General features: G+C 41.0%; 1 protein-coding gene across 3 annotated transcripts; it reads right to left on the bottom strand.

Moving 5' to 3' along the window:
• Positions 1–27,447: 27,447 nt before the first annotated feature.
• SNCAIP (synuclein alpha interacting protein) lies at positions 27,448–128,981 on the bottom strand. Of its 3 annotated transcripts, none has more exons than XM_078852854.1 (12): positions 128,895–128,981; positions 87,079–87,181; positions 74,919–74,991; positions 62,583–63,448; positions 60,721–60,900; positions 57,821–57,934; positions 54,474–54,599; positions 53,172–53,254; positions 39,984–40,076; positions 36,376–37,432; positions 33,866–33,936; positions 27,448–28,024 (listed from the first exon to the last, which is right to left on the bottom strand). In XM_078852854.1, exons 2-12 carry the CDS (start codon positions 87,133–87,135, stop codon positions 27,940–27,942), a joined length of 2,805 nt encoding a protein of 934 aa, XP_078708980.1. In that variant the 5' UTR covers positions 87,136–87,181; positions 128,895–128,981; the 3' UTR covers positions 27,448–27,939. The 3 variants fall into 3 exon arrangements, with proteins under 3 accessions (XP_078708980.1, XP_073200913.2, XP_073200914.2); XM_073344812.2 differs by lacking the exon at positions 53,172–53,254 and adding an exon at positions 51,556–51,725; XM_073344813.2 differs by lacking the exons at positions 33,866–33,936; positions 53,172–53,254 and adding an exon at positions 51,556–51,725 and having other exon boundaries at positions 27,935–28,024.
• Between the last annotated feature and the right edge of the window lie 15,198 nt (positions 128,982–144,179).

Genomic DNA, 144,179 nt, shown 5'->3' with positions numbered 1-144,179 from the left:
TTGTTTTACACGACTTGTCTGTTATATTCTTTTACCTTGCACTTTCTCTGTGTTGTCTATGTATATTACAAACTATTTGGGGCACGAACTGTCTCTCACTCCATGTTTGTACAGAGTAGCACAATGGGGCCCCGCTCTCAGTTAGCCTCTAGGCACTAGCCTCTAGCTTGCAAAGGGCCCGAACCTGTGAGGTACCGAGCATCCTCAAATCCCAAAAGAATTAATGAGGTTTGAGAGCTCCCCACACTTTACAGGAGTTGCTCAGAGCCTAACAAGATCAGGCTGACATGTGGAGAGAAACCATAGAATATCAGGGTTGGAAGGGACCTCAGGAGGTCATCCAGTCCAACCCCCGCTCAAAGCAGGACCAATCCCCAACTAAATCATCCCAGCCAGGGCTTTGTCAAGCCTGACCTTAAAAATATCTAAGGAAGGAGATTCCACCACCTCCCTAGGTAATGCATTCCAGTGTTTCACCACCCTCCTAATGAACAAGTGTTTCCTAATATCCAACCTAAACCTCCCCCACTGCAACTTGAGACCATTACTCCTTGTTCTGTCATCAGCTACCACTGAGAACAGTCTAGATCCATCCTCTTTGGAACCCCCTTTCCGGTAGTTGAAAGCAGCTATCAAATCCCCCCTCATTCTTCTCTTCCGCAGACTAAACAATCCCAGTTCCCTCAGCCTCTCCTCATAACTCATGTGTTCCAGTCCCCTAATCATTTCTGTTGCCCTCCACTGGACTCTTACCAATTTTTCCACAACCTTCTTGTAGTGTGGGGCCCAAAACTGGACACAGGACTCCAGATGAGGCCTCACCAATGTCGAATAGAGGGGAACGATCACGTTCCTTGATCTGCTGGCAATGCCCCTACATATATATCCCAAAATGCCATTGGCCTTCTTGGCAACAAGGGCACACTGTTGACTCATATCCAGCTTCTCGTCCACTGTAACCCCAAGGTCCTTTTCTGCAGAACTGCTGCCTAGCCATTCGGTCCCTAGTCTGTAGCGGTGCATGGGATTCTTCCGTCCTAAGTGCAGGACTCTGCACTTGTCCTTGTTGAACCTCATCAGATTTCTTTTGGCCCAATCCTCCAATTTGTCTAGGTCCCTCTGTATCCTATCCCTGCCCTCCAGCGTATCTACCTCTCCTCCCAGTTTAGTGTCATCTGCAAATTTGCTGAGGGTGCAATCCACACCATCCTCCAGATCATTTATGAAGATATTGAACAAAACCGGCCCGAGGACCAACCCTTGTGGCACTCCACTTGATACCGGCTGCCAACTAGACATGGAGCCATTGATCACTACCCATTGAGCCCGACAATCTAGCCAACTTTTTATCCACTTTATAGTCCATTCATCCAGCCCATACTTCTTTAACTTGCTGGCAAGAATACTGTGGGAGACCATGTCAAGACCGCCATAACACTTCCCATGTTGTATCAGGAACCCTGTTCTGACTATCCTGTGTGAAGATTCCTGTAGGATATGTAACCCTTCTGCCCATTAGAGTTGGCAGCAACAAGGGCCAGGTTCAGTATCTAGGGGTTCTGTTCCAATAACACAATGCAATACTGGCTTGAGCCCCCACCCAGTGACCTGGGACAAATATGTACCACCCACCTGGGTGCCTGGGCAATACTTCCCCTCTCGCAAGCACAGAGTCTGAGTGTAGCAAAAGCCTTTTAATAACAGAGAGAAACAATGTGGCATTATGTTGGGGAAACACCACCAACAGGATTCATAACACAAACCATGAGCAAAAACCCACCCTAAGCAAATTGGCCCATTTCCTTTCCCTTTGGTTCTTGAGTCCAGCAACCCAAAAGTCACGCAAAGTCCCAAAAGTCCAACCATCCCAAAATCCAGCAACCCTAAAGTCTTGGTCTCTCTCCTTGGTGACTCCAGAGTTCAAAAGATCATCTGTGGAGTTTTAACCCCCCCAGCCTGTGTGTGGGGGGAAGTAAAGGGTCACCTTACAAGCTCCGCCTCTCCTTGGGTTTCTGCTGCAGCCTTCACCGCCGCTCTCCACGAGCTGCTCCTCCCCCATAACCATCCTGCAAGCCCCTCACCGATATATGTTCAGGCCCCCCACTACTTAAGACACTACAGAGTGATTTCAGCTCATACTAAGGGAGCCCCAGCTCTGGTGCACCATTAGCCCAAAGTGAATTCAGTTCTGCAATCTGTAACAAGACTCCTAGTGGAACCAAAATTAGTTCTGCTATTACACAGTGGAGAGAGAAGGAGGTGCAATTGACATTCAGGCCCCTAAAGAAGGGCCCATACCACAACATACAAATGCCTGTCCCCAGCCTCTCCCTAGGCACTGAGTTTTGGAACCCATGTCCCTCGCCTAGAGAGTGCTACTTAGTTGATGGCGAGTCTCTCCATCATAACAAAAAACCAAGTACAGTTCCACTATCCTTGATTCACATAATAAGGATAACAACACTTTATTCTTTCTGCTCCAATAACAGAGAAACTGGAGATCCCACAGCAGCCAAAGTGACCATCTAGCCGGGGTTGGTGTGCCTATGCAAATGAGATCAGCCCCTGAAGTTCTTTTCCACAACCTGCCACAACTCACCACCAGATGTCAAGGTAGAGCGCATCCTGACTCTGCTTACAGACTTATAAATATGTATCACACTCTGTATGTCAGATACCTTACGCTGCAGGTTGTAGTGCTGTTGAAAGATGGCGGCCAAATCTCCTTCCCAGAGTACCGCATTCTTAGCTAGAGTTTGTACTTTTATCAATGGATTGTATTGCATTTTCCAACATTAAAAAAAGTGTAACTGCAGCCTTACTACAGTGAAAGAAAGGCAAAATCTAAACAGGGTCAAAGTATTAGTTTCTTTAAATGGTACAAATTCACTTGCAGCCGCTACTTGGAAAGAGTAGATTACATGTGTCATCCCAGCCTCTAAGTAGACAGGGGAATGGTGCAGACTCCCTGATAAAATCCATAGAGTCACTACTTTATCCTCTTTCAAATCTTTCCTCAAAACTCCCCTCTGCTGTGAGGCTTATAAAACCCTGCCTGCTTAGCTGGTGGCGAACAATGGCTTCTGTTCACTGCCCAAAACCCTCTTGTTTCACTTTTACCTCTTTCTCTCCCCCCAACATCTTATTTGTCTTGTCCCTGTGTTGCATCTTGCATAAGACTAAGCCCTCTGTGGCAAGAACTGTCTGGTTTTTGGCTTACTATCTGTGCAGCACCTTGCACAATGGTACTCTGGTCCCTATTCAGGATCTCCAGGCATTATGCTACAACACAATACATGTACATCTTCTCTTCTATAGATCTATTCAGTGGATTCTGGAAGGGGACAGGGAAACAGTCTAACAGTGCTTTGCTGGTTTTACCCCTCCTCCTCCGCTACTGCTTTTAAGACCTCGCCATTCTAAAAATATGCAAAAGCAAAGTGTGGCATGACAGGCTGAAAGGGATCTCAGGGATTAAACAATCATGTTCCATTGGCTGGAATACTAAAAGTACTGCAAAGCTTCTTGTTTACCAGCCTCCTGGTGCAGTGGGGGAGCATAGCTGCTAATATTTCTTTTAAAGTTTCGTAAGGGGCAATTCCCCAACGAAGGCAGGAGTCTGAGGTCCACTGATCCCAAGCCACTAAAGAGTTTGTGTGCATTCTGGTGAATTTTAGCACAGTTCTTGACAAACTTCAACTACTTGAATAGTCAGAACTGCTTCCCCTCCATTTACACATGGCAAAATGAATAAAGTACCTGAAATATTAATATTCCTCAGCCATTTGACAGATAAAATGGTAAAATAGTTAGCTGTCTTGGCCAAGGCAAGTGGGAGTCAGTGTCGGAGCCAGGATTAGCACACACAAGGGCTGTCACATTCCCCCAATAATAAGTGCACAATGTTCTTTGTCTCTTTAGTCCACTAGATCACACTGCTTCATATGCCATTGAGCTGCCCTCGCTTTGAACAGAAGTCACACCTGCTGCTCAGCCAGAAGATAGCCAGTTTACACCAGCCTTTGTGCCTTTTTTCTATGTCATCCGCTTTTAACACTCCAGATACTGGGCTACTGAGGATAGTCTTATGAAGAGGGTTCAGAGTATTGCTAAGCAGAGGCAAATAACTACAGTATGCGTTTGCACTGATATTATCTCCTTATTCTGACAAAGCTAAGGTATAAGGGTTAGCAATGGGAACATTTTCTCATTACATGACAACAGCTCCCTCTACTGTTTTACTAGGGGAAATTTGCAAAAAGGTTTCCATTGTTAGAGGTGACACCTTGGGATGTGCTGTCTTGTGATGTTTTAAACGTTAAAACCCCCCTGAAATCTGCCCTGCCGGTAGTTTGAACAGGCAACAGAGTTGGTATCACAGTGTTGTACTGGAACAGGATGATAGCTAAAGAGAAAAGCAACATGATCTTTTTCTGAGAACTCAAGGCAGGAACATAGCCTGGGTCTTCTAACACATGCTCAGATGACTTTGTGTCTAAAATCAGAGCTCATTTCTTTGTATTCACCTACCCTTATGTGTGCAAGCCAGGAAAATTGAACAAACAGACAAGACATTATATTGAATGAAACAGTCAAAACAGCTCCCAGCAGCTACCCAGCCCCTCTGATGGGCGTGTCCAATCTTATGGGACTGTGTTTGTTTCTACTGGTCATTAAATACAATATCTTGATTTATAGAGCAGTGCTGGTTTGATTTTCTTTGCCTGACATGCACAGATATAAATCTGAATTTGAAGATTCCCTCCCCTCAGCCTTAATAGCCAGAGTACCCTCCGGGCGTTTACTAACTGGTAGTATAACCATGTCATTACAAATGTTACCTTACACTTATAATTGCAGCAGGATTACTCAAGTGCATGCGCAGCAGGTTGCCACAGGAGGAAATTAAGTTCTAGTACCAAACTTACTCAGTTCATTCCATGGGCCGGAAATGCTAAGTTCCCCCTACTCAGAAGTGCCTTATGACACTCCAATGCCCTGCTGCTAATGCTCGTAGTGGTCCTGACAGGCTCCAGTCTGGAGGGAACTGTATCCAACTCTCTTCTACTAGAGCAGAGGAAACCACAGTGTAGGGCTGTGGCTGGGAAGACAGGAGGATCCTACGGAGCTTTTCAAAATGACTGCGGAATAACCCCATAGAATCAACTCTGATTAACTGAAGGGCTGTTATTTTCCTCCAACAATACAGTGCACCATAAATCAGTGCTCAGACTCTGTGGTGATGGGTGCTATAGAATAACCATGGGTAGAGACAAGAGATTGCTTACCTGCCTGCCGAAAGCCCCATTTTGTATCAAAGCCCCTTCATTTCAATAGGATTGTATCGTAGGGAAGAGCTGACTAGTCCACTTCACAAGCATTTTACCACCAATTTATACACTTAATAAAGAACCTTATCTGCCCAAGTCACAATGCCCAGGTATACTTTATGCTAGGTATCAGACCACAGCAAAAATAATATATGGTGATAGTCATCACCTCCAAAATTTACTCTTCCCCTCCTGCTTCCCTTCAGTGGTCTTTTCTCCCTCTGCCCCCAGTGATTTATATACACATGACAAATGGGCTTGAAGCATTGGGCTGGGCACGTATACAATAACAGGACACAGGAGAGGCAGAGGACAAGGAGGCAGAGAACTCATATTCCCCCTCATTAGTTATCTGAAAAATAGGAGGCAGGGAGGAGAAAACCATTTGAAAAGGAATACATTCCAGATCAAAAGAGATGCTGCAGAGTGCATCGTCATATTGACAGGGGTGCAGCTTCCTACATGTCTCCCAGTGCCTCAGCTTTGTGAATACCATTTAGCCTTCGGAAAGCCACATTCTCTAAATGTGGGGGCAAGGTAGAAACTTTGGTTGAATGTCCTGATTAAAAAGAGACATGAGAGCAGATAAGAATATGCACTTTGTCCCTGGCTAGTTAGCTATGCTGTATTCCTGCTCAGGAGAGATCAAGGGTCAGTTTTGAAGGGATGGACTCTCTTTCTCACAACTAATAAAAGGATCCTTTCTCAGCTAAGGGACCCTTAACTTCTTCAGTGGCTGTGTTTTTTGTTTTTCAATATGCTTGGATACGACAGTAACAAGCACTTTAGAAATGCCAATACAATTGTTGGTGGGTTGACAGTTTAGGTACTGTACGTGTGTCTGGCCATCAGAAAGGCTAAAAAATGGAAATGCAAATATTGTTAATCCAGTTTCCAGGAGCAGGACGGGTGGGACATTTCAAATGGGAGCTGCTCCCTAAAATACCTGGCAAGAGTTTCAGAAAGTTCCACAGAACTTGTTTTTCAATGTGCTCCTGACTCTGTCTTCTTCCAATTACAGGCACGTTTTTGTGGGGTAATCATGAAGTGCCCTGTCATCGTCCATCATTTCATAATCTTCTTTGAGGATTTCATTTTATCATTTTATCAATTTTTTTAACTCCTGCTTTGCACTTTTCTTTCTGACACTGAGTTTTGCATTGATCAGCATAGAAATTTAAGTAGGTTTGTAAAAATATTCTATTTGGCAACCAGTTCTTGGCTGTTCCAGTCAGTGAGGACTATTAGTCATGAGTGGATGGAGTAAAGGACCTGGGCCCAGGACTTGCAAATGTCATTAGGGCCCAAAAATTCTCTTGGCTGCCTGAGATGTGAGCCGTTTCTGTCTGTTTAAATTATTCTGTTTTTCAAGTGTGGTTTGCCTCATAGTTTTCTCGAATAGGAAGGGACATCTTGAATTATTTTTGTGATGTTGAGAGGGCCTCTAGTAACCTCTAGATTAAAGAGGGGAAGGGATTGACAATTGACATTGAGAAGGGCAATGAAGGGGGCTCTTCATTTAAAAGAGTCCTTCAGTCTGTGAACCTCTCCAACTCTGTGGGTAAAGCAGTCTGGCCAGGTCAATTAATGGACTCCTAAGGAAAACAGGGTGCTGCGAAGAAGTGTTGTTCACAGTTCAGTAGGTGACACCCTTCTCTCTAACTCAGTATTAAATCAATTCCTCAGCATGTTGCTAGTGGGCACTGTGCTGCAGAAGCTACCCACTTTCAGATGTGTCAAAACAGCATGTGGTAAAGAATCTTTCGGTCTTTTTGCAAGAATGTCGGTTAACCTAATGGCCAAATTATAATCAGAGCAATTAAAATCTTTAGCTTCAACAGAATATGGGATTCTATTATCCAGTAGTTTTTGCCTGTCTATTACATTGCCTGCCTGAGGCATGGCATAAATGTATTGCAACATCACATTAAATTACCTAATCAGAATCACTGAAGTGGTGCATAAGGAGAGATCAGTACCTACGGTCTCAAAGAACACGAGGGCTCCATACATTAGAATCAACATCTTGATTGCATCTAGAAGCAGATGGGTAAACAATAGTTTGAGACGCACAGGTGGAATCTATTTGTACTAGCCCACTCCATCAAGCAGTTAGGCTGCCTCATTCAGTGCTGGCTCAACCACCCAAGTGATCTTCCAAGCTAGCTCCAAGTAGAGTGCATTGCAGTAGTGATAAAGGCAAGGATGTCTGTGATGAGGCCCTAATCAGCAACAGAAAGACTACAATCTCTTCGTTAACTGCAGATGGAAAACAAGGGGTATAATGGTCACCACATCACCTTGGGAAATCAAGAGAGATCATGGTTCCAAAAGACCTGTAGACTACAAATATCTTTGGCAAGATATAGACCTACTCCACCAACAGATGGAGCAGTCACAGTCTCTCTTGATTCTTCTACCTGATTCTCCCAGCATCATCTCCATCTTATTATGCCAATTAAGCTCTGGCCAGTTTGTCTTTATGTAGTACATCCAAGTCCTTTATATGCCAGACCAGGTGAAAGTCCACAAGTGAAAACTATATGTGCCTCTCCTCCTGTTCTGATATGGCTCCCACAGAAACTGCCAGACCAGTCTGGATCCAATCAATCTTTTCGGTGAAGTAGATTGGAAACTCCCCTTACAGAGAAATGTTTGACTCTGTTACGAAGTGAAGAATGCATCAGGTCGTTCAATACAGAGAGCAGTCCTGCTAGTCTGAACTTCACACATGATATGGTGGATCAGAGAAAAATACTTTTCCCCTTGATCACAAACACAGTAAAGGAATGTAAATTACATCAGTGCTGCAATCAGTCAGCAAGTGCACTTGCAAGTATACATGCTTTGCGTACTGTATGCAGATTTGCATATATTATATAGACACATGGATAGATTGTCCTTTATAACAGATCTTAACAGAATGTCATTTGTTTTTAAAAAAACCACACTGCTACAAACTCAGTTAAGGTTCCAACACCTGTATTCTTTTGTCATAGAATCAACTGCTCAGCTACGATTCACGTAAGTAAGGTTTTCTACAAAAAGGTTAGGGTTTGCATAGGACTGTGACGATGCCTCTGACTCAGCACCCTAAATATCTTTTCTCCTGGTCCTAATAGTCTCATTATAGGTACAATTAGTTTTCATGTCCTGATGAGTCCAAGACCAACATTCTAAGATCAGAATCTAGCCCTCTGCTTTTGATCAACTTTCAGCCCAATCCTGTTTCTTTATAGCTTGAGACTCATCCTCCTAGGTGTTATCTGGTGTTACAATTTACAACCCCACTGGAATTTGACATTTTCCCAATTCTGTTTCATGCAAAGCAAGCACAGTTTTTTTTAAAAAAAACAACAATTTATGCTTTGGCACTGCAAGATCTATTTGACCTATTCTTACTCCTTTTCCAGTAAGGAAGTATTATACATGTGCCTTATTATCCCCTGATTTAGTTTCACTAAATGCTGGCTTGCTTACTTGTTCAACAAATATAGGGGCCTCATTTACCTTTTACAGAAACAAAACCTGAAATTATTGATTACCTGTTTCCTCCAGGACACATTGTTAAACTGCTTCACTTCGAAACCAGAGAAACTGCACAAAGCAGAAAATCCCCCTGAAAATGTAAAAAGGTCAATGGTGCATTTGACGACATGTGTGCTTATGAAGCCACATAATTCATCATTTGTTACTACAGAACTTGTTCCTGGGGGGATCAGCATTTGCCAATAAATATACCATACGGTGTGTTCTGTATGGAGATTTTTTTAAGTTACCTTCTTAAATCGTTAAGGATCTCCCATGACAACTATGACTAAAATAGGCCAAGCCCACCAGGGTTCCCTAGACCTGTAATGCATGTGGATTAGAGAATGAAGTCATGTCTACACCCATTCTTCAGTGAAACATTTACAATTAAAATACTTGGCTTGTTATTTGACTTTCAGGAAGAGCCACTACTCCTACTTTTAGATGTCACATTCAAAAGTTGAAAACTTTTTTTAAACACGTAGGAAAATGAATCAGCATTTGAATCTCAATTAGTGACCATGACAGCTTGGATTTCTGGCCTAGATCTGTGAAAAGCTCTAAAAGGGGCAGCTACAATAGTCTGACTTTTCCTCCTGTCAAGCAGTTAAAAGCACCATTTTACGTACTTTCTAAACCAATTTGACAGGTTATGTAAAAGGCTTCTTCAATTATTGATGCTAACTCTTCTAGGAAATGTTCATGATTTGCACTTTCGTTCCATCAAGGGTCTTTTCCTTAGCAACAGTGCTTGAAAGTGTAAAGAGAGCGAGAGAATGGGCTTTCCATGTACTTCACTTACACCCTTAACAGGAAGCCCTGTACTACAGATGTAAGTATTATTTCACTGTAATAGAATATGCCAGTCAGTCAAGAAAAACATCTTACAGATGACAAGAAAGCATCATTCTGCTTCTCATAATCCCCCCTGCAGTTTTATTTGGAGACAGCTTTCTTTTTCACTTCCTGTCATAAACCATTAAGTGGTGTTGCTCTGCACTATTAAAATCTGCTGTTTTATCCAGATGTTTGGATTATACAAAGATGGATAAGGTATAAATCACTAAGTAGAAAAGAACACAATAGAGAGTAAATTGCAAAGTTAAATGGAATAATTGCATATTTTATACCTTCAGAGTACTTATTCTTGGAGATGCATTTTGTTCCCAAAATTGAGACCACTGCACTGGCGTTGGCATTTCTTAAAACAAAATGTATTAATGTTGCCATGAGAGCTCCCAACTTGCCTAATACTAAGAGTTTATTAGCCGTCCCCTCCCCCCCCAAAAAAATCTAATTTCTTTTCTTTACTTAATATGTAGAATTGAATTAGGGGAACACAGCAATCTGACAAGAAAGGAAAGTTTATTGACCTTGTTATATGCTTAACTTAATTATTTACAATTAAAGACTTTCAAGAATTCCCCTTTAATAACAACCAAAACACCTAGATAATATTATTGGCTGGGGAAAGCCATAACTGGAGAGAGAAATAATTTATAGTCATGTAAAACAAGTGACTCATAAATCCGTAGTGCATGCAACTGTGGCCAATGAACATTGCCAGTCTAAAACCAAAATGGGATGTCATAGTCAATATGCTGGATGGATAAAAACTAAGGTGAGGGCTAAACATGAAGCCACCTTTTGTTAATAAGGTAGAGTGAATAATCTTATATAACAATGTGTTTTCCCTCACTCTGAGGAAGGACCGCTCGCCAGTGGCTAAATAATTTTCTCTTCCTAGCATACATTTTAATGAATCCTTTTTATTTCTAAATTGGTAATAGCTATAGTAACATTTTAACATTTCATTTACTATATAAAACCAAAATAGGAGGACTATTGTGTAAGTCATCTATTCCTACTCCTTTCCCCCCTGGCAGATATAAGAAATATATTAATCTGAATGTGGTTTGGAATACAGTGTACATTAAGATTCAGCACTAAAGCGCAGTTCTACTCTGAGAAATGACATGAAAATTGGCATTGAATTGGATTGGAGCTAAAGCCAGCCGTTTGAGAGGCCAAACCCAGCAACGGGTGTGTAAGAAGCCAAGTCTTTTCTCTTGAGGGATCTAGGAAAAGATCAAGGAGGCTATCAAGAGTGCCATAGCTTATGTCATTGCCACCAATAGCAGCAGACTGCATGGAGGCGTTATCCTGTGGCTGGACAACAGGATGCAGAAGTCAGCAATGCAGGTGTAGGACAGCACAACTTGTTAGTACAGGAGCATGCAGATTTGAGAACTGGAACAAGATTGTGTCAATGTACCTGACAGTGTTTAAGGAAAGTATTATCAAATAAGTAGATGTGTCATAATAAGTGACCTACTGAAATGTTGTTTCAGTCTGTTACTGTGTACCAACATTTCTTGAAACAGTAGAACACTAACATATGTGTTAACTTGTGTGCATTAAAATGTTTACTTAACATTTAGTCAAGAAAATATTTTCACTTGTTTTACAAATATGAGTTTTCAGCTCATATGTTGTATTCCTGATAGTTAAATTGGCTTATATATTTTTGTTTTAGGGTGCTAATGCACAAGTGAAAAGAGCCATGCAAACATTCTTTTATACTGTTGTATAACATTAAAATATTTCTAGTACCTCTTGCAAATAAGAAATTGAAATTCAATAGCATTATAAAAAGCATTATTTAATCACTTTTATCACATCCTACGGTTCATTAAAATCCAGTTGAAGTATATTAATCCTAAACAAAAAGGAAATAAAGATTTGTACTTCAGCAATTTCTGTATGTTACTTTGTTCTCTTTGTAGAGGCCCTTATACATAACACAGTCTGGTAAGCATCATATTTGGATTCAGCACACTCTAGTTGTCTTAAAAAGACTTGTTACCCACTTTGTCTTACAGTTAACATTTCTGAAAACTGGGCTAGTCTACATAGGGAAGGAGGAAGACCAAGGTATTAATAGCCTGGGGAGTTCAGATGAGTTGTTTCTTGGGGAGAGGGGGTCTAATTATTTTGGGGGAGGGCACAGTTTTGGTGCATCTAAGATACAGCCACCTGGGTGTTAATTATGACACTTCTGCAATTCACAATCCCTGCTAACTTCAGAAGGAACTGAGCTGGAATTTTCATACGACTTATTTGTGTCCTGTCTTTGTTCTCTTCCTCTGGAAAACCAGCTGGCTTTATATCTTCTTAAAGGGTTATAATATGATAGATCAAAAGTCAAAATCCATGGAACTCGCAACAACTTACTTCCTTTTATCTGTTCTTGGCTGCCAATCTTTGCTGACAGAAATGAATGTTTAGCCATCAAATGTCAAACACCAGTTTAGTCTATCATATCTTTTTCCTTTCTAACTCCAAGGGTGAGTTTAGTGGTTTCCTCATATAATAAACCACACATACGGGACATCCATATGCCATGAATGCCGTGGTGTATAATTTGTACTTTCAAGGGGGCAACATTTCCTATGGTGCCTGGCAGTGGTTTGGAGTTTTTTGTTCAGTAGTAGTGCTTTTGTTAATATGCTCCTATATTTAACTGAGCAAATGTAATGGCATGTCTCCAATGTGAGATTATACTAGCAGCGAGGGAGTGGCAGCAAGGAGGCATATGTGTATACAAATTTCAAACTGTCGGCTACATTCGTGCTGCCAGCATACCTTGAGCCTAAACTGCGCTCTCAGGCACAGGCCTCTCCTAGTCAGAGAATATCAACAGCATCAATAGATGAGGTGATTGTGGCATACGTAACTAGGAGAAACATACTTTTTTTTTCCACTTTTAATGCAGGATTTGAATCCAGCTTTCCAGATATGACACACAAGTGTATTAACCCACTATAACCCACTCATACATTTTTAGATGTCAGATATCCCAGTAACAACAGTTATGATACATCAGTAGTAAGGTCACGATAGGCTGCTGGTTTATTGCTCTGGCAAAACAAGGGAGGTTGCATAGCTAATCCATATGGTCTGTCTCACTGCTCTCTGAATGCCAAGCCCCTGCAGTTCACTCAGGACACGTCTACACTGGCCTTTTAAATCACTTAGCTAACATGATTAGAAGGGAGATCATAAATGTTTGTCCCGAATGTCCTTTTTACAATACATTTTACATGCTCATTAATTAACACTTATTAAAACAATTTAAAATCCAGTCTTGATGATAACAGCTAGCTAAAGGGTGTATAAAAACAAGGACTATAATACTAATCTAATTCTTTCCCCTTTAAGGCCCCAATCCATCAAATCACATAAGCACATAGAATCATAGAATATCAGAGTTGGAAGGGACCTCAGGAGATCATCTAGTCCAACCCCTGCTAAAGCAGGACCAATCCCCAATTTTTTTCCCCAGATCCCTAAATGGCCCCCTCAAGGATTGAACTCACAACCCTGGGTTTAGCAGGCCAATGCTCAAACCACTGAGCTATCCCTCCCCCCCCATGCTTATCTTTGAAATTGAATGCAGTGGAACTTCAACCACATTCTTAAGCATTTTGCTGAATAGGATGGGACTGCATATGTGCTTAAGTGACTTGCTGAATTAAGACCTATATTTTCAAAGGGGGGCTCTCACTGCAGTTGTCATGCCTCTTGTCTCTTGCAAATGCACGCTGATAAAATGGCCAATTAAATATTATATGTTTCTAATTACACATTTCTAGTACTATCTAATATGCGGGCCTCTTAGAAATGGGCTCCTCCATGTGCTGTCTCTATCTTCAGCTTTGGGTTCATCCACCTGCTATCTCTTTGAGCTTTCCTTGCCACTTTATTTTTAAAGCTCTACTTCCAGTTCTGAAATGTTACAAACTCTGTCTCCCTCTGGTGGTCAGTTGTGCTATATTGCAGGAAGCATCTCAGTACAGCTGCAGTTTGTCTATAGCTCCTCTTCTTCATTTTAGGTACAATTATCTTTTTCCTTAATGGTAAGGATCTGAAAACCCTTCTTTACAAGCCATGTCGTGTAACAAGGAAAACCCCTGCAATGCTCACTTTGTTGACATGTTGCTGAAATATGCTCCTTTAGTGCTCAAGATTGGGGATTCTGTTATATGCTCTGCAATAATAGTTGGTGCATATTGCATTTCCCCCGGTACACTGAAAGCATCTGGAATACAGAAAATTAATTCTCCTAGGACAGATGGTGAACTGATGACCATACCATTCACTTTCAATTACCAAGATTTAAACAAACAATCTCTGTCAACACTGTTTTGTACTTTTTCATATTGTTTGGATTTAAAACCTTTCCAAAGTCATGTTACCTGAAGCCTTAGATATATCATTAAGAAAATTTTGGCTCCCATAATTTGGACTGGGAGAGGATAGTTATCTGAAACACTCATATTCCTTGTACAAAACAGAGTGGATCTATTATATCCTGACTACTGTTAGGCCAACTGCCTCTATACAAGCACGTGGCATTTGAATTCTTGTGTGCTCTGGTATGTGATCAGATATGGAGAACTCCAAATCCTGGAGAATGCCACACAATAGGCACACAATTCAACTAGCAGGTGTCAGTGAGCTCCCACCATAAAGGTGGCTCCAATTTCATCTTCAAGATGGGGAGTGGGTGAAATAGGAGGAAGCTGATAGCAAGGTAGTAGGCCACAGACTCCAGAACTACAAAAACCTGCCCACAGCCATATGCCCAATTCTATATAGTTGTAATTGGCAATTTCTCCCTTTAATAATGTGAGTAACCTTGACTATAATTATGGATCTTTAAAGTGCAGCTAGTAATGATGTTGGCTTCCCTCACATCTGTGGAGCCACAAACCTAGTTTTTATCCTGTGGCTGAAATTGTCTTAAATGTGTGTTAAAAAGCATAGCTCTCTGAAAACACCATGCTAAGACCGACTAATTGATGTTCAGAGCATGAATGGAGCCATCATACTTCTGGAATGTGAACATATTCATCTTCACTTTACAGTCAGTCTGTTTCAAGATCAGAACATATCCATCCACTTCCTGTGTTTTGCTTTTCACCCTGAAAGATGGCAATCTCCATTGGAAAGCTTGGAAATATGCCCCTCCAGGAGAAATACGAGGTGGCAGTCATGCAGTACCTTCGGAAGCAGCAAGAGAGATTTCCTAACAGACTTACGTTTGGTTTTAATCAACCCCATATTCCCTCCTCTTTTGTCTGTGTCAGACACTACCTGGTTCTTATTTTAAAAGCTGCTCAGAGTAGATACCCCATATATTAAGTACAGTCAGTTTCTGGAATACAAGTTTCTGTCAAAATTCTTCCTCCATTAGTGATACAAGCTGGAACTAGAGAAATGATACTTCCCTAAAGATGCCTCTGTATTATTTTCCCCTACAGTGTAAGAAAATTCTTTACAGAGGGAAATTAAGTATCTTAGAAAACAAATAAGTGATTTTTTTTTTGGTAGTGTGAGAATGGAATTTTATAAGAACAAACTCAGGATTCATTGGAGAACATAAGGGTTTTATCCCCACACGGGTGTTTTACCCAGTCAATGTTTGTTTCATAAAATAATGTGTATGTTTTATGTTTGTTGTGAAACTATACCCTCCCTTTGGATTGCTCATTAGTGAAAAACCTGTGTGGCTCCATAGTTTGGTTCTGCTTTGGGGAGCAATAGTTCCTAGGACTGCTGGGAGGCTTGAGGGAGTGGTGAGCTTCAGAGTGCTGTACACCTCTCTGCCTTGTTCCCGACTAAGGTGCAAATAATAATTTTACTTGCCGCTGTTGTCCTCCTACATGGCCAGGCCATGGAACATCTGGAACTCCTCCTTCCATTGGGTCTATCGCTGGACTAGGGCTCCAGGGGGCTTCACATAGAGTCTATGGCTCACACTGCCAAGGGCTGCACTGCAGAGAACTCAAGAGCTCAGACTCTGCCATCATATTTCATTAACAAAGAGCACAGGTGAATGCAGGCTAAGATGAACATATTTTTAACATTGTTAAACCTTGCGGACTGCTCTGTCCATGTGGTGAGTTGCTTCCAACCAAACTCCTCACATTCCCTGTTTTCCTGACGATAACAGTCCTTCCAGAGAACATGGGCCCTCTGACTCCAGTTCCACTGATCATGATATGATGGGGACCTGAACCATCTCCTCACCCTTAAAATTGATCCTGCCAGGTCACGACTGGGGCCCATTTTTGGAATAGTGCAGCGGTTCTCAAACTGTGGGTCAGGACCCTAAACTGGGTCGTGACCCCGTTTTAATGGGGTTGCCAGCGTTGGCGTTATACTTGTGGGCTGGGGCTGAAGCCAAAGTCTGATCCTCACCGCCTGGGGTGGACGCTGAAGTCAGAGGGATTCAGCCCTAGGTGGTGGGGCTCAGGCTTCAGCTTCCCCCTGGGTGGCAGGGATCAGGTTCCAGTCCCCCCTGCCCAGGGCTGAAGCCCTCACATTTTGTCCCCTCCCCTGCAGGGTGGTGGGGCTCGGGCTTTGGCATCTGAAATGCACATGCATCTGGAAGTCCTTCTAAATCAGATTTTAGTGATTGGATTGAACATCCAAACACTCTCACTATTAAAAAGCCAACTGAATTTCCTATCATATTTATTCAGGCAAATATTTTCCAACTTTGGCTGTGGGGAAACACTTAAAAAGAAGCTTTTTATAAAAAAATGTTTCCTAACAGACTTATGCTTTGACATCTTGTTCTAAACTATACCCATAGCTATCACTCACCCCCGCACACCCCTGCCACCTGTATCACACTTGTCTGCAAGCACACACCCTTAGCTCCAACCATATCGACTAATAAAGGAAGCAAGCCATTGTATAGATGTAAAAGATGGAGTTGTGTTCTTTTTAGGAAGAATGTAGTTTGAAATAGTATTTATAGTTGTATTTGGCTAGATAATGGTGTGTTATAAGAATGTGAATGTGTGGGTAGCTGATGTTGCATTATTATGAATTGTATGCTCTGAGATGGAGGTAGATGTACTTAGGATATATCTTAGTTTAAAAAGGTGATGTGGCATATGGCGAACTTACCTCATTTTTTTTCCTGGTTGTAAGTGGGTTTTTGATGTGGTATTTGGTTAAAGTTGTGTGTTTGCTGACAAGTGTGATGGAGTAAGTAGTTGTGTTGTGGGTGGTTGATGGGTATTTTATTCCTGGGTGAATTCTGTGCCAAAAAATTAAAAATTCTGTGTACAATATTTTAAAATTCTGCAAATTTTATTTGTTAAAATAACACAATATAATCACACCAGTTTCAATGATTTTGGTAATTTATTTCAAAATACCTGTCAGCCAGTATGTCTGTAACAATACAGATGACAAAAAAGATTCAGGAAATGTTTTTTGACAAATAGATTCCTTAATAGGTATATTAATTCAGAACGTTGAGTAATAATTCATTTAAACTACAACACAGAACTGTGTTTCTCGCCCCCCTCTCAGAAGCAGTGCAAAGGCTTGGGGGAGTCAGGGGTAACAGAGGAGCTGAAGGTGAAGGAAGTAATTGCTGGGAAGAAGTAATTGCCTGGGTGTGAATTTGGAGGGTGGTTGGATGTGGGTGGGAGAAGTATGGAACAGGGTTTTTTTGTGTGTGCGTGGGGAGAGATTGTTAGGGAGCCTCCCCCATGCAGACCCTGACTGACCCCTAGCCTCTCCCATTCAGTCAGGCACATTTTACCCATCCCCATGTGTCCCTACACCCCCCACTCAGCCACTTTGCCTCCTTCCAACTCCATGTGGCCCTGCACCCTTCACTCACATTCAGCCCCTCCCCCAGTTTGTCATCCCCCCCCCACTAGCCCTTCTGAACCCCAGTCTGTGACCCCTGCAGTGACTCCCATGTTCCCCATGCTGTCCATCCTCCCATATCCCATGCCTCTTGACCAGGGCCCATGGGCAGGGTGCTGTGAGGAACACAGCCTCTTCCCTTCCCTATCTGCAGCTGGAGCTGCTCCTGCCTGGGAGCAGCTGCTTTCAGTTTTGGTGCCACAGCAGCCCTGGTGGGTGAAAGGCATGACAGCAGCACCTCTTTGGCAGAATGTATTTTCTGCAGAGAAAAAAATGTCTGTGCAAGACATGAATTCTGCATGTGCGCAGTCTCACAGAATTCCCCCAGGCCTAGTAGTTGTATATTTGAGAAAGTGATATGAAAGCAATATTACGTAGGATGGGATGATGAACTTAAATGGGGATTTCCCAGAGTTTGTGTTGATAGTTGTTGCTCTTTAGCAACCTTAACTTAGGTTGTGTTTTTTTTGAGAGACAGGACTTTGGTTAGAACCCATACACTGCACATGTGAAAATATTATTTTATTTTCATGCACAATTGTGTACTTAATTTTACCATCCTGCATGTTTTAAAATGCATTTTTAAAAATATATATTGTGATCTAGGCACATTTTTTACAGTAGCTATAACTTTTAACAGGTGCTTCTTGGACACATTTGATCAGCAGCTAGAATAGTCTTTCTTTATCTCATTCAAAACTTAGTACAGTGAATGCACCATAAAGTAGAGCGATTATTCATATTATATTTTGTCATTGGGAAGTTGTTGAATGATTGACATTTAAGCCTTGCAGTAAAATGTCTTTAATACTGTTGATTCAGTGATTATGCTGTAGATGATTGATTGTCAAATTTCACTCAAAAAGGTTTTTAAAAGGTTAAGAAACACTGCCAGTTTGCAAGGGTAGTAGCAGCTGAGTCTTATTCTACAATCAACAGACAAAAACTGCACCAGCACTAATCTCTTCACTAACACATTAATTTACATTCAGCACATAACGTGCTGACATTTTCAGTTTATTTTCAACTCTGCTGCTTTGCAGTATTCTGAAATTACTTTGCCTGAAAGGTATGAAACATCTTTTAATGAGCACATTTCAAGCCAGTTATTAGTGCTACAGACATATGGATGCTGGAATATTTGTATTGTTATGCTGCCATTCATACTTTGTTGTGCCATTGATCTTATGTCAGACTTAATGGTACAAGAAAGTTTTTGAGTGACAGCTTCAGTGGAACGAATGTTAAATTTAAACTGATACTTTCTTTGCCTTTCTAACTTGTCTTACACAATTCTTTGTTTTAGACCCACACAAACTGATTGTGCTGGATCTTATGTATTTCATTTATCAGTAACCTACTCAACTAATATCTTTTCTTCCAGTGTACAAATTTAAACACAAATAAATGTTATAACCAAGCTGCTTTGCTGATGTTCAACACCACATCAGCTGTCATGATAGAAGAGCCACACTCATAACATTATCACCCAATATCTACCCAAGCAGTCCCACCCCACCAAATCCCTCAAAACATCTGTGACAAACAAATCAGCTAACCAACTAAAACAAACATTCCTAGCAGAGTTTTTAATATTTGAAAGCCAGGAAAGCCACAGACTAAATGAAGTCAACAAGGGATTGTTGGATACTGCTGTTCGATTTTATACAGGAAACACTAGGGCTATGTCTACCCTTGAAACTGGGGTGCAATTCTCAGCTCACATAGATGTTCCTACGCTAGCTCTGCTCAAGCTGGCATGCTAAAAATAGCAGTGTAGCCAGGGTTGCACAGGCAAGAGCTTGGGCTAGCTGCCTGAGTAGATATCCCAGGGCCCAGGCGGGTATATACTCAGGATGGCGAATCCAAGCCACTGCCAGTGCTGCCCCAGCTACACTACTATTTTTAGCATGCTAGCTTAGGCAGAGCTAGCATGGGCACATCTACGTGGTGACAGATATTGCAATCCTACGTAACACCTTTGAGGACCATATTGTACAAAGTTTATGTATCACTGTGGGCCAGGGATTGTATGCAACAACATGGGGGAGGGTTACCAAAAATCCTTCTGGAACCAAAAACAGCGGGGGGTGATTAAGGCGAATCACTCAATGAACACCTCCAGAGAGGTATCACTTCCTGGAAAGGCTTGCATGTAAAGGTTCAAACTGGGTTTTCCAGAGACGAACAGACAAAGAAAGGGCTTTTGGCATAAAAACGGCTTTTGAATGTGTTTTAATTGACTCAGAGCCTTCCTTCTGATCCAGTAAATGGAGAGGACCTTCTGCCTAAGGGGGTGCCAACACTTGCAGAAGGGTTGGAAAGAATTTAACCTACTAGGGCCCCATAAAATTGATGGGTGACCTATGGTTAGCTTTACCATGAGTATAGGAATTTTTATTGTTTTGTATGTTCTCTCTGTAATGTTTTTACCTCAAGAATAAATGTGCTTGCTTAGAAAGAGCTGTGTGGTACCTTGTAACTGCAGGCAATACACTCTTCATAGCCCTCAGAGAGAAAAGCAAAGCACAGGCACCGGACTGTAGACAGACTGGCTTGCTAGAGATATTGCAGTTTAGGCAGGGAGCTGTGCAGCCTTAATAACCCCAGGCAGAAGGGAGTGGGACAAGGATCCTGCCCACAGACAGGTGATGGCTGGAGACTTGAGACTTGACTGGGCACTCCTGGAATGAACCATGGAGTGGGGCAGGGAGAGTGGGAGACTACAGGTTCAGTTAGGTGTGGCATACACATGCTGGGAATCACACCCTCAGCTCCAGTGTAGACATAGCCTCAGATACTCTGGTGATAGGCTGCAGTATAAAAAGAAAAGGAGTACTTGTGGCACCTTAGAGACAAACCAATTTATTTGAGCATAAGCTTTCCTGAGCTACAGCTCACTTCATCGGATGCATCCAGTGAAGTGAGCTGTAGCTCACGAAAGCTTATGCTCAAATAAATTGGTTGGAGTACTTGTGGCATCTTAGAGACTAACCAATTTATTTGAGCATAAGCTTTCGTGAGCTACAGCTCACTTCACTGGATGCATCCGATGAAGTGAGCTGTAGCTCAGGAAAGCTTATGCTCAAATAAATTGGTTTGTCTCTAAGGTGCCACAAGTACTCTTTTTCTTTTTGCGAATACAGACTAACATGGCTGCTACTCTGAAACCTGTCAGTATAAAAAGAAAAGTTACTCACCTTGTGCAGTAACTGTGGTTCTTCGAGATGGGTCCCCCCTTCAGATGCATGTGCACTTCTTCAACCCTTGATTAAAGATTTTCCATTAGCAGTGTCTGTTCAGCCTGTGCATACACTCTATATAACCCAGTGCCATCCTCTGAGCATACATAGGGCTGCATGGGCAAACTATCCTCAGCTCCTTCTCTTGCTGAACATCCAACGGGAACAGTCCAAAGTGGACGGGAAGGAGGATGGGTAGCAGAGCACCCATATGGTCACATTTCAGTTACTGTGGAAGGTAGTAACCTTGTCTTCTTCTTATAGACGTATCCCTGTTGGTGCTCCACTTCAGGTGACTTCCAAACAGTAGCCTCGCAGGGAAGAGGAAGCTTCAGAATAAGTCCAATACTGAAGAGACAGTACAACAGAACCAAGTGCTGCATCAGATCTGGTTGCATGGACCAAGGCGTAGTGTTTAGAAAAGATATGCACTGAAGGCCATGTAGCAGCTCTACATATCTACTCCTAAACATTCCAGTTTCTGAGAGCTGTGAAAATTGCTTGTGACCTGGTAAAATGTGCTGTAATCCTCTGGGGTGTACAAAGCACCAACAGCATCACCACAAGCAGTAATACACCCAGAGATCCATCTTGACAGTCTCTGTGAAGACATAGTGGACCCCTTTGATCTTTCTGCAAAGGAGACAAAGCATCTAGGTGATTTCCAAAATTGCATTTGCCCTGAGTTGTGAGTGTATTGAGGTGTGCTCTCCGCCCTAACAATGATGTGTGCATTCTCATTTATTGTTGCAGCTGTGTTGATGAAAGGGATGCTCCCACAGACATTGTGCTGATCTTTCCACCAATCCAGGAAGTTCTTCACCTGCAGGGGAACTGTAATCTGTTTGTTCAAGCTGTTCCTGGTTGAGGAACAGGTCCTCCTGTGCTAGCCCTGAAAGCAGCGGAGGAGTAATCTGGCATGCTCGGTCACAAAAGTGCAAGCTGCCATAGTCCCCAGCAAGCAGTTCCTTACTTTAGTTTGGGAGCTCTTTTGAACTGTCTTGATCATATTCAACAAAGTTATGAATCTGTGTGTGGAAAGGAAGGCCCTGCCTGCCAATGAATCCAAACATGCCCCAATGAATTTCATTCACTTTACAGGGGCTAACTTGGACTTTATGTTTTGTTGACGTCCAACTCAGCACTGCAATGCGATGCATCACTGGAACCCTTAAGTCAACCCCCAACACCTTGGCTGCCAGTGCTGTCGCACACTGCTCCCCCACCCATTCGCTGCAATACCACAACCCTTCCGAAATTCCAGAGAATCATGGAAAATGAATGTCTTCCCAGCCACCAGGACCTTAACAACATCCCTCATTACCGCTTGCAGTCACATAAGCCATTTTGGACCCACACATTTAACCCTCAACAATGCAACTTCAGTCCTGATGAAGCTTGGAAAGCTGAATAGAGTTCACAAGAAGTCACAAACAAATGACTTGTGGAAGATCTAATGCAGAAGATCTCTGGCTTCAATCTCCCACAAAGACCATGGGCAACCCTAAACCGTAAGGGGAATGGTGTATTTGGGGGCAGGGTAGGAGGATGGAGAGATTGAAAACCAGACCATTCCCTTCCTTTCTGGCTCCATTGCTGATGTGTGATGGAGTCAGGTAAGTTGTTTCCTCCTTCTCCAACCCCTCTACCAGATAGGAAGACAGAAATGGCTTGAGAGATATAGAGCTTGCATAGGATCAAAAGGATGGGCAGATAGGAGTGGGACTACTTACTTTGAGCAAGCTTAAAGCTGACTCAGGTTACTGATCTCTGCCAAGTGATGCAATGTGTGGTAGTCCTGTTATTCCTACCCCTGCCACATGTAGCAGTTTAGATATTTGTCCCCATAATATCCCCAATAATGGGCAGGCTCTTCCGTGATTGAATGAATGTCAACCAAGTTTCTGAAAGGATCTGCAGCCTGAAGCGGCTGTGCTCACGAGTCATCTGTTTCAAACTTCAAGCAAGAGATGAAGGAGCAGTCTTCTCTGAAGATACCTCTTCTGCCTGCTCCATCCCAAAGTGAGATTTGTGGGGGGCTACCTCTCAAAAGATATCCATCCGTAGGCAAGAGAACCTCACTTAGACTGGTAGCCGAAGAAACCTGAATGCAGAATCCTAATAACTGGAAGCAGAGGGGGCATAAATTCTTCCTCTCCTATTTTAAATGCTGATGGTGGTCCATCAGAGGCCTGGAGAATTTTATACAACACAAATGAGTTATGGTGCCTAGATACCATGGCAATGAAGGATACATAATGGGACCAGTCTACTACTTGCAAAAAGAAAAGGAGTACTTGTGGCACCTTAGAGACTAACCAATTTATTTGAGCATAAGCTTTCGTGAGCTACAGCTCACTTCATCGGATGCTCACGAAAGCTTTTACTCAAATAAATTGGTTAGTCTCTAAGGTGCCACAAGTCCTCCTTTTCTTTTTGCAAATACAGACTAACACGGCTGTTACTCTGAAACCAGTCAACTACTTGCATTTCAGCCAGCTGGAGGTCACAGAACCAGTGCATTTCTCCACTGGGGACAACATAAGTTAATACCTGCAGGCTCTGGAGCCCTGGGTGGGAAACTGTAAATGGCTCCAACTCATCCCTGAGTGCCCCCTTGTAGCTGGGCACTTTAACACCGCTTTCTCTCTTGGCCCCTAAGGCCTCCATGACAGACTTTCTTGCCTCAATAATACTCTCTTTGGGGTCAGTTTATTACAAAAACCACAGTGTACCTATCCATAACAAAAGTTCCAAGCCACAGTCTATTCCCCACCCCCAGTACATGTAGCCCTGACAATCTGACATCCTCTAGTCCATAGACATAGCACATACCACACTCCAGCCTCCTCCAACAGATCCAGATACTTCTTCAGGCCTTGCCTGTCATTCGGCCAGGAAAGCCATCCCCAGCTCTTCCAGCTGGAGTGCAACCCCACTCTTCCCAACAAGAACCCCAAAGTATCTATTGGGAGTATCCATCATACTCCCTTGTCAGCTAACCTCTTGTCATAAATATAAAGGAAAGGGTAACCACCTTTCTGTATACAGTGCTATAAAATCCCTCCTGGCCAGAGGCAATATCCTTTCACCTGTAAAGGGTTAAGAAGCTAAGGTAACCCCACTGGCACCTGACCCAAAATGGCCAATGAGGGGACTGGAGGGTGGGGAACAAAGTGTTTGGGCTGTCTGTGAGATGCTTTTGCTTGGAACAGATCAGGAATGCAAGCCTTCCAACACCTGTAAAGTTAGTAAGTAATCTAGCTAGAAAATGGCAGGTTTCAGAGTAACAGCCGTCTTAGTCTCTAAGGTGCCACAAGTACTCCTTTTCTTTTAGCTAGAAAATGCGTTCGATTTTAATGGCTTGTAAAATAAGCTGTGCTGGAGGGAATGTGTATTCCTGTTTGTGTGTCTTTTTGTAACTTAAGGTTTTGCCTAGAGGGATTCTGTGTTTTGAATCTGATTTCCCTGTAAAGTTATTTACGATCCTGTTTTTTACAGAGGTGATTCTTTTACCTTTTTTTAAAATAAAATTCTTCTTTTAAGAACCTGATTGATTTTTTCATTGTTCTTAAGATCCAAGGGTTTGGGTCTGTGTTCACCTGTACCAATTCGTGAGGATATTATTATCAAGCCTTCCCCAGGAAAGGGGGTGTAGGGCTTGGGGGGATATTTTGGGGGAAGACATCTCCAAGTGGTCTCTTTCCCTATTCTTTGTTTAAAACGCTTGGTGGTGGCAGCATACTGTTCAAGGACAAGGCAAAGTTTGTACCTTGGGGAAGTTTTTAACCTAAGCTGTTAAGAGTAAGCTTAGTGGGTCTTTCATGCAAGTCCCCACATCTGTACCCTAGAGTTCATAGTGGGGAAGAAACCTTGACACCTCTCATCTCAGACAGGCCACCAGGTAAACCCATTCTCTGCTTCCCCACCTGCATTCCTCTCCAGCTTGGAAGTTGGCAGGAAACTCCCTCTGTTGCCTTCAGCCCTCTCCAGATCTAGCTCAAGGAGATCAGCAGACAACGCCCCCCCCCCACTTCAGCCTTCCCTCAGGGAACTCCTCTCTCATTCTCCTTGCTCCTTTATGGCCCCAGGTGTTACCTCACCACCTTAATTGGCCAAGCTGTACAGTACTTGTAAAGAAGCACTGGACTTGCTTCATTTAAAGGGAAAAGCCACCCTGTGACGGAGACCAATAGCTCTGAGACCTGGGAGTAGCAGAGTGAAAAACATATTTACATGAGCTCACTTCCAAGGGATGTAAAACCCCGGGCGGGATTTTTTGACATTTATAACAGGCCATCCTTTCTGCAGGATTATCCTGCCAGAGCCACTACCCATGGCTTTCCACAGCTGAAGATCAGCAGCATGTTGTGACTGGCTCAGTTGGTACAACATATACTGTACAAGATGAGTTAGGAACATGGAATAACATGTATCAAGTGTGTGAGGGTGTCAACCACAACACCCAGCTCTTTCCTACTGTACTGTATAATCCAATAATCTCAGAGCCTTTAGAATTAACTTCAGCCAGAACTATTCATAGATCCCTTTAATCAGAAATCCTGAACATCTCAAATCCCAGTCCCATGTAATTTAGCAATCTCATGTGGCTTTATAGTGCTTGGGTAATTTCAATTTACCACATAATGCACCTGCTATCTCTAAGATATGGAATGCAAATATCCCCAATATGAATTGGAATTGACAGAAGGTGTCCTCTAAAGCCACAGTGTCCAGAAAATATAATTTTCTTCTCCCAGTACCTGACAATATTTACACTGTAACCTGTTACAATCCTTCACCAAGGCTCAGCTTGTCTCCTGCTGCCACAAGAGGTTATAGATAGCTGCCATGGGCTTTACACGCATCAAATCAGTCAAGAGAGCTGTACACATTTTAATCACTTTGTGGACTCTGTGTCCTATAGGACTAAAACTGTCCTTCAGCTCTCTGTCCATCACATACTCATGCAAGGCATTCTACTTCTAGAATTTCAGACCTGTCATCTTTAAGTGTTGATGGTGCAGTCATTGTTGAAGGGTAAACATTTTTAATATGCTGTCTGTTCAATTTTTTAAAATTGATTGTCCATTTATCCTTCATAAACCATGTTATATTTGTGAGCTTCTTGATGTTCCAAGATTGTTCACACACTTCACACTCTCACCACAAATCTGTCTCAAGAAATCCATGCATCAGACACAGGAACTTTGCTTACCCTCTTTTCAGACATTATCTTTCAGCACTCAGACAACTGGAACACGTGTCCCTTTTCTCTTTTCATTTTTATTTCTCATGGACACATGGAGGAGGAGAGGCCCAGCTAGAGGTATTTCTGTTCCTGGCTTTCAGATATTTTGGAGGTTTCATTGTTTTCTTAAAAACCACAGTTCAGGTCAGCTGGAGTCTAAATTCGTTCCTTCTATTTGAAAACCAAGGCATTGCCAAATGGAAGATAAGAACTAGGGATGTTGACACAAACTCTGAATTTCACTTCTGTGTGCTTGCCTTTTATTATTTCAGTTTATTTTTCTGATCTCTTCATCAGCTACCTTTTAACTGATAGAATTGCTGTGGAAAGCCAATAAGCAATGCATAAAAGGTTTAGTCACATATCTCCTCTCAAGTCAGTAACAGTTGCACAGTGAAACACATTTGGAAAACTGATCCAAGTGACCCCATTTTGCTCCATTAAGCCACACCCTGATCTCTCACATTATCTTCCTGTAAATCACACAACAAGTGGGACGTTAATTTGTGTAATTTCAACATTGTAGCTTGTCTTCTTTGAAAAGAAAAATGCTACCAGTAAACTTGCTCTTGACTAATGCTCTCTATATTTTACTATGCTGTTTGGAAGCCTATTGTTGTAGTAAGATCTGTCTCACCAAGTCCACATAGCACAGTTGAAAAATGAGGGAGAAATGCATCATTTAACAATTGCCTGTTATTCTGCTTTAGAACTATATACTGTAGGGAGTGCCAAATGGAATGTTTTGATAATGTATAAAGAATCTAGAGGAGACTTGAACGAGGAATTAAAAACTCACTTCTTCCATGAGGTTGCAAAACACTAACCCATTAAAAAACCCACTATATACGAGGCAGAGCGAGAGACTAAAACAACATCTTTCTCCGGATCTCCCAGTATATCTTGTATTACCAATGTTTGTCTTTCAAAGACTGAACTAGGTCCCACTGAATTTAATGGAAAGTCTGTAGGCTGCCAAGAGATATGAACTGGGCTTTAATAGACTGTAGGGTCCTCAGAGCAGGGACTCTGAGGCTAGCATAGCACCAAGCACATTCCAGTTCCTGACAGTAAATAAAAAATGTTAATTCTGAAACTTATTTATGAGTTTCCTGAGCTCTTTGAAATTTCTTTTTAAAGCTACAAAAGCACATTTAAAATTTCAAAGCAATTTTTAACACAAATGACTTTGCACATTTGACCCTTTGTGTAGAAGTCTAGGTGGTTGTTCACTGCACGGATACTTCCATCATTCAATACTTAAGCGTTCTAAAAACCAAAAAGGCCGCTGTCAGGAAGCAAAGAACAGAGAAATGAGAAGTATCTGGGCCCATTCAGATGGTATATTGTTAATACTGTTTTTATTTCCTTTTTACAAAAAATAGAAATAACAGACAAAACATACTAGACAAAAAAAAACAATGCTATTGCCTTGGTCTCATTGAGGAGCTCAGCAGGCAGAGTCCTGGCTGAAATTTTTACAGTATATGTCATTGAGAGAGGGAAATACAGACATATTACAGTATATCCATGCAATAGATGAAGTACAAAATGTGTTCAGTGGCCAGATAAACATTCTGGAGGTTGCCCGTGTCACTGCAATTTCCAAACCACTACTTTTGCTCCCCCATGCCTTTGAACAGTATATCTTACAAACAAGTTACACACACACACACACACACAGCATAAAAACATTTTGTATATGGTCTAACTGCTACAAATTTAAGGCATCCTAACAGTCTTGTTTTGCTGGTGAGAGTTATGTCTCATATTAGTGTTGTTAAAGAAGATATTTCAGGCATTTCAAACCATGTTTGAAGGCAGACAAGACACCATGAGATGTGATTTAGAGGAAGAATTCCTGCAGCTCTGGCTCTTCAATACTTTTTTGGCTGTATGATTTCAGACTTATCCTATTGATGTCATTATGCCTGGGGAGAAAAAGAAGAAAATTATCCATGATCATACTAATGATACGGAGTGTTTGGTCTTGCGCTTGTTTATCTTGTTTTATTTAGAATGCAAGTTTTGTGTGGTGAATGCAACTTTATCTATAAGCTTGATTCTCCAAACATTTACTACTGAATGGAGGGCTTAATACTGTACGTAGTCCCACTGACTTCCTTATGGATCTTATTCAGGTATCAGATTTGCATGGCCAGATACCCCAAGCCAGCTGTAGAACTGGGGCCTTTGTTTTTAACATTTTGTAAAATGTTTTATCATTGTGTAAATTAAGGCACTATTCAAATTTAATGATAATGGGTACAATTTTCTAAAATTCCTAAGTCCCACTGCAAGCCAGTGTGACTTAGGTGCTTTTGAAAATTTTACCTCCATAGTACGTTCAGAAAATCATATTCAGCATACAAAAATGCAATCAAAAAGTAAACAAAAGGATGGCAATAATTATATGGTAAGCTCATTATGGGAAGACCATACCTTGTTTGTAGAGCACCAAGTATTCTGTACCTTTTACAATTTTTCCAGTTTTAATAATTAAGATGTTATTTATTAGCAACATCAAAAAGTATGTCTTCTCTATAATATATATTTTAATCTCCAGAATGCCCCATTCAACCAGTTTTTAAAGGGCCCATTCAACCAGTTTTTAAAGGGTGTACTATGTGCTCAGAATTTTATCCTTTAATTTAAGCAGGGAAACTAAAGAAAAACATTTAAGTCTGCTAACTATTTTATAATATATAAATTCAATTCACAACACTCCAATTCTTTTGATTTGTCGGTGATCTGAATCACCCAAGAGCATAATGTGAGTCCAATGCTGTTCTAATTCTCTTCAATAATGTTTTTAAATTTTGGGGTAGGATTTTCAAAAGTGCCTAAGGGAGTTAGGCATCCAACTCCTCCCATTTTCACAGTGACTTCTTTTGGACACTCTTAAAATTCCCGCCTTCCATTACTTGTCCTTAGCAGTAATACTGCTACAGTATAATCATCATATAACTTGGTCACTGTAAGGGCCAGATTCTGGTGTGCGGTTAAACTTCACAGAGCACAGGTCAAGGGTGCGTGTCTGAAAAGGTGGCTTCAAGCTCACGTTTGCACAGCCCTGATCCTGCTGTAGCTCTGTGCAAGCCAGACAGCTGCTTTTGGGATGACTCGCTACTGCGCTGTTTCAGTTTTATGCCAGTTTAACACCACTGGAATCCACAGCTGTGTGAATCCCTCAGCCTTCCTCATGTGGAAGGCCGTTCAAAGCACAAAGGAAGCCACAGACTCAAGCACCCTCCATGTTACAGCTCTACAACTGCTCCATGGTTTGTGGGAGGGATGCAGCTTTTCTAGGGGAACATGTCATCTAGAGAAGCTGCTCCTTGACTCCATGTAGGGAACACCATCAGGCTAGCGACAAAACACTGCTCATCACTGCCTCTCCTCAGTCTGCTGCTCAATGCAGCATTTTCCATGTTTTTGTAACACTGCATGCTGAGCTATGGAAGGGAGTGGGTAGGATCTTAGTGCCCCACTTGTATACTGTTCCCAGTTCCTGCCAGCCTGAGGGAGAAGATTTGCATAACAGGTTTCTAACTTGGGTCTCCTGGTTGACAGTGGAGATGGCTACCACTGTGCCCCTAGACTAGTGCACCATAGGGTCCCTTACACAGCAGACACTGATGACTGACCATAACCGATCTTCAACCTGTTATGCACTCATTTTGCTCAGGAAATATAACTCATTTTGCTCAGGAAATATAACTCCCAGTGTAGTCAATTACTGGGCACTGGAACTCACTTTGGCAATGTCTATTGCTTTAATAGGCATTTATAATTTTAAAAGAGTGTACTATTTATTAACTACCTGACGGCACTATGATGGTGGATTCCCCTAATGCACTTGTACATCCAAACAAAGTACTTCTAGTTGCTGATGGCCAGCAGCTAATACAGAGCTTCTTACTGATAAGATGAACAAGAGCTCATTTTAATGTATTACAGATTTCAAATGAAGTGAACATTTCATTGGCATCTAAGACACCAGTAATTGCAAACATTTGTTTGGACTTGTAATAAATAAAAAGCTAACCAGTCCTTTCAAAGAGAAAAAAAAATCACCCTCCGCATTGAAATCTCTCCTCAGATGTTCAGAGAAATGGAGTGAATCTAATTTTACAAGGACCCTGGAAATTTTAATTTCTTCACTATCAAGAAAAGTACTTCGCTTGGAAAAGTAAACAACAAGCCAAAGCCCTGACACTGATGAGATTTTTAAATGTTTCTAAAAAAAGAAGCTGCGGTTGGATGGGGATGTTGGTTGATTTCAGGTTGATCTCAAATAATTATTCACCATTTGCTAAAAAATGACATATGGCAAGGTTAGAGTTAGAATGAGTTTGAGACTGTCCAGATAGATAAGCCACAGGCTTACGCATCTGAAAAAGGTTATAACTATAGAGGGAGCACCCTATTCGAAACAGGTACTTCTTTTTTCGGAAAAAGCTGTGTAATGTTTCAATCAGAATTACAGTCTTCCAACTCATTCCAGGAGAAAAGTCAGACTCTGCCCAGAATGACTGGTAATGGGACTGAGGCTGATACTTTCCCTAACACAAGGGTCACCAACGGGTCGATCCTGGAGTGTCTGACAGTCGATCATAATCTCTGGCCACTAAAAGTCTGGTAGTGCAGTGGGGCTAAGGCAGGCTCCCTGCCTACCCCGGCCCCATGCCGCTCCCGGAAGTGGCCAGCATGCCCCTGCTGGGGGGGAGGGGTGGGGCAGGGGTGTCCGTGCGCTGCTCCTGCCTACAGGCACCGTCCCCGCAGCTCCCATTGTGCTGCTGACCAGGATCCGCCTGAGGTACGTGCTGACTGGTGGGAGCCTGCACCCCAACCCCCAGCCCTGAGCCCCCTCCCAGAGCCAGCACCTCATACCCCCTCCTGCACCCCTAACCCCCTCCTGTACTCCAAGCCTCTGCTCAAGCCCTGAGCCCTCTCCCAGAGCCAGCATCCCAAACTCTCTCCCAGAGCTTGCACCCCAAACCCCCTACCCCAGGCTCAGCCCGGAGCCCCCTGCCACATTCCGAACCTCTTGGTCACAGCCCAGAGCCCGCACCCCCTCCTGAACCCCAACCTCCTGCCCCAGCCGGTGAAAGTGAGTGAGGGTGGGGGACAGTGAGCGACGGAGGGAGGGGTATGGCATGAGCAGGGCGGGGCCTCGGGGAAGGGGTGGCGCAGATGCTGGGTGGCACTTAAAATCAAAAAGTGATCTTGTGCATAAAAAGGTTGGAGAGCACTGCCCTAACATATTAAGCTGCACAGGCTACATCACACTAGTGGGTGGGGTTTGCTGATGAATGGGAAAATGATAGGCACAGTCTTGTCAAACTTGAATGTTCCAAAATCATGAGACAGACCAAACCAACGTTTGACTTAAAGAATCATCAGAACCCTTTAAAAACGTTTTTTAAACACACTGCTTGTTGGTCTGTTTTCTGATTTCTGACTCCTAGCGAGAATAGCCCCTTTTTGTAATTCAAGAAACTCTCCTGAAGTGCACAGAAAATACACACCCCAACTGGGGGACCTCCTCCTTTTTTACTCCTGGTTGACAGGGGGACTCTTTCCCAAAACGATCCCTTCCCCAACCCACTGATCTCAGCTCTCTCCTCTGTGCCCTGCCCTCTACAGCCCCCTCCCTTCAAACGAGCACCAACCCACACCTCACTCTTTCTACTGTTTCTGGGCACTGCCGCTGCCCAGCTCCCATCTTAGGATGCCTTCCCCTGCTCAGCTCTTTCTCCCCTTCCCTGGATGCTGCCCCTTGTGAATGGTCTGGGAGACTGCAGCGCAGTTGGAGGTGGCTCCCTGCAGGTTGGAGAGGAAAGGGGAAACACCCACCCACTGAGCCATCTACACGCTCCTTGGATCCTTTTTCTACCATCACACACCCCTACCTTTGCTTCTCTCAGCCCCACTCAATGCTGGATAGAAGGAGGAGATAGTTAAAAACTATCCCTAAACTGGTTCCCTGTTTCTCCATCTGCCTCATGGCGCAGAAAGCATGAATGGATTCACCGTGAGGGAAACAGCAAGGAGAGCACCAGCCTCTCGTGTGGCTTGAACTGCAGTCCAAAGTCTGCAGCTCAGTCTCCCAGCAGAGGCCTCTACAAGCTGCCATCAGAGCTCCAGCATCCACTACATCAGTGGTGTTCAACCTTTTTTTATTTGCGGAACCCTAACAAAATTTTGAATGGAGGTGGGAGTCCTTTGGAAATCTTAGACAGGATGCCCACAGGTTTGTGGACCACAGGTTGAAAACCACTGTTCCATGGTAATTACAACCTTTTGTGGACCCCTTAGACAGTTTGCAGACTTTCAGGGGTCCGTGGACCACAGGTTGAAAACCACTGCAGTACCTCTCCAGCAGAAAGCCTATGCTACCAGGAACTTCTCACGAAAGGCCAATTTTAATGGTGCAAAATTGTGGCACTTGTGAAAATACTGCGAGGGTTCGCAGCCCTGTGAGATGGTTCTAGCGTAGGGGGATGATTAATGGCCTAGCATCTCACAATACTCAAGCGGCTGGGCTATTTTGGCTGGAGAGCGTCCAAAAAACATTACAAGAGACTGTTATAATACAGGCATTTTCCCGATCTTAAAATAGGTCAGAAGTGAATCTCCCCAGTATTCCCCAGGGAAGAAGAAAACCTTCGAAAACTAGAATTGAGTATCCCGATGCTGATTTCACTGACACCGGTGTAAGTGAGAATCAGATTCTTGTTTGTCTGAACCAATGGTTCTCATCCCATAGCCCACTTGCGACCTAATCAGTACACAGCTGCGGCCCAGGTGACATCCTCATGGCCATACAGGTAGTATATATATTGTGCGGATGTGGCCCACATAACACACACAGAGCTCTATATGGGGCCCACATTGGTAATTAGGTTGAGAACCACTGGTCTGAACTATTAAAATCAAGTTAGGGCTATACGAGAAGGATTTGGGTGGTAAGGAACAGACACCCCCAGCCTTAGATTTAAAAAAAAAAACAAAAACAAAAAACAAAACCTCCTGAACTCCTAAAACTGCTAAAGTCATTCAAACTCCTAAATTGCTAAAAGATTAATTTTAAACTTTTCCCAAAGTTGCTAGCACTAGGTCAAAACAACAGAGCAGTTTAAGGAATATTTTCTTTTAAAACAAACATATATCTTATCAAATGCTGCATTTTGCAGCACACATTTATGGCTACTGAAAAACTGGTCTGTCTGCCTGACAATCTCATAACGCAGTACATTTAAATTAGAAAGATTAAACAAATGGTCAAAATCATGAGTCTTTGTTTTAACATATATAATTTCTTCTGAAGTCCAAGGCCGGGTGAGAAGAACACGGGAGGGAGAACACTGTACTTTATGTTCAGATTGTGATTAGAGGTTGACTTGCCCTACTCATAAGAGGAAATTTAATTTCCATTCTCATCTGGTACTTGACTTTCGTTCAGCAGAGACTGAGTGCTATGCCAAACAGAACTAAACTGCATGGTGGATTTATGAGTATGACTACTTTTATGCATGCTCACAGCTGAGGCCTCTAGGCTAGTTCACCTGTGACATTAGAAGAAGTCCATCACAAGTGTGTTTTTTTTTTCTTTTTTTTAGGAAATCAAATATTTGCCCTGTTTTTTATTCCTGACATAAATCATTTCGTTTATCTCAGCTGCGAATTATTTTAACAAGCACATGCAATTAGGACGGGGAAAAGCAACAATAATGAAGCCAAACAATTCACTCTGCATCAGCACATACCATGCATAGTTACACAGATGGTCTTCAATCAGCATGCTAGAGGAAAGATTGGTGTAGCTGGAGTAAGGCCCCTAGGGAAGTGCAATATATAAGTCAGTTGAAAACATGCAATGAGCTTATCACATGCACAATGCACACAGACATATGTAAAGTAACTGTGCAGTCAAAAGGTTACAGGAGAATTTTTAACAGTGAAAGCTTTTTAAAATGATACTTTCAAACATAATTAATCTGTTACTTTTTTGGAGATAGAGAAAGTCCATTGCTGTGAGGTATCTCTGACCAGCTGTGAAACTACATTTCCAGATGAATTTGGTGTTTGACAAAGATAACATGCAAATGTGGCACCTTGACATTTAACAAGATGACCTCTCGAGGTCCCTTCCAGTCCTACGATTCTACATAGAGCAAGTGTCAATACTGCAAGGAATGATTGATAGCGTCAGAATTTCCTAACTGTTTAATCTTCCTAAGTGAGCTAAGTAAATTATTTACGACACCACTTTCTGTCAGTTTGCAGTGTTGTAGCTGTCTTGGTTCAGGATATTAGAAGGTCAAGGTGGGTGAGGTAATATCTTTTACTGGGTCAACTTCTGTTGGTGAAAGAGAAGAGCTCTGCAAAAGTGCGAAAGCTTGTCTCTTTCACCAAAAGAAGTTGGTCCAGTAAAAGATATTATCTCATCCACACTGTCTCATTTTCTGCCAGAATATTTTTGAAGACAATCAGTCCTTTTCTCTCTCTCTCAAATATCTGAATCCATCTTTTTGAAAAATTTCACTCTTATGGTATCGAGTTACTTCTGTATTTCAATGGTAGTTCAACTATTACAGTTACAACAATTTGTGAGCTATTTGAAGGCCGAAATCTGCAATCTTTAACCTGGCTGTGCATTTCTATGCAAATAGCATTAAGTGCACTCTCTCTTGTCCATCTAACCTATCCCATTGGCTTTACATTTTTAATTTTCATTTAATGTTTTGGCACTACATGGTCTATTAATAATACAGTAAATCTTATGAGATTGCTTTTTCTTCTTTTTGCCTTTTTCTTTCCTTCATTCACTTCTTCTCACTGGCTGTATATTTGGATGCACCTTTTCTTCCTCTTTTTCCATTTACTCCGAAATTGTATTTTTCGACAGTACATAATTCCTCCATTTTTCTCTCCCTTAGTCTGTTTGCGGTTCTTTTAGTTTCAGAGTAACAGCTGTGTTAGTCTGTATTCGCAAAAAGAAAAGGAGGACTTGTGGCACCTTAGAGACTAACCAATTTATTTGGGCATAAGCTTTCGTGAGCTACAGCTCACTTCATCGGATGCTGTAGCTTACGAAAGCTTATCCTCAAATAAATTGGTTAGTCTCTAAGGTGCCACAAGTACTCCTTTTCTTTTTGTTCTTTTAGCGTTTCTCCTCCCCTTCAATTTCTCCTTCCTTTTTTTTCCCTCCATTTATCCCTTCCCTCGTCCTCCTCACCCCAAGAGACCCTGACTCATCACTCACGTTCAGTTCTCCACCACATCCTGTCACTCACACATTCTATTCTATGCCTCGCCAGACACGCCTGTTGCTCCTTACAGCCATATACATACACACTGTACTCGCATTGTTTCCCACCCCTCTGTCTCTCTTGCACTCAAACATACACACACTCTTCTTTCTCTCCCTCCCTCAGAAAGACATTCATTTGGGCGAATTCTGCTCCCTCTTTCAAACAAGGGAGGCGGTTTCTGAACAGACACATCCTTCTTTCTCCAGTTCCTCTCTGGAGGGGCACTTAGTTGGGCACCCTGGCTGCATGTGAGCTACATCATGGCTCAGCTCACTATAACATGCCAACTCTCAGGTACCAATCAGCTGCTCTGATATGAATAGGAGGGTGTAGGGGAAAGAAAGCAACAGCTGGGAGGGTGTGAGGAGTGAATTGGGCAGTGGCTGCTCATAGAGAGCACTATAGCGGAAATGGAAGCGGAGAGGGGCAGCGGCAGAAAAAGGGTATGTTTACATTATTTTCTGCCACTCTCTCAATCCTGCCACTCCGGGTAACCAGATCTATAAGATAGGGGTGGCCCTGAATTTATTTACTGCTTTGTAATCCAAAGGTTTTAAAATTAATGTTCTCACTATGAATTGTCCCCCACAAGAAGATTAAAAATTTATTCTGGGTGAAACTCCCCTCTGTGCAGAGCACAGAGCCAATGCTCAATTAAGGCCACTTGTGCACTTAAGCGGTTCCTAGATTTTGTGCTGACTCTCTGCATGGGGAGAGGAATTTCACCCTCAACAATTCCCTCTCCTTCCATAAGTCTTCCAATAAAGGCCAACTATGATCTGCACTCTGTGTTTCTTTTTACCAGTCAAACAGCGCTTATTGTTTGTTTGTGTGTACATGGCAGTGGGGAAGGAAGAACACGAAGCTGTCATTCTTAATCAAAGGCAAATTGTTCATTACTTAAAAAGGAAAAGAAATGAGAGGAAAAAAACACCTCCTCCCCACACCCTGAGAGCACTCACTGTCTTATTTTTTCCTTTAGTAGGAGCTGCTGGATTTCCCTTGCTATCTGCAGCCTTTCTTCCTAAAGAGGTAAAGGGCAATGTTGATGAGGTTTTCATCAAGTTTGCTGTTTGACTGTTGTTGTTGTTGTTCTGGTTCCCGCTCAGAGTCTCCATTATAGATCTAAATGTTCCAAATGGCCTTTTCAGCTGATCCCCAGGTTCAGTGCTGGCTGGAGCCCGCTGAGGCGCTTTGCCCCGGTCTTTGTCCTTTTCCTCATTCAGTTCAACCTCTGTTTGCTCCATCTGCACCACGGGCTCCTCAAAGGTTACTCTGAGTTTTAAATTCTGGGAGGTTCTGCGCTTTGAAGAGGGAGACTTGAGGGCGCTCTTAGGACTCGTAGCAACCTTTTGAACAGTGGCACTGTCAGTGCTGGACTGAGAGGCATCTCCAGAAACTTGGCTCTGAGATGCAGTCCCAGACTGATACTGGGGTTCGTTATCAGGATCACTGCTCTCTGAAGAGGGAGATGGGCTGTGGCCGTCCACAGATTTGGAAGCTCTAATGCCAAAAGGAAACCGGCGCCCTGCTGCCAAAGTGTGTTTCTTAATCATCAGGTGCAAACTCTCAGTGCTTTCAACATTTTCTACTATCGGTTGTGGCCTTGGTTTGTCAGTTCTTTTCACGGGAGTATTCTTCAGGTCCTCAGAATTATTTGAGTCTGTATCAGACTCGCTGAGGGATCTCTGCATAAGCTGCCTCAGTCTGGCTAACTTCAGCTCTCTTTTCTCCGGTAGAATCTTCTTCACATTCTTGGAGGAAGCATGAGCATCCTGAAATTCCAATGTCAGCTTCTCCTGCATACAGACATTCTCAGAGATTTCTTTCCCCAACAATTGGCGTAGGATTTTATCGGAGTCCTCGTCTTTCATCTTGGACCGAGTATGGCTGGAAGTTCCCAGGCTGCCAAGAATCTGAATCCCATCTTGGGTGTTCAATTTACTTTTTGGTAGAGACAAATCATCTGCATCAGAAGCTTTCCACTGGGGTTTGCCAGAAGGAGGGGACAATAGTGAACTTAAATATAAAAAAAAAAAAAAAAAAAGAGAGAAATGATTTTCAATACAGGACACTACGGTCAAATATGTACAGATATCAAATTCAGTGCTGCCATTTGCAGTGCGCATCTGTCTGAGCATATTGCTCCTCTTATCCCCTTGATCTTTGTCCACGTAGAATGTATTATTATGGAGCAACTGCAGTGGCTCCACCATGAAGGCTTTAACTCTGTTCCCATTCTAAACTAGATTTTGACTCCCTTTCTCTCCTAAAATTCACAAAGAAAAACTCAGTACAGCCTGAAATTGTGTATGGCTACTTGAATTCCAAAGAAGAGTTTTATAGGAAAAATTGAAAGAAACAGCTGTTTTTCAGTTATAGAGCTTTCTTACATGTTTTTCAAAAAGGTAAAAAAAAAAAAGCATTCTTTTTTAACTATTTTTGTCCAATCATAATACAAAGATAACTTGGCCTAATTACCACAAACATGCTTTGTGCTAGCCAGAGGTGCATTTCACACATGTTGGATTCACCCACCACTAACAATAAACCATGTAAGACTATATAAAAAGTTAGGGCCATTCACACCTCCCCCTTTATATTTAGCATATTGAAAAGGATGTAAATATACATTAATTAAGTTCCACATTATTAGGACATTACACAAATAAAAAACTCAAATATTAGAAAGTAAGGAAATACAATCTTAAGTCTGTCTTGTAAAGGATTTATGTTACAGAGCTCCTTCCCTGAGGCATGGGTCAGAGTCCACAAATTCCATATCCTGATTACAAACAAAACACCACCCTGCTTTTACTCATGGCCACAGGCAAAGAACTCAGTTACAGTTAATTTGAGGCAGTGTAGGTGTGAATTTCTTTTTTTCAAACAACTATAGTTCTAATAATTTCATAGTCCTAATGCTGGGACTTTTTACATTAATTATACTATTATTAATCACTTCATCTTAATTAAGAAATGTTTAGTATATAAGTGAAATAGTAATAAATGAAATAGACAAATGAAAGCTGTATCTGGCCTCCTGGGAAATGTGCATGCAAAAACTACTTGGGTCTAGCATAGAGATTCCTATCATTTGCGTGAAAGAGGGTTAGTTCTGATGATCTTCCTTTGGCTCTTGGAATGTGCTTCAATGAGCAGAGTTATTGGCATGGTAAGATAGGATGGGTGAGGGAGTTGTAACTGGGAGGAAAAAAGTGACCACCATAAAAGCAAAGTTTAAAAAAAAAATGAAGAGCCACTTTCATCCCTACCCACATAATCAAGAGGAGGTGGTTCGTGGTTAGAATTAGTAAGTGATGCAGAGCATGCATCTTCCTCTCCCATGTGAAAAAGATATACCAACCAAGCAATTCACCCACCAATCCACCCCTCTTGTATATACAAACACTTCTTCAGTCTCAGAAGGTGCATTTACTTCAGAAAAGAATATAAATAATAATGATTTGCACTTGTATAATACCCCATCCAGTGCACTCTACAAATACTAATGATTAGTATGTTTCCCACAACGTATTAGGTACTGTATAAATAGCACTCTATGGGCTTGATTGGGGGTTGGACTAGATGACCTTCTGGGGTCCCTTCCAACCCTGATATTCTATGATTCTGATATTCTATGATCCTAAGTCCACTGAAGTCAATAGGTGGCTCTTTCCATTGACTTCAGCGCCTATGTTAAAATCAAGTTAGCTCCATAACACACCCCTCTTATGCAGGAAAGTATCATCTCCATTTTACAGATAAAGACTCTGAGTGAGAAAGAGATTAAGGGAACAATTCTGCAAACATTTAAGTATGTGTGTTACTTTGCTCGCATTTGCAATCCCATTGAAGTCAACTGGACTGACAACTGAGTAAAGTTAAGCACATACTTAAGTTCTTGCAGGATCAGGATAAAATTGGCTTGGCCAAAGACATATAAGAAGTCTGACAGGGTCAGAAACATAAACCAGGCCTGCTGGCTCCCAGTCTTGTCTCTTTCCTCCCCGCAGTTTTATGTCAAGTGATCTATTTTAGCAAAAGGCATTGACGTTAAATTATATAGGTTTCTGGTTTTGTGGTTTTTTACACTAGCTAGTATGGGCAAAACACATAAGGAGTGTGAGGAGCCACATTAATCTGCAAGCATGTTTTGTTAGCAACTGGTTTTATGAATTATAGCCAGCATGAGGTTACAATGGACCACATAAAGTGAAGCTTTACAATTTCACCAGGTGTTTCCAGCGTTCACTGTGATTCATCTTATACAAAATGTACTCGGCTTTCACAATAAATCAGATTTTATACTGGTGAGGAACAGGGATGATTAGTTCTGCTTACATCTTTCTAAGAATGTCCAGTATTTACACCTATTACAAGCTGGCAATTTAAAAGATGTGAATTTTAAATCAGCAGTGAAAAAGAAATGTATTGAGTTTTAGCAGATGTTTTACTATTTTTTAACGTGTGAATGAATAGATAGACCATCATCTCTCCTGATAATAGTTATACAATAAAAAGGCTCCAAGTTACACTACTTTAGAATTCCACTCCTGTAAACTGTTACCTTGGGGATGTTGGTAGTGATTGGCCCTCTGATCTCTGGGCTTCTAAAAGCTGCTGGAGTTGGTTCTGTAATGTCACACGTTCTACTGTCTGCCTGTAAGGAAATATTAAACCATTAAACCCATCATTAAACAAGAGGGTAAATGATACCACTCATTCAACATCACATTCAGAAGAAAGGCTCTGTTCATCTATAATTGAAGATGCAAATATAGAGTGTATACAAATATTAACATGGACAAAGAGGTTCTGTACTCCTGCAAATTGCCTCTAATCCCTATGGGAACCCCGTGATCACTGTATAGCACCTTCTGAAAACTGCCTAGTTAATATAAATTATTTATTACTGCTAGTGACTGCTGTAAGTTGCAAGTTTAGAATTTTAAGCAGCAATTTGCTGGAGCTGAGTGACGCACAAAGCTTAATCCCTCTGGTGCCAATTTAAAATCCCAAACTGTCAAGTCACAGCAAACTTAAGGTCAGATCACGATGGCTCTTGCTCAGCTATGCATGGGAAGGGAATGGATGCCCCTTGCAGGAGGCCCTAGCTCTGGGGAGTGCAGGTATTGCTCACTCCTATTCCCTCTACAGAGCAAATCCCAGGAAGGTTAAGAGGAGGGGGCAAGGCCATTGCCCACAAAACAGGACTAGTGCATCAGCAGAACTATCTACTTCATCCTGACGGATAGAGCAGACTGTGTACCTGCACTCCCACATAGGACAGTGACGAAAATACCACAGTGTAGTCAATACAATACACAACCATAGCCCATACACAACCTCTTAATTTCCTGTTTTACTCTGTATGTGCTTTGTAAATAGTCTGCATGCACGTCTAGAGCTTTGGAGAACCACAATTAAATAAACACACAATATTGTGCATAACTGATATTGCACGTATGATTACAGAGCAACCCTAGCAAAGAAAGAGAGAAAGACCATATATGCAAATATGAACACTTATATCTATATAAACAAAAATATGAAGATGACATCCATAATAAATTGCATTTCTCTTGTACCTGTGTGGCTCAAGACAGACAATATTTACTCTTGTACCAATGACAGATTTAAACTCCACTATCTCAAAACTTTGCAGAGCTAGAAATTGAGGCTTCATAACTGTAGGAAAAGAGAGACTCACAGCTTTCCAATAAAAAGAACAGGAGTACTTGTGGCACCTTAGAGACTAACAAATTTATTAGAGCATAAGCTTTCGTGGGCTACAGCCCACTTCATCAGATGCATAGACTGGAACATATAGTAAGATATATATGCACACACACACACAGATAAGTTGGAAGTTACCATACGAACTGTGAGATGCTAATGAGCTATTATCAGCAGGAGAAAAAAAAACCTTGAATCTATTTCTTTAAGTTAAGTATCCTCACACCTTCTTGTCAACTGTCGAAATGGGCCATCTTGATTATCACTACACAAGTTTTTTTTCTCCTGCTGATAATAGCTCATCTTAACTAATTAGCCTCTCACAGTTTGTATGGTAACTTCCAACTTATCTGTCTCTCTCTCTCTCTCTCTCTCTCTCTATATATATCTTACTATATGTTCCATTCTATGCATCCAATGAAGTGGGCTGTAGCCCACAAAAGCTTATGCTCTAATAAATTTGTTAGTCTCTAGGGTGCCACAAGTACTCCTGTTCTTTTTGCGGATACAGACTAACACGGCTGCTACTCTGAAAGCTTTCCAATAGCAGACGTAATTCTTCCTTCTGCCAGGTTATGTTCCCACGTACAACATTTTACCATCAAGAAGTTTTTATGTACGTAAGGGTTTTAAGGCCTTTTTAAGAGGTGTTTTAAGTTTATTAGTTTTAATTCTTCCTCTTCTTTGACAGTTTGTAGTTGGATTCACGGTAACTAAGACACAGGTAGAACAATATAAGAACTAATCCCAATACATTTTTTTAAAATTCTCTAAAAGATTTCCGGAATAGCTTTTCTGTAAAATGTGTCATATAGAGAATTAATAGTGGGGTGGGGTAGTATAACAGGTTTTACTGCACATATACTTTTAAAAAGGCCAAGTTTTCAAATGTGTGTGCAGAAGTTGTGTCAACCAAAGTGCATACACAAATATTGGTTGTCTTTGTGTATTTTTCTGAGAGTTAAACCTACTGACCGCTATTCCTACCTGCATGCCTCCAGCTTTCACCCTGACCACACCACACGATCCATCGTCTACAGCCAAGCTCTGCGATACAACCGCATTTGCTCCAACCCCTCAGACAGAGACAAACACCTACAAGATCTCTGTCAAGCTTTCTTACAACTACAATACCCACCTGCAGAAGTAAAGAAACAGATTGATAGAGCCAGAAGAGTTCCCAGAAGTTACCTACTACAGGACAGGCCTAACAAAGAAAATAACAGAACGCCACTAGCCGTCACCTTCAGCCCCCAACTAAAACCCCTCCAACGCATTATTAAGGATCTACAACCTATCCTAAAGGATGACCCAACACTCTCACAAATCTTGGGAGACAGGCCAGTCCTTGCCTACAGACAGCCCCGCAACCTGAAGCAAATACTCACCAACAACCACATACCACACAACAGAACCACTAACCCAGGAACTTATCCTTGCAACAAAGCCCGTTGCCAACTGTGCCCACATATCTATTCAGGGGACACCATCACAGGGCCTAATAACATCAGCCACACTATCAGAGGCTCGTTCACCTGCACATCCACCAATGTGATATATGCCATCATGTGCCAGCAATGCCCCTCTGCCATGTACATTGGTCAAACTGGACAGTCTCTACGTAAAAGAATAAATGGACACAAATCAGATGTCAAGAATTATAACATTCATAAACCAGTCGGAGAACACTTCAATCTCTCTGGTCACGCGATCACAGACATGAAGGTCGCTATCTTAAAACAAAAAAACTTCAAATCCAGACTCCAGCGAGAAACTGCTGAATTGGAATTCATTTGCAAATTGGATACTATTAATTTAGGCTTAAATAGAGACTTGGAGTGGCTAAGTCATTATGCAAGGTAGCCTGTTTCCTCTTGTTTTTTCCTACCCCCCCCCCCCCAGATGTTCTGGTTTAACTTGGATTTTAACTTGAAGAGTGGTCAGTTTGGATGAGCTATTACCAGCAGGAGAGTGAGTTTGTGTGTGTATGGGGGTGGGGGGGATGTGAGAACCTGGATTTATGCAGGAAATAGCCCAGCTTAATTGTCATGCACATTGTGTAAAGAGTTATCACTTTGGATGGGCTATCACCAGCAGGAGAGTGAATTTGTGTGGGGGGGTGGAGGGTGAGAAAACCTGGATTTGTGCTGGAAATCACTTTAGATAAGCTATTACCAGCAGGACAGTGGGGTGGGAATAGGTATTGTTTCATATTCTCTGTGTATATATAAAGCCTGCTGCAGTTTCCACGATATGCATCTGAAGAAGTGAGCTGTAGCTCACGAAAGCTTATGCTCTAATAAATTGGTTAGTCTCTAAGGTGCCACAAGTCCTCCTTTTCTTTTTGCGAATACAGACTAACACGGCTGTTACTCTGAAACCTTTGAACAGTTCACCCTTGGAAATATTTTATTACTTTATTTAAAAAATCCAGTTCTCTAGAATATGAAGTTTGCACCCAGCTGAAGCATTCACTGATAACTTGCTAGGAAAGTTGACACTATATTAGTTAGGCTCATATTTGATACAATGATGCTGGCCACTAAGATTATGTGTACACTGCAATGAAAAACCCACAGCTGGCCCATGCCAGGTGACTTGGACTTGTGGGCCTTGGGCTGTTTCATGGCAGTGTAGACTTCCGGGCTCAGGTTCTAGGATCCTGTGAGGTGGGAAGGTCTCAGAGCTCAGGCTCCAACCCGAACCGGGAAGGCTACACTGCAACGAAAGAGCCTTGCAGTCCGAACCCTGCAAGTCCAAGTCGTCTGGCACATGCTGTTTAGTTGCTGGTTAAGCAACCTAAGACTGAAGCACATTTTATACAATACTCTATCTTGATTCAAACAGCCTTTTACTCAGCTCAAAATGAAGCAGTGCATGAAGAGACTCTCTCAAAGAGTGGCCATGAGCTACAATTTATAACTTTAGGAGTTGCACTTGGTGTACAGATTTACTTCCCTTTGCTCTAAAATTACTGTAATCCCAGGACATATTCAAGACACGGACAAATCTGAACTATACTGATTGAGGCCACAAGAAAATGGATTCATTTGTGTTTCGAAAAGATATGTAAAGATACTTTCTAGAGCAGAATTCTGGACTCTCCAGTCCTGAGTGGAAGGCGGGGGAGAACACTGCATGGAGCTTCTTGTGGCTCCCTGATTCAGGGCTATCCAATCTGGGTGCAAATTAGGACACCACAGGAGCAGTCCTAACTTAATGCTGGCATATGATTAGGTGTATCTGAACTCTGCTCCACTGTGTCCCATCCTCTCCAGTTGTGGGTTGGGAATGGTTAGTGTGATGGCTGGCTCAAGAGGTGGTGGAGCCACATCTGCCATCTTTCTGCTGGCTCGAAATTCTTCTTGTTCACAAGGACTTCACCACTGGTTCTTTCTGGATGGTTCAAAGTGTACTACTTACAAAGTAGCCTTGAGCAGACTGCAGACAATGGACCTAAATTTCCTGGGATGGAAGCTTTGACTCCTCTATCCACTGACAAAGCTGTCTCCTGACATAGCCGTGAATACTCAACATACACTAAATTCGGGTACCATCTTAACTAAAATACCCATATTTGTGGGTCTTGCTATTTAGCTTATCACAGATAAGCCTCACACGAAAGAGAAAACTAGAAAGATTTAATAAATGTGCAAGACAGGTGGTGTAAAGTACTGTTTACCCACAATGCTTTCAGCATATTTGATTTTATTTCCTACCCCTTTAAGCATAGGTACTTGTACATTAAAAGTGACCATGCAAAAAGCACTACCTTTTTATCTGCTTTATGTTTTTGGTCTTATCTACCTCCTTTATATTTTTAGTATTTTAGTATTTTTTTAATCTTGTTAGTTGTGCAGAACGAACATAGCTCTGTGACAGTGAGCTGGATTTTTTCCTAGTTCAAATACCATCAACAGAATTGTTAACTAAGTTCAAAATACAGAGTCTTTATAGTTGGAAATGTCAGAGCCAGAAAGAATCCAGATGACTTCTCAGATCCCAGGTTGTATTTGCAGGACTGACAGAAAATAAATGTTTTTTCTTCTAACGTACAAAGTGGATCTGGAAAGTACTAAAGCAATAAAGGGGAGATCCCAACATGCCATTTTACAGTAACTTCTCAAAGCATAACCACACTAAGTTATACACACCTTCTCGTCTTTTAATTTTGCCTTTTCCTTCCCTTCACCTACTCAGTTCTGTGTACTATTTTAAAATCACTCCCTCAGTCTGTCAGCACTGGATTATACTGTAAATTCCCAAGACACAGTCTTTTCCAGGGTCAGGCAAATTATTTTCATTTGCAATTACTCTCTGATAGCTACATAGCTATTCACTCACCTCTTATCCTTTTCTCAACTTCCATTTCAGAATATTAAAATAAGAAATATAAATCACATACAGGGAGAACTAATCTGAAAGAATACAAACTGCTTCATAGGTGTAACTAAAAACTTCCTATACTTGTAACCTTTATTTATATAAAGGTTTATTTATCTATATTTATATAAACCTGGATTTGTGCTGGAAATGGCCCAACTTGATGATCACTTTAGATAAGCTATTACCAGCAGGACAGTGGGGTGGGAGGAGGTATTGTTTCATGATCTCTGTGTGTATATAATGTCTGCTGCAGTTTCCACAGTATGCATCTGATGAAGTGAGCTGTAGCTCACGAAAGCTCATGCTCAAATAAATTGGTTAGTCTCTAAGGTGCCACAAGTCCTCCTTTTCTTTTTGCGAATACAGACTAACACGGCTGTTACTCTGAAACCTTTATTTATATGTTTCCCTCACTAGAGCATCTTTTCTTACCGTTACTCCTGCCCAACCTCAATTATTTTTGAAAGGCACTATACAAAAACATTAGTTCTATTTATTCCTTATTTAACTAAAAATATTAAAGCTTACTCCATTGCCATATTTCCCTCATTTCATTACATAATGAATACTATGTAACAGACATGCATGCGCACACACGATAGCATTGTGAATTACAGGATCATATATTCTTGAGGGGTAGTTATAACTCTTTAAACAGAGTCCACACCACCTGCTAGAAACACATACCCCCAGGCCCTCTATGTCCAGTTTTGGCCCCACACCACAAGAAGGATGTGGAAAAATGAGAAAAAGTCTAGTGGAGGGCAACAAACATTAATAGGGGGCTGGAGCACATGACTTATGAGGAGAGACTGAGGGAACTGGGATTATTTAGTCTGCGGAAGAGAAGAATGAGGGGGGATTTGATAGCTGCTTTCAACTACCTGAAAGGGGGTTCCAAAGAGGATGGATCTAGACTGTTCTCAGTGGTATCAGATGACAGAACAAGGAGTAATGCTCTCAAGTTGCAGTGGGGGAGGTTGGATATTAGGAAAAACTTTTTCACTAGGAGGGTGGTGAAGCACTAGAATGGGTTACCTAGGGAGGTGGTGGAATCTCCTTCCTTAGAGGTTTTTAAGATCAGGCTTGGGATGATTTAGTTGGGGATTGGTCCTGCTTTGAGCAGGGCGTTGGACTAGATGACCCCCTGTGGTCCCTTCCAACCCTGATATTCTATGAGCAGTACTTTGTCATGCAATATTATGGACTTTGCTATTAAAATACATAATTACAGATCACCCTCACTGCTGTGTGTATAGTTAGGGGTTAATTTACTTCTAAACATCTAAAGGCCAAATACTGAGATTCTTACCTCAGGGTATGGCCCTTACTAACTATGGGCCTTACCTTACTCCTAATCAAGTCAGAGAGTTTAGTCACTGATGATAGTGGGAACAAGCTGAGGCCCCAGACTGTATCAAAATGTTTCAATGTGCCCAGATCTATTGTTTTATTTAAAAAACACAGGCAGTTTATACAGTAGAAAATAGAACACATAAGTAATGATGGAATAACACTTTAAAGTTAACAGCTGGTATCTGAATACACTTTTATATTTTATAACAGAGTACCATACACAAAACAAATAGAGCATACTATAAAGTTTCATTTTATCCTATAATCATTATTAATTGTTTGGCTTCAACTACACAACTTTATAAAACCATTCATATAAAATTTCAGCTAAATCCCGATGTTTTATCTACAGAATGTAGATGAACAGGGGCAACAAAAGGACAGACTGCTTTTTGATGAAAACCTGTAGTCCATGCTTCACTGACACGAGGGTATTTTTGTCTATATCTTTTTATTCTAGGGCTCCTTTATTCATTGCTTTGACAAAGAGCTTGCCCCTTGAGGATTTCAAGGAAGCCATTTAGTGCTTGGCTTGGGTAGATGATTCCCACCCCCCAGCTCCACCAAATGTCATCTAGCTATGGTATTATGTCCAATACATCGTGCTGCAAACTATAGGGAGTCCACAGAGGAGTCTGCCATGGAAAGGCACTGTCAAAGAGATCTAGGGAAGGGCTGATTTTATATCTTTAGGCCTGACTGAATTGTTCAGGCCAAGATAACTCAAGTAACACACAGGTCAAGGCTGATAATGCCAGTAGAGGGTCAAAAGTTGGCTCATTTGTGCATCAGGGTGTCTTCTATCAGAGGTCCATGGGTTCCTTAGGCCATAGACATATTATTGAGGAAATCAGTCTGATTAATCAAATTGTTAAGCGCCTTGGCTGATTAACCAAATTGTTAATTTGACCTTGAGAAGTACAACCGAAGGCATTTTATGTAGGCATTGTGAAAAACTTTTGTGACTGTCTTGGGACTCTCTTTTGGTTGGCTGCTCCCATTCTGAATTGATCATGTTCTCTATAACTAGACAGAGAGATGCAGGATGGGCTTTTTATATTCAAGCTGAAGATAAATACTTGTTTGTTGTTTCATTTTCCCTTTGACCCATGGTAGAAGGAAGTTTCCTGGATCTCTTTCTCTTCTGGCCTGGATTCTGAGTTCTTCTTACTCTGAAGATGAGGATGAAAGGGAGGATTTCTGGCTTCTATACATTTCCTATTTTCTGAGTGTCATATCTTCTCTCCAGGAAGAGACTGAGACCACCTTAGAGACCTTTTGTGTTTACTCTTAGCCTTTGAGCTTTCCCATTTGCTCTGATCAAGAGGAAACTGAAAACTGATCTGAATGTTCTGTTTTACTCCTGTTTTTGTGCTCTTCCTTAACACTGAACCATGGAGGGGCTTAGTCCAGTAGCAGAGTGTCTTTTCCCTGGGGTTGCTCTCTGCCAGGTGCTCCTTTTCTGGGGAGGGTCCTTGAAACAAGAAACAGAAGAGATGCTTCCTGAGCTGGTTCAGGCATCTGAGCTTCTGGCTGGCCAGGCTGAGCAGGAGGGATGGTGATCTGATTTCACATAGCCAGATCCCATCAGATTTGGCACAGTCTGGCTTGACAACATGCTAACAGTGGCGCCCATTCCAGGGAGGCAGATGAAGTGGCTGAAAAGAAAGGTGGTAGTATTAACCACTTTAGCGCTTCCATGGACGGAGATACAAGGGGGTTTCAGAGAAAGGCACTTATCTCCGGCTGATGTGAAGCACTGGTAAGTAAGTGGAAGTAAGCTGTGGTCAGCAGCAACTGGGAGGGTAGGGGGAAGGTGATGGGAAAGTGTCCAGTGTTATGCTGTAATGGCCTGATGTATCAGTCCAGGATTTGCAGCAAGTGTGGAAGGTGGCCATTCTGGAAGTCTATAGGGTCATGCTTGGCACAGCTGAGGGAGTTTGGGAGGCAAAGGTGACTCTAAGCCTCCTTTTAGCCTCTTCCAATCCTGGGACCAACCAGGGGCTGCTCTAATTTATGCAGGATGGAACAGTCCCCTAGGGACCATTCTGCCAACCTAGGATCACTGGAGTGGAGGGCACTCCAGCTGTAATCCCTCCTGCTCCTGGAATAATTCCTATTATAGGCTTGGGAGAGATAGAGAAAAACCAGCATAGTAAGCTTTGTGCCAACAGGAACATACCCTTTAAGTTCTCTTGGCTGAGGATCTGGCCCTCTCAGATGGGGCTGGGGCCCTGCTGAAGTTGGAATCTTGAGAAATACTGGAGTCACTGAGTCTTCCAGTTAGCCTGGAGCTGGGGCTCCCTATGCCCATTCACGACAGTGATATCGCTGTGTGTTTCTGTGCCACTGGTTTGGGGGTGGGGGCAAAGCAAGGCCTGAACTCGTCCTCTTCCAGAATATGCACTGACTGCTATGTGTGGGCAACTAAGCATAGTGGGTAGTTGCTCCTATCAGTTCCAGTAGTGGGGCAAGCAGGTGGGCAGAAGTTGCTATTTCAAGCCAACGATGGATTATTCCACTGCCTGACTAGGCTGCAAGACAGCTCCACAAGAAGCTCACAGCATTTTGTCTCTATCAGAGATGGGGGAGAGGCAGTGTTGCACTCAGTGGAACAAACCCCTTTGGCCTGAAGAGACGGACTCCTACAGAGCACAGATTGATTTCCAGCTGGGACAAGCACAGAAACTAATCCGGAGTCAAGTTTAATGATTCTAAGGGCTTCCTAGGCTCTACAGCTCAAGGGAAGCCGGGGGTCTGGGAGGTGCCTGTTGCTGTTCTCAGGAAATAGTCTGAGCTAGATATTATTCCTAAGGGGGCAAACGTGCCTGCTGGCTGGCAGGTTTAGTCTTCCCTCCCCAATGAGACATCAAAGGTAAAATCTAACAAAGGTACGGTGAGTCTTGATAAAAGAGAATTCTACTGAAACAGAGAACTGATGGTTGTGATTTATACTCTCCATTTCTATTTCAGTTTGTTTTTAGTGAAAATATAACAATCGAGATGAGTATCTAAATAAGAGTGAATTTTCAATACTGAATGACAGCATATGAAAAGTGTGACAAGATATAACATTTTTCTCTTTTGAATTCACTGCTTTGGAAGGTGTTTCTCACTGTGGGTGGGGAGTGAGGAAAGAAAGAAATGTAAGCAGCTGGATCTACTGCACCGCTTAGCAACCTAATTCTTGATCATCATGTTCAAGTTACCAGGAATCGGGCAGGAGCCACACAAACTCATCTGGACGGGGTCAGACACTAGTCAGGTCATCATGAATCAAGACACGGTCAGGATACTAGTAATCAGGCATATCAGAGTCTGAAGCATTGGACGAGGTGTCTGTGCAGCAACCAGATAGAGCATAATTGTGCAGACAGCTTCCTATTTAAACCCAAAGAGAGGCACAGGAAGCCCTGACTAATTAGAGATCCTGGTGTTCCTTCAGTCAGGGCCCGGAAGAGGCCTCACTGATGTTGCTTTTGGTTTCGTGATCTCTCCGTTTGGTCAGCAAGTAGAGATTAACTGGGTGTGAGCAGGGAGAGGTCAGTTGACTAGCAATCTTACAGGTTCAAGACCCATGGGGTCATTACAGTGTGTGTGTAAAATGTAAACTATCACTAACTGAGATGTTTCAATAACACATGTATACACGTTTGCATATATGTTCACAAAAACAAAATACCTCAAATGAACTGAAGTGTTCTGTAATGATAAAGGAGGCAAGTTGCTACTGTAAAGTCTTTTTGTTATATATACAAAATCCTATGCAGCAGATACACATGTACTTAAAACAAAGGAAGAATAAATATTAAATAAAACATTTTGACCCTGATTCTCAAAACATTGGGTTTGTAATTGACCACATAAATCATGTGACCCATGTCTGAATGTGTAAATGGGATATAGCGTGCACTAAAAGCTGGATTTTCAAGGTTCATTTTTGGTCTAATATTACCACTGATCTCAATGGGAGCCAAGTTAGGCCAATACTGAGTGCTTTTGAAAATTCACCCTAAGGGAACATTCAACCACAATAACTGCTTACACAATGTAGACATGCTATCGCACACCTAACATTTTGAAAATCAGGCCCTTATAGCTAATTCATTTGCTATGAGCCATAGTGATGCACTCAAACTTGGTCATATGCAGAAAAAAACCAGAACATAGTATTCTGGAAATATTGTATTTCCAAGACCCAAAGACTTTCCAACTACTATTTTCGTTATTCCTCAAAACGTCAACACGCAACACTGTAATTGCAAATAACCATTTTAATGCATCTAAATGTATGCTAAGTGAATAGAAAAATAAGATTAGAAATCATATGATCCTTAGGCTTTTAAGGGAACAAGTGTAAGGTGATTACTTACACACACATAAATACATAGATATCATCACTCAAACCCACGCCCACATAAGAACAGCGAACTCTCACCAAGATTAGTAGAAGAGCTAAGCAGTTAAAGATGAAGGAGCAGCTTGATTAGAGTTTGTAAGAGTATGGTGGTGGATGGAGAAAGAAGGGGAAAGTGTTAATTGACTAATTTTAATGTAGAGGAAGCAGAGACCTAGTTAATAAACTGAAGACAAGGGAGAGACTTGTTTTGAGAACATTCCCCGTGTAGCCACTATCCCACCCTTATGAATTAGACACTTACTCCTTTAGTTGTTTAGTTAACTTCACAACCTGAGATGCCAATGACATGCATGTCTCCACAACCACTAAGTAACGGGAACACATGGTGTGTCCATGTCGTTCAGCACTTTGTGAGGGTTTCTCTCCAGCACGGTTTTGCATAGTGACATTTGCTCCATATTCAACCAATGTCTGCAAAGATGTAGAAAGAACACGACTAGCTGTAAGTGTCTTTAAAACCTCTGCTATAAACTAAGGCAAAGGTTTTCAAGTCAATGGGAACTGCTGGGTGTTCCTATTAAGGTTCCTAAAACTGAATTTAGAACCCTGATTTTAGGCACTCCGTTTTGAAAATCTTGGTCTAAATTATTTTTAAAAATCATCCATACAGATAACTCTTCAGTAAGTCAGAGCTCTAACTTCACAATCAAAGTTAACAATGGGGAACAGGAATAATTTAGAATACTGAACTATCCCTTAAGATGATTATAGAGACCAGATGATACATTTCCCCCTTTTTGCTTTTCCTGTCCCACAGTTAATTTGATTTTACACCTTTTGTTACTTTGTGTAATGTAACTTTTATAATGGGTTTTAAATATACAGTATACACTGGGGTTGAGACTAGTGAATGTAAAGAGAGTTTACATTTGGATACCTGCCAAATTTTGCTTGTGATAATCAGGGGTGAAAGTAAGATAAAATACTTACCGGTACGGGGACCTGGCTCTGGATCCCCGGAAAGGGTGGGGCCTTGGGATCAGCCTCCCACAGCCAGCCCATGCTGGTCAGGGCTCTGGCAGTGATTTAAAAGGCCCGGGGCTCCAGCTGCTGCTGCGGTAGGAGCCGGGAACCCCAGGCACTTTTCAATAGTCGGGCCCCGGGGCAGCTGCCCCTTTTGGCCCCCCCCTTCGGCGGTGGCCAGGGAGGGGAGTCGGGGGGTGCATGGAAAAAGGGGCACACTGTACTGGCCCGTACCAGCCTACTTTCACTTCTGGTAATAATACAATAAGCCTTTTTCAAATGCACTTGTACAAAATCTACCTTTTTCTGTGAGTGACCAACTAGCCTGATTTTAAGAATGCCTTACTATGAAATTACCGATCCAAGCTTTTCAGCTCAGCTGGGTTTTCACTGGCACAGGGAATCCCTGGGAATAATAAGGTCAGTGCAGCTAGCTTTCTGTCCTGGTCCCTTGGCATAGGAGCATGTTGTAGATGGAAGATGTGGCAGACTCAGAGGGGTGACAGACACACTCGAAGAACTCTAGTAGATGGGAGTGGCACAACTTTCCTTTACAGAAGCTGTGCTTTTTTAAAAAAAGAATCTAATTATTATTTCAAATAAATGTTCCTGGTACTGATATAAAGCTTACTGGTCTGTAATTGCCAGGTTTTCCCCTACTGGTTTATCTATCAAAGAAAAAATTATTTTCAAAAATTCAGGACAATTTATTCAAGTTACCTCTTCAGAAGGGAAACGGGACTAGTCTTGCGTTCCATTTAACTTCATTTCCCAGAATGGACTGGAATTGTTACCATTCCACGCAAAATCATTTGCTAAACACTGCTCTTTCACAATTTATCGCACAGCTCTAAGGGACACTGTCAAAGTTGGTAGCCTTAAACATTGACCTACCATGACAGTGCTCCCATCTGGTAGGTCCTACACCTTTCGCATTCCTTCCATCTATTTCTTTTCCAACTGATCGTTGCAACTATCTGAAAAATAACAAAAAAAACACTAAGATAGGGATTGCGCATATGCGCTGATTCGTTTAATGTGACTCTCACAATAAACTGGGAAGGGTCCACTCCTGACGTCTTTCAAAGCAGGACAGCATCTCACTAACAAGGAAATTCAGGAATCAAAGTTTTGTAATGGTCATGTCTCCAAATCTGTTTGATCGATTTCTTACCTCAACGTCTGCTGGTTCAATTTTCTCCTATTGTGCTTACTACTTACAGATGCCTGAAATGACTTTCCTGAAATTAGCACTCCTTGTCTATGACTCTCAAAAAAATATTACTACTGGTCAGATACATTTTCTCTGTTTCTCTCTTCCTCTTGCCCCTGTATCTTCTTTTTCCCATCTCGGCTTCTGGGTTTGTGTCTTCCATCCATGTAGCTGATCTTCTCTTTTCCTCTTCTCTCTATTCTCCTTCCTTTCTGACCAGTATCTTTCTCAGATACTCTCCTTTTCCACACAATCCATTTGCCATCCATTTAGACTAATTCTTTCCCCATCCATTATTCATCCTGTCAACAATTTTGGCTGCCTAACACAAGAAGTGCTAGCAGCACTGAACACTAGAAACCATTTTTGTGCACAATGCTTCTGATGATTCCCAGGGATTAAGACTGTGCAATGCTGGACTGGGCAGCTAGCTCTGCGTGCAGTTGTTCATCACAGTGCACCATCGCTGTTTATGGTTTTTCCCCCCTTCTGGATAGTTGCAATGGTTTACTCGAAAGAGAAATAGATGGCAAGCATCAGAAAGGTAAGAGCTTTCAAAGGAGGTCAATGCCAGAGTATGCCTATCAATCCTGACAGAGTCCCTTTCAGCTCTTTAGAAGTTCATTAACTCATTAAGGGGGTAGTCTCATCTTAATGCACATGGAGTCATGTTATCTTTCTGTGTATCAATTAAAAAAAAACCTCTCTACAAATTCAGTCCTTAATTCTTGTCTCATTACAACATAATTACTGTGGATTTACATGAGTATAACAGAGTGGAGTTTAGCACTTAAGGTACATACGTTTTTAGAAGTTTCACTTTGTGGCCTACTTGTTCAAGCTTTTTTATGGTTTTAGTATCTTTTTATTATAAGGATTTATTTTTTATCGATACAGTTCTCCATTTTGATATTAAGGATTTTTAATCAGCAGATTTTTAAATTTAAAGGAGTGCTCTGAAATATGTGTAGTTAGTACTCTACCTGTATACATCCTAAATAGCCATGCTGGGCAGCTATGTGCACTGCACTGTTACCATCCTGGTCAACTTCATCCAAAGAAATCCCTTGTTCTTGCATAAACTGGAGAAGCCAGAGAAGTATTTTCTCCTAAGGAAAAAGATTAAGAAAGAAATAAAGCAAAAGCAAAATTTATTAGAGATGGCGCTGGTAACACTAACTATTATTAAAGTTGCTTGACACTTCTCTTAAGACCCTGTTTTCAGTTCAGGTATCCCCCTTAAAATTCTTCCTTGGAACAATCTCTGGGGATGCCTGCCGTGTTGGCCAACAATGGTGAAGGAACATCATTTTGCTGGGTAGTGCCCTTAAGTTTTAATTATCAGAAAACAAAAGTACAATAAGTATTTTAGAGAGACGCTTATGTAGGATTAAAAACAACTATAGTTTAGAAATGTTTTTATATAAACTTCTCTGGTGAATATTAAGGTCCAAAGTTTTGAAGCTATCCTCAAATTCTGTGCCTCCAATTAGTATGGTGCAAATTATGCCATTTAGTCACCTATCATCTGATTGTACCTAAAAACCAAGTAGGTGGATGACTAAACGTTATCGTTTGTACCAGTAGTCGACTGCAAACACAAAATTAGAGGCCAGGTTCAAACCCATTTAAAAGTTTGCCCCTAGATTTTAGTTCTAGGCAACTTACTATTAATATTTTTAAACATTAAAATAACTTCTCTCTCTCAAATGACTACTCTTCAATAGGTATACCCCCAAATGGCATCTGTAGATAAATTAAATGAATGTTTGAGTAATACAGATGAAAAATGAATTCTTGAACGTCAAAAGGCTGTTTCAGTGTACAAGAAATCATTTAGTGTATTTTGAAGATGAAGATTCTTGGAAATGCACAGAAAATAGAGATGTTCTTCAACTAAATTAATTCAAAGAAAATGGAGGATAACAGGCAAACTCCATAAGATTTGGGTAATCACATCTGTGATTCACATCTGCAATAGACTATAGATATTGATCAGTTATATCTCATATTTTCAAGGCTTGTGATTATCATCCACTTGCAGTCGTTATTAAGGTTAACCTACACTTGTAGAATGCTAGATCTAATGGTTTAAAAAAAACCAATAATCTAAGTTTCCCAAAACAAAAAGTTCTAAGCATGTCAGTTAAGATATGCATCCTTCCATGACATGCTGCTCCAGGTGAAGGAGGAGTGACTACGTGATTGTTGGGGTGAGTTTGTCTGTTGTGTGCATGCTTGATTTGAGTTCATAGTGTGGTCTGTTTTGGGGGCTGTGCTGAACCTAGAAGCCTGCCAGGCAAGGCTGAGAGCTTACTAATGAGGTTATAGCCTGCTATCCTTTAATTCCTGATCCCTTTAGGATCCCTTGACAAGGGGGTGGGGCTAACACAGCAAGAACAAGGATTTAAAAAGCCTGCTCCCAAGTGACCAGAGCAGCTATTGAATGGGAGAGTTTCTTGAGGGAGATTAGAGAGGGAGTGTGAGAGCCAAAAACACCTAACAAACATACTGTAAACTTAGGCCAATAAACTCCCCTCAAAAAACAAAGACCAAATAAAACAAGTAAAAATAATGCAAGCAGAAGTCCAGCAGCAGAGTGTGGGCTATCCAGTTTATTGCACTGAGTGAAGCATGTATGATTACCTGCCTTGTGGGCAGCTGGTGTATGTGTGCATTAGGTGCAAGCAACTCATGGTCCACAGTGACCAAGTACAGGCTCTTAAGACCAGAGTGACTGAAATGGGGGGAGCTAAGGGAGACAAAGAGATACAAAAGACAAGACTTTCAGGGACACAGAGTGATCCCAGCCCCAGTCTGACAGCTTCAGTGCTGCTGAGGAGGATGAAAGTCTCAGGGAAGGAGAACATCGAGCTGGAGAGGAGGGAAACAATTGCATAGTTGCGACTCTTCTTCCAGATGATCTCATGCTATCCTCTTGTACTGAGGATTCCCCTCTGGGACAGAGGACTTCTGTTATTAGGAGACAGGTAATAGCAATGGAGGATTTGATGATTAGAAATAGAGATAGTTGGGTTTGTAATGATCAGGAGCAGTGCATGATGATTGTGTGCACGTTGAAAGGTCGTGGACCTCTTGAAACAGCTAGATAGATTTATGGACACTGCTAGGCAGGAGCTAGTGGTCTTGGTACATATAGGTACTAATGACATAGGGAAAAGTAGGAGAGAGGACCTGGGAGCTAAATTTAGGAAATAGATTAAAGTCCAGGTAGCATTCTCCATGGTAGCATTCTCTGAAATGCTTCCAGTTCCATGCATAGGGCCAGTTAGACAGGCAGAACTGCAGTATCTCAATGAGAGATCAGTGAGAGGGAAAAAAAGCAGTGGTGGCAAAATCAGCAACTGGTTCTGTGCTGTTCCCAGTTACACAGGATAAGATGAGGGCTGCTTGTGCACTCCCCCTCTGAAGGCCATCAGGCTTTGACTGGTCCCTGAAGAAATTTGGGGGAGAGTAACCTATCCACCAGAGGAATGAGAGGGGGTTAGCAGCCCATTAGTTCTTTTCCTCAAGAGACACCTCAGAACCCAAAGATGATGGGGGTCCTTTGGGGAGGGTTCACTGTAGGGCTTATTTGTGGAAAGAGGACCATATAGTAACAGAAGGCTGTGTAATCTAGTAGCGTATCTTCCCCCAAGCTCCCCACAAATCAGTATAATTGGCAGAAGCATACAAACACTGAACCTTTTAAGGTTATCCGTCACTAGATTTCTATGTCGATTAGTATAAGATAAGGTTAGTTTACAACGTGCTTTTAGATAAAGCTCAATAAAAATGGCTAGAGGTAGGCAGATGTTATTCAAGTTTCCCCACACCTTGCGCCATTGCTAACGAACGCATCTAATTCCTAAATTGTCACGCTTTTGCCAAATTATTTCAGGCTTGTAGTCTCCTGGAAAGGTCATGTAAACTGTACCAGATTGCTTGGTTGTTTTCTGATGTGGCCAAAAGTCCATTAGGACCATGATGAGATGACTAATCTCTTCTACCAGAGGTGAGAGAGTAACATACCAACCTAATGTGTCACTTAACCCTACCCACAGCCAATAATTTACATCTTGATGGCAGGAACTAGAAGGAGAAATAATTTTAAAACACCTTAATTAAAATATGCAGTTGTATGGGGCCTTAACATTCTGACTAATTAAGAAAGTTTGTGTTTAATAATTGAGAGGTTGCATTTAGTAATGAATGTAAGTTCTGTTGCAAAACATCTCACATGAAGAACAGTATAAAAGGGAATTCTTGTGCAAGCATTGAATCAGTCTCTTTTAAAAAGCAAAAACACTCATTTAAAATGGAACCATACCTGACCATAGCAACCTGCATAGTGAATAAGGCTTGGGTGATCTTTTGAGCAACTTAATTCAGCAATGGCTTCTGTTTCGCTCACCATCCACCGTACACACTCCAGTTGACCATTCTAAATAGAGAAAGAGAAGGATTAAAAAAATTCCAGTTGTTTTAGATTCCAAACCACATCTACTACATATGGAAATGCTAATGAGAATCATGTATGCATATTGATGTTCATGTAAATCATCCTAATTTGTTTGCAAGGTTGTGTTTATATCTACTTATAACATATTTGTTAACGCAAGTGGGCTGGCTTAATTATAACGTGATACTGATAACATTTTGCCTACTTAAAATTTACCCTGGAGATTTATATGAATAAATTATTCCTCCCTTTCCCTTCTAAATGCCTGTTGTATAGAGTTTTTGGCACAGAATGGCTGCTGAATGACACCACAGATGCGGCTGCATTTCAAGAGTAAATGAAGTGATATTTAAATATTCAAGCTGTACAGAATGGAACTCTGCTTGTGTTACTCATGAGATTAGTCCCAGCAATTTAGAAGTCAAATCAATCGGACTACTACTTGTGCGAATAGATAGAGTATGATTTGGCCACATATATTAAACTTTTACTGTCACACAGTTAAAGGGATACTCTCTAGATTAGGAGATACAAAATTTGACCTGCCTTTACCTGATAAGATACATTTCTTATTTATCTTTTTGTAAAACCTTTGTAATGCTCTATCTAAAAAGTTTCAAGTTACTTTACTCACTTTCTTATATTTCTCTCAATTTAATTAAAAATAATTAAAGCTGTGAAAATATTGTAATATATACTTTTAATCAGTCCTTTAAAAGAAATCTTACATCTCAGATCCTGGCTCTAATGCAGCCAAATTTAAAACCATCTTGATAAAACAGTACCTTTTTTACCACCCCTCAAATAAAATCTTCTATTTTGAGACTTTTTAAATCAAAGAAATGGATTAATAAATGATAGTGTTTGCTAAACAACTAAAGTCATCAAGGGAACCCTTTATAATTTGCAGGGGGTTTTCACATAAGTTAAAACAAACTATCAGTATGGCAGTGTGACTTGCTTGATACAGCACTTACTCCAGTTCAACTCTCCAGCTCATGAAAGAATCAGAATGAGGTCTTAAATTACCTGGCTTGGTTGGAATTCACTCAGTCCTTAATGGAGAATGATGTGCATCACACAAACATCAACTTCTGAAGCATGTGGCAGTGGTCATTGTCAGAGACAATTAGAATAACCTGGTATGGGAAGTCCTGCTCCTATACACAGACATTGGGTCTGCACACTGGTGTAAATCAGAATATACTCCATTGGAGTTATACTGTTATATAACTCCATTGGAGTCATACTGGTGTAAAACAAGTGCAAGGAGAATAAAACCCATAATAAATTATATTGGTGCCTAAAGAGTTGCAGGGATGGGGATTAAAGACTGTCAAATTTAGTTATGCCAGAACAATTTTACAACTTGAAGGACAACACAAGCACAACACATTATAATTAATGGAACTTGTGCCTGAGTCTCCTACATGATACAGTACCCATGCCTTCATAGTATAATAAATATGTATAGTGCTTTTTATCTCAAAGGATGCCCACACGTTTTATAAACAAAAGGAATGGCTTCATCAACTATTGAAAAAACAGCCACGCACTCTGGGAAGGAAGACAATGAAGTTAGCAGAGTATAGCAACGCTATCTGACAGGTTAGGATAAGTAGTAAAGAAAAATACTACACTCAACTGAAACTGCAAGAGGACTTTAGGGAGACAGAATGTGGATATCCAGACTTGAATTTGGCCAGGACAGTCATTCTAAGGCTATGTCTATACCGTGTGCCTTACAATGGCACGACTGTGCCACTGGAGCCATGCCTTTGCAATGTACGCAGCGTAGCTGCTCTTTGTCGCTGGGAGAGAGCTTTCCTGGTGACAAAATGACACCACCTCCAACGAGGGGCAGTAGCTTCATCACTGGGAGAGCACTTTCCTCCGATGAAGTGCTGTCCACACAGGCACTTTTTGTTGTTGAAACTCTTGTTGGTTGGAGGGGGGTGGTTTTTATACCCCTGAGTGACAAAAGTTTTAATGACAAAAGCGCAGTGTAGACACAGCCTAAGATTCCTATAACTCTGAAAAGCAATTTACTTGCCAAGAGAAGTTAGACATCGATTTCATTCCTTATTTGAAAGACAGCAGTTTAGTTTTACTGTCAAACTTCCTGCACACCATTGGATTTTACTACAGCACAACAGCACTATAAAGTTTCATGTTTTACTGTAAAATACATTTTCCCATAAGCTTTAACTTTTTCCCAGGTGACATTCATTTTTCTAGTGCTCTGCAAGAGGTCCATTTTAACTTTGGTCTGGTACTCCAAACTGCTCTTGATATCGAAGAAGTTGCAGCTTCAGATGTGGCACATTGAAAAAAGCAGCATTAGAAACTACCAAAAGTGCTGTCATGCTTTACCAACACATATTTCCCATACTTGTCTTTAATATATACTCATCTGAGTGAAAAACAAGACATAGTTATAGCCAGTAAAGGAATACTAGTCTGAATCTGAGTTAATATGAATAAAAGTTCCTTGAAATAGAACAGCTGATTTTTCTTAATACCAGTTAACTAAGCTAAAGTTAGGTTAATGTGTATGTGAATAAAACAACAACAATCCATTAAATGATACAGTGGTTTATGGCTGACATTAACTCTATAAAAGAAACACATTTTTATTTACTTATGTGACATCACTTAATGACAGAAATACCCCCTTTTTGCTTTAATTTAGCAAAAGGATTGAAAACAACATCATCCTGGTCTAAGCATTATTTATAGCCATCACAGATTATTTAAGCCCAAATCACCTTTATTGCTAACCCAGCTGGAGTTAGTTGTTCATTGTTCCGCTCATTCAAACAGTCTTCTCCCATCAAAGAAGTGAGATGTTGCAAGCACTCTGCGTGTCCCCGTGATGCTGCTATGTGTAACAGATTGTTCTCCCTTTCATCATGAATTTTGTCCAGATTGTCTGCTGCTAGGTGTGGCTGTGCAAAAAGGAATAGTGGAAAAGGCAGCAATTCAATTATGCAATTTAGGATAAAAATGTATACAGGATATCAAGTCTCACGGTTCTGGATATAAGCCGATCACAGGATATAAGCCAAACACCAATATATGGGCCTATGAAGAATCATTCTCCATGCACGTTATTGTACATTTGTCCATAAGAGGGGTTTTACACTTTCCTCTAAAGCATCTAGTGCTGGTGTAATCAGAAACTAGAAGGACTATTGGTCTGATTCAGCAGTTTCTAACAAGATTCTCATATACAGAGAAAGGTCATGTCCTGTGGTTTGGCCTCTCTGTATAGTTTCTGGTTACTTTATCTGACAGAATATACTCACATTTCGAATGTTTTTTTAAAATTTGTCCCTTTTCTTTTTTGCTACTATCTCTAGGAGTAATTTGGCATAAAGTGTCCATGACTCCCCTTAGCAAATTTGCCTATGCTTTTTTCCCCCCATTTCACATGCCACTAGGAGGACAAATAATTGAAAAAAGGTCAGATTTATCCTAGTTCATGGTAAAAGTGGTAGCTTATATTAGGTACAGTGAAAAATGTAATTAAGCTCTGAAACGTCTGAATGCTATTTTAATGTGTTAGCTAGTTCCATTAATATTATTTGTATTGCAATAGTGCTTAGAATTATTGTATTAACCAATGCACAGATATATGGCAATATGTGATCCTTGCCTGAATCTAATTTTAAAACAAAACATAACTGTTTTTCAGAAACAACAGGAGAGAGAGGAAGAAGGGAGGACAAAGGTAAGGAGTAACAGTGACAAGATCATATGGTTATGCAGATTAGCTAGCATACAATCTGATTCAATTAGGTGTTTTATACAAAAATCCTCTGCATTTCTTTACTTCCAGCTTTTTGAATTCTGTTATTATTTTTAGTATTGTGATCTATTCCTCTGCCTTTTTCTAGTCTTTGAATAACTCTGCTTTTGTCTTTGTTGCTGTGTTAATTATGTGCCATTGTGCTTGCTTTAGACTGGGAAAGCTGAACAAAAGATAGCACAAAATAGTGCATGCACTGCTACTCTGACAGCCTTTCTGAGTCTTGTTTCCCTGCATCATGGTGTTAATTTGCAACTAGTTACTTTGGAAACGCCTATTCATGGTTTCTGATCGAAGAGCTGGAACTAACCAAAACTTCATATGGGTCAGAGGGCAATCAAGCTTTAGCTCCCATCTGTGAATGCTGCTGCAACAAACTGGCATAAACACTCCTGAATAATAATCAGGATACAACAGAAGCCTCTCTGTTCCCATGGTCAGCATCTGAGTAGAAAGTGACGTAATCCACAAATAACTGAACAAAGTGAACTGCAAACATTCTGCAAGGCAAAACTTCGTAAAGAAATACATTTTAATTTAGTAAACAAGTAGATTTTAAGATGAAAAGCATCTGCATTTTATATTATTTCAGTTCATTATCTAAATTACTAATATTGTCCATCATGACTACCTAAGATTAAATATCATATTTGTACATAAACTCCACGTTTCATTTGGAAACCCATGCACGCAGTTTCTGATTAACGGGGATCAAATGGAGTTGCAACGTATGATATGCACCTAATCAACTGTCGACTTATCGTATTGTCTTACAGATGTGTTTTATTAGAAATGCCTTATGAAAAGGATGACACTTACCAGTAATGATATCTGCCCTTCTTTCACAATGTTTAAGATGCTTTTATTTTTTTTCATGTCTTCACCCCTTTCCTCTGGGCCTCCTGAGCTGCTCCAGTTCATATTACTGTTCAGTTCATCAAGTTTGTTTTCTGTCACGGCTGTCTGCAGATGAAAAGTCCTCAGCTGGCAGTTTGGCATTGTCTTCTCAGTTTTATGAGCTTGGGGATCAGTAAATGTCCCGTTGAGGAAGCCCTTGCTCTGGGCTTCAGTTTCATGGACTGAGCTACATTTAACTAGAGGCTGGGAAAGCTCTAATTCTTCAGCTAAATGCTTGTGCTGATTAAGGACAATGGACTGCGCATTTCTCATCTGAGAGCTTTTCACAGGGGACAGAACACAAAACTGTGTTGTGCTGGCTGGCAAGTTCTCACTGTTTCCTGCAGAGCAGGTCTTGCCACTCAGACCATTCTCTGTTGAACATACACCCAAAATCCTTTTCTCTGGGGCCACCTTGGTAAAAGAAGCAAGTTGCTGGCTTGATTTAATGTAAGGCACATCCAAAATTTCATCCATGTCCAGGTCATAATGCTCCAGCTCCCCAAGCAAAACACCAGACTCAATGCTTTTACTTTTAAGGCCCTCTCCATCTCCTGAACACTGATCATCATTCTGAGATGTAGGGTGAGAATCGCTACCTTTCTGGTATTCCACCTTCTGGTTCTTTTGGTCATCACTTTCATTGTTCTCGGAGCTCTCCGGCTGGTGCTTTAGTGGGGAAACCCTCTTCACTGGTCTGAACTTACTGTACATGTCTGCAATTCCTGTTGGTTTTTGTGCATTTCCAATAAGAGTTGAAACACCACAGCTCCAGCCAGTGCTTGAAACTACAGAAAAAAAGTAATTTGAGTAAGAACAGAACATCAGTATCAGGTGTGTATGTTTATCCAGTTGTATACTTTGAAGATTAAAGCACAAGGAACAGAAATTTACTAGAAAACATGTTACATTCACACCTAAGCAGATTTGCAGTTAACCATATTTCTGCTACAGTAATACCAAAATTAAACAGTCTGGAAAGAAACTCTTTTCAAATTTGACATACACCTTAAACAAAAAGAACTGAACCAAATTTAATGAGAAAAATGTAAACCCCAAGTACATGATGCAGGTAACATCAATTGGTAAAGGTCTATTGGCATCCATATTAATCCTGTCATAAAACCATGGTAACCTATGCTCTGCCATTTTTATCTCATTGAGCTTCATTGGAAGAGTGGGATATTCTTCTGCGCGTTTAGCAATAGGGCTGTTTGGAAATTTCCCATCACAATTGACTTTCACTGGAAATTTGGATTTTTGACTAAAAGTTTTTCACAAAAACTGTCTGCTTTCTGCAGAAAAATTTTATTCTTCATCAAAGAACTGGAAAGTTCTTGGACTCTGGTTGAAAATGAGATATCTATTTGGATGTGCCACTATGGTGCCTCAAAGGAGCTGTAATTCCTTGCCTTATGTCCCCATTCTCCTCTATGGGTCAGGCTCCCCAGCTTGACTTTATGCCCCATTATATATTGCAGGCATGGGACTCCTGTGGTGCACCACGTCCCCTCACCCCCAGGGAAAATTGTGATGCTTCATAGGAAACGTACTCTGACCCAGGGAGCTTGTATGGGAGAGGGGGAGCATGAGGCACCTGAACCTCAACTCCCATGAGGCATTACGTCAGGATTTCGCAATCAGAATATCTGGCTTTTTTGGTGGAAACATTTCAGTTCTGTATTTTTCATGGAAAGTTTCAAACTACTGGTTTTCTTTTCATTTTGGTTGAAAATTTTATGCAGAATGCCTCGATTTTTCAACCAGTTCTAGTCAGTAGGAAAATCCTCCACCCTTCCATAACTACAAAAAGTACAGTCCCAATTCATCATAACCACAGTGCCCAGAATCAGTGGAACCCCAATACTAAGCTTTATATTTATATTTTTAGTGGGGAGGTGGGAAACTCAACAAATTCTTTCACTAAAATCAACTTAGATGTTTTCTTTTCAGGTGACCTATAATGTTTATAAAGAATGAGCACATTCTAAAGAGGCACATTTTAAACATGGTAGATTTATTACTAGCTGTAGTGCATCAGTGAGGTCTAATTTGTGATCACATACATAATCTGTAACAAATACCTTTCTTAAGAAGCAGCAATATACAGTTTTCAATACATTATAGAAGATATGAATCAAAAGGATAGTAGTGCTTAGTAAATGGAGTTGTCCGACTATCACCTTGATTTTTTTGGAGGCTCTTGTGAATATATATCAAAGAAAACAACAACAACAACAAGACAAGTAATTTAGTGGGCCAAAAGAAGAACGCATTATACTGATTTATTTATGTATTGTATAAGATTCTAGGTTCAAAGGGTTACACTTTTATGTTGGTTTTATTTACATGTGAAATTTTTTCCAAGTGATACAGGGAAATGAATACCATATGTTTTCCAGCTGTTTTGTTCTGACAGGAACCATTAAGGACCCTGAATGGAAATGAATTCTGCCTGAGTCTTATGAAAACACTTCTGTCAACAGAAGGGTCTAGACAGAGAAAACGGCATCAACATTTTGTTTGTCATCACTTTCCTTATGCTTAGATCCATTATTCTGTTCCTAGGCTGAAACAAGCTACCTCTTTGCCACTTTTTAATCTTAAAAATTAAAATCCACACATAACAGTGACAGATAAAAATATTAAATCTGATGTTAAGAGAAAGCAAAAGCTGTTTTCTACAAAGCTTTCTTGATTCACCACATGTTCATTTAATTCTTGTTTCCTGCATTACATCCACAGTAAACCACCTTTTGCTCATTACTCATTTTTCCTTCTATTTTGTCCACTACATAAATCGGACATTTCTTTATAAGTATTGCCGACAGAAAAGCAGATTTAAATACAACACAATTATCTAAGTTTCCTGTAACTCATGAATAGATCTACTTATTTAAGCAGAAAGATGGATTGATATTGCACATAATACAGGACTAGAAGGTTGTAGCGTAAACCCACAGACCCCGATAGGAAGTGAGGCTGATCAGACAGGCAGGCACAATCTATTCTGATGCTGCTTCCTGTGGATGGGGATTGCATATTTTGCACCAGCCATTACACTGACAGAGTGCTGATCCCCCATGAGCACCGGCCCCACTCCACAGACCTGTGCAGAAAGGAGCAGGGCCATGACCTTGCCTCCTCCCCGCCCCCTTGTCATGGACTTCTTCCCTGAGAGATCAGAAGTCAGCAGGGGGTTTGATTTCCAGAGAGCTGAGGGCTCAAGGATTGCTATTGTGAGTAGCTTTACACAGCTGCTCCAGTGGGAGAAGGATCTTGCTCACCCCTCCACACTCATGAGGTCATGCAGAAGCCATTGTCAATCAGGGTCAAATAAAGGCTAACTGCTTGACTACTCTAGAAACCATGACACAGGCACTGAAATGGAACCCAGGAGATTTTATTCAATTCCAAAATCTGCTCCACACTTACGTAACCATTGGTACATCACTTATACAATGTCTCCATTTCCCAACTATAACAAGGAGATAATTCTTCCCTATTTCATAGAAACTGAAGAACCCAGGTTTCCTGAAGCTCATGCTAGTGCCCTAACCACTAGACCATCTTTCCAGTGTGCAAACTTCTCTATGAACTTGCTCAGGAACAGAAGGTTTGATACTGGGTGATAGTTGGCTAGGTTTGATGTCAGGGTGGGTTTCTGGTTGGACAACTGCATGTTTGAAGGAACTGCATGTTTGAAGGTTTGAAGGAGTGTGCAAACTTCTCTATGAACTTGCTCAGGAACAGAAGGTTTGATACTGGGTGATAGTTGGCTAGGTTTGATGTCAGGGTGGGTTTCTGGTTGGACAACTGCATGTTTGAAGGAGAAAGGGAAGATTCCTTCTCTGAATGAGTTATTGGCTATTTTGGTGATGAGCGGCATCTGCTGTTCATGACGCTCTTTCACCAACCTGGAGAGTCATGGTTCAGAGGGTTTGGGTGGAGACTTTCCCAGGTGTCCAGTACTTCTAGAGGCATGAAAGGACTGAAATCTGGGAATGCAGAAGGGCTGTTCGTTGGCCAGTATAGGGGGAGAAGTTCCATGGCGCCTCAGAAGCCTTTCTGAACATGTGATTACTTCACTAAAGTGGGATGATAGTTCCTTGTAACACTTGGTACTTGGTTCTGCTGTGGACACCAGGGAGTAAGGGTTAATGAACAGGTTTACCACCTTGAATGCCTCCTTAGCAACTTCAGAGGCTGAAAGGCAGGTTTCCTGACCTATAATACTGCTTTAGCATAGGCTTTGAGAGATTCTTTCTGTTTTGACTTGTCTGGTTCAGCCTTTGTTTTCCAACATTGGCTTTCAAGTTTCCACCCCTCTCTTTTTATCTGATACAGTGTGTCTGAGAACCAAGGAGGTCTGTGTAGTGATCGGCAGGAGGGTACTGCTTGGAGACCACTGGGCCAATGGTCAAGACTAGAGCATGATGATGATGATATGCTGCTGTCCTTAAGCATGTTTCGGAATTTGATGGGCTCCATGAGTCTTCATAGTCATATCAAGGTCTTGGGTTTTTCTTGTTTCCTGAGAATTGGGAGAGCTATGATAATTTCCTTAATGAGATGACTGTCCTTCCAAGATAGTAGCTGGGTCATGATGTAGTCTATAATGACATTTAGCTTTATGGGTTAGACTGGAGGTGACATGTGAAAGTGCTAGGGAGGTAAGTGAGGAAATGTGTTTTGGGGCTTTTGATTCTGAGGTGTTGTCAGCATGGAAGCTGAAGTCTCGTAGGATGGCATATCTGGAATATTCATCACTGTTGCCGACAAGGTATCGATGGTCTCCATTAATCAACCTTTTAGGCTTTCATGGTTTGTAAATGAGCATACCTATGTTAGGCTTGGTTTTAGTTGGCTCTCATTTCTAACGTCAGATGAATGAATTCAGAATACCTTGTCTTAATGAAGCACCTCTTCTCTGCCCCTGCAGAACTTGGTAACAGCTTTCAATTTCCTATCATCTGAAAATTCCCTTATTGTGGTGTTTACTCCCTTTCCATGATCAGTAATGAAGACTTGGCCTAGCACTGATCCTTGTGGTACCTGACTAGAAACCTGCACAACATTTTAAAAAAAATCTAGCCCTTTATGTTTTAAAGTTACCATTTATATACTGTATACTCCTGTCTTTCCAGTGGTTAAACAGATGGATGATTTTACATTGGGAATTCTGTTGACATCTCTGCCTTATCTTTCCTCTTGTGGTTCATTACTTTACTTCGTCAGAGCCCCTTGAATGAATTAAGACTTTCTTTTATTCCACGTCCAGCGGTCTTGGACTTCGTATACAGACACTGAGGCGTAGTCTACACGAAGGAATATTTTAGAAAATTCCTCACAGTTGTTCACACTGATTCATCTCCACCAGTGTTAGCAAAGATGGGGCTTTAAGAGACAAAGGGATGCTATATATAACAATGGGATAATAAGAACCAGTTCTGAATGTATTTCTATTTTAATTAATAACATCAGTGAAATATATTAACAATTTTAACTGAAGGTGGTGCTGTTTTACAGTTTTAATATACTAGCAGCTTCAAAGAGCACAACTTGTGCTTTGACACAAGTGCTCTGGCATGAGAAACTTGATTTGTGAATGACCCTGTGTGTGTGAGAGTGGGTGTTCTCAACTTCCTGGATTTCAGTTCCACTTATCCATTAGGACAAAGTAAGGTCTGGGGTTAGGATATGACAGAAACAGGCATTACTATTAGCTCACTCTACATCTCTTTCCAAATGATCCATAGAGCAATAGCCTCAATGAAGGATTCATTTGTCCTAGCTTGGCTAGAGGAAGAGCATTGCAAATGCTGTCAACTATAATGGATAGGATATAGAGGAGAGAGGGAGGGAGATGATAAATGAATTGGGATCTTCCAAACCTTGTCTGGACTGATTTTAGGATGTGACCAGGTGAGGTAAGGGAAAATCCACACTCAGATGTCTGGGAGGAAATCACAAGGTTAGTACAGATACAAAATAATGAAGGGGAGGAAATTAGTTAAAAACAACAGATTTTAGGCTGAAGAAGTATCACAAGTATAATTGCATTACTATATACCCATTATTCTAATTATTGTTTATCTGAACGGAATCTTGTATCTTCCCTTTTTTTCAGGGCCTGACATTATCCAATCTTTCATTTATTCCAGTAATTTCAAACATATTTAGTTGGGACACACTTAGGAGGAATTATAAATACCCAGAACTTACAAATACAACTGCCACCAAATCACAATTGTACCTTAATATAAGTCACATATTGGTAAACTACCAAATAGCGTGACACATAAATTGTGCAGAGCGTACTGCTGGGGGAATTCTGTGTCACTGCGCATGCACAGAATTCATGGCCCCTGCAGATTTCTTTGCTTGCCCACAGAAAAATGACTTCTGATGGGAAAACCAAGGGAAGCCGCCAGAGCGGTCATGCACCCACTCCCTGGCAGTGCAGACAGGTCAATTTGGGCACCCAGAGCAGCCAGTAGAGACGTAAATCACCACCTGGGGGAGGGAGACTGAGTAGTCATGTGTATGTTTGAGAGAGAGAGAGAGAGAGAGACTCTCTCTCTCGCTATTACAGTGCTCTCAGCATGGAGAGGCAGGGCTTTGGGGTATTTCTGAAGAGGTAGGTGTGGGGCAGGCTCTGTTTCCTCAGGCAGAGGAGAATATAGCAGCCTGCCTGCTTAGTTAATAGTTCCCATTGTTTTTAGTTAATTCCCCCAGGAGTATAAAACAGGTGTAAAATTTTTTTTAAGGCTCCTTTACATTGCCACAATGGGGTAAAGGAGCCTTATTGTAAAGGACAATATGGCCTTATAAATGCTTATGGTGCTTTAGTTATGAGAACTGGTCTAAATTTTTGGACTGAAAAAATGTCCTGTCAAAATGTGCTCCATGAATTGTTTGCTGCTGACCTTTTTGGACATGGTCAGTAGCCAGTATAAATTGTGAGTTTGAGTCCCCAGCCCTCACTTGTTCTTCAGTTGTCTATTATGTAACATATGGCTGAATATATTTGTTGACTAATAATTGGAAGCAAAGGGTCAATACCCCCTGGATATTCTTGTGAACCATGCTTAATTTAGTTCAGTGGATACAGTAGCATAGAAGGTTACTGAGCTAACCTTTCACTGCTGGGGATAAGAGGTCAGTTGGTTTACATTAGTAAGTGAATAAAGATCTCCAGTAGGATGCTGTTCTTGTTCTAGACACCTATTTAACATCATCACAAAGTCATCTCAGCTAACAGCATACACCTTAGTACAATAAACTAGCTCAGTGAAGCTGGTTGGGCACAGATGTCTTGAACTATTAGCTCCAAAGGCCTTATCAAATCTACCTGTCTCCCCAATGTTCACTTACTATGAGAAAGAAAGCAACCAATTTCATACTGAACAATGAAGGCAAGAGGAGCCGATTTCTGCTCAAGTAAATCATTCTTGCTTAGAAAAAACTCTGGAAATCAAGTGACCTATGGACAAACAACACCATATCAGAAACTGAACTAGCTGAAATTATGTTTAAACTGATTCCTTTAACTCTGGTTGGCCTCAACATAGATAGGACCATAAAGGTCCTTGGATCTAATTACCCTGACTATGAACAGCCCTTCCATGAGGCAGGATGGGACAGAAAACCCTCATAGGATATGCCTGTATTGCAGCTAGGAGTAAACCTCCCACTTTGGGTTGACAGACTTGCACTAGCTTGAGCTGAGCTAGCACACTAAAAATCGTATTGTGGATGTTGGAGCTCTGGCAAGGTCAAGCCTAGGGGGTTTTCCGCCCAAGCCACAATGTCCACACCACTATTTTTAGTGATCTAGCTTGAGCCCCGCTAGCGCAAGTCTGTCTACTCATGCTGGATGCTCACTTTCAGCTGCAGGATAGACATACCTCCAAATTCTCCCTGAATCATTTTGTGTCATGAAGGAGAACTGGATGGGCCAGAACTTACCTCATACCCTTTCCCCACAGAAAGGAACGTGCTTTCCCTCTTAAATCCAGTGGAAACCCAGGGATCTGGAACACCTGACTAACTGTGGGGCTCCCTGCAGCTTTACTGAACTCCTAGGTTTCTCTTAGACTCCACAGTCCCAGCAATGTGCCCATTAAACAGTAACTCCCTGATGGTGAGAGAGCCACAGAAAAGATAAAATGCCCTCACTTTGCATTAACTCTGTTAATTTGTGCAGGATGTGGGAGAAAGTGAGAGACTGAGGAATGCATTTCCCCTTAGGCACAGATCCTTGACCTTCAGGAGACAATAGAGCAAGAAGATGCCATGGAGGTGATAGACCCAACCCTTTTACACCATGGGGAAAATCCAGCTGGAGGGGATTCTTCTCTCAGACCCGTTGGCCCCTCGTTGACCAAAAGAATGGACAATGAGGGGGGAAAAAAGATGCATTAGTGGATTTTTGAAAATAAGAAGTGAAATCCAGATAACCATGGGCCCTGAAGGAGCAACAGTCAGGCAATAAGGACAAAAAAAATCTGTTGAAAAGTTTGGAAGGAATCCATGAGAAAACATTATTTACCAATCAGCATGCTATGTTTTCCTAGCATTAAAGGTATTTAGAGCAATTTAAAATCAATATAACCAAACGCTTTCTCATGTTACCACCACATTATTCAAACATTTAGATGAAATGGGTGAAGAAAATGGTATTGAGTAAACCCCGTTCTTACACCATGAACAACAGATTAGCAATGATGTAATAAAGGATTTTAGTCTCATCAAGAAGTTCTGGTGACACAATTCAGTTCAAATTATCCTGCAGTGACATTGCTGTACACATATCTTCAATTTTTTAATATAAAATAAAAATCTATCTATATTTTTCTGGATTCTTGACCCCTTGCTTGAACTTGCTGAACTAAAATAGAAAAGAAAAAAACACCAAAAAACTGATTCAAACCCACAGCTGGAGGAAAAAAAAGTGGTAATTTATTTTTTCTGCAGTACACCTAATCCAAAGCACCACTACTGAGGCAGAGGAAAAGTCTCGAGTGCACAGTGGTTATTATTTTGCTAGCCCTATTATTCGGATATGTTTAGCTTTCAGTTCATTCAGAAAACAGCTCTGGGATAAATTTATGCCTGGCTTGACATAAGTAACTTGCCTCATTTCTTATTGGGCACGATTGGGAAGATGAATGGAAAGTTAAGTTCTTATCACAGGCAGTATGCTGGAATTAGGATGGCTAGCTCAGATCAGGAGAAATATTCTGCTATTAGTAAACAAGCCTAAATGTAAAATAAGGTAGAGGTCAGATTATGCATGAACAGCACATTGAGAGAGCTTGCTGTACCGGGACTGGTTCCTAAAAAGTAACCAAGCCAATCATGAAGCATGCGATAGAATGTATATTAATGTGATGTGTGAGTAAATGTAAAGGAACAAGTTTTCTGTGTAATCTGGATCTGTGACATATCCTGTGCGCTTCCACCTCCTGCGTTTGAGATTAATCAACTAAGTGTAGCTTTACTGTTTACCAAAGAAAGGAACCTGAGTGATGAGATGGGAGTTGAACCGAGTTCTGGGGGAAGTGAGTGGAAGAGGTCTCGGGGAGCCCCAACACTTCTAATACTGCACAGTTGTTTTGTATGTAATTATAATTTAAATTGTCAATGGAGTGCAGACATATCAGGTTGTCTTCATTTACAGTTTTTAACATCTTCTTAATGTATCCAGTAGGGGCTGGATATATTTTCTCTTTATATGGAAATACATAATAAATAACCCTTGGAGAGTTTAATAGCTTTGCTATAATCAGCAGATCAGGAAGTCAGAAGGACAGGAGACCACCAGTAGAACAGAATAAAACCTGGGTTTTTCCCAGTGACTGAAGTCAAGCCAAGCCATTTTCCCCATACATAACAGGGCTGGGTTTGCCTCCTAAGCTGCAGTAACAGGAAAACCCCATTGTTTGAATGGTGAACCTGTGTGTGAAGGAGAAGAGATGGGACTTGTAGTCTCCTGCTGCAAGAGAGGATGAACCCAAATACTTGTTCTGGGGTCCATACATAACTGCTAATGTTTTTTAAAGTTTTGCAATAATTGTCCACTTAAGCCAGGACTCTGAGGGCTAGTATGCCCCCATATGACGGTGGTGTGTATATGTATCCTAAAGTTTGGCACTTACTTAGCGCTATACAGTCACTGATTAATTATTTATCCAAACTCTTTTTGAAGACAGGTAATTATTATCTCTATTTCCTAATAGGGAAACTAAGGAAGAAAAATTAAGGTTTCTCTCTAAAAGGCAACTATGTAAAAATGACCTCAGCTGATGTAGCTCTACTGATACTTCAATGGAGTTATACCTATTTATGCCCATCAAGGATATGGAATGGTATCTTCTCACTCAACAGTTCTACTCCCTGCATATATTCCATTATACGTTTAATGAAAAAAATACGGTCATGCTACCTTCAGTCCTACAGAACCATTAGGACTGAAATGGTTACCAGCTCTGAGAAAGTAAATTGCATTCTTTTCTGGATCAAGCATCTTCCAACAGAACTCTTAGTTAATTTCCATTGGTAGGGGTCCCGTGGTGCTACCGTCTGTCTTCCAGAAATGCCTGTAGTTGCATCTATCCAACCCTATTCAAGGCAATTGGTGTGTAAAGTAGTAACTCAGCGGGCATCACTGGAAGACAACTGACAGCAAAAGGGACTTTACAGATGGAACTTAGTTAAAAATTCAGCTGCACAACAGGCTGTGGCTATCCCAGGATCTCTAAGAAGAATCAGACGTAACAAATATTCCAAACTTGTTATTGGTTTATATACATTTACGTTTGCAAGGCTCTCTCTCTGCAAATAAAAAGAAATATTATTTCTTCAAAGAGAGCTGAGCAGACCATTCTGGCTGGGAGACTAGAGAATGAATTGTGACTTTTAGTGGCAATTCCTACCCTGCTCCCTCTTGCTTTATCCCCTTTTTGTGGAACAGTTTATGTAGAGATCTGTATGTGGAAGATTATAATTTAAAGACGCTCCCTCATATGGGACAGTATTATAAATATAGTAGTTTAGAAAGGTGTCGTGGAAGCTGGGATTGAGAACACAGCGTAGCTGTGTACAGCAATTCATCACAGAAGTTCTGTAGTTTGTTTTATTCCTCTCTCATTCACTGGTTTGTTGTTTAATGACCCTCAAGATCATTATAGTTTACATCCCATTTCCCACCCCTTCCCCACCCACTTGTTTGCAGCAGAAAAGTATTGTCTGTGTAGACCCTGCCCTACCCTCTGCAGCCAGTCGCAGTCTGAACAGAGAAGTAATTGAGGCTTTACTTCTCTTTATTTTCAAGTCCAGCTGCCATAAGGATTGTGACAATCTAGCCCTTAATGATTCTGGCAGGAGAAGCAGCTATTAGAAAGCTTCAATTTATCTACAAACCTTGGTAATTTACAACTATGTGAAAGGAAATACAGAAATAAGGGTTGCCAAAGTCTGGCATGGTCCATCTTCCCATGAATTTCAGGTCTCAGGTTTCTGCTGTAAATGTTTTAGATTCAACAATATTAATGAAAGCACAATTAAAGCATCAGATGAAAGATAAACTTTTCATAGCTCCACACTAAAGTATTACTCTCATCAATTCATTTTTGTTCATCACAAAAAGAAAAACAAAAGAGGCTTAATCTGATTTAGAAAGTGAAAAACAACACTGCATGAACTTTTTGTCAGTGGGGGGGAAAGGTCTCCAGCTGGTTCTCATCTAGATGCCATGATTCTTCATTTAGTTTACACTATTAAACTCAAAAACTTTGCTTTAATCTTAACTGTTACAGTATGTCCTAGATTCTACTGTACTCTACTCTATCTTGTAGCATCTCTGATAGGATTTCAGACCCTGGCAAAATATCATCCCTCAAACTGGTCACGTCATAGGGGTAGTAAATGTATCCAACATTCTTTCATTGGCGCCTACATCATTATGTCTTGTCACCAATGGTTTCTTGGGTTTTCAAGTAAATTGTTGCATATATTGTGGTTTGGAGTTGCTCAGATGAAGCCTTACGTTTATACAGCCAAATCCTTTTATGGAATTTTTTTTTTTGTGCTAATGACCTAACATCTGTTGGAAAAAAAAAATCCATGTTTCCAGAACGCAGTACAAAAATAAAACAAAAACAGCAGAACACTGCCAAGAAGCAAAGGCTGTCAAGTTCTGCAATTTAAGAAGCAGCCTAAAAGAGGATGGGAGAACAAAAGTGGGCAGCATACCTGATATGTCTTCATTTTGTGTATCACACCTTCTACATAATTCTGGGATAGTCTTGAGAGAAGTTACCGAGTACTGAAATAGAGAGAGGGAAAAATGCATATAAAGTACAAATTGGTTCATTCCCAAAATTATACAAAAGAAAAACACAGTAGTAGTAGGGACATTTCAAGTGTCCTATGTAGCTGAGTCCTGAGGCTACCCCTAATCTGCACGAAATGGAGCAGCTGCCTATGAAGGCAACTGCATCCCAGCATCCAGCGCTCCATCAGATATCAGTATTTCTTGCTGCGACTTGTCATCCCTGTGGAGCATAACTGCTTGGGTCATGATGACATATCACATATATTAATAATTTCCACAGGTGGCACCACCATATTAAAATTGACAGGGGCTTTAGAAACCCAGGGACTACTTTGATCACCTGTGCTATACATTATGGTGTTTGATTTTGCAAGTTCCAGCATACCTCTCTAACATAATTTGCTTTATAGCAGATAAAATTCAGATTTATACAATGCTCTATGAAAAAATATGCTAGTGTGTTAGAGATCTGATCTCAGATACAGACACCTCCCCACAATGCACAGGAAAACAAGAACATAAGTCTACTCATCCAAGAACAGCTTTCATTAAAACAAATATTTGATGTGAGGGGATACACCTGATGTTGATCAACAAGTTATTCTTTGGATCCAACTTTAAAAAGAGCAGGGGGGTGGGGTAGGACAACATATTTATCCGACTAAGCGGCAATCATTTCCTTATAATCTTGTGGAATGCCTTCAATCTGCCATATGATCCAACATCATAAAAATACAATTTCCCACAAACAGAAATCTGGTTACTCAATATCAAGAAACCCTTAATCTAATGCTAGAGTGTCACAAGAGTTTCCTTTCAAACCAACACATATCTGAAAATCATTATGCCTTTGGAAAAAAAAAATCAGTGGCTTTTGCACATTTAAAAGCTATTAAAAACAGTTAAAAGGTAAAGTAAAAAATAAATATTTAGGATTAATATAGCACAAAATTTTGAGGAATGTATAAAAACCCTATGTTCTTAAAGGAAGACATATTTTTAGCTAGTCTGCTATTGACAGATGAAGCAGAACAACGACATACAAAAACATGGCAGCTTTCGACACAGAAAAGGAACTGTCATACCAGTTTTGTTTTTTTGTTGACAGTTTGCCAATTGCATGTCTGAAGCAAATTGAAGTTCAAGTGACAATATGCCTCTGAATGATACAAAAAGTAAATCTCAGGTGACCAATTACAGAAATAACTTACTCGTTTGATTCAAGTGAACTCAAGTAAAACAGCCACTCCATGGATTGTGGCTACTTCAAACACACACCACCCCCCGCCCCCCCCCCACCCAAACACAGCCCCCTTCCATACTTTACTTTTCTCCTTTAGGCCTACTAATCCTGAGAGATATTGGGCACCTGCAACTATGTCAAATGGGAACTGCGGATGCTAATTATTCTCAGCATCAGAACTTTAATTTATTAATTAATTTTTATATTGCAAAGCTACCCAGAAAGAAGTTCCATTATACTAGGGGGCAGTACAAACACATACAAAGATTTTGTCCCAGCTCACAATCTAAGGTTATGTCTACACTGCAATTAGACACCTGTGGCTGGCCTATGCCAGCTGACTCGGACTAAGGGGCCCGGATTAAGGGCTATTTAACTGTGGTGTGGATGTTCGGGTTGAGACTGCAGCCTAAGCTCTGGGACCCTCCCACCTCATAGGGTCCTAGAGCCTGGGCTCCAGCCCGAGCGTCTACACCATAATTAAACAGCCTTTTAGCCAGAACCCGAGTCAGCTGGCATGGGCCAGCCACGCGTTTTTAATTCCAGTGTAGTTATACTCTAAGATAATAAGTGATATGTGAAGGGTGGATGGAGAAGGATACCATCAAATACAAACTGCATGTATTTTCTGTTGCTGCTATTGAATAAAAAGTCAACTATCGATCTGTACATTTTGGTATTTTACCACACAGATAAAAAAAGATAATGTTGAACTGGCATAGTAAGATTCTTAAAAGAAGCTACCAAGAAATATGGTAGCTCTATAACACCAGCTGGTGCAGGTTAAACTATTACACAGTCTGTAATTCAGTTAGAATTAGGTCTTTTGTACTCTACGGTAATGTGTTTGTCAGGCACCCTCAAAAGTGAAGACCCATTCCGTCTCTGTCTTTTTTCTCCACTCCTGGAAGTACAAACTTTCTTGTTGGTCCTACGTTGTATTAAAATATATTCAGTTAACCACAAAAAAGTCAATTAACTGTGTTATAAATCTGATGATGATGTTTAACGATATATGCTTGATTTCATTAACAGATTTCCTCCCACCCACCTCTGTTCTCAGAAATATTTTTGCATTTTTACATTTCTGCTATCTGCATTTGTGGTCAATACAGAGATGTGGCTTTCAGCTGAGAAACTACAGAGCTGCTAGGAGGTAATAGTACTTGCTTCCTGTAGCAGACCTTTCCCAGCTCTTCCCTCTACTTCCTTCTCTAGCTTTCTAGCTCCAGTCCTGGTCCACCAACAGTTGTTAACCTTTCTTCCAGCCAGAATTTCCAAGTAACTCAATGGATCGAACTGCGATGCTGATAGCTGTGGGGCTCCCATTCTTTATCCAGAATGCCATGTTTGCTACACATAATTCAGGGAAGTTATTTTTTACTTTTCATTCAAGGATCTTAAAATGCTTTACACACATTAATTAAGCCTCACAGCTCCTCTGTGAAATACATATTATTAAACCTAGCTAAAGAAAGAGAAACCAAGGCAAGAAGCAGTTAAGTCATATGCCCCAGCGCACAGAGTGAGTGAGCAGCAGAGTGAGGAAGAGAGGATTCTCCTTCTTTAAACGGCAGACACTCTCTATCCTGGTCTTCACTAACTCAGAAGAGGAGTTATCTTGTGGTTTACACTAAAGTCCAGTTGCAAAACAAAAGCATGTTACAAGACTAGATTGCTTAGTAGTAGTATTTTTTATTTCAACCATGTTACCCAGAGATGACCCAGATTTTAAAAGGTGCTGAGTGCCCTCAATCCCCACTGAAAAAGATGACATTCAGCAAACTTCATGATCAGGGTCTTTAATCTGCAATCTTTATACCTCTATGGTGGAAAAAATGGTACTATTAGTACGAGATTAGTAACAGCAGGCGAGAGATTTCTAAGAATTTAGTGGGAATCCAGATAAATCCAGTTTTTCTGCTGGTAGAAGCTGTAAATCTGTAGTGTCACACTAGTGAAAATGATCATGGCTTGTTAAATAACTAGTCCATTCCAGCAATAATGGACTACAAAATCTTAAGGAACAGAAATTCTAAAATCTTTGCACTTAACATTATTTTAAAGTTTGTATTAAATGAATTTTAAATATACACACCCACAAACAGGCAAACCTTCAGAATATCTAGCAGGGACATTCTAGGCAGTTTCATTCAAGCTTAAAATTCACAACCAGCCCAACAGTAGGAGAAAGAAAAATAATGGAAGAAAAATTAAATGTAGCGGGACAGAGATATAACAGAAACAATTTAAAAAATAAAATTAAGGGAAATGTATAGTGACAATAATGGGTTTTTGTTAATCTTTCACTTGTCATATGGAGCACCTTTAACTTCCACTACATTGGAACTGAGGTGCTCAGCACTTCCCAAGAGACACTCAGCACCTCAATGGGGACACTGACAACCTCACAGGATCAGGTCTGTAGTGACCGCTGAAAGCATCAAGGACCTTGCCCTGCTCCCACTGAAGTCAATGGCAAAACTCTCTCAGATTTCACGGGCACTGGATTGGGTCTCCAGTGCCTTTGTCTTGATCTTAAACTCCTAACTCCTCTGTTTTTACGCCAGATGACACAGACAACTTCTTGTCCATATTACAATTAAGTTTTTTTTCAGTTGTTATTAACATTGTAGAACTTTTCTTAGAACAAACCATTATTGTTTAAATATTATTCTGGAAAATGCAGCAATTCAGTCATCTTCCATTCACATTAAATCAACAAAAGAAAATTAAATTTTAGTTCCAAATTTTGGCCTATCATTCAAAATTCTCGACTGATACTAAATTCTTTAACTGTTATATTGTATTGTAAGTCTGGATATTAAACACTCTCTCAAAAAGATTAGACTTAACTACCAGAGTTAAGATTACAGTTGCACCATTTTATGAATAAGTTTAAACATTTTAAGTAAGTTTTAAAACATTTTTAAATTCACTACTTCATGGTTTAAAACTGTGCAGTACATTCCTCTTTCAGGACACTTTTCAAGGGTTGCTACTTAAACAGTGACCTAGAACTAGTAAAGCAATACATAGAACGCATCACCATATACAGTGCTTCCATAGTAAAATGAAAAACCCTCACTTTTCCCCTCCAGAGACAAGGTTACAAACCCTAGCTCGGGTTGCACCTGAAAATGAGGAAGGTGATCAGATCTTAACTATTCCCTTCAGGGTTTTTGTGTGCCTTACAGACTTCTTACCCACAATTCCACAAATTCACAGTCTGTGTCCAGGACACACTGTGGGTGCTGCAGGTCAGGAACAAAATTATGAATTAGCAAAGCAGCCTTACAACATATTTTATTAATTCATTTGTTTATACTGCATGTCTGATACAAATGGCTGCCTAAGCATAACAGATGAATATTTATTGACATTAAAAATGAAAACAAAAAGCTTACACAAAAAACTTTGTCTATGCTATGTCAGTGCTCCCAATCTCTTCCTTTAATGAACACAGAATTCACTTATCTAAACATTAAAACAAAACAAAACACAAAGAATAGCATCCATAACTGTAAAGAAAATAGCAAGACTGGTGGCTTGACTATAAGGAAATAATTTACTTCCCAAGAGCATAAACTATGGGCCAACTTGCTATGATTAACACATTTGCAGCCCTATTCTGATTCTTCATGCTCATGTGTATTGTTTGCACCATCCAATATAGACATACCCTCTGTATTTTATTCTTCACTTTTAACAACAGACAGGAGTTGTTTTTCTATTGGCTTTATAAGTGATACATGTCTTTTGTTTGAATCTGAAAGAGTTTGTAAGTCTTTTAACAGCCTTTTGCCTGTTGTGTCTCTGTGTAAAAATTAGAGGCTGATAATTAGCTCTGCCAAGAAGTCAGTCAACCAATGTCTGGCTGGGGTGAGCAGCCATTGAGGACAGCCAATCTTATTAATAAAAGACAAAAGGCTTTCAAATTCATCAAGGAGTGCAATAGCTAATCTGTGTAAATAAAAAAAAATATTACTGTATTTAATTACCTCTTACTGTTACTTAAACTCACATGTAGCGTATTCTTTCAAATCCAGCTCCAATCCAGCACTGGCACAATGCAGGCAGACCCCTGTACCCACACACAGCTCTCTGGGAAACAGACTGTCTTCCTGTGTGCTTGTACAATACCTAACACATCGGGGCATTTTGTATTACTGCTGTATTGCAATAGTAAGTAATAATAATAATTTTAACTGCATAACATGAGAGTGTAGTAAACAGCCTGTATTTTAAAGTACTAAGAAACCATAAAGGGACCACTAGAACAGTATACAACTTACTAACAGGGCTAATTTTATCTGTCCCCATAGGAGTGACTGGGAAAGGGGGAAGGTTAAACTTGTGCATACTGATTTTTAAAGGTATACCTGAGATTAAATGCAATTTACAAGTTTCATAGTGTTCCCACTTTTATTCATTTCCTGCTCTTCTATTGCCTGTTTCACTTGCTCTTTCATGAGAGTAATAAGTGAAGATGTGCTAGTTGATGACCTAACGTCATTTTGGACAGAATGATATTTCTGTATAATGTAAACAAGAGTCACACTACCCTACTTATATATAAACTACACCCAAATAAATCTGTGATTTGTGGCACTTAAATTATGGTAGTCTAAAAGTCTCAAAAATGAGCATCTTATGGGAGAGAAAGCTATAGTTTTTATTTAATTAGACACATATGTAAGACTTAAAAAATATTTATTTTGCGTTTAAAACATCTCTAGTATTCCAAAGATAGTCTCTGTGGCCGTTCAGATCTGGACCTGTTGGCCAAGATGACCCACAAGGATCTCAGCTGGAAGAGAAATGTACACTGAGAAATGGATTAAGACCACTATAGCACTTCACATAGGCCACAGAACAGCCATCGGATTGTAACAATTTCCAGTCACTACTTATCTGCTTTGGATCTGAAGAGGAAGTGTAGCAGGAAAGTTGAAAATGGTTAACAAAAGTGCTCTGGAGCTGCTCTCTCCACAACAGCATGAAGGTGAAATCTGAAGTTTCAGAAAGCCAAGAGAGCTTGACAAAGAGCCCTAAACAACCCAGACAAATTAGCCACTGCTGGTCACATGCTCACAGGTAACTAGGGATTAGAGAGGCAGTAGCATAAGTGTTTTGTGGACTGACAAAAGGGAGTGTTTTGTGGACTGACAAAAGGAAGAATTTTGCCCCGTTCCCATCCCTGCACGCTTTCCTTGTGCAAAGCCTGTTTATTCATGCATTTGACCACACAAGAGACGAGCAGAGTAGTAGGAAAGCCAGTACTTCTCAAGTTAATCTTTCCTTTGACATCAAATCCTTCATTCTCCTGCCCGGGGATGGGGATATTTCTTGTTCTATAATCTATGCCATTAGCTCCGACGTTCAGCAGGAGGTCAGAGTACTTCCTAATAGCATGGGCAATCTCAGCTGTATAACAGTGAAACTGGTAGTTAAATCCACCATTCAGTAACATCAGGCAAAATGAGAGAGGCAAGAAGAGGATACATCTATTCTGCTTTATGTTTTTTGTAAAACTGGGCCTAGAAAGAGATTACAGGACATAATTTAACATGGAACAGTCCTAACAAGACAGTTCCCCAGAATAAACTATCCTCTCAAGATTGGATCATCGTCTTGTAATGTCTCAATATCTCCCCCCACCCCCTTGCCTTTAAATAAAAGTCAACATAAAAAATAGGTAAAAATAAAACTCATTTTAAAAGGAAGCTGTATGTGAGTAAAGCATCTGGAGCTTTTTTAAAAGGAACCATCTTCCAAAATGCTAGAAAGAAAATAAAATCCTTTGCAAGAGTTTATAATGATGTCTGACGAGAGAGCTTGGGCTCTGCACTTCGTATCATAAAGGTGACCTGCAAATCAAATTAATAAATTCCATTTACAACAGAAATATTCCTGTGTCAAAGTGCCCTCATTCGCCAGACATTCAGCATATAAACAACTTTTAATTCATAAAAGAGAAACATTTGTGGCAGAGATATGATTAGGGAGGGAGGAATCAACTGCATTAGTGGTTCCTGTAATAACTGCCAAGTGTTCACCTTAAATGAACAGCTTTTTTGCTTACAATAGTTACAGCTGCAAGTATTTCAAGAACACCTGGACTGAGACATTTCTTACCTGATCATTTTCTTCCCCTTAGCAGCTTCTCTCAGATTCGCAAAAAGAAAAGGAGTACCTGTGGCACCTTAGAGACTAACCAATTTATTTGAGCATAAGCTTTCGTGAGCTACGGCTCACTTCATCGGATGCAACATCAGATGAAGTGAGCCGTAGCTCACGAAAGCTTATGCTCAAATAAATTGGTTAGTCTCTAAGGTGCCACAGGTACTCCTTTTCTTTTTGCGAATACAGACTAACACGGCTGCTACTCTGAAATCTCTCAGATTCATTACTTATGCACTAATTCTCCTCCCCCCGCCCATATGGAAATTGGAAGTAGTCCAGTGAGTTGCTGGATACTCCAGGACTAAGCTCCGCCCTTCAGCTCAAGCCACCAGAAGAGTTATTCCACAACTGTAGAAAAATTTCAGCAACCAGTTATTAGCATTAAGAAAAGCTCATATGAAATGTACTAAATTAACCTTAAGACAATATATAATATCTAAGGGCCTGTCTACACAATTACACTGTGGAAAACTGGGCTATGAACTTAGACTGTGACAGGCTAGTGCAGGGTAACTTCCCTGTGGATCCTGCTGCCATGGGTTAACAATTCGTTAGAGTGTTTTGAGCTAATTCCAGTCCAAAGTCGTCTAGATCAAAGTGTGCTCATGAACTGTTAATGTGCACCAGCAAGGTGTACATGGACAATTAGACTGCAGTAGGCTAGTGCAGGGTAGATTCAGACCACAGCTTGCACAGACTAATTGTTAGTGTAGACAAGCCCACAGTCTCCTTTTAGAGAAAAGCTTCAACTTCTATTCTGGTCATTTATCAGGCTCCGGGGGTGGGCTGAATTTGGAGAAAAGCTACTAACAGAAAGAAAATTATCAGCTAAGAAATTTCTCATTCATTTGCAAAGCTTCTCTCCTCACTCATTACTCATAGGAAGAAGCAAGCAGTGAATCTCAGAAAGAGGGAAAGATAAGCAGAATTTAATAATTATAGTCGAGTAATAGTAGGAATGGAAGCTCCCCTTTATAAAGCAACAGCTTTATAAAAGAACAAGTTATGTGGGAACCAACCCAGTAGCTTCTTCCTACCAAAGGATGTCTCTTCAGAGGAAAAGAAGCTTATTTTATAAACCCTCCTTAGATGAGGCCCATACACTTTCCCCCTTTAGTTTCCCCACATACCTAGCATGCCAATTGGTGCAGAATTTTTATATCTTGCCTGCAGCAACTTTGAGGCAATAAGGCCTTTGCATTTCAGATGGAATGAGATGAATAGGGTACAATTGATGTATATATACCATATACTTGAGATGTGTGTTTGGAGCGGTAGGAATGCCCACACATGCCACAACCTTTCAAGGATTACAACAAAATAATAGGAGGACTATTTTCCAGGAACTGTGGAAAGAGGAACTTACCTTGAACAGAAACGGTTTCTGAAGCTACAAGAATAAACTTTTGCACATGGCAACAGCACTGTGTTTTTTGTATAGATATAGGAACTAATTCCAAAACTTGCCTTTCAGAGGTAATGACAACTAGAAAGGCCAGCCACAGGCTTGTCTAGTTTGTCATTGTGATTAAACATGGCACCTCACAGTCAAATAGAGGATTCCATGTGCCTGGCTGCAAAATGCTGCTAAGGCTGCTACCCACATTTCTAAGGGGCTTGGCTGTAGGGAGAAATCTCCCAGAGAAACTCTAGCATAGCTAAGAGCACCAAACTTTGGGATTATTATAATATTTGTATCACAAGCATCTAGAGGTCAGTGCCCCATTGTGGTTGGCACTACACAAAAGAGGCAGACCCTGCCCCTAAGGAGCTTTCCCATTACACCTGAAATATAAATTTGACCAGATCAATGAATGAAATATCCTGGTCGAATTCTCTCTGACCACCAGACTTGATTAGAGGTTAATGAAGAATCCATGATCAACTTCTTTTCCAACACTCAGGGAGTTAAATGTAGGTTTTCCCAGTCTGAATGAAGGAGTCAGTGCATCAAGTACACGGTTCTACATCCTCTGAAGAAACTTCTGCAGGTACATTTTAAGCAACCCTAGCCACTGGAGATAATTGGCTACTGATGGCCCCTCAAGAAATGAATGATGTAATGAAGTTTTGGATATTTGCAAATCTTTGTCATTATGGTAACATTATAGACAGAGCCATTATTTATTTTGATCTCTGCGTGAGCAATTCTCTACATTGGGTCAAAAGCTCTTCCTGATTTTGAAGAACGGGTAGCTATGAATCCTTTCCAGCTGCTCTCCAGTTATGAATGATTCTGTTTCTCTGTACAAGGTACTGATTGGCATGTTGTCTATGTATGGGTATAAATGTGTAATGTGCGACCTGGGCCTTGCTGTGACTACTGCCTGCCACTTCAGACTCCGGGTGCAAAGGGTTGTTCAGAAGGAAGTGTCTTCAGGAATTATAAGCACTCGTACACAAATGCTCTTGTGTCTTTGTCATGCTGAGACGTAGGTATAAGCCCAATCCCAATTACCGTATAAACCTTCTGACTTGGGTTAGCAAACCCTCAGGACCCAGGTCCTATGAGCTGCCTAGCGGTGGGGTAGGGTGGGGTGGGCTGAGCCCAAGTCCCAGTGGGACTTGGGTCCAAATCCTGTCATTTTGCAGCATGGACATAGCTGAAGCCTGGGTCCCCCAGTTCACATCCAGAGATTCCACCAATGCTATCCCACAATCCTTCGGCCCTATATTTCTCAGTCCTTTTACCTCTCTGTAATCCCATTACGATATGGCTTCATGAGGAGTGGAATCCTCGAGTGCCTCTGATCTGGTCACTGACTGTCTGAAGAGAATGTAAGGGTTTGGAGCCAGCGTGCAGAGTGAGGGAGAGGTGACGAGAGAGCCCCTTTCCATGGCACAGCAAAAGTTTATGGCTAATGATCATATGGTACAATTTATGGCACAATTCCCATTACTGAAATCTGAGTCCCTTTCCCTAGCAGAGCAAGGGACTTCGGGCTGAAAGCCAGACAGGCATAGTTCCCATTAGGCTGCATCCTGAGCAGGGCTCCACAGGAGGAACAGGCTTCTCTGCATGTCCAGACATGCAGCAGGGCGGGGATGGGGCCATGAACACAATACAGAGCACTATGAGAGCTTCCATATAGAAAAGCCCCAGTAAACAATCCCTCTGCAGAAGGCGGCAAAGAATAAGGGGTATTGCGATGCACCTGGTCACAGGTATAAACCCTGATTTTCACCCCACTTGTTCATTAAAAATATTAATTACTGCCTTGTGAAGGACACAATTGCTTTATCCTTTTTGGGTCTCTGGGGTTTTCAGGACTTGTCCCTGAATATCATGAAAATTCCCTGAATCACAGTGGGAGCTGTGTAGAAGCCTGGCTTCTTTCCCCAAGGAACAAAGGGCGCACTTCAGTATCCACAGGGTCGGGGGGGGGGGAGGGTGACTCTGGATCCTTTCTAGGGGTTTTTTCCCCCTGTCCAGCCCAAGTCTTTTGCAGTTAGCTTCCTCCTCATTCTTAGACTCTCTCCCTGAAAAACTAAAGAAGCCCCTGATTGGAGTTGTCTCCCCTCTGGGCAAGGTGGAGACCAGACATGCCAGTCCAACTCTGAGCCCTGTACTCTGGCAGAGCAAGTGTGTTGGCTGGCTGGGAAGAAGCAGGGTATAATTCACCCTCTGTAGCTGTTGTAAATGCTGCCTCACATAGGGAATACCTCATTAGATTTAAGTCAAGTATTTGCAGGCTAGCTCTGCCATGTCTGAGTAAGGGCAGAGGATCCCAGCAGGGGAGATGCTGCAGTAGCAGATCCAGGTGGTTGAAGTCACCATGCTGCTATTTACCCAATGCACAGGAGGAGGAAGAGGAAAATTATAAACTACAACTGCATGAAAATGAATACAAATAAAGATTTAAAATCAAAATGTTCAGGAGAAACTGAACCGCCAACTTGGTCCACCTCTGGAGGCAGAAAATCCAGCATCCTGAGCTCAAGGATGGAGCTTAGTCCTGGAGCCTCCAAAAGTAACATTGGACTGCCTCTGAATTCCATACTTAGGTGGGGGGCATTAGCCCATTAGTAACGGATGAGGAGAGAAATTGTGCAACAGAGCCATGCTCTCTTTAGACTCCCTGGAAGTCCTGCTGGCTCTAGCTGTACTATAAGACCTCAAAACATATCAAATTGCAACCTATTAATGAAACTTGCTGAAGTCTGGAGCTGGCCTATGTGGCAGAGTAGCAAGTTACACAAATAAACTCATGATGGGGGAAGGGGATAGCATATGGCACTATTTTCAATTCTTTTAAAACTATTCTTTTGGTGATTGTAGGTAATCACTTGATGGGTATTTCACCCAAAGAGTTAATAAAGGCAGTTCAGCACGAGTAAAATAAATGTATTAAATTGATTTGAAGATCATCTTTACTAATGCAGACAAAGTGCGGGCCCCAAACTCTACTTTCAGCGATTTATGTTTCCCTTGGAAAAAAATCTGATTTTCATTCTAGCACATGGGGACATTGTTAATTTTTTCTGTATACCTGAATTCAGTTCATATATACTTGAAGCAAAATAGGTAGCCTCTGCATGAGGTAAAAGCCTGCTTTGGCCTCTAATGACAATGAGATGTGTGTCTTATGCTAGAAATCGAGCCACTTAAATCCTCTCTCTCTAAACAAACAAAAAATATTTATACTTACAGATATATCATCGCTAAAATCTATTTCATCCAAATCAAGGTATTCAGGGGCTTCCATTATTCTTCTATGCACATTTTGGGTGAGTCAGTACAGCAGTAAAGTCCTATTAAAAATACAGAAAATGAGGTAATATATATTAAAGAATCTAAAACCTTTAAAACATTTTCACATGGTCACCACATTACTGAAAAAGTATTTAAGCTGGACTGGAATTGAAGTACCCTTCCTTTCACTTAATTTGTCTGCTCTGGGCAGGTATCATGGGGTTTTTTGTGCATGTGCTTGTGCCCATTTCAGCTAATACAGCAGGACAGCCACCTTGAATGTGAACAGGATGTGACAGACTCCAATCCTGCAACTTGTTGTACACTCACAGACACCCTCTCCCCATGCAGAGCCCCACTGAAGTCAACAAGGCTGTGCATACAGAGTCAGTTGCAGGATCAAATCCTTAAACAGTAACAGCCCACTAGATGCTTGATCCTGCAAGGTGCAGAGCACCCACATCCTCAGTGGGAGAGGCAAAAGACAATATCAAGGAGGTGGATGACTTCCTTTTTGTCACCCAGAGTACCATCGTGATACTCATTCCTTGAAATGGTGACCGTGACAAGAACTGAACTATACCTATAGGCATCTATCCTTGGCGTTCTTTACTAGTTCCTCACAGCGGAAAAATAGCTTAAGAAAAACTCTGCATGAGCAAAGAAAGAACATAAGATCTGCAAATCTGCATGAATCAGAGATCACACATTCCAAAGGGGTTAGGATTATAAAGTACTCATAATTTTCTTAATTCTAACCAAATCATTTTCCAACTTGTCAAAGGTATACATCCTGACCAAAGACAAGTACAATGCTGAAAAAAGGAAGATATTTAAGTTAGCTGACAAAGAAAGATGATAATGCATTAACAATAACAATTAAGATGTAAAGCACTAAGTGCTAAGCATTATTACGGCAGCAAATTCACTCTGCCAGCACTTGTGTGTGACAAACGAAAAGCTTGAAGCAAAAGCCCCAGTTCATCAATCTGACAATTGGTAAACAATATATTTACAAATAATGGAAATTAAGCTGTGCTGGTCTAAACAGAATCATTGTATGCATCAATAACATTTGGTTAGCAATGTTCCAACAAGTTTAAAAAAACCCAAAAAACCCTATTCTGCAGGTGTTATATTCATTGGCATACAAAATTGTAGTCGTTAATCTCCTACACACTGACCTCCACAAACTAAAAGTTGATCTTAAAACAGCTGCTCTTGAAACGTTATAAAAAGTAGAAATGAGAAATGTATTCAAAACCGTTTTTAAGCTTGAAAAGCTGAATGTATGATTCTCATCAAATTACTGCAAATACAGGATCATTTAGTATCAGGTTTTCTATGGAAGTTCAAAGGTCGTGTTTTTTTTTCCCCCTCAAACACACTTAAGGTATTAATATATTTCTCCCTCACAGCAATCTACAGACAGCTGTTTAAAAACATACAAATCTTATGTGTTTTCTCCACTTACACAAAACAGGTTTTACCTCAACTAAACCTTTGTGTTCAAGGAGCAAAATACAAAATTGGGACAACTTCTGTGACAGACTCTGGAATAAATTCACTTGTGAATTAGCTGGTGGGTCGGGTTACATATAGATGGGACAATGGGAGGGAAATGGGTGTAAAATGGAAAAAATAATACAAAACAAGTCACATCTTCTTTATATCAGGGAGCAGAAGGTGGTGTATAATAGGAAACTATTGGGCAGAATAATTGCACTCGTTTTGTTCACTTGATAAAGACCAAATTGATACTCAAAGTGCACTCACATAGTAAGATACCAGTCAGTGTGAGTAAGGGTGACATGACCAGGTCTTCAGAGTTTTCCACCTGTTTGTTCATTAATGAGCACATAAGACTGCAGTATATTTGTTATGGCTGTTACACTGTACATTTGGAGGGAAATTATGACTTAATCATGGCAAAATATTTAGTTGTAGATATTTTAGTCGAACTGTATCATTAACAACCAAACTACTCTTGCAAGCATAAAATGAGAAAAATTTCCTGCTCCATTTTGTACATCAATTTGGCATTCACTAAATGTGCCAACTTACATGTGGTCAAATTCTGCAAGGCATCCCTATGCCAGCGACCTGCATTATGGGAAGCTATGCAGGTGCAGAAGCAGGTTCTGCAGAACTACGATGTACCAGACTACACTGGTGGTAGGCAGAACCGGGCAGGAAATGGCAGAACCTTGACTCTGCCCCCCACAACGTGCCCAGTGACACAGTTATAATGGCACATTTGACAGCATACACATCTCTGAGTGCAGACCTAGTGCAGTTCACTCTTTCCACAAAACAAGAGGGGAAGAGGGATGGAGATTATGAGTCCCTGAGCCACAGCCTCCCAGACTGCTCCAAGGGCAGTGCAACAGTGCACTGTCCTTTATTCTGCACCAACTGTTACCTCTGGACATAGGCCATAATGAGGGGTGAAAGGCAGTGTGTGTTAGAGCTAAAACAACTATTAGTGGGGGAGGCTGAGAGAAGAGGGAATGTTACATGAAGTAGGGGTGGCCCACTTTACATTACTTATCTACACCCATTCATCCCATTGACACACACACCATTAGTAACTACAAAAAAATGAGCATCAAAAACGTCAGTCCACTTCCTCCACACCCACATTTCACTGCCATGCAACTGTGTCGGTACAACTGTGGTTCTATTGATATGCAGCTTCATAACAGGCTCAATGTCATGAAGTCCCCAAGCAGGCTACGGAAGGGCCCAAATTATGGCAGCAGCTTCTGCTGTACAAGTGTCCACATCTTTCAAGCATTTTCCTGTACTGTCTATGACATTACTTAAGTATTTGACAGTTGCCACCAACTCAATGTCCTGTCCATGCAGATTCATATTGAGCTGGTTATCATCTGGAGCTGGTGGCTGCTTGATGGTAATGGCCAGGGATTAGTTTCAGCCATATGATAATGAGACCAAAGTGCACTGCTTTTTGCCTGAACAGATTGGTGAATCACAGCAGCTGAGAGCCAAACTGAGCCAATAAGACAATGTCATCAGCATATCCAAAATCTCAAAGAAGAATGGTGTTGAGCTCAGTGCCACCGAACAATGCCTCCTCATGAATATCCATCAATCAATCAATGCCAGTATTGAACAATGATGACAGAACACAGCATTGCCAAATTCCATGTAGATAGGAAAGAATGTGGTGTATTTGACATAGAATGGAAAACTGAGTTTAAATCAATTATAGGTCTTTTCTATCAATGACATTATCTTCCCAGGGATGCTGGGTTGCCTCATCAGATCCCACAAAGTCACTCAATGCACTAAATAAAAGGCCTGACAGAAACCTACACAAAGTGTTGTGAATGTCTTATTAAATTCAACTATCTCAGGGGTTCTCAAACTGGGGATCGCGAGCTGTCAGCCTCCACCTCAAACCCCACTTTGCCTCCAGCATTTATAATGGTGTTAAATATATAAAAAAGTGTTTTTAATTTATAAGGAGGGGTCACACTCAGAGGCTTGCTATGTGAAAGGAGTCACCAGTACAAAAGTTTGAGAACCACTATCTCCTCAAAAATCTGTCTCAAGGTAAAGATCTGGTCAACAACGGAACAAACCAGGTCTAAAGCTACATTAAGTATCCCAGTCTTTGTCACAAAGTGGATCGCTGATTTGAGACTCTAGACCAGAAATGAAGACTGTCCCTGGGATCACTAACAGCATAATGCCTCTATAGTTGTTACACTCAGCCATATCATCCTTTTTGAACAGATGCAAAGTAACACCAGTCATTGGGGATAATATAAGTGTGCCAGATGATCTGGAAGAGCCTATGCAGCCATGGTACAATAATATTCTCACTGGTCTTCAACAACTTAGGTGAAATGTCACAAACTGAGATTTCAGCTTATGGACTGTGAACTGGATCTCTTCTTGGTTGAAGGAAGGTGGCTCTTCCAGAAGTTCCTGCCCCTCTTAAACTGGAAGAGGGATGTTTTAATTCTTGTTGTCTTCTTCTGTTGGTCCATATTAAGAGTCAGGACAAGATCAGAAATTAGGCTATTTGAAGCCGAATTCAGCAACTACCTCCATTAGCACTGTTAAGATTTCGATGGCCTTCTTAGTATGGACATATTAGGATGGAAGACCAATGAATTCTGAAATGTGTTTACTAAGGAATAGCTCTACCCATCTGGCAATGAAGTGGTGACAAAAAATTCCCAAATCCATCTGCAACTACCTAGAAGACTGTGCCCCATCTGAACCAGACACAGACCTGCCCCGGTGAGGTAACATATGACTAAATATGTAATAAATAAATTACAAGATATAAAATGTAAGAGTCACATAACAGATTGGGTACACACAAACAGGTATAAACAAGTGCCTACAGTTACAATATCCTTATACTGCAGCAAGATGTACTACCAAAAGTGTGTTTTACCAGAGTTTTGCTTCAATTATTAACATTATTCCAATTTTTCTTTATTTGACTTTTAAAATCCATCCCACTTTGGATTGCAGTGTATCCAAAAAGTTTATTGGAAAGAAGCATTTTACAGTGATGAAAACTATTTGATAATTTTGTTGGCCTTCAGAAATAAATTGATTTCTGTTATTAAGTGTATGGAAAAGCCACAACAGTTTTTGGTATAGCAGACTGATTTGTTTTTATTTGGACAACAGAAAGACAGCAGCTTTACCCTCAATTGTAATTATTCAATTTAAGAAGATAAGAACCAATAGAGTTATGAATAACCTGAAGACAGAACTGTGAGGATCATTGGCATAAAACAACAGGAGTCTAGATCCTTTTGGTAATAAACAAGTGAGAAATCCAGAGTGCAGAAACAAGAAACATCAATGATACAACTTTAAGTGCGCTGAGGAATTAGTCTCTGCAGCATCATTCCCAATCCAAATACCACCATATGTTGCCTTCTCATGGTTTCAGAGCAGAAGGGCTATTTGAAAACAGAAAACAACTAAAAACTATCAAAGGAAGAAAGTCAAAAAGCATCACAAATATTTTCCCATAGGAAAAAAAAACTCTAGTTTTTATTTCTGTACTCAACCTTACATTCTGCATAAAGAAAATCACTGGAACACTAATAAGTTTTGTATCCTGCAGTCAGCTATGCATTCTTTTCTTATGTGCTAAAACTGGGCATCAAACTGCAATACCAGCAACCCAAATAGCAAAAACAATGACCAACCACATTTGTACTGGTCCATGCTTGGAGTGTCACTCAGGGGTAGATTACCTGATACAGTTTAACACAACAGAGCAATGCTATATATACTGTGAATCATATGGCAAGAGTCATAGTCAGTGCTTCTGCGAACAGGAGAACTTTGCAGCCAGGTGAATCCAACATACCACAGGAGGTGTAAACAATCTTCATAACATTTACCACCAATTTCTTAGCAAGATGAACAAATGCAATGCTGAAAATAAGTACAGTGACATTCACTAATGTCCAGTGATGCACCTCCTGATACAACAGATTAACAATGTTTCCAACCAAGCTCACAGCAATCAAATGAGCAAGCAAGTGATCATCTCCAATATTACAGCAGAAAGTTCCATGTTTTTTTAACTGGTCAGTCTTCTGAAATGTATTTTGCTCCTTAGAAAGGTTTTGGACTTCAAGAATTCCTGTAAAAATTTAATCTGTCTGGTGAGTTGGTTCATACACATATTACTCCAACAGTTGAGAAGAACACATAAAATAATCCAGCCTGTTGATAGAATGCAATACTGAAAAAAAAAAACCTCACAAACCACAGCACTCCGTATGTATGTACCCAATGGGTGTTTTTATCATTTTATGGGCACTAGTACTGTGAGAAAGCACAAGGATATTATTTAACTAAAGAAGATGGAAATATGATACTTGTAAAATACATAATAAATAAAATAATAATCTCTCACATACACTGTATTGTAATGAATGCTAAATATCAAATAATTTAGGGGTTATGCAGTTTTGCTAAAAATCACCTTCCCCTTCCTGTTCAGGTCTGAGAAACATTCTTTGGTGTCTCCCCAAAATATTAGGTTGTTCTTTGCTACCCTTCCCCCAAATAAAATTGATTTATCAGAACTTAAACCTTGTTGCCTACACACACAAAATAAAAAAAAACAAAACAGGCTAAGGACAGAGAGAAATTAATAATAAAATGGTAAAATGAAAAAAGGCAATGGGGGAAATCTTATTATCTGGTAGCTTTTGCCAACCAAAAATACAAGTGAAATTTAATTATTTATTACTTGCTGGAGAAACAACTATTACTTAAAAATCTTGGGTGCACTGACTAACTACTGCATGTTTCCTGAGGCAGAAGCTGAAAACTGGAATCCTGCTTCAATTTCCTTTTAAACACCACCAAAAAGCAGAAGAAATGGATGATGTGGCCTCTAGTTTGTTATATTTCTCTTCTGGCTCTCCTTAACCTGGTATCTGTCATTTTCTGTTCTTTGGGAAAAGTGCAGTTATAGTAACGTGGCTACAAAAACCCTTGAGACACCTATATTTTCTTGCTGGAAAAACAAATTTGACATCTAAGTTATCCTTGAACAAGTCATTTTTAAAAATTCTTCGGGGGGGGGTGGAGAGGCAAGGGGGGACAAGTTAAGAGGGAAAAGATTTTTTTAAAAAGTAAAACAGAAGTGGTGCTAGGTAATATTGTCCTGAAGAAACACATTATTATAATAATGCCAAGTAAAAAAAGCATAAAATAATTCTTTCAGTTTACCTTTTTGATATATCAGAAATGGCAAAAGGATGGCAAAAATAGTTCTCTTTCAACAGCAAAACTCCAAAGGGGCAGAAAGTCCCAATCACAGATATGTCTAGTGCAGGGCCAATCAGAGGGGGGGCAAGGAGAGCCATTTGGCCTGGGCCTCAAGCTCAAAGTGGGCCTCAAATTTAGACACTTGTTAATTTTTTGGCATTTGATAAGTTTTGCAACTTGTTTTTATGCACATCCCTATCGGACCAAAATGTGACACACCCTCTTAGCTTAGAGCTGCAAATTTAAGGAATTGCTTCAAGAAATACTCGAACTTGGTCTTTCTGGGGTGTTTCCTAATATTACAATTGCATTGCATATTTTTGTCAGTTTGTCTGCATCAGTGACTTCAGATGAATGAACCTTCAACGTGTTGAAGCAGGTAAAAAACTATCATTGTTCAACTATGGGACAAGAGCGTTTGAATGGGCTCGCCATGCTTAATATCAACTGTGGCACTGCACAAAAGCTAGATTTTTCCCTCAATAATTACTGCATTTGCACAGATAAAGGCTAGAAAAGCATTTGTTAAATAAAAAAATATTCAAATTATGTCTCACTCTTTTTTTGGTGCCTTATTTTGTTTTCATGTGTCATCATTTTTTATTTTTATTATGGCTGGGGCCTCAAAAGCTGGAAGTGGCTGGGAACTCTCTGGACCTCTGAGAGGACCTGGTCTAGTGTGACCTATCACTTCATGCATCTTACTTTTCTTTACGCATTCTGTGTGTTGGTGTGAGTGAGAGAGTGTCGTTGACAGAGTGAAAAAAAAAAAAGAATAGTGGGAGGGAAGGCAGAAAGAAAAGAGGAGCAGATACATCGTTCAGTTTCTTGCTCCCTACTCTGGGCAAACTGCAAAAACCTTGGAGCAAAGGTGCTCTGCAATGCTCCCTTGAGCCAAACATATAGATGAAATTAGCTGCTTCAGAAAAGATTCTCATCCAGCCTTTCTCAGCCTAGAATGGTCTCTAACCCTGCTCTGAGTGAAGGACTAAAACCAAGAGCAGTGGAGGGGGTGAAAAATGTCCTTTGTTGAAGACAAAACAAACCAACAAATCACTGATAATCATGGCTAACAGATTTATTCATGGATACAAGAACAACAATTAAAAAGAGGTTTGCCATCACTTTAACATACGTTCGGGTTATGATTTTAAGAAATGCAGCTGAAGGATAAACAGTAAATTATTTTCCACATCTCAAAACTACAGTGCTAGAGTATCTGGGGATTTACTTAAACTTTCAGTCAAATAAAAACTCAAACTTTCTCAATACTTTTGGTTGACAAAAGGCTAGGTTTTCTGAAGTGCACATGTGCAAAAGCTAATATTAAAGATTTAGGCTCTAAATCTAGAATGCCATGCCAGCTGGTTTTTAATTAGAGACTGTTACTTTACATAATTATAGGTCTGAGATCAAAAATAAACTTATTGCCCTCTCTTGAGCATTAGATATGTACAGCAGTTCTAAGATAAATAAGCTTCACAGACATAGTGGAAGATTTTACGATCTTTATATTGGGTATACAGTACAAATGAATGCGTGATAGAAAGCAATGCTTGAAACCTGATGAGTGTCATACAACCTTATCCCATGACTAACATTGAGGCCTGGTCTACACTACAGAGTTAAGCTGATGTAAGGCAGCTTACGTTGACCTAACTCTGTAAACGTTAACATTACAACGTTGCTCCCACTGATGTAAGTCACCCACTACTCCGACCCAATAACACCACCTCCGCAAAAGGTGCAACACTTAGGTTGATGTAGCTATGGCAACGTAGTGTCTCTGTAGACACTGAGTGTCGAGGTTCCTTCCCCAGTCTGAACTCTAGGGTACAGATGTGGGGACCTGCATGAAAGACCCCCTAAGCTTATTCTTACCAGCTTAGGTTAAAAGCTGCCACCACCAAAGTGTTACACAAACAACAGGGTAAGTGCCCACTTGGAAACGTCTCCCCCCCCAAAATATCCCCCCAAGCACTACACCCCCTTTCCTGGGGAAGGCTTGATAAAAATCCTCACCAATTTGCATAGATGAACACAGACCCAAGCCCTTGGATCTTAAGAACAATGAAAAAAGCAATCAGGTTCTTAAAAGAAGAATTTTAATTAAAGAAAAAGTAAAAGAAAAACCTCTGTAAAATCAGGAAGGGAAATACCTTACAGAGTAGTCAGATTCAAAACAGAGAATCCCTCTAGGCAAAACCTTAAATTACAAAAAGACACAAAAACAGGAATATACATTCCACTCAGCAAAACTTATTTTATCAGCCATTAAACAAAACAGAATCTAACACATATCTAACTAGATTGCTTACTAACTCTTTACAGGAGTTCTAACCTGCATTCCTGCTCTGGTCCCGGCAAAAGCATCACACAGATGGAGAGACCCTTTGTCCCCCCCCCGGCTCCAGCTTTGAAAGTATCTTGTCTCCTCACTGGTCATTCTGGTCAGGTGCCAGTGAGGTTATCTTAGCTTCTTACCCCTTTACAGGTGAAAGGGTTTTTCCTCTGGCCAGGAGGGATTTAAAGGTGGTTATGCCTTCCCTTTATATTTATGACACTGAGTTACATCATCGGTTGGTTGTCGGCCTCTGGGTGGCTGGGTGCCTCCACCTGTGAGCCCTGCATGGGGCTGAGAGCTGGGGCCGTTGACCCCTGGGTGGGGGTGGGAGGAGAGCTTCAGATGTCAGCCCCAGGGCAGGGGGTGCTCCAGCTGCAAGTGCCCCACAATCCACACAGTTAAGTAGGTGGAAGTGCTCCTGGTGAGGATGCATACCACCGACAGAGGGGACATAGAGTGGACATGACCCACTGCAATAACTACCTAACTTAGGTCAACTTTATTTTGTAATGTTGACTTGCCCTTACAAAGAGCTAAGAAAATATAACCAAGCTTCTTCAGTTTCAAACCAATGTATCAGTAAAAATTATTCTGTGCAGTCTATTCTGAATGGACTTTAAACCCCAGCACCCAATTAAAACTGTTCCGGAAGGCAGATTTTCAGTAAATTCTGGCAGCAGTCAGAAATTATCTGGGACTCTGGATCAAATTAATCCCTGCTGGAACTCTACTGGCTTCCGCAGAGTACCACCAAGGATGAATTTGGCCCTTTAATGGCAATCTCAGTCATCCGGCTGCTTAAGCCAGAAGGAAAGCACATATCCAGGAGCACTGCTACTGTGTGTGTGTGTCTATGTGCGCGAGTGCGGGGGGGGGGCAAAGTACAGTACAGGGGGAACATGGGCTGCAGAGTCCTAATCCAAACCCCAGGGAAGTCAATAGTAAGACTCCCAATAAGCTTTGGATGAGGCTCTGTATAAAACTTTACTTGTGGGAGGTCCAAGTATGGTTTTAAGTGCCATATACTGAAGTCCTCTTGGAGTTTTGGGTGCAACACATAAAAAGTATATAATCACAAAAGAGTATTGGTACAATGCTTAATACAGTGAGGTCCCAGTACTGATTAAAGACTCTGGGTTCTATCACAATACAAAATATTAATAGTTTATAGCTTGCAGCTCTATTTGCATGCCATGTATATGTATTACAGTTTAATTTTCCCAGTGGGGATGAATTAAACTACACAGAAAAAAATACAGCTCACTTATTTATATTTACGTTGTCCTCAATAACTCTAAGGGAAAATAACTGTTTCATCATTAAAGATTTAAATAGACCAGCCTGGGAATGAAAACTCAGAAGTTGTTACTCAAATTGACAGTTGATTTGCAGCTAAAGTACTTCATTTCAGCTTCACACATTCAGATAAAATGACAACCTGACATACTGTGACACTATTTTGAAAGTAATAAGTCTAATGAGGGATCGTAGTACTACAATGCAATCTCTAGTGTACTGTTCAACCCATCTTTCTCGGTTTTGGGAATCTCACAAGGTTTCTTCTTTTAAAAATTTATGTTAAATAACATTGTTTCTATTACTTGTCAAGTGCAACGTCTGGATTCTCTCTCACTGACTAAGCGTCTCTCTAGTACTAGCTTGTTTTATTTACTTTTTTTTCTCCCTTTTAAGCAAGCCAAGAAAAATACATAGTACAAGGGGAATTATCTACACAGTCAACTTCAAAATACAAAAGAATAAAAAAGGGTATTTTAAGGACCTTAGGTGAATTTGAAGGAACAATGTATTGTAAGGAAAATGAACAACTGGGTTGAAAATGACGTAATTGGCTTCACTGGAGGAGTGAATTCTGAGACCAGGATTACCTTATCCCTTATCACATTTATTCAGAAGTTTCCCCGAGTTCAAAAGTTCACAGCAGCCATTTATAATAGTATATTACTTCTGAAGCAAGTCAGAGTGAAAACGCTGCTTTTAATCAGCACACAAGTACAATCATTATACAAATCTTACTGATAGGGCTGAGACTAGGAATGGGACAGAGCATACTGATGTTCAAACAGTTAAGAGATGCTATTTAAAAAATATAACTTAAAAAAACTGAATTATAGCCACAAGAGCCTGCAGAAACACCATACCTGGAAAGAGAGAACGGAAAATTCTGGGCCTGATTCTGCTTCTATTGAAATTAATGGGAGTTTAGCAATGACTTCAGAGGGGAAAAAAGACAGGCAGGCCTTTATTGTGTTATGCTGTCTAGCAGTGGGCCCCTTCAGCAAAAGTTTACAAAGAGTTCCATCCAGCTGCTGGGGAGAAAGACAGAAGCTGCGCTAAGGGGTCTCAAAGAAGGTCAAGAAAAGTGTACGTGCACATAATCCTCAAGACTTTCTCAGGTATACAAAGCTTCCACCCCACCCATTGCATGGTAAATCCTCAACAACCCTAGCACAGGCATAAATAGCAGTGTAGACTGCGAGGCATTGCTTAGCTGAGTAAAGCCATGCCTGAACCCTTATGGTATGTACATTCTGTTCAGGGCTCTCTACATCTCCAAGCAGAGCCTCCCCACTCTACAGTGTAGTGTCTCCCTGCCAGAGTCTTCCTCCACCACAGGGAAAGGATTCAGCAGAAGGGAAAGACTCTGGCAGGGGAAGCAATGGAGAAGGGCTCCGGCAGGTCTCCACTGTTGGAGTCTTTCCTTGCTGCCTCCTCCCGCCTGAGCCTTTCGCTGCTGCATGTAACTGCACATCACAGTGTGGGCAGACTAGTTTTCACTTAGGTGTATAGCTACACACACTCTACAGGCTGCTGCCAGTAGTGTGCAGTGTAGATTTAGTTTTAATGGTTACTGTGAGAGACAATTTTCAGTCTGGATAAAACTTGCATATCTAGAAGCAAGGAATGGGTGTAAAGTATGCTCATAAGGGCAAGATCCTGATGCTGTTACTTATGCTGAGTAGTATGTTACTCTACATACTTACTTAGGGCTGTTCTACACTAGGAATTTACATTGGTACAGCTACGTCTCCAAGGGCTCTGAAAAATTCACACCTGAGAGATGTAGTTATACCAACCTAACCCCCAGTGTAGACAGCACTAGCTACAGCCTTTTGTACAACCTATACCAATGGGAAAACCCAATGTATGTAGTGTCCACACTGAAGTGTTGCAGCTGCACCACTATACCATTTTAAAGTGTAGACATACCCTGACTCCAGAAGTAAAGTATTACTCAATGGGTGAAATCCTGGCTCCGCAGAAATCCATAGGAGCTCTGCCATTGACTTCAATGGGGTGAGATTTTACCCAGCATGAGTAGGGAGACACTATCTGACCTTTGGCTGGTGTTTCATAGGCCTTCTCTGCCTGCTTTTCATTACTATTCCTGTACGCTCTCTCGTGAACAAGCTTTTACTGCATATTTTAAATATTTAAAAAGAGAAAAATTCATCTTTATACCGTAATAGGTTGGACCCCTTGGGAAGTCACCTGAGATACGACTGAGTCTACCTGTTCTGCCAGCATGGGCCCCCTTTAACCTGTCTTGCTGAGCCAGGCTCTTAAAACCTCCTCTAACACACACACAGGGCCACACCCAGCTTCAGATCAGCTATGGGAAACTCAGTTTAAGGGACTTGCTCCAGCACTCAGCTGTCCACCTCTCTTGGAGTACAGACCCAAAGATATAATATATTTGCCTCTTCCCTCAATGTGGAAGAGGGTATGCACAATTTCTCACCCCTCCCCCCGTAGAAATCAGATAAACTGGGTTGTATTATAAACCAGAAATAAATTTATTAACAACAGGTGTATTTTAAGGCGTTAAGGAGGTAGCAGACAGAACAAGGCAGATTACTAAGAAAATAAAACAGAGTACGCAAACTAAGCTTAATACATGAAAGAAACTACTTATGTGTGAGTTCTCATCCTAAATACGGTTCTAATAATCTTCACAGACCAGATGCACTTCCAGCCTGGGCCCAGTTCTTTCCTCCTGTTCAGTCTTAGTCGTTTCCAGCAGTTATCTTGGGTGGAGTAGCAGGGGAGAACTGACGACCAGGATTACCTCACTGCCCATCCTTAAATAGGATCTGCATAAGGCAGGAGTCCTCTGTTTCCTAGTCTGACCCAGTCCTTATCGTACAGCAGAAAGTTACAAGAAGTTCCAGGTAATGTTTTAATATCAGGTGACAAGACCACCTGACTCTGTAGGGCCCTTGTAGCCAATTCTTCCCAGGCTGACCCACACATTCACAGGAAGACTAAGCTCTTTTACAGTCCATTTCCTTGTTGATCGGTCATCCGCCCTATCTGGCTTTTCCACTGTTGTACCTGAAGTGTTAGCAGTGGGGGTCACCCAAAGTAGCATAGTTGAAATACAGATATATAGTCAATATTCCTAATTTCAGATACAGAAATGATACAGGCATACAAATAGGATAATCACATTCAGTAAATCAGAACCTTGCCAATGATCTCACATGAGCCATCTTGCATAAAGTATATCTCTGTTATGTCATATTCATATCATAAGCATATTTTCATAAATAATATGGAATGACATGTAACATACCCCCTCTCAGAAAACTTTTGAACTACTAATATATTTTTTTAAAAAGCAGTCAATGTTTAGGCAACGGAGTGAGCTGAATTGTAACATTCTTTTGAAGACAGACCACAAAGTTTGTCAAGTACCAATCTGCATTTGATAGTAATAAATACAATCCATTTCCAGAAACACATTTGTATTTCCTTAGAGATTTAAGCAAAAGAAAAATCGTACTCAAAGCATTAAACCAGAATGCATGCACTTGCACATTTTGCAATGATGCCTAGAAAAATAAACTTGTTTTAATTAGTCCTGAGGAGAAACCAAAGAGAATGGAAATAAATATTTGTTATTTTAAAACGGAAACAGCATACATGGTTCATGTACTCTGCAAAAGCTAATGCATCATATGCTAAATCTTAATGAAAGTATCAACATAAATAAAGGATCAGCTGATCTGTTTGAACACAGATATTTGATTTGCTATATTTGATTAATTTATGTTTGTATTCACTTTGAACTACACGACTGTTAGTTGATAATATGAAATATTCTGCAGTGATGTAATGTTAACACACTTACTTTGCTGCACCATAGCTCAAAAGACAATTGTTTCAGACAGGATGATTTTCACGTCAACTGCATTTGCAGGAAACTTGTATAAACATTTTCAACCAGCTAATTCTTTTCATAGACTTTGAGCCTCATTGACATGCAGATGAGAGCTAGATTAAATGACCCACAACTCTCTCTAAATGATACAAATATGTATATATAAATGAAGGGAGAGGCCAAACAGAAATTTCATCAGAACACATAACAAGGGCAGAGCGTATTCTTGTTATTATAAGTTGAATTTATAATACCATTGTTTTCAACAAACTACCAAACTATATCTACAGAGGGATGTACCTGTGTTTGACACCAGATAACATGCAACTCCCCTTCTAAATTGTGGTGGAACACAGTTTTGTCTCAGACATAGTTAAAAATATCTGAAAGGTATTAAAAGTCAAGGAGCGAGACACATTAATTAGGATGGCTCAAGAGGAGGTTGTTTTTTCTCCCCAAGAACAATGGGCTGAAATTAAACCAAATCAAACCAAAAAAACCCCTTACTATTAGGAAAAACTTCCCAGGGATGGCATTTATTAAACTGTAGAGTTGTCTCCCTAAGGAAACAGTGGAAATGCCATAGCTTGACACATTTAAAATTACAGTAGGGAAAGAACTTCTGGACTAAGTGGACATAGAAACATATATTAACAGCAGTTTGTGTAACCACTGTTTAAACAAGCTGCAATTAGGATATGCTTATTTCAGTATGCTCTGCATTACTACCTATATCCTTTTAGACTAGTCTGTCAAAATCAATCAATCAAATAAATAAATGATCATTCATTAAAGCAACTATTACAGTTTTTCCAAAGGAAGTTGGTACTGGTGAACAAACGTTATTTATGGTAGAGATGCCATAATCTTCAGTATATCCCAGCTGGCTCTCAAACATGTTTCTCACACCGTTCTTTAAAAAAAAAAAAGCTATAACATAAGGTGTAAGTAGATGTAATTGCTGGAAGCTGAAGCTAGACAAATGCAGATTAGAAATATGGCACACATTTTTAACAGTGAGGGTAATTAATCATTGGAAAAACTTATCAATGGTCATGGTGGATTCACTATCACTGGCAATTTGTAAATCACGACTGGATGTTTTTCTACAAGATATGCTCTAGTCCAAACAGGAACTGTTTTGGAGAAGTTCTATGGACTGTGTTATACAGGAGGTCAGAGTAGAAGATGATCACAGTGATCAATTTCTGGTTTTATAATCCCGAGTCTATACATATGACAGCGATTGTGTAATATATGTCCTTTCAAGCAACTTACTAGTTAAATGAAAATAATCAGGCTTTTACCTTCCTCATCAATCATCTATCTTCTGTTACAGGTACATAGCATTGTTGGTTTCTGGCCTATCTGCACAAGTTCATCATTTCACAAATCTATAAATGATTTCTTGAAAACCTTCCTAAGGACCCCACACCAGTGAAACTTAGGTAGGCTCCAAAATGTGATTAAAAACATAATGCAAGACATTGATAAATGCATTACATTATACTTGTATCATGAAGGTCTCTCCAACCAACCTTCTAGTAAAATTGTCTGAGAAGTCAATGAAGTTCCTTTTCATGAGGAAGCTGAGAGGTTTTGAAATTGATCTTTAATTTACCTGTTGCAAAAAAGATGGATAAGAAGATACTGTTAATCTCTAGGAGATTTTTGTCCTCAGTAAATACTTCACTGCCTAGTTTTCATCCTTTAGAACAGGACTTAATGTAGTAACTATGAGAAGGGACCACTTGAGACAAAGCCAGCATTTTGCATGAACTCAGAGAAAAGATGTGTGCACATGAACTATAATGACCATTTTATTCTAAATATGTTGGCCTTGAACATACCAAGTCACAACCTTGCCACCTCATTTTATGGAAGAACTACGTATCAATATGCCAGTTATCATCTACTACAGTTAGATACCTGTGTCAGAACTAGAATCATAACCAGATTCTGTGATAATCAGCTAGCATTCTATTAAGGTTTTTGTGTGCAGAGCCTAGAAAGAATGCTCCATTTTCCCTCTTATTCACTATACTTCCAATGCAGGAATAGGTACAGCACATACTCTTTCCATCACCAGAGGGATACAGTATTGATGGGGTCAACTTACTTTACTCTTTCAAATTTAAATGGTACACAATAGAGATAATGAGCCTCATTCTTCACTTCCTTGCAAGTGTGTAGATGTCTACAAATGGGCAAAGCGGGTACAAGAACACTCCCATTTTGATTTAGTAGCATTTTTATACCCACTTTGTACAGGTTTAAAAGACTACACAAGGTTCAGCAGAAGTGTGGTGTGCAGAAGTGTGCAGCTGCTGCCCTCCATTTCAAAAGACAACAGATAGTCAGATTTACCCTTTAAGCCATTTGGTGCTTCTTCCTTCATCTTGTGCAATATTCTTCGGAATGTTTTTCAGACACCAGGTCTTCCTACTGCAGTTAAAAACTAGACCACAAATGTCCTGCTGACAAATTCTAATCTAAGTCATGGGTTAGATTCCATACTATGAAATACTAAAACTAACAGTAAGAGGATCTTTTAATTTGCCATTCTGTAACTTTTCATCCACTACTATTCTATTCTCCACACAACTACTCAGATTCCTCTGCTTTGCATTACACATGCTTTTTGTTAGAGCCCAATCCTTTAAGTGCCTACAGAACACCGATAACTTCAATGGGAGTTGCATGTATTGAGGATTCACAGGATCAGGCTGACTGTTCTCAAGTGATCACTATTGCCAACACATGGAGAAGCAGTGAGGAAGTGAAGAAGCCAAATGTCGCCTTCCTTGGTCGGGATGGTCACCAAGATACAGGAACACTGGTGAGAACAGTAGGAGAAACAATGGAGAAACAGGAGGAACTTTTCAAGCTGAGAAGAGTTGCATCAAATGTCTCCTGTTTGAACATAAGGAGTTAAAGGACTTAATGGATTATTTTCAATGGAGACAAGATTTCTGAGAGGTGACCTCACAGTTTTAAAGGTGATTGATAAAGAGGTAAGAAACTGTTTGCACAGCTGAGTATTTCAAAATCTAGAGAGATGCCATCTAATAATTTTTAATGGGAATTGAGATAGTTATTTCACTAAAATATCACTGACAAATAATAATTCACCAAGTAAGACCATAAAACTAAATAGTAAAAATGAGCAAATGACAGCTATAATTTTTTAATGGCAAAGAGGAACCACAAGATAGATCAAAGTGTAACAAACCTGTCCCTTCGTAATTGTTTCAGAACCATCCTTCTCTGCTTTGTCACCAAACATCCTTTCACACACCAGTAGTTTTATTCTTTTTCTATACCCATTGTACTTCTGCTTTCTGCACAACAAAGTATCCATGTGGAAAAAGGTGATTCTGATCATACTGCTGTTCAGCTGAGGTCAGAGTGTGGCATTTAGTCATTGGTCTGCACTGGAAAAAGCACAGAGCCATACTGCCTAAGAGGCATTCCAGGAGGGACTGTACTTAGTAGACAATTCCTATCTGAGCTGCTTGGCATAAAGAGGGAGAGCACACACTGAACCAACCCTTTGGGTGGGACAGCCTGCTGCCACCTGACCAGCTCTAGCTCCACTTAGTCCCCTGCCTCCATTGGGGTGGTTTATATGCCAAACAGTGTTAAGAGGGGGCAGTCCTTGCACTCCCAAGGATAGGGTCTGCTATTGTGCCCATCAGGGAGCACTACTGCGCCAGGCCTAGGTCCAATCTGCTGAAGACAAATATTGGAAGTAAAATGTGTCCCAGCTCCACATTCTCCACTTCTCCCACAAAAAATAATAGCAAGCAGTATGTCTATTTTGTAACCACAGAAGAGCCTAGCTAGTGAACAGAGGTTGGGAATACTTCTATTTACTGAGAGAAATGCTAGCAGAAGATGTTCAGCAGACAGAAGCTTAGCTTCAAAAGGAAATATTTAGTTTTTCACAATGGACAAGTAAGCAAAAACAGTGATTGGTTAGATTTAGTTTAAAGGCTGAGCACATAATTTGGTTTTAACTGTACAATGTTTAGTTTTTAAGCAAGCAGTGTCATAGGAAAGTTTGCTTTCATGTGTAGTCGCGCCATAATTTCTATTTTTATTAATATAATTTTCTGTATCTATAAAACATACCATCATTCTTGGCACATGACCAAAATACAAGTGTAATCACAACTTTACTGGAAATATATGCAGCATTGGGTAATGCTGTCAGAGAGTACTCAAATTTTCCAACATACTAGAGTCAGTCAGTTTACCCCTATGGGGGCAGAGGGATATTTTTTACACTCACACAAGCAGATGTCCTCAAGGTGGAATCCACCCCCCCAGGTTCCATTCGGAGAAGCAGTTTATATTTCCAGCCACAACTGGCAGGAAATTTCCTGGTGGAAGCTGCCTGGGAGGTGCGTAGGTTCAATCTCATGGATATGTTTGTCCCATCTCCTTTCAATATGTTGGCAGTGTTGGCCTGCTCCATCTTTCAGAGCAGAGGCCTTGGGCAGTTTGCGTCACTGAAGCCTCAGTCTGGAGGAATTTTCTGCTGCCACATTTTGGTTTCTGCTGTATATGATGGAAATCACTTCAAGCCAAGGGGTGCAGCAGCACCCCCGGCACCCCTAGTTCCAGCACCTATATCTGAGCCTCTACTGGGTCTAGATGGTGTTAGACTGCCCATATGAAGAATCTTTTTCATTTCAAGGACTACGTCTTTGTAGTGGACAGCTTTCTGCTCTGTATGAGAATTTTTTGAACCTCACAGGAGCAGTTTTCGTCAGCATTGCTCAACCCACCAATAGCCAAGCAATTGGATGCAAAGACTTTGGGTCTGAGTGCAATACATGACCATAATTATAAGCCATTTTGTTCAGGTGGTCTGGGAAATGGATGGGAGGCTGACAGGACATTTGCAATAGGTTTGATGGCCAAAATTATCTCAGACAGTATGGAACTACCAGGATGAGCATGGCCTTGTCCCACCTGACCTTGAGACCAGGAAAAATTAGTGAAAAGGCATATAAATGGCCTGAAGATCACTGTAGCAGGAAGACTTATGGCAAGAAAATGATGCACAGGTGTCCTCTCTGGAGCAATACATACTCAGCATCTTGGAAAGATTTGTACTTGGACAGAGAGGCTCTCCTAACACTTCTATTTTTAGCATGCTAGCTTGATCAGAACTAGCATGTATCTCTCTCCGCAAGTTGTCAGCCTCTCTCAGTGCCAGACTTTGGTACCAGAGGTGACAGCACTAGCTTCCATGCTGATGGTGTCAACTTAAGCACTGGGTTTTTGTTCGCTGCTGGGATCTTCTCCATGCTAATTTTAGGCATCATAAATTTGCTAGATGGGGTGGTCCTGGATGTTTTTTTTTCCTCCCAGTACATGCTAGGCTCTTGTACCTATTTTGGGATCTGAAGAGACAGTCATCGATTGATCCAGGAAACAAAGCTTCAGTTAAGTATCCCACAGCTTGCAAGGTCTCAAAGAGAATGACTGGTATACGGAGCATCTACCATAAATTACTCTTGCCCAAGCAGAAGAGGCACCTCCTGTGCCCATCTTTTAAAGACATCAGCCCACCATAGGAAGGGCAGGGACTGAAGCCTGAAGGCTTAGAGTCTGCTATGTTGAGATGCCCTATATAGAGTCAAGTGTAAAAGGGGGCCTGACCATCCAAAATCAGGCCAAATGGGTCAAGTTCATTCACAGCAGTCCATCATGTGTGAAGTAGAAAAGTTCTGAAGAGTTTTAATTGGAGCTACAGAGTAGCAGATGGGACACCCACAAGGTCCCATCTCACTTTCACAGGTAAGAAGAAGGAACAGAAAGCATTGGGGCCACTCCACCCTCTATGCCCTCAGACAGAGGCACAAGAAGGCACAGGGCACATGTGCACCCGTGATAAACACAGCTATTTAAACAACTGATCTCACGTGCATAAGGGGCATGAACACCTACACATACTCTGACGCATAATGGAAGAACCAGCATATTTCCACTGCCCTCAGAATTCCCTACTCTGTGTTTTTTAACTCTGTCAAGGGGAATGCAGAAATCTCCATGTAGGAAAGTATGCAGCTCTCTCTCTCTCTCCAAGGAGCCCTCCTGGTGGGACCCAGAGAGCTGGATGGAGGGACCCAGAGAGCTATATGGAAGGACTAGCTCCTTACATAACTGCCCTAGGAATGGGAAGGGCAGAACCTAATATCACCAGGGAGCCTAGAACTTCAAGCCACATCTTCTCCACCTGTACATGCTCAAGAATCCTTCCCTGAAGGGAGGACTGGAGGCTACCTTGTGAAGTCAGCTTTCCAGAGTTGGTTGTAAACACTATTCCGCTATAGATTCATACACAGAACTCCCATTACTAATAATGGGAGTTATGGCTGAGCTTCAATAGGAGACCAAGCATACCCACAGTATTTTAAATGTTACAGACACAAATGTGTAAGGACTTGTCCCTCTAACCAATTGTTTCAAATTGATAGAGCGCAATACTGAAGTACTTGATAAACCATATTTCATTTTGTAAAGTGATGTTTTCCAATCTCTCATTTGTCTGAACATTACCCATGGTCTGTAAAAAAATCTATAAGAACGCATCAGGATCATTTACATGGTTATTTCCAACAGGAAGACCCTGAAGCTGTATACAGAGTCCTTCGGATCTATTACAATCAGCTGATAGGCCTAGCAGGTAGGAAAACAGATTGCTCATATTTGGAAATCTAGAAGTGCACAGAATGAGCAGGTCTATTAAGAAATACCATACATGAATTTATGTGCTACAGAGCTTGAACTTCAGATTTACACTACACAGCTAAAAATGACTGGCTGCTAATATAGCCGAGATGCACCTAACAGACTGCAGTGCACTGTGCTGCCTGCTCAAAGAGTCAAGTACAATAAACTAAGCTGGGAGCCAGAGCATTCACTGTACAAGTCAAGACATCTGTGCATATCCCAGTTCAACACTTTGAAAATCCACCCGAGGTTACAGGAGACACGGTGTGGACCTGTTCTTGCACATTAGCCAAAGAATGAAGCAGTAGTTCTGGGACTCGCTGCACGAACTCCAAATCACCACCTCTCTCAGACTGAGTTGGGCACTGAAGAGTAGATTATACTTTGTGAGGGGGGGATGCAGTAGAAAGGCCAGCTACATTTTATTAAATATCCCCTAAATTCCGTTTGAAAGACTAACAGGGGAACTACTTTCTGTTTTCCCCTCTGAAGGGTTATGGCAAAGGTACATACAATACATGCTATTTTGTTGTCTTCTCAGTTTTATGGGGGTATTTTCCCTCAAGGAGACGGTATGTATCATATTGCTTTCCAGGGGTTCAATGTCTGTAGCAAAATTGGGATTTGCAAATGTTTTTAATTGGATTTTTTATAAATGTTTTAGTTTTTCAGCATCCTGACTGTCTTCAAACATCTCTCGTTAAGGGGGAAAAGGGTTTTCTTATTATTATTGCTTCTAAAACTTACATTTTTCACATTACCATTGAAAATCTAAATTAAATTTAATAAATCTAGTTTTATAGTATCACCACATAATATGGTTCTCGCTCTCCTCCCCACTAAACCAATCAACTTAAATACATTCTAAAAACTGAAAAAGGAAGGATAAAACTTCTTTGGATTTTTAACTTTTGTACTTGGATCCCAACCTTCAGTTGTAGGTGTGACGCTGTATAAAAAGAAAGATGACCATTCTTACACTAAGGTATAACCACTAATGCAGAACCCCTGTTGCACAATTGTGATAAATCCTATGCAAACTATGCTTTGTAAGATACTACTAGAAAAATTGTGATCTGTTGAACAATGTTATCCTATTTATATGCATGCATTCTCACTGTATATGAAGTTATGAATCTTTGTTATGTGCTTGTATCTCAAACATGTTGTGTTCCTGGATAAGACAGATTTACACTAAGATCAGTCAGCCATGGTAGATGGGCCATTAAGGATAATCAACTATTCCGATGGGGCTCTCCTCATGATGCCTTAGAGAGCATATTGACAATGGAGGCCCAGGGATTCAGCTGGGCATGTAGGACATGTGATCCCTGATTCCATGTTTGTGACAGTAACTTTCCATGCACATGGGCTGAGGCTGAGGGGGTCAACAAGCAAGTGGACAAGGAGATATAGTGTATTTAGATTTTGGGAAAGCCTTTGACAAGGTCCCTCACCAAAGGCTCTTAAGCAAAGTAAGCTGTCATGGGATAAGAGGGAAGGTCTCATGGATTGGTAACTGGTTAAAAGGTATGAAACAAAGGGTAGGAATAAATGGTCAGTTTTCAGAATGGAGAAAGGTAAAAAGTGGTGTCCCCCAGGGGTCTGGTCTACATCTTGAATAATGCGTGCAGATGTGGTCACCCCATCTCAAGAAAGATATATTGGAATTGGAAAAGGTACAGAAAAGGGCAACTAAAATGATTAGGGGTATTGAACGGCTGCCATATGAAGAGAGAATCGAGATTAATAAGACTGGGACTTTTGAGCTTGGAAAAGAGACAGCTAAGGGGAGATATGATCAAGGTCTATAAAATCATGACTGGTGTGGAGAAAGTAAATAAGGAAGTGTTATTTACTCCTTCTCATAACATAAGAACTAGGGGTCCCCAAAAGAAATTAATAGGCAGCAGGTTTAGAACAAACAAAAGGAAGTATTTTTTTTATACAACGCACAGTCAACCTGTGGAACTCTTTGCCAGAGGAGGTTGTGAAGGCCAAGACTATAACAGAGTTAAAAAAAAGAACTAGATAAATTCATGGAGGATAGGTCCATCAATGGCTATTAGCCAGGATGGACAGGGATGGTGTCCCTAGCCTCTGTTTACCAGAAGCTGGGAATGGGTGACACTGGAAGGATTACTTGGTGATTACCTGTTCTGTTAATTCCCTCTGAGGCACCTGGCATTGGCCACTGTTGGAAGACAGGATACTGAGCTAGATGGACCTTTGGCCTGACCCAGTATGGCCGCTCTTATGTTCCAAACTGGAGACTAACGAGGAGTCCTTGTGGCACCTTAGAGACGAACAAATTTATTTGTGCATAAGCTTTTGTGGGCTAAAACCCACTTCATCAGATGTGATATCACCTTCATGCCTCTTTCCTGCTCCACATCTCTGGATATGGTTAAGGTTACATTTTAGTCACGGGTATTTTTAGTAAAAGTCATGGACAGGTCATGGGCAGTAACCAAAAATTCACGGCCCGTGACCTGTCCATGACTTGTACTATATACCCCTAATTAAAACTTGGGTGCTCTGGGGCAGGGGGCCAGGGATACCAGGGTGTCGAGGAACATGTAGCCATTTCTGTGGAGTCCCTCCTTGACGTAAGCGCCGCCCAGAGCCCTCATCCCCTCCCGCATCCCAAACCCCTGCCCAAGCCCTGAGCCCTCTCCCACACCCAAATTCCTGCTGGCTGGCTGGGGGCAGTGGCCTGAGACTGCCCCTGCAGCAGTCAGTGCACATGGCCCAGGGGCTGTCTGAGCTGCTCCTGGACCAGCCACACCGGCTGCTGCAGAAGTCACGGAGGTCCCCGAAAGTCATGGAATCCATGACATCTGTGACAGACTCGCAGCCTTAACTATGATTTCTAACAAAGGGAAGCTTTGAATAATAGACTGAGGACCCCCAATCTTTTGGGTGATCCAGAAAGACTTACTGCAAACTAGCAGATTTAACATTACCGATATTATTCTCATCTACAAACTCTAAAATCAACTGTAATGTATATGATTCACTTTAACCATTTAATAACACACACACCCCCACACCCCTTCAGTTTAGTTTCCTAAAAAATTGTCTGCCAGCGTGGTTTTTGGGTGAGATCCAGAAGTACATATTGATATGGGCTGAGTGTCTGGTTCTTTGGAACTGGAAGAACCCAATACATGTGGTTTTAATAATAATTTATCATAGAAGTCTTTTTTTTTTTCTGGGTGGTGTATGAGGGGTTAGAGGGCCTGACGGCGACTGTCTGTGGCTCCATAATAGCTAGTACAGCATTTTGGAAGCACATATTTGTTACTGATTTGGTGAAATCTTAATAGAATATACCACCAGCTTGGGGTGCATGCCCTGGTTTTTTTGGCACTCTGAACTGAGACCGGCACTCTTAGCTGTGTCCCATACCAGGCAGCATGACAGTAGGAGCCAAATCTAAGCCAATGGGTTGATACTGCAACTTTACTTACATAAGTGATCTCCTTGAAATGAGTGAGATGACTAAGGGATTATTCACATTGCAGTACATTTAGTCCCAAATATGAACTCTGAACTCACAAAAGGCACTCAACAATCTACAAGTTACAGCTCCTTCAAGAAAGCATACATTTTCCTTTTTAAATGTTAGAAAAACATCAAAGACATGAGACAGAAATGATCAGACTAAAATTAAGGACAAAACACTGAACCAAGTAAAGAAAGAATTACAGTACCTATGAAGATATGAATAGGAAATAAGTTAAGTTAGAACAAAACCTAAACCAATCAATAATAAAATAAAGCATGCATAATACAGTGGTAACTATGACACTGATATATTTTTGAGCAATTAATGTATAATGCTTCATGTTTAAATTGGACAGCTAGTAAGTGTTTCATTGTAATTTTCACAGTCTACAAAAATATTTTCTTAAACAAGCCTACCAAAAATATCTCTGAATACATTTGTTTTGAATACTGGTAATTTAATTATAATTCTAAACCCAAGTTAAAATAGCACATCCATATACAAACTTTGTTTGACAAAGTTCTCTCTAGAAATCTGAGCGTGCAAAAACACTACAACTGAACAAATCTATACTTTTGTCATTCTCAAGAACTGGACACGGACTTGAAAATATTGCTTAACAAAATAGGCTTAAAAGATATAGACTTTCTTTCTCCACTTGCTATGAAATTTTAGTGCAACATTCACTCTGAGTGAAAACTGCACCTCTTAAAAAAACATACATATACAATGATAATTGTAATTTCAGATTGAATTTATGACTTTGCAAGTAAAACACAAAAGTTGCATTCACAAAGTGATATTTTCAAATCAAAAGCCTGCAACCTTGATTTCCATCTTTCATAAACCTTTATAACCTGTCTTAACAATATAAAGTCTTAACAATATAAAACAATATTTATTATTAACCTCTCTACATTTTCTAGGCTACTTTAAATATCAGTGTCAATGCAGCAAATTCACAAACTCAAAGGAATTCTCAAAGCTTCAAAACATCACTAAAAATAAAATTAATGGGTAAATATCTGCATTTAGAGATTAATATTAACAAATTGTGAATGTGTATTTTTCAGATGATTTTACCAGTTATTTTCCAATGAACAACACATTTTTAGCACATTTTGAGGATGCTCAGCATTCACAGACACACACACTATATATGCATATACAATGGATGCCACTTAATAACAATCCTGATATTAACAACTTCTGATTAACAGGAACATTTTGCTGGGAACCAATCCCATCCCATTGACTTTAATGTTAATGGGATTCTGATATTGGCAACAGGCTTGCTGCTTATGAACAGCTCTTTGGCCTGTGTGCCCTGGCTGCAACCCCGCAAACCTGCCATATCTGGGAGGGGAGGCTGAGGTCAGGACAGCCACAGGAAGGGCTGAGGCGTCCCACAGTGAGCAGGGACACTGGGGGCCCATAGGGCTGCATGGGTCCTCTCTATGCCCACCATGCTGAGCCCTGGCCTGGCCCTAGTGGCTTGGGCTTGGTGTGTCCTGGGCACTTCCTTCCCTGGCTGAAGCCCTGGAAACCTTTGAATCATAGCAACTTTTTCCTGGGAACAGAGAGGTCGCTAATAAGTGGAATCTACTGTATCCATCTCCTGTGCATATATAATAATGCTAAAGCTATATGTTATCATCTGGTTTTAATACTAAAACACCAAATAATTTATAATGCAGAACTATAGGATATATACAGAACACTGCATCAATCATACACAAATACTTGTGCTGTCCAACATTTCTGTAAATCCTCCATTAAACTCAGATTTGAGAGTGAACCAAAGACTTATATGGATCAAGTCATGGTTGCTTGGAACACTGAAAGAGAAACATAAAATGATGTACTATTTCATGTCAAGATTATCTGTAGTTCACTTCATTATTTCAAAGATTACTAGCAACTGAAATACAATGAACTTCACATAAAAGCCATTGCTTATTCCTTTTCCTTAACACGGAAGGCAAGCTACTAGATGATAATCAGGAGATCAACTTACAGTGCTCCTAAATTATCTGACACAAACTATACCCTGTTAATGTAAGCAATGAAACAATAGAAGCTTGTGTGGCTATTTAAATGTACAGTCAAAAAATGCAGAGCAAATTAACTGTCTGAATGCTAAAGAATTCTTGATTCACATTTAGAATTTCCAAAATTAGTGTGATTCTGTCATAAGCCATTACTCTTTACATCAAACATTACTTGTTCTAGATGAAAAACATATTGTAAAGTGTCAGTTACACCATGCCTCCTGAATAGTTGATGAACTACATAACCCAGGCCCAGCCTTTTGTGACAGGAGCTGCCAATACAGGGTTAATACTGGGTGGGCTTTCTCGCCAATTCCCTGCCCTCAGCTTTACCTTTCAGCACCCCCCATCATGCTTGTGGGTATACTGATGTAGTGAAAACTACATTATTTGCTGACCTTTCTGTGACTTCATGTGCGGGGGGGGGACGACGACACACACACATGAAATTTACTAAAAAATTCTATGCCAAAACTGTAGCCTTAACAACGTAAAAAGTTCAGGTAAACACTGTAATTATATCTGAAATATTCTGAAATGGTGATTTAACTAATAAAATGTCAGTTTCTGTCTGTTTTCCCCAATACTAGGCAAGGTCCTTTTCTAGCAATTCTCTTACTGACCATAATCAGATCTGGAATTAATTTTGTAAAAAGTTAATCACCCCCAAAAGTCTCCTCAGATACATTTTACATTGTGGAATGGATAATTGAACTAGAACTTTTATTTTAACTGATTCAATAATTAAAATATCTTTGCTCAACTCATGTCAAATACAAATAGCTACTGTTGAGGCATGGATTGGTTGAGATTTTTTTTAAGTTCACAGAGAGGTACCTCTGCAACATTTCCCTAAATCCTTCATTGTGTTCTCTAAATTTCCTGAGCCAAATTAAATAATCACCCATTAGAATTTCAATGTCTTGTAATCCCGCAATGGTTTGTGTGATCACTTTTTAAAATATCTTGGGAACAGAATTAATGCCAAATGGCATTCACTTACAATTGTAACATTAAAACAGTGTATTAAAAGTTATTTAGAGCTTAACTCATCTAAATTTGCTTGCCAAAAATGCATGTCCTATATCTAATACTGAGATGATTTTTGCTTCATATTACCATTAATTATTAATTTAAAATAATGTCTCTCCTAAGTAATATTATCTCCAGGTGTTATAGTATCTCCCAAATTTATCCATAATTTGTGTAAAATCCTCTATCTCCTTGCTCGCATGTAAACGCACTGAATGTCAGCAACACTGCTGGAACCAAGTCTCTTTCCATATTGTCCCGTCTGTTGTATCATCCTTCTTTCCCTGTCCTGCCATGCTGTTATTACCAATTCCTCTCCTTTTGTATACTCCTTTTTTCTGACTTGAACAACCTAGTCCATTATAGTTTGTCAGCTCTGCCATCTGCAAAAGGAATATTACAGGTATCATCTGTAAGTATCATTTGGCAAACCCTAATAAACAAAGGAAAAAAAGAGAAACACACCACTGCATAATAAACAGATGACCAGCCTTATACATCACCTCCTATAAGAGGGATGTGTATTAGAGTTTGCTGGAGTGTTTAAAAGTTAAATACTGTTATTTTCAGTTAATTTTAAGACATCAAAAATAATAAATGAGATAAATAATAAGATAATTCCAGACTCTTACTGAGTGCAGAAACTAGGGATGTCAATAGGGTTTAAAAATAGCAACCGTTTAACCTTTTAACATTTTATCAGTTAAACGGTTAACCATTAAGGAGTTCTTCGGGTCCTGTGCCCGGCAACCAGGATGCCGGGTATGGGGTGGCAGTTGGGTCCTGGATGCGGGCAGCAGCGGAGTTTAATTGTTAACCGAAACTGATAAGACTGATGCTTACCAGTTAACCAGTTAAACTTTTACATCCCTATCTGGAATAATTCCACTGACCTCTCTGGAATTACTCCAGATTTACACCTATATAACTGAAATCGGAATGTGGCCTTCTGGAATCACAGCTTACCTGAATTATATTAATGAGAAAGAGAATGTAGCTTCAGAGTAGCAGCCGTGTTAGTCTGTATTTGCAAAAAGAAAAGGGAGTACTTGTGGCACCTTGGAGACTAACATATTTATTTGAGCATAAGCTTTCGTGAGCTACAGCTCACTTCATCGATGAAGTGAGCTGTACCTCACGAAAGCTTATGCTCAAATAAATATGTTAGTCTCTAAGGTGCCACAAGTACTCCTTTTCTTTTTGCGAATGTAGCTTGTACTTCTGCAGCTACAGTATACTGGCTTCATAGTGTTGCTAATGTTAAAAACAAACAAGCAAATTTGTTTTGAGCATGCAGCAGACATGACTTAAATAAAATAATAATCATTTGTACTTTTTGCCTTCCATTAGAGCAGTGTTTCCCAAACTTGGGATGCCGCTTGTTCAGGGAAAGCCCCTGGCAGGCCGGGCCAGTTTGTTTACCTGTCGCGTCCACAGGTTCAGCCCATCGCGGCTCCTACTGGCCGCGGTTCGCCACTGCAGGCCAATGGGGGCTGCAGGAAGCGGCACGGGGTGAACGGCGGTCAGTGGGAGCCGTGATGGGCCGAATCTGTGGACGCTGCAGGTAAACAAACCGGCCTGGCCCACCAGGGATTTTCCCTGAACAAGCGGCGTCCCAAGTTTGGGAAACACTGCTTTAGAGAATCTCAAAACAATTATATTTTTTAAAAATTTCATTAAAAGAACTTTGTCTAGGTTTTGAAGCCAAACACTAGAGAGTTAGGAAATGGCTGAATTCATGTTGCCCGTGCTTTCTTAATTTAGACCCCTGTGCATATGCAGTAAGATACAGTCTTAATTACACATCACATGCTATTTTTCCCCAGGACCTCTGCCTCATTCAGTGCACAAGCAGGCGAGTACTCAGGGAACAGGGCCACTATTCAGAAATGTTTCTCCTCACCCTTCAAGTAGCAGCCCCTGCCTCATTTACTGCACCCAATCCAGTATTTCTGTAGCAATGAATGCAAAATGATTCACTTCCTCATTGCCTTTATTAGTGTCCTCACTATACTATCTGAACACCTTACAAGCATTAATGAATTTATTTCCACTACAAAATAAAAGGGGATTATACCTCATTTTACAAATGGGGAAACGGAGACAAAGAGACAAAGGAATCACTGTCAGACACAGCTCAGAACTCAGGACATCATGACTCCCAATCTTCAGACCTGCACTTAACCACTACCAGAGGTACTGGGCACGCACTGACTTCAGATGCATGCTCAGCAACACTTCTATATATTAGGCCCCAAATGGCTCAACCTGGGCACTCAGAAAACGAAGGACACACAATTAGCCACCTGCCAAAATTCTGGCTTAAGTTACTTGTTCAGCATCACATAGGGAGACTGTAAGAGAAGCACGGATAGAACTGAGCAGTCCCATGTGGTATTTGCCTGTCTTAACCATTCCTTCTCTTCCTACAGCCCCCCGCCTTACAATCCAAACACTTTCTAATTTAGAGGACAAATGAGGCAAGGATCCTACATAAGAACAGCCATGCTGGGTCAGACCAATGGTCCATCTGGCCCAGTATCCTGTCTTCCAACAGTGGCCAATGCCAGATGCTTCAGAGGGAATGAACAGAACAGGTAATTATCAAGTGATCCATCCCCTGTCGTCCATCCCAGTTTCTGACAAACAGAGGCTAGGGACACTTCAGAGCATGGTTTTGCATGCCTGCCCATCCTGGCTACTAGCCATTAATGGACCTATCTTCCATGAACTTATCTAGTTCCTTTTTTAACTCTGTTATAGTCTTGGCCTTCACAACATCCTCTGGCAGAGTTCCACAGGTTGACTATGCATTGTGTGAGGAAATACTTCCGTTTGTTTGTTTTAAACCTGCTGCCTATTAATTTCATTTTGTGACCCTTAGCTCTTGTGTTATGAGAAGGAGTAAATAACTCTTCCTTATTTACTTTCTCCACACCAGTCATGATTTTATAGACCTCTATCATATCGCCCGTTAGTCATCTCTTTTCCAAGCTGAAAAGCCCCAGTCTTATTCATCTTTCCTCGTATGGAAGCTGTTCCATATCCCTAATCGTTTTTGTGGCCCTTTTCTGTACCTTTTCCTATTCCAATATATCTTTTTTGAGATAGGACGACCAGATCTGCATACAGTATTCAAGATGTGGGCATACTATGGATTTATATAGAGGCAATATGATATTTTCTGTCCTATTATCTATCCCCTTCCTAACGATTCCCAACATTCCGTTAGGTTTTTTGATCGCTGTTGCACATTGAGTGACTATTTTCAGAGAACTCTCCACAATGACTCCAAGATCTCTTTCTTGAGTGGTAACAGCTTATTTAGACCTTATCCTTTTATAATTATTATTGGGCTATGTTTTCTAATGTGCATTACTTTGCATTTATCAACATGAAATTTAATCTGCCACTTTGTTGCCCAGTCACCCAGTTTTGAGAGATCCTTTTGTAGCTCTTCACAGTCTGCCTGGGACTTAACTATCTTGAGTAGCTTTGTATCATCTGAGAATTCTGCCACCTCACTGTGTACCCCTTTTCCCAGATCATTTATGAATATTTTGAACAGTACTGGTCCCACTACAGACCTCCTTGGGGATACCACTATTTACCCTTCTCCATTCTGAAAACTGACCATTTATTTCTACTCCTTGTTTCTATCTTTTAACCAGTTACTGATCCGTGAGAGGACCATCCTTTTTATCCCATGACAGCTTACAATTTTGTCCACCACCCAACCCTGATTCATTATAGGAGCACTGTGCATTCTGTGCACTGAAAGAGGCACATTGAAGACTGTATCGCAATGTATACCCACAATGGGTATGAATTATGGGACCACAGGCTTAATTCTGGCATTTCCTATCTTTCCAGTATTTGACTTTGTAACCTAAATGACAATACTTTAAAAATTCTGTACGTGATTTCCTACTTTTTTTTTTAAAAAGAAAAAGGTAAAAAAAAAAAATCCAACTGTAACAGTTCCATATATAAAATTTATTCCCTTAATCTGAGCATGACTTGAAATATAGGACTAACTATGTTAGCTGGCAGCAAAAGGCCATTCCCCCGGGGGCGGGGTGGAATGGGTTGCTGAGGTGACTTGCTGAATCTGGGAGGGGAGCCTGGCCTGGCCCTCTCTCTTCCCTTGTTCCAGGAAGTGCGGGAGCTTCTTACCTACCTAGCACCTCCAGAGGGAAAGATTGCTGGGTGGGGGAGCCCAATGCAGTTCTTTCTCCTCCACTCTATCTTATTTATCTAGGGTACTTACATGATCCCCATTACTGTAGTATATCTGAGTATCTGACAATCTTCAATGCATTTATCCTCACAACACTCCTATGAGGAAGAGGAATGCTATATCTCTATTTTACACATGGGGAACAGAGGTACAAAGAGAGAGGCCGAGGGCCAGATTTAAAAAAGAGTTTAGGCACCTAAAGATGCAGATAGATGTTCAGTGGCCTAACCTACGTAGGCACTATTGAAAATCCCACTAGATGCCTATCTATACATTTAGGCACCTAAATGCCTTTGTAAATCTAGACATAAGAGATTTGACCAAGATCACAAAGGAAATCTGTGGTAGAGCAGTAAACTGAATGTACGTCTACAAAGTACCAGGCTGTTGCTCTAACTATGGACCACCACCAACTCTTTCCAACTTCTTCCTGCGGAGACTGTCTTGCTTCCAGGGATCTCAGTGCAGCATGTGCTGCCAGGTCCCGGCCTCTCATTACAATGTTCATATTCAGTTATTATTTTTACATGCTGCCAAAATTTTGCTGACAATGCAACAGAAAGAAAACAGCAATTTTCAAAAGTTTATACATCAGCCAAAATTGAATGGAATTTCATGGGCCAAAGAAGGACTTTGTTCATGAGACATATTTCATGGACCAAAGAAAGATCTCAGTGCCTTGTTAATGCTGAATTTCAATGATCCAAACTGCAAACAATGGAAGTGTTAGAGCTTCTCAAGACAGTATTGCAAGAGTCATTTCTAATGGTAAGTGTTAGACAACTAAGTGTTAGGTCTCTATCAGCTCCCCACATTAGAAACAGATGTTGCTATTAGCACCCTTTATAATGAGTAAATTCAGTACACTGGTCAGGTTTTCTCCATTTTACTAATGGGTAAACTGAGGCAGAAAGACTTCCTTAAAATCAGTCAGAGCCAGCATTAGGAATTCCTTGCTCCTAGTTAATCCACTAAACAGTGCTGCTATTTTTCCTTGAGCAGCAGGTAATGGAAGCAATAAGGTAACATTTTTACAATTGCCTTTTTTTTTTTTAAACCACAGCTGCAATTTGAGGAAGGATGGGGGAAAATAATGAATTTATTTCTATTTAGTCATTTATCTAAAGAGAATATTTTTATCTTGGCATATAAGCAAGCTGTGACATTTCACCAGCCTGAACAGCTCAGCTTCACCTTCTGTCACCAAAACACGTGTTATTTAGAAACACATTTTGTTGCATCCTATTTCTTAATTTTTGATTTATCACCATAGTTTTTGCATAATATATTTTTGTGGCTCATGGAACATTTACACAAGCTCACCTTTTTTCTGTTTCATCCTCATCCTTAAAAACTATGGTTTCTGCCTTAACTTTCTTAAATTACATTTGGGGGTCTTTTTATGGGAGGAAGAGCAAACATATTTCCATTACAAATACTTCCATATCAAATTTTGGTGTATGACCTATTAATGTCAAATATTATTGCCATAAAGAAGTGTCTTAAACAGCAGCATATCTAAATACCATATTTTTGAAAAAAAATTCCAGCGCTTAGAATATGGTACACTTCAATAACAGAGAATTTGACTGACAACAAAAAAAAACCAAATCAGCTCTTTATAATGTGGGTCTCTTTCCTGATATATACAAAAAGATAAACATTTCTATAAAATGTGATAAATACAGGTTCTTTCAGTATAGTTGAAGTCACTGCTTTAGTCAAGACCATGTGTTTATGTTCCCTCATAAATAGCGATATAATTGCCCTTTTTGAAACTGCTACATAATTGTACTCCAGGTTCTAAACTTTTATATAAAAAAGTCTCTAGCCCTTATGGTTTTGAAGAAAAATTTCCATACAGGAACCAAATGTACACTGATGCAATTTTCAAAGGCTACAGGGAGCATGATGCAATAATACTAGGTCCTTGTCTACACTGCCACTTTACAGTGCTGCAACTTTCTCGCTCAGGGGTGTGAAAAAATACCCCCCTGAGTGCTGCAAGTTTCCCAGCGTGGTAGCTACTCCCCTCATGGAGGTGGGTTTTTTTATAGTGCTGGGAGAGCTGGTGCCACGACTACACGGCAGTGCTTTAATGTTGCTAGTGAAGACATGCCCTAAGAGAGGTGTCAAACGTTCCCATTCTCAGCTTCATGGGGTGTTAACTCATGAGCCTAAATGATAATGTAAGCAACCACACAAGTACCAACTACTGCAATGCCGATAATTTCAGTAGAAACCTCAAACTATCAGTAACATGCTTATCCATCCCTGTTGGATGCCGTGGCAGAGCCCGGAACGGTATACTGTGGAGCAGCTGCTGAATTCGTGACCTCTCACTCCAAACTTATTTTTGCATTGGCCTAAAACTGGGAAGAAAAAAGAGCTACCCAAAGCCTCTCCTGCATCATGGGTACCAAAACCCATCTCTCATGCCCCCTTGAAAAACCTCAAAACCAAAAATCTCAACAGCTGTCACAGTCTACAATACCTCCCCCACACCCAAAGCTTTATTTAATAACTAATACCAACTATTTTTTTAATTTACCTGAATTTGCCACAGACTTTTTTTAGTTCCCCCCACCAAAGAATCCCATAATCCAGAAACCACTACTACTCTAGTGCTTTGCTGAACAAAGACACGTGTGTTTAAGTGCTTTGCTGAATCACAGCCAAAATGCACACCAAAGGTGCAGTGCTCAAGCATGCTTGTCTAACTTAGATGCATGTTCAAAAGTGAACTGCAGGTGCACAGAAGCCCTTGTCTCAGTTCATACTCCCTGGTAAATGGTTAGGGGAGACCTCCCATAGCACTACTAAGGTCCACAGAAGTGGTTTGAAGAAGAGAAACACCATGGGAGCTTGGAGGATGGTTTGAAGGGGCCCCTAGAGTAAGAGGAGCCACTGATTTTAAATGAAATGATCAGAGATGTAGATAGACTGCAGGTCAATTTATCCACAAATTGGGTACAACATGGGAAATCACAGTATAAATTTCAATGTACTATTTACTAATATGCTAAGACCCTCAGGAACTACTTCTCGGTGGTGAATTGGTAGTTCATTATTTATGCCTATGTAATCTTTGATTTATTGTAATGAGAATACCAGTTTCAAGGTGCCAATTTTGATGTGAAAAGCTATCTGCTTGGAATTAAACTGACACCACCAATGCTTTTCACGATGGCTACTGAACGTTTATGAGACAACTCCTACTTTTGGTCACAATGGACAAAAGCCAGATTTATACTGATAACCAACAGATATAAGGCTTAGTAGTCTCATACTAATCCTTGAGATGGTCAGACCCCTGAAGATCTTATTTTCAAGAATCTTATTAAAATTATTTGTCAACAGAGCCATCTTGCATCCAGAAATTAATAAACATCAACAAATTAGCAAAAGTACAGCTTGATAGACTAACATTAAACAAACAGAAGCAAATGCACAGCCTCTTATCCTCCGTGTTTGTCACAGAGATCACAGAAGTCACAGGTTCTGTGACCTCTGTGACTTCTACCGTGGCCAGTGCGCCTGGCCCGGAGGCCACCTGAGCAGCTCGGGCAGCTGGTGGGCCAGGCGCACCGGCCACTGCTGGAGCAGTCCTGGGCCCCCCAATCCCGCCCCCCAGCAGCAGTAGTTTGGGTGGCGGGGGGGGGGGGGAGCTCAGGGCTGGGATGTTGAGCAGTGCTTATCTGGTGGGAGCTCCCTGGAAGGGTGACCGGAACTCCCCTCCCTCAGCTCCTAGCTCCATGTGCTGCCTCCGCCGCCGCAGCTCCCATTGGCCGCGTTCCCAGCCAATGGGAGCTGCAGAACTGGGGCTCGTGGTGGAGACGAGGCAGCACATGGAGCTAGGGTCGCCGCTTCCCGGGAGCCGGGTAGGGAGCCTGCCCCAGCTCCACCAGCACCCTCCTGGGTCGCACCTCCCTCCCAACACCCACAGCGCCCCCATGGGCCATGCCCCCCCCCCAGGACCACCCTTCCAAACACCCTTCCCCCAAGTTTTAGTCAGGGGTATTTTAGTAAAAGTCATGGACAGGTCACAGGCCATGAACTTTTGTTTACTGCCTACTACTTGTCCATGACTTTTAGTAAAAACACGTGCGACTAAAACGTACCCTTACCTATAATGTATGAACTGCTCCATATACATTTTTAACAGTATATCATACATGGATGCAGCAAGCAAAAACCGGTTTGCAAAATAAATGGATTTAGAGATTACTGAAGATAAGACTTCTAGTACGGGGCAATTACAAAGGTAGTCCAATTTGTGGGGCTAGCCACTTTGCCAGTGTCTTTCTAATAGCCAGAATCTTAAATCATCAATTACCCTGATCATATTTATATTTTAAAAGTCAGTTCCCCTTTTCCTAAGGATCACTTAATATGCTGTGCACAGATAACAAAAAGTATACATGAGAAAAAAAATTAACAACCATCATGTAGCTTATGTCAAGCTAATTACTTTAGTCAAACATTTCATCATGATGCTATATAACACAAGCCTTATACAATAGGATACTCAATAGCTGAGTCTCTCTTCCTTCTTCTTCTTCTAATGAACTGCCAGCATGTTTCCCTATTATACTGTCTCTGTTGATTGACTCCTATGATCAGAACACCTATTAATTCAAACATATTGAGCACTAGCCAAAAAGTCCAGGTTATCGCAATTCTACTGTAGCTAGGCGAAAACATGCACCACGTTCAAAGACACAGTATAAACTCAAATTTGTTTTTTTACTAGCGATTGTAAAATGCATTTACTTCACATTTTAAATCTGTTTTAAGTCAAAATAAACCAAATAATGGTGTTAAGCATACATCCATTTCCTGATCATTCCTTTTTGTAACAAAAGAACAGTTTTTGCCCATGTCCTAGCAACAAGCACAAATATTATATTGTATCCAATGCTCAAAACATGAGTTTCCAAAATGATAGGTTAGTACTCAGCTTAATTAAAGAATATGCTTTAAGAACAATATCTGAATGTACAACAGCAGCAATAATAGCATTTGATTAAAGTTAGTGTTTAGAATAACAATTTTTCCCCTTTATACAGATAAAGAGAAAAGGCCAACAGTCTAGCATGCACAAGAAAACATGCGAGGGAGGGGAAGTATTGATAAAGGAACAGTTTAGAATAACCTATTTACATCTTAAAATTAAATATAGAAAAATACAAAATGCTGTTAAAAGCACAATAGTGTTGCTTACAAAACTATTTTGAACACAAATTTGGTGCATTTACGTACTTCTTAAACTGTTCTTTAAAAAACAAGAATAAGACCTGTGCATAGCAAAGGATGATCTCCATACTGACCAACCTATGAAAGTTGAAATGCATAAATCGCTATTTTTGGTAACTGTAGCTTCTTTATATTGTATATCACTGGTAACTTTACACTTGAAGATGAAATTACAAGACAGATAAACAGCTGTTGGAATTTCTACCAGACTATTTATGTGCCTGTTTCTCCCCACCAGCAAAGAACTCCTCTGTGACACCTGGATCAATAATGTATCTGATGCATGTATCCTATTTTAATAGTGATAACAGTCCTGTTGTTGCAGGGCTATTTCCTTGTGTTTTTAATGATGCACCTGCTCCATGTGAGCCATCCCTGCCCCCTTTGACAAAGAAATACCTTGTATCTGGCAAAACACCAACACCACCACTGTCCGGGTCCAAGCTCCCTTTACTATGACAGCCTACTTGTTTTCACACTTCATTCAAGCTACAACACTTCTCAAATACTTTTTGACATATTTTTCATCTTGACAGTGAAAATGATTATTTCATACTGTGTTAAATACTTAAGTATTCTGGATTATATACAGCAAAGAGTTGACAACTCTGGTTCATTATAAAGACTTTATTAAAATAACTACATGCCAGCAAGCCTCTATTTCAGGTCAGAGTAAAAATCAAAGGGCTAGATTGTGCTTAGCGCTAACGCAGTCACAGAGAGAACCAAGGTTCTTCCCTCCCTGTATGCTACCATGTTAGTGCCTCCTGGATCACTGCTGCTGATGCTCAGTGAATCACCCAAAATGTTCTTTCCTCCGGAGCAAGTGGGGGGATAGGCAGAAAACCGAGCCATTGCTCCACTACACCCACCTAATACTGACCAGAAGATCTGTTTAGAAGCACGAGGGGGTATGCTGCATCTCATAAAAGCGCGTTGCAAATTAGTTCTTCTCAAAGTACACAAAAGGAACCACAGCAAGCATTGTCCCACTAAAAGGCGCCTCTCTCAAGCACACTGCCTCCCACTGGTCCACTTGATGAGGTGCACCTACATACCACTCCTCACACCAGAGGTGCGCAAACTACGGCCCACGGGCCACGTCCAGCCCATGGGACCATCCTGCCCGGCCCTTGAGCTTCCCTCCTGTTCTGTCCCCTCTCCCCCGCAGCCAGCGCTCTGGCCCGCTGCTCTTGCCAGGTAGCACAGCAGCAAGTTCCTGCCGCTCTGAGTGGCACGGTAAGAGGCAGGGAGCGGGGGGGGGGTGGTGGTGGTGGTGGTGGAATTGGATAAGGGGCAGGAGGTTCCGGGGGGGGGGGGCAGTCAGGGGACAGGGGATGGTTGGATGTAGCGGGGCGATCAGGGGATGGGGAGCAGTTGGGGTTGGATAGGGGGTGGGGTCCCAGGAGGTGGTTAGGGGTGGGGGTCCCAGAAGGGGGCGGTTAGGGGACAAGGAGCAGGGGGGTTGGGTGGGATGGGGGTTCTGAGGGGGCAGGCAGTGGGTGGGAACTGGGAGGTGGGCAGATAGGGGGCGGGGCCGGGCTGTTTGGGGAGGCACAGCCTTCCCTACCCAGCCCTCCATACAGTTTTGCAACCCCGATGTGGCCCTCTGTGCAAAAAGTTTGCCCACCCCTGCCTTAGACAAAGCTTTCTGTACCTTAAAGGCAAAATGTAGCCCAAAAGAAGCTAGGTCATACTCTCATGATTTTCCCCATTTCAGGAGAATCACTATCAAACAGCAGACTCTGTTGTACAATTATTTCAAATGAGAGCATTACCTAACATCTAACTTACTTGCCACAAACCCACTCATTTAAGAAGGCATCTAGCAGGATATTCTCTGTGAGGGTCGCTCAGCTTTGGATCTCGCCCTCCACCATTCCCTCATTCTAAACAGTTAGACTTTATAAACCTTCAGGGCATGCTGTAAAGCACATCTGCTTTCCTAGCTCAAAGGGGCAGGGAAGATTTACACGGCAATTCGTAAAGATCTGAAATATGTTTTTAGTTGCTGGGTTATGACTGAGTTAATGATTGGGCAAAGAGGAGTAGCCTGTTTAGCTCTATTACAAATGGCATTTTGCTAACTAAAAAGGCTAATAATGAAAAAAATATTTTCTTTATACATTGGGTTAAATACTGCTCAGTGCTCAACCTATTTACTCAAGTAGTCCTACTGACTTGACTTAGATCCTATATTGGAACTCGTGCCATTGGACTGACCAGAGAAATAGACGTTTGCAGGATCATACCTAACTGCACCAAGTGGAATTATTTTTATTTTCCAATTGGAGGATCTGATCCTGCTCCCATTGACTTCAAAGGAAGTAAGAGACAGTACCTGCCAACCCTAATGTTTAAAAATCATGAGTCAGGCCCTTCAAAAATCATGGCTTAAAAATCATGAGATTTTAAAGACTAATAAAATGTGGGTTGTTTTTATTTGCCTTCTGTTTTTTTGGAATCTTTAGGGTGCACTGGGATCATATTTCCAAGCTTTTCTCTGCAACCATAAGGCTAGAAACTTAGGGCTTTTTACATGGTGGGGTAATATGCACTACAAGGGTGTGATTTCTGATTTCTACAGTGCACTAATGTGATGCACATTAACTGATCTATGTACACCCTTATAGTGCACATTACCTGCCTCTGTTGCCAAGCCCTAACTCTCTATGTAAAAAATAAATAAATAAAGCTCACAATCAATTGTCTCCATGTGCTGAGGCTTCAAGTCAAACATCAAATATGAGCTGGCAACTCTGAAATCAAGCGTTAGTATATTTCAGAGCTAATTGATATGCTAAGAGCCTGACCCTGCAGCCCTTACTCATCCAAGTTGTTTTTACTGGTACAAGGACTCCCATTGATATCAGCTTGAGTAAACAGTTTGTAAATTTCAACCCTGTATTATTAGAATAGCCTTGGATTAATTTAACTGTAATCTAAGATGCAGTCCTTCTATCAGATAGACCTGTAGTTACTGTTCTTAGAACTAAATAAATGCAGTTTCTACTAATATTTCATTATGGTATAAAAACAGCAAGCTTTTCTTAAATTTTCTTTTAACTATCAATATGTACCAGTAAAATATGTACAGTGTTTAAAACCATTTTCCCATAAGGGATGTCTGGGCTGAGAACAGAACACAAATAAATTTGCATTGGCTTCAAATTTCATAGCAAATGATTTTTACAGTGGCACTTTGGTGAACTGACACCATGTATATGCTTTAGCTCTAATTAAATCCCTCAGATAAAACCCTAATTTCATCTGGAAAACACAACCCTGGGCTGGCTCCACTTTATAGGGGAGAGAGGAGGCTCTTCATTTCTGCTATCAGAGGGGTAGCTGTGTTAATCTGGATCTGTAAAAGCGGCAGAGTCCTGTGGCAGCTTATAGACTAACAGACGTACTGGAGCGTAAGCTTTCGTGGGTGAATACCCACTTCTTCAGATGCATCTGAAGAAGTGGGTATTCACCCACGAAAGCTTACGCTCCAGTACGTCTGTTAGTCTATAAGCTGCCACAGGACTCTGCCGCTTTATTTCTGCTGTCATTGTCTTTCTTTACAGAGCTGGGTGCTATTCTTCCTTGACTGATACCTGTCAATCATATGCTGATAAGAAGTACAGGGCTCTGTTTCTTGTTTTAAGAGGGAAACAACAGGAGCATTCCTCCTTTTTCACCAGCTATTCACAGGCAAGCCAAAATACCACAGGAACAGACTATTATATTTCAGGATTTAGTTCAAGGAACACTGAAAATTGTCAACAATAGTTATTTCTGAAACCGATTTCTTCTCCGCAAGCAGAGTTCAGCAAAGAATGCTAGCATTTCCTGTGGAAACTGTGTGGCTGCCAGTAACGTCCTCCTAATTTTTCTTCTCCCTTTTCATTGTTTTGTTTTGTGTTTAAAATAAACACAGCCTGGCATTTTGACAACAGCCACAATAACCCTTTACCTCACTTACCACCTGCAGATGAAAGTCATCAGGAGAGGAAAGCAAAGGAGCCACATTTCAGCAAGCAGCAAAACCAAAGCACACTGTAACCCAGCAAGAGAGGTGGCTGAGGATGTCCAAGTCCTGAATGCTGGATTTCGGGGAGGTAGCAGGCACTTCCCACACTATTCTATTGTGTATTGGTTTCACCCCACCCGCCACCTCTCCCTGTATGTCATGCTGCCTTTTTTCCGTGCCCGTTTTGCACGAAGTGGCTCGTTGAAAGGAAGACACAATAAGCGGCAATACTAGACAGGATGCCAGCCAAGGGGGTGGGGGGAGGAACATCGATGCCCCATAAGGTAGCGGTAGAAACTGCTGCCTCTTGTGTGTCAACCATCTCCCTGCTAAAACAACCCCTTGGCTGCAGCGTTACTATAGAGACACCGGGTCTGTCCTAACCCCTGCCCGGCGAGGCGCTGCTCTCCCGGAGACAAACAGCGCCGTGCCCTGCCTGGGCTGCCAGAAGGGATGCGAAGCCCGGAATCCGCCTCGCCGTGCACCGCGGCGAGGGAAGGGGGGTGGGGCCCCCGTAATGCAAACTTGGAGCCGCAGCCTCCGCTGCCCCCTCCCCCGGGGCTCTGGCTGGCCCAGGCTCGAGGGAACTTTCGCTCACTCACCGCGGGGCTCTGCCGGCCACAGTGCTGCTGCTGCTCCGCGGGGCCGGGCTCGCGCCGCTCCTGCCGCCGCTCGGACTCCGGCAGAACGCGGCCCGGGCGAGCTCGGGGACGCTGCCGCCCGCTGCTTGCGTCACAGTCACGCCGCGGCCATTCCCCACGCCGGGAATTCGGGGGGCTGGGGAGAGCCGCCACGTGATGAGCAGGCGAGGCGCCGCCGGGCGGGAAGAAGGGGAAGGGGGGGGAGTCAGGCAGGGCGGAGGCGCGTGAGGCTGCCCGCCGCGCGCTCCCCGCCCACTCCCCTGCCGCCCGCAGCCCCGCCAGCTGCCCATCCCGCCCGCGCTCGGCCCGTCCTCGCCTTTCCGCCGCTCCCCTGCGCCCTCGCCTCCCGCGAGCTTCCCCACGCGCACGCTCGTGCTTCTTGCACTTTCTCCTCCCCCCCGCCCCACCCGGGACAGAGACCCCGGCTGCAGCTCGGGGCGCCCCGTTCCTACTGCGTCCCCGCCGCCGGCGCCGTGCGGCTCCGCTGCCCCCGGGCATGGGGCTGAAACCGGACAACGCCAGGAGGGGGTGCCGGGCGTTGTATCCTTCACACACCCCCACCCCCACCCCGGGAATCGCCCCCGCCCGGGCTGCTGGGGGGAGATTGCCGGGGTGAACTGCTGGGGTGTTTGTTTGTGTAGGGCTGGATGCCCCTCTCCTCAAGTGGGTCAACGATCGCTCCTTGAGAGGGGTCAGCTCGGGTGAGGGCTGAGCAGAAACGCCTGCCTTCTTCGGACCATGCCGCCTGGCAAGAGCCCTCCCGCACGGAAAGAACGGGAAAGGCCGGGCGCGTGCCCTGCTTGTGCCGCTCACGGAATTCCCTCGGGGGGTTCTGCTGTCACAGCCGGCGCCACCCCAGAAGCGGGTCCTTTTAAAAGCACCAGCATGTGCTAAAAGTAGCAATACAGGGCGCAGAGTTGTAATGTGCTGGCAACAGCGGGCACGATTTGTAATAGATGTCTAAAAAGCTATCTTTAAGGTGGAAACACGCACTCATGGTATAACGTATTAATCACATGGCATCATAGTGCACTAAAAATACCTGAAAATATTGGGTTTAATTCGTTCACATCTGTTTAAAATAAAACCTTGGTTTTTGGCTTAGTATAAAACCTGGAAAGCACACATCATGCTTTCCTTCCAGTAGATACAGATGGAGCTGGTGGCTCCCTTGCAATGTATGGAACACGTTTCCATTAAACTCATTTTAACTCCCTGTTAGAAAACCTTGTTTCATTTCATGTTGTTGAGGGTTAGCGCAGTTACAAGCTGTGCCTTTGCTTCCGAATATATAGTACATTTGTCAAACTTGGGCCAGGTGGTCACTCTACTTAAACATTCCATTAATTGTTTGTTATAAGATTCTCAAGTGGTAACTTACTAGGCTAAACTATTGTGATTTCAGTGTGATGTAACAGGAAAACACTACCCATACACTAAGTGATAGTTTGGCTGCAGTGAAAGTTCCTTTAAATGCATTTTCCCCTCTTTTTCATAATTTAATTTTATTCTCTTCTGCCATGTTTTCTCAGAAGTGTATGGGATTTTTTTTAATCACTATTCACACACATTTTCCAGCCTGTCTTTTAAACTAATCCTGCTCTATATCTTTCTCATTGCTCCCCCCCCCCCTGAGATTTTCTGTATGCTTTTACATTTCAAACATACATCAGGACTTGGGTTTTCTGTCTCAGATGAGACAACACTGCAAAAATCCCAAAGATGTGCATAGTAAATTAAAGTGAATTTCATGCTTGTAAAAAATCCTGGTTTGACATTACTGGTAACTGTTATCCGCAGAACAAATTTAGCACAGACAGTAGGGGCGCAAGCGTCCCTGTACTGTGCCACTAATGTTACTAAACTCTGTTCTGGACTGAACATCTCTAGGAATTGAGAGCGGTAGTTCAGTCTGCATGTTCATTCACTCCTTGGCCTTCATACTGAGATTTCCAGCAAAGTCACTAATTATAGTTCCTGGCCCATTAGGAATGGAATTGAGACCACCATTTGATGTATTCCATAGAACAGCCATCAGATAGTAACTACTATACTGATCTGATCTACATTTGCATCAGTGACTTGAAGATGAAAGGCAATATAGTATTCCATGATAATTTCCTTGCAACATAATGTGTTCTCATATATTTCACAGCTCATTCAGTACACTTGCCCAAAGGTGGAAGAGTGTTAATTTAAAAAAAATAAATGTATGTTTTTAAGATGTGTGAAAAGAAGCTTGAACATTGACTACAATGAATTCTAGTTTTTGTATTGAGGCCATGTTATGTGGAACAGTACTTTGCTCAAATTCACTCTAAAATGGTCTGTGCACTATCTGAGGAGTGTGTGATTCAGGGAGAGGAAGAGAAGGGTTTTATTTTGGAAACATTTGACTATTTCAGTGCTCTTAGGAAATGGCATATTTGGACACTGTACATTTCACACTCGTACTTGTATGGCGATTAAATAACAGTTTTGGGTATTTGAAATGCATTTGATTAGGTCGTTTTTTTAAAGGAATGCTGGTCAGCCCTGTATGATTAAATGGTTTGAAAAGTAATGCAGGTCAGCTTCAGAACACAATGTCACATATAATTCATACCTGGTCGAAGAACACAGTGTCTATGGAAAAGAAAAGCAGCATATTTTGTAATTTAGGGGCTATAAATACACTCTATATTTAAATGCAGCTTATTAGCCTGCCAAGTATATTTTTATGTGTTACGTGTGATAATATCTCGCATAGAGTTGATATTCCTGCTTATGGACCTGTTCCTGCACTCTTCAGTGGGAGTTTTGCTTGTGTAAGGAGTTCTGATCATGCCCTGTATGTCTGTACAAGCAATAACTGTTGAGAAACAAGGGTCACTTTTTATAAGGATTGCAGGATGTACCATATTTATATATTTTATTACACAGCACTGTTATTACTTTGTTTAAAAATATCAGGACACAATCTGTATTTTTATAGCATAGGAACAGTGAACATTGGATCATGTTTTTAATTCCCAGTAAAAGTGACCTTCAAATAGTCTAGAACTACAATATTTTTCAAGTTGGTAATATTTGTATCTGCTATCCCACAGCTTATAAAATTTAAAAAATTCCAAAGTTTTACAAGCTGTAAAGAAAGGAATATATAGCACTTTATATCTGTAGTCAGCCTCCAGCTCCTGGATGGTGATCTGTGACTGATGGTGAGTGTGATACCACGAGAGTATTGCTGGGGTGTCACATTAAGTAAGAGCTGGTGATTGCAGAGAAACCAAATCCACATCAAAGGGTAAGTTTTAACTAGTACTATGATGAATACTCCCTTTGTGTTATTTAGGGGCAATCAGGAACTAAATGTTTGGTTGTTTTGTTTTTTTTTAATTTTGCCATTCAACCTTAAGTCTTGGTGAAAAATATTCCACTCTCAAATCCTGAATTACTTCAGACAGGTGAGCCAGAACTAGAGCCATTGTTCCCACCTTCACCTCCTAACTTGGAGAGTTTGAAATACACCGGACAGATCCAGATTAACCTGATTTTAGTTTTCCAAGCCCATTCTGAATTATCCCTACCTCCAATTTTTCATAAAGTAGACTACCTACATTACTCAATTTAAAACCACTTTGCACATGTCTGTATGGGAGATTTAATCCAAAACTTTTTGATACATGACAAGTAACTCGCAGAATGCAAGTCACTCCAATAGCATGTGCATAGAACCCCTGTTCTGTTTCAAATTGCATTGTGTGAACACATGGCAACAGTTGTGTGTGAACTGGGGACATTCTCTGAAGGTATCCCATAGTCCTTTGCGTCTCTGCTGAGCAGTGTGTATCCCAGGATTGTTTTCGCTGTGTATTGTGCAAAGCCAGATGGATAAAAATAAAAATTTAAATCCCATGGTTTTTTGTATTGCCACACCATCCTTCCTTTCTGAGCTGGCTTGCGTCATTTCAAATTGCTATTGGCTTATGAATGAACGACCCTAGAATACATGCACTCTCCCCAGGACCGAGGTCATGCGTACAAAAAGAGCCAATGGCAAGGTGTATACTCACCTTTAAGTTTATGCACCCTGACAAAAAGTTGTGTTTAAAATATTCTTACTGTTACACTTCAAGTTTTGTTTGCACTGTTGCAGTAATGAAAGGTTTGTGTATATTTGGTTACTTAAGAAGATTGGTTAGTTAAATGTATTTCCATATACAAAGATTATTTTTCCATGGGTTTCATTCAAACTTTATTATTAATTTTTATTATTTGTTCACAATAAAACTATTTACAGTACTGAGTATTCATTGCATTTAACAAAAAACTCCTTAAAAATAAAGCTGAAACAATTCATAGAGTTTTACAAAAGCACATAGAGTACCTAAAACTTCAACCACCCCACATAATACTCCAGTGCTTGCAATGTCTGCATCCCAACAACTACCACAGTGGTGCAGAGCATTTATGCGTTGATCCTCGTCAATAGCAATTTGAAAATGGCGCAAGCCAACCCAGAAAGGAAGTATGGTGTGGTGACACCAAAAACATGGGATTTAAAAAAAAATTTTGATCCACCGGGCTTTGTACAATTCACAGAGAAAACAATCCTGGGATACACACTGCTCAGCAGAGAAGCAAAGGACCATGGGATACCTTCAGAGAATGCCCTCAGTTCACAGCTGTTGCTATGTTCACACAGTGCAACTGTTGCTATGTTTTCACACAATGCAATTTGAAACAAAACAGGGGTTCTATGCACATGCTACTGGAGTGACTTGCATTCTGCAAGTTACTTGCCTTGTATCAAAAAGTTTTGGATTAAATCTCCCCTACAGACATACGTGAAGTGGTTTGAAATTGAGTAATGTAGGTAGTCTACTTTATGAAAAGTTGGAGGTAGGGAAATTCAGAATGGGTTTGGAAAACTAAAATCAGGTTAATTTGGATCTGTCCGGTGTTCCAGACTTGTTTTTGAAGTTTTGTTTGCATGCTGGATGTGCTTCTAAGGCGTTGGAGGTGTAAAGGGGCATGGCGGGCATTGGAGGCAAGCTAGATAGTAATCTCCTCTACATCCCTTTTAGGCTGTCCTCACTCTGGAAGATGTTAAACTGAGGCAGGTGACTAGGAGGCAGAGATTGGTCTTACTCAAAAAGGCCAAGGACAAACCAGTGAGATAATGCTGTGAAGTTATTCATCAGGATGGGGCCTGCAGAGGCACTACAGGAGTAGAAGGGGCTTGCAAGCTATACCGGAGGCATGGATGTACAGCTATTCCCTGTAATGTATGAAACAAAATTGATCTATTTCTCTGTCTTAAGTCCTTCTATATCTAGGGTGATCATATTCCCCATCCACATTGCACTGGGAGCTCATGTTCAGTCAGTTGTCCAGCATGACCACTGTGTCCTTCTCAGAGTCACTGTTTTCCAAAATACAGTCTCCTATCCTGTCAGCGGGACCTACATTCTTTCATATGCCCTGTGTAGGAAGAGAGATGGAGTAAAAGAGAGGAACTGTTGTCTTATGTGGAGAGAGTGTATACACATGCCCAGTGGTGCCAATCAAGATGCCAGATAAAAAAGTCAGAAGTCTCTGAGTTAAGTTAAATGTCAATTTACACATATCCTTTTCAATTCAATAGGGTTATGAATGGGTCACTTTAGGAAATCCTGACCACACAATGTGTTTAATTGGATTAAGACCATGAACAGTAAGTGTTTGGTTTCATTGAGCCTTAAGCAAAAAGCAGTATAATCTGAAATTTATAATAGAGGCTACAAATTAATTCTAATCAAAGAAATCCTGTGATATAACAAGGAATTTTTCAACTATAGTCAATATACTAATTAAGCCCTCTGCTGTGGTTTTTAAGAAGATATGCCAATGAATAACAGGTTTCTAAGAAATTTTAAATTAACACTTACTGTGAACCACTTAGAATACAGAAGGCAGAAGAATCCAGTTCTTGGGTTAGTTCAAGCAAGCCATTTTAGACAATCATTAAATAATTGTCAAAAAACCCATGCAAATATAGCTGAAAGGAATCTCTGAGAACCAATTATCTGTGTCTCTTGTACTTAGGAGAAAGGCAAAGTGAAACTTCTGGAGTACCTCATAATGACCCTCCACTAAGAAAAGAGGAAATATACATAAATAAGTAGTAAAAGCAGAGAAGCTTAGAATTCAGTAAGAATTGTTAGATATTAAAATCATAGGGCCCCATCCCACACCACTAAAATCATGGGAAGGTTTGTTATTGACTTCAATAGGGGCAGCGCTGGGGGTCGAGAATCCTGGGGAAATGGTTCTAAAAGAGTGGTAGTTGGCTGGCCTTTCTTTTCTGCTCCAGCTGGCTTTGAGATAGTATATTTACAGGAGAAACCATTCGAAATGCTAACTAAGCAAGAATACTGTATACCCATGGAAGTCAAGTCTTAACAATTATGTTGCTTTTTCCATTGTCTGTTTCCATTGTCCTTACAAGATGTAAGCTGAGCATGGCGAGGCTGTGCCTTAGAAACCCCACACAGTTCTTCAATATCTGACAGAAGTAACAAACATTTATTTGAAGGTGTGTCTACACTGCAGTCGGGAGGAGTGAATGGAGTACCTGTAGAGCTACCCAAGCAAGCTCGAGTGTAAGTTGCAGTGGAGCCTCGGTATGTACTTAAGAATCCTGAGTGGGCAGAGCTAGCCTGTGAAGCCACCCATGCTACCACGGCTTCACTGCTATTGTTACTTGAGCAAGCTTTGATCTAGCTTAGGTATGTCCTCACTTGCTCCAGTCACACCTCCCAGGATCAGCACAGACATATCCCAAAGCACAAACAGTCTGGGCAGAAGGAAAGAACATAAGGCAAATGGATCACAGTGCATACGGGTAAGGGAACTTTTCCCTTAGTTCTTAAAATTAGACAGCTTGTACAAGTGATACCTATTTCTCCTAAAGAATAATAACAAATCATCCTCTTTTTTTTTTTTTTTTTTTAAAGAAAAGATCAAAATATCACTCAAACCCTTCATGTCAAAACCAATAATGTTACTTTTGGTAAAAATAAAAACAAACTTTCAGTATGCCAAAGTGGGCAGTAGCAGATGGACTAACAGTTGCATAATGCTAAAACAGAATAGACAGCTCACCAAAAATTGTCAACAGGAGATTATAAACTTGTTCACTGTACAGACCATTTTTCCCAAAGAAGGAGCTAGTTTGCCTGTAGCTGAAAAAAAGAAGAGAGTTTCATTTTGATGATCAATTGCTGAGGGATTTCACCTTCCTTTACTGATCAGGTCTATCAAGATTTTTCTGAAGTGAATAAGATCCCATTTTAAAATCCTTTGTGAGGAAAAAATAGGAAGACTTTGGAGTCAAAAGTTTGTTTATCAAATCTGCATTCAGCAGAGGTTCATAAAAAGCTTCCCAACTTGCATGTGAGAAGTTTCTCAGTATTAATGTGAACAGAGAACAGTTCAGGAAAAATCATATCTCCAGTCTCCATAATTGACGAAATAACCTTTAGTTTGCAATGTAATATTGAGCAATGTTAATAAACTAGGTTATTTTGTGGATCTTCAAACTAACTTAACATAACTAATCCATAGTTGCCTTTATTAATTTTGTTCATTCAATGTGTCAGTGTCTTACCTGGGGTGGAGGTTAATTTCAGAGTATGTTTTTCTCTGGTTCTGTAGTATTAGGCTGCTGTTTTCTTTGTCTTTCTTGACATCTCTCATATCTGGAACACCGGCTATTTAAAGAACTGCTGGCTACAGGAAAACTTGTTATCTTTGCAATTTAACTGTTGCTACTTAGTAGTGTGCACTCCTGTCTGGTTGAAATAGTTTATTTGTAATAGAATTTCCATTAAATTGTAATGCTTTTTTAAACAATCAGCAGGCAGGGTTTAGAGCATGGATTGAGCAAGATTGAGGAACAAGTTATTGTTCTCTATAATGCAGCAGAGAAAAGGAAAGCAAGCTGTGTTCTCTAAGCAAAAACATTGTTCAAGTCTGCTCCTACTCCCACTGGAGTACTATGCTATGGTGTATGGTGCAGAACATAAATCCTAAATAGAACAGAACAGAACTGGATTAGCTTCATGAGCTGGACTTGATGTTTGTCTCTTTATTAGACAGATTTTACAATCTCAGGTAAGAAGAGACGTGCAACGGGCACAGGTCAAGAGAAGGCCAACAGGTGATAGTGATAGAAAAATATGGCCCTTCCACAGGACCAAGGAGGAAAGAGTAAACATGCTATGTGTGCTTTCACCCTGCATCCCCCGCCCATCAAAAAGACAAGGCTTATCAAAACAAATACAATTAATTTATAAAAGAACAAAGAAGCACCTATCCGAATCCACAAATGTGAAACTATGAATCAGAAAAAACATATAGTTATCATTTTAAGTATTGTTCCAAACTATGTTTTCTTCCAAAGACAACATTTTTTATTTATCATTCACATAGAACCACAAACGAACACAGCACCGTGCAAGACAAATAAGACAAGACCCAGCCCCAAGGCATTTACAATCTCTCTCATCCATCCTTCTGTCCCACACTCACTGTACTATGTGAGTGGTTCGAAAATTAAAGCCAGCAAAGTTTAAAACAATTTGGGCCATATACTCAACTGTTATTGATTGGCATAGATCCATTGCAGTCAATGGAACTATGCTGGATTTACAGCAGCTGAGGTTCTGGCCGAGATCTTTTGTTTTCTTTCCTCCCCACCCCACCCCAAACTATATAGATAAGGAACTTAAATAATAGCACATAACAATATTTAGAGTTTATCTTGCCTAGATACATTCTTCAACTTATTTTTTCTTCAGAATCATCTATTGCATTAGAAGGATTTTTTCCTCCTTCGCTACACACATTTCCTTTTGTGTCTTCTCCCCTTGGGAGGTGGCTAGAATGGTGGCAAAGCTCTGGTAAAGGAATGGGTTCATCATTGTGTTAAGAAGGAAACAGATTCATTGTCATCTTGAGGCAGGATGTTCCACAGCTCTGGGCCGCCATGAAAGCTCTATCCCCCTCTCTCATGCATTTCACTTTTATTGACAGTTCCATTTGTTCCATTGATTGCAGTTTGGGATGGTTATAGTGATGAAGAGAGTTGGTCTTTGAGAGAGGTTGGACTTTGAAGATCAAGACCCAGGGACCATAATTTCTCCTCCTTTTCTGGACTCTTTACACTTCTGGAACAATGCAAAAGTATCAGAAACTTGTCAGATCTGGCCATGCCAGAATTCCCTTGGCATGGGGAACCTTAAACTGGTGTATACCTGGTATGACAGCTTTACATGCTACTCCGTCTCCATGCCCCTGAATTGGAGAAGCATAGTCACAATACTACTGCGCTCTGGGTATAATAAGCTGACAAATGGCACCTTGGGAGCTGTTACCAGCTTGTGTCATTTAGAACAGCCACTAGGTTGCTTTAAATTGCTTTGGGGCTTGAATTAGACCAGTTTGAGAATCAGGGAGAGCTAAGTATCTGCTTGATGGTCTCTACTTCTTCGGTATGCCGAGTGGAAAGGGGGTGCCACAGAGAATTTGTATCCAGGCCTTTGAGTTTGACGTAGAAGCCTAAGGAGAGCAAATGCTGCATCAGTGTTATTTTGTTTCTGAGATGGGCTGACACATCCTATGCCAGCTAGAGATTCTTCTAGATTATCACATGCACTACTAGATACAGCACATGGCAGTAATCAAGTCTGGAGGTCACATATACATGGATCAACATGATGAAGTCTGCCTTTGTCAAAAAGGGAAGAGTCTCCTGGCTAGTCATAGATGAAATTGGGCATTGTTGGCAGTTGTTGCTATTTGGGTAACTAGTAGCAGTGAAACATCTGAAGGTCCAAGTTTGCAAATAGTTTTTATGAATTGAGAATATTTGCCTTAAATTAAGGATAATGGTAACAAAAGTCAAACATGGGCAACAGTTCAAGCCTGGGAGAGAGGTGTGCGGAGATTAGGAAAGAAAGGATTTGTGGGAAAAGTCAGTTTATGGAGAAGAGAAAGGGTAGTTGAGGCCTGCGTTTGATAGTTACTGGGCCCCTACATCCCCTTTTGAAGCCATCCCATCAAAAGAAATCATGGGAGTTGCAGGTTCTCAGCACCTAAGTGGGAAGAGGGCACAATGCTGAGAGTGGAAAAGAAGAGGAAGGGAAAGTAAATAGTGAGGGCTGGGTGGAGTGTATGGTGTTAAGAGAGAATAGGAAGAACTGATTGCTACGTGTATCTCTGCTGAGAGATTAAGCAGGGCACCAAATGTTCAGACAAGAAACCTGAACATGATGCATTTAAGGACAGGAAGCCCATGAGCAAAATCAAAGATGATGGTTCAGAGCAGTGGAGGCTAATTGAAGTAGCAGTAAAGGTACTCCAAGCTATGGGGACAAGCTGTAATGCACACCCGTCACATTCCTCTTACCTCCATTGTCTGGGATGAGCAACATATAGATGATGGGTGGATGTTTATATGGAATATGACTGACCCTTTAATTACTCTAATCTACCCTGTTGACTAAAATCTAAATTTGCTTGCAGGATCAGACTACTGTTATCTGGGCACTATTCTAACTTTCCTTGTGCTGCTGGGATGTGTTTTCAATGCCTTGTTGATTTAGAGGGGTTATAATCCAATTATGGAGTGATTGTGACCCAGGCCAGGTACAGGCCTCAAACATTGCTATTTCTCTCTCATTAGTGCTTTTTTGCCCCATAGTGAGCTTGCTCCAGTGGTGTTTAGATGTTGCTTGTAATTATTAGAATTGGGAGCACTGGCCATTGGGAGTCTGAAAGGAGAGGAAACAGGAAGGATGGGGGAGGAGTTGAGAGGCTGGGAGAAAGCTAAAAAGGGTGCAGCAGCAGCGTGGTAAAGAGGTTTCCACTTTGAAAATAAAGTCCTGTTGAAGCTTGTTAGTACCTTGCCTGGTTGATACAACATTCTGGTGACGATGATGGATCTTCTGCCTCTGAACCCGCCTGCACCCTTTCTGAAAAGCCCAGGTGAGCCTCCAATTGCTTTTACTGCCTGGATCCATATGTTTGAGACTTATCTGCTTGCAATCAGTGCTACAGAGATTTCTGAAGTAAGAAAGAAGGGCCTTGGAGCAGAAGGGCAGCATATATTTTACACTTTTCCCCTTGCAGATGATAAATATGAGACTGCACTCACTGCATTAAAGAATTTTTTTGTGCCAAAAGTGAATGTAATAGCTAATCGCTACAGATTTCACCAGCGTGAGCAGAAACCAGGAAAAACTATAATGCAGTATATTGCTTCCCTGAGAAGTCTGATTGTAATTTGTGACTTTGGGAATATGGCAGATGAGATGATTAGAGACCAGGTCATTGAGAAAACAACCATGCTTCATGTAAGAGAACTCTTACTTCTAGAACCACAATTTACACTAGGAAAAGCAGTAACCATCGCTATTCAGATTGAGTCAGCTACAGCTGAAGCCAAAATAATGAGCATGGATACAGGAGGCACAGTCCAGGCTGTGACTCCTTTGCAGAAAAGTTCACTACCACTGCAGACATACAATTGCAAGAGGAAAACTAATGAAAAACCACCAAATTCAAAAATACAGTAAAAGCATGTTTTTGCTGTTGATCCCCACAACACCTTGCAAGCTACACAGGATGTCCAGCAAAAGTAGCTCAGTGTGATCACTGCAAAAAGATTGGACATTTTGCTAAAGTATGTCGCAGTAGCCAGTTCAATCAACAGGTGCATGCAGTTACAATGCCAGATGTTACTGTGCTGAGCGTGGACAAAATCAGTACTGCACATATTCCAGAACAGATAAAGTGCACTGTAAACATTTCGGCCATACCCTCAGGTAAACCACACTCTATTCAGCTAATGTTGGACACTGGCTCAGCAGTATCTATACTACCTGATTCCATCTATTTGCATTACTTTAAAGATGTGCCTCTTACTGAACCAAAGCTTCACTTGTTGTGCTATTTGAAAAACCATATTCCAGTACGTGGCTGCCTGCCAGTAATAGTTACTTTTGGTGATTGCTGTGTAACTGCAGAGTTCTACGTTGTCCACAAAGGCACTCCTGTCCTTGGCAGAGATTTATTGGCTGCTTTCAGTCTCAGGGTAGTTAATGGATGAATTGATCTTTCTCAGCAAAGCACTCTTGCGGTACACACACCAGTTTCAGCTGGGACTCAACACCAAGTTGAGGAGAAACTCAGCTGTGCTTATGGGTTTCTGCATAAAGTTAAAATGTGGAATAATGTGATGGCTGTACGACAGAAGTTACGGCGCTTACCATTTTCAGTCAGGGAAGGTTTTTCAGAGGAACTTAGAAAACTTGTTCAAAAGGACATTATTGAAGAGATTGACTCCTCAGAATGGGTTTCACCTATAGTAGTGATGCAGAAGAAGGGTGGAGCCATTCGCCTTTGTGTGGACATAAGGGAACCAAATAAAGCTATTTTGATTGACAGCCATCCTCTTCCTCACATAGAAGAAGTATTTGCAGAACTCCATGGAGCAAAGATGTTTTCTACTCTTGATTTGCAGAGCACATACCACCAGGTTATTTTGCATGAAGATAGCAGAGACCTCACAGCATTTATTACACATGAGGGACTATTTCGTTTTAAATGTGTTCCATATGATCTCGCATCTGCCCCAAGTGCCTTTCAAAAAATGATGTTATTGATTCTGAAGAATCAACATGGTTGTGCTATCTGTGTTAAGTTCAGTGCTATCTGGATGATATTATCATGTTTGGAAATACTTCTGAGGAGCATGACAATAACCTGCAGTCTGTACTAAACTGCATCAGCAATGCAGGCCTCAAGCTCAATAGGTCCAAATGCAAATTTAGACAAACTGAACTCTCCTTTCTGGGGCATACAATTTCACAGGCTGGACTAAAACCTGATCCAGATCATATCCTGGCAATTTCAAATGCTCCTCCTCCAACAGATTTGCAAACCTTACGTTCCTTCTTGGGTCTTACCTCCCGGTATGCAAAATTCATTACCAATTATGCTTCTGTCATTGAACCGTTACAGGAATTACTACGGAGAAGTTCAACCTTAGGATGCACAAGCTAGTTTCAAAACGGTGAAAGACTTGATTGTACATAGTCCAGTACTTGCACTTTTCAGTCCTGCATTGTCCACAATTGTAACTACTGATGTTTCTGATTATGGACTAGATCTGTTCTAACACAACTGCATGAGGACAACACAGAGAGGACTGTTGTATTTGCTTCAAGGACACTAAGTAATGCTGAGAGAAAATATTCTACAATTGAAAAAGAAGCACTTGCTAGTGTCTGGGCTACTGAAAAATGGAGAACTTACCTGTGGGGCCACACGTTCAAGTTGCACACAGACCACAGCCCTGTGACGACGTTGCTCACCATGAAAGGACTGGAAAGAGGATTGCTCAATGGTCTGCAAGACTACTCTCTTTCAATTATGAATTGGAATATAAGCCTGGAAACCAAAATGTGGTTGCTGATTGCCTTTCTCTCCTGCCTTTGCCTTCACCAAATGGTCCACTGGAGGATGAGGATGTAGAGGTTGCACTTATTACAAGAACTCTCACTGCAGGTACAAAAGAACAATTTCAAGCTGCTTGTTCAGCGTGTCCAATTCAACATAAACTATGGGAATTTCTGACAAAGAGATGGCCCAGTCACCCTAAAAACCTTGACCCAGTTTTGCTGCCTTATTTTAGAGTTCGGGATGAACTTTCTTTGTTTGATGGCTTGTGTGCTACGAGGTACACACCGGCTCCTTGTGGCACACGATACTCATCAAGGAATTGTCCAAACCAAACAACGACTACAGGATCTGTATTGGTGGCCAGGGATGGACTCTCAAACTGAAGCACTCATAAAATCCTGTGTCACTTGCCAAATGCATGATAAGACAGCAGGGACATGTACCCCTCCATAACAGCCTGTTCCTCTTCCTGAATCTGCATGGGAAAAAGTGGCGATTGACACTGTAGGACTCTTTGATACTGCTCCAATTGACTGCCGTTATGCCATCACTTTAATAGGCTATTTCAGTAAATGGCCTGAGGTAGCGTTTACATCACAAATCTCTTCTGCTACAGTAATTAAGTTCCTCTCTTGAGTTTTTAGCAGGGAAGGTAACCCCAAAGAACTGGTTTCAGATAAAGGTAGTCAATTTACTTCCCTGGAGTTTGAAACTTTTCTAGCACAGAGGAACATTTTACACAGAAGGTCATCCCTATATTACCCTCAAGCCAATGGGGAAATCAAATGGTTTAACAGAAGTTTGAAAGAGAGTTTGCAAATGGCTAAACTAGAAGGGTGATTGTGGATAAACTTCACTACTGATTTCTTGCAAGCATACCGGGCTACACGACATGCCACAATGCAAAGATCACCCACAGAGTTACTGCATGGGAAACAGATGAATACTAAACTGAACGTTGCTGGATTGTGAAAGGCATGACCTGATGCCCCAAACAAGGATGATGTGAGAAAAACAGTTGAACAGAACCAAGCAAAGTCTAAGGCTTTCACAGACAAGCAGCGGGGTGCTAAGGAATCAAAGTATGAGTGTGGCTCCGTCGTTAGAAAAGGGACCATAAATTCACAGCTCCTCTTAAAATCATAGAGAAGAAGGGACCTTACACATATCGACTTTCTGATGGGCGGGTATGGAATGCTTCTTGTCTTGCACCTGCCTATGCACCAAGAGGAGATTATGCCAAACACCCAGTCTGCATTGGATGACTTCACCATAGTAACAACACAACAAGACATTAAACTGGAACTGGGGCTTGAGCGACGGCCTGTCAGACCCAGACGACCACCTATCTGGACTAGAGACTATGTTATGTAGTATCTACAGTGTTTTCAGTGTAATATTTCTGCTAACAGTGTAGTGTCTTTTTCATATTTGTTCCTGTGGTTAGAACAATAATGTTTATTTTAATTGGGAGAGTTTCTTAAGAGAGGAGGGAACGTGGTGTTTAGACGTTGCTTGTAATTATTAGAATTGGGAGCACTGGCTGTTAGGAGTCTGAAAAGACAGGAAACAGTAAGGTGGGGGGAGGAATTGAGAGGCTGGGAGAAAGCTACAGAGGAAAGCTACAGCAGCTTGGTAAAGAGGTTTCCACTTTGAAAATAAAGTCCTGTTGAAGCTTGTTAGTACCTTGCCTGGTTGATACAACAGCTCCTAATTTTAGGTTTTATGTGAAGTGTCCCTGACAGAGATTTTAAG

The sequence above is a fragment of the Lepidochelys kempii genome, chromosome 5, assembly GCF_965140285.1.
Source record: "Lepidochelys kempii isolate rLepKem1 chromosome 5, rLepKem1.hap1, whole genome shotgun sequence".
NCBI classification, from domain to species: Eukaryota; Metazoa; Chordata; order Testudines; family Cheloniidae; genus Lepidochelys; species Lepidochelys kempii.
Note: the sequence above shows the minus strand (reverse complement) of the source record. Positions and strands in the feature narration are given on the sequence as shown.

What these genes read in the sequence shown, in the direction of transcription:
- SNCAIP (XM_073344812.2), bottom strand. Translation starts at nt 87,135, where the DNA reads ATGGAAGCCCCTGAATACCTTGATTTGGATGAAATAGATTTTAGCGAT. An exon ending in ACAAAATGAAGACATATCAG is followed by an intron (nt 63,449 to 74,918) that starts GTATGCTGCCCA and finishes TTTTTTCTGTAG; the next exon opens with TTTCAAGCACTGGCTGGAGC. An exon ending in TCACTACCAACATCCCCAAG is followed by an intron (nt 37,433 to 39,983) that starts GTAACAGTTTAC and finishes TTTATATTTAAG; the next exon opens with TTCACTATTGTCCCCTCCTT.